The 128,613-nt window shown below is 32.9% G+C and overlaps 15 protein-coding genes and 1 long non-coding RNA gene across 26 annotated transcripts; 8 read left to right on the plus strand and 8 right to left on the minus strand.

The window, feature by feature from the left end:
- Positions 1 to 1,875: 1,875 nt before the first annotated feature.
- On the plus strand, positions 1,876 to 5,610 carry LOC108343018 (ATP-dependent zinc metalloprotease FTSH, chloroplastic). Its single transcript, XM_017581023.2, has 5 exons — positions 1,876 to 3,456; positions 4,130 to 4,376; positions 4,471 to 4,654; positions 4,855 to 5,026; positions 5,130 to 5,610. Exons 1-5 carry the CDS (start codon positions 2,152 to 2,154, stop codon positions 5,349 to 5,351), a joined length of 2,130 nt encoding a protein of 709 aa, XP_017436512.1. The 5' UTR covers positions 1,876 to 2,151; the 3' UTR covers positions 5,352 to 5,610.
- Positions 5,611 to 7,028: 1,418 nt separating this feature from the next.
- On the plus strand, positions 7,029 to 11,427 carry LOC108341306 (pentatricopeptide repeat-containing protein At2g06000). 8 transcript variants are annotated; one of them, XM_052876076.1, is made up of 4 exons: positions 7,029 to 9,268; positions 9,965 to 10,013; positions 10,380 to 10,455; positions 11,145 to 11,427. In XM_052876076.1, the coding sequence occupies exon 1, from the start codon at positions 7,583 to 7,585 to the stop codon at positions 9,143 to 9,145; it is 1,563 nt and encodes a 520-aa protein (XP_052732036.1). In that variant the 5' UTR covers positions 7,029 to 7,582; the 3' UTR covers positions 9,146 to 9,268; positions 9,965 to 10,013; positions 10,380 to 10,455; positions 11,145 to 11,427. The 8 variants fall into 8 exon arrangements, with proteins under 8 accessions (XP_052732036.1, XP_017434493.1, XP_052732033.1 ...); XM_017579004.2 differs by having other exon boundaries at positions 7,029 to 10,228; XM_052876073.1 differs by having other exon boundaries at positions 7,029 to 10,166.
- A 1,828-nt stretch (positions 11,428 to 13,255) lies between these two features.
- LOC108341304 (protein ALTERED PHOSPHATE STARVATION RESPONSE 1) lies at positions 13,256 to 16,495 on the minus strand. The gene is made up of 4 exons (XM_017579001.2): positions 15,415 to 16,495; positions 15,110 to 15,291; positions 14,763 to 14,986; positions 13,256 to 14,172 (listed from the first exon to the last, which is right to left on the minus strand). The coding sequence occupies exons 1-4, from the start codon at positions 16,256 to 16,258 to the stop codon at positions 13,422 to 13,424; spliced, it is 2,001 nt and encodes a 666-aa protein (XP_017434490.1). The 5' UTR covers positions 16,259 to 16,495; the 3' UTR covers positions 13,256 to 13,421.
- An 11,151-nt stretch (positions 16,496 to 27,646) lies between these two features.
- Positions 27,647 to 28,579, minus strand: LOC108341296 (uncharacterized). The gene has a single exon (XM_017578993.2). The coding sequence runs from the start codon at positions 28,577 to 28,579 to the stop codon at positions 27,647 to 27,649; it is 933 nt and encodes a 310-aa protein (XP_017434482.2).
- Positions 28,580 to 33,789: 5,210 nt separating this feature from the next.
- LOC108341309 (uncharacterized) lies at positions 33,790 to 36,888 on the minus strand. The gene is made up of 2 exons (XM_017579009.2): positions 36,139 to 36,888; positions 33,790 to 34,720 (listed from the first exon to the last, which is right to left on the minus strand). The coding sequence occupies exons 1-2, from the start codon at positions 36,625 to 36,627 to the stop codon at positions 33,947 to 33,949; spliced, it is 1,263 nt and encodes a 420-aa protein (XP_017434498.1). The 5' UTR covers positions 36,628 to 36,888; the 3' UTR covers positions 33,790 to 33,946.
- Positions 36,889 to 46,795: 9,907 nt separating this feature from the next.
- Positions 46,796 to 52,462, plus strand: LOC108341310 (WD repeat-containing protein DWA2). The gene is made up of 13 exons (XM_017579010.2): positions 46,796 to 46,975; positions 47,054 to 47,137; positions 47,229 to 47,361; positions 47,529 to 47,640; positions 48,428 to 48,527; positions 49,329 to 49,456; positions 49,842 to 49,911; positions 50,209 to 50,297; positions 50,600 to 50,645; positions 51,047 to 51,117; positions 51,204 to 51,277; positions 51,488 to 51,546; positions 51,949 to 52,462. The coding sequence occupies exons 1-13, from the start codon at positions 46,931 to 46,933 to the stop codon at positions 51,988 to 51,990; spliced, it is 1,053 nt and encodes a 350-aa protein (XP_017434499.1). The 5' UTR covers positions 46,796 to 46,930; the 3' UTR covers positions 51,991 to 52,462.
- Positions 52,463 to 56,262: 3,800 nt separating this feature from the next.
- LOC108341307 (uncharacterized) lies at positions 56,263 to 66,507 on the plus strand. Its single transcript, XM_017579008.2, has 11 exons — positions 56,263 to 56,953; positions 58,028 to 58,113; positions 58,245 to 58,438; positions 59,511 to 59,550; positions 63,542 to 63,623; positions 63,708 to 63,785; positions 63,889 to 64,014; positions 64,705 to 64,826; positions 65,528 to 65,567; positions 65,711 to 65,785; positions 66,190 to 66,507. Exons 1-11 carry the CDS (start codon positions 56,616 to 56,618, stop codon positions 66,356 to 66,358), a joined length of 1,350 nt encoding a protein of 449 aa, XP_017434497.1. The 5' UTR covers positions 56,263 to 56,615; the 3' UTR covers positions 66,359 to 66,507.
- On the plus strand, positions 59,557 to 63,535 carry LOC128196145 (uncharacterized). Its single transcript, XR_008248309.1, has 3 exons — positions 59,557 to 60,235; positions 60,472 to 60,543; positions 60,670 to 63,535. It is a non-coding gene; the product is annotated as an uncharacterized LOC128196145 (long non-coding RNA).
- A 372-nt stretch (positions 66,508 to 66,879) lies between the features above and the next one.
- On the minus strand, positions 66,880 to 72,796 carry LOC108341305 (O-fucosyltransferase 16). 2 transcript variants are annotated; one of them, XM_052876077.1, is made up of 10 exons: positions 72,189 to 72,796; positions 72,008 to 72,091; positions 71,843 to 71,933; positions 71,639 to 71,715; positions 71,008 to 71,096; positions 70,735 to 70,918; positions 69,729 to 69,910; positions 68,534 to 68,636; positions 67,860 to 68,191; positions 66,880 to 67,772 (listed from the first exon to the last, which is right to left on the minus strand). In XM_052876077.1, exons 1-10 carry the CDS (start codon positions 72,354 to 72,356, stop codon positions 67,331 to 67,333), a joined length of 1,752 nt encoding a protein of 583 aa, XP_052732037.1. In that variant the 5' UTR covers positions 72,357 to 72,796; the 3' UTR covers positions 66,880 to 67,330. The 2 variants fall into 2 exon arrangements, with proteins under 2 accessions (XP_052732037.1, XP_017434491.1); XM_017579002.2 differs by having other exon boundaries at positions 72,041 to 72,091; positions 72,189 to 72,794.
- A 5,073-nt stretch (positions 72,797 to 77,869) lies between these two features.
- On the minus strand, positions 77,870 to 82,447 carry LOC108341297 (uncharacterized). Its single transcript, XM_052876548.1, has 2 exons — positions 79,635 to 82,447; positions 77,870 to 78,515 (listed from the first exon to the last, which is right to left on the minus strand). Exons 1-2 carry the CDS (start codon positions 82,445 to 82,447, stop codon positions 77,870 to 77,872), a joined length of 3,459 nt encoding a protein of 1,152 aa, XP_052732508.1.
- A 3,800-nt stretch (positions 82,448 to 86,247) lies between these two features.
- LOC108341311 (uncharacterized) lies at positions 86,248 to 90,990 on the plus strand. 2 transcript variants are annotated; one of them, XM_017579011.2, is made up of 7 exons: positions 86,256 to 86,622; positions 86,966 to 87,055; positions 87,180 to 87,260; positions 87,780 to 87,914; positions 88,780 to 88,998; positions 89,358 to 89,450; positions 90,463 to 90,990. In XM_017579011.2, the coding sequence occupies exons 1-7, from the start codon at positions 86,368 to 86,370 to the stop codon at positions 90,622 to 90,624; spliced, it is 1,035 nt and encodes a 344-aa protein (XP_017434500.1). In that variant the 5' UTR covers positions 86,256 to 86,367; the 3' UTR covers positions 90,625 to 90,990. The 2 variants fall into 2 exon arrangements, with proteins under 2 accessions (XP_052732039.1, XP_017434500.1); XM_052876079.1 differs by lacking the exons at positions 88,780 to 88,998; positions 89,358 to 89,450; positions 90,463 to 90,990 and adding an exon at positions 88,111 to 88,739 and having other exon boundaries at positions 86,248 to 86,622.
- A 1,830-nt stretch (positions 90,991 to 92,820) lies between these two features.
- Positions 92,821 to 99,746, minus strand: LOC108341302 (uncharacterized). The gene is made up of 21 exons (XM_017578998.2): positions 99,542 to 99,746; positions 99,388 to 99,464; positions 99,227 to 99,304; positions 99,010 to 99,141; positions 98,398 to 98,448; positions 98,172 to 98,312; positions 97,932 to 98,054; positions 97,747 to 97,824; positions 97,272 to 97,361; positions 97,081 to 97,203; positions 96,381 to 96,464; positions 96,166 to 96,264; positions 95,847 to 96,035; positions 95,642 to 95,717; positions 95,247 to 95,350; positions 94,904 to 95,163; positions 94,684 to 94,770; positions 94,367 to 94,597; positions 94,029 to 94,107; positions 93,844 to 93,907; positions 92,821 to 93,249 (listed from the first exon to the last, which is right to left on the minus strand). The coding sequence occupies exons 1-21, from the start codon at positions 99,630 to 99,632 to the stop codon at positions 93,134 to 93,136; spliced, it is 2,373 nt and encodes a 790-aa protein (XP_017434487.1). The 5' UTR covers positions 99,633 to 99,746; the 3' UTR covers positions 92,821 to 93,133.
- Positions 99,747 to 100,769: 1,023 nt separating this feature from the next.
- LOC108341303 (pentatricopeptide repeat-containing protein At5g42310, chloroplastic) lies at positions 100,770 to 104,533 on the plus strand. 2 transcript variants are annotated; one of them, XR_001833301.2, is made up of 5 exons: positions 100,770 to 102,573; positions 103,070 to 103,222; positions 103,337 to 103,408; positions 103,800 to 103,984; positions 104,267 to 104,533. XR_001833301.2 is itself a non-coding variant. In XM_017578999.2 (4 exons), the coding sequence occupies exons 1-4, from the start codon at positions 100,846 to 100,848 to the stop codon at positions 103,908 to 103,910; spliced, it is 2,064 nt and encodes a 687-aa protein (XP_017434488.1). In that variant the 5' UTR covers positions 100,770 to 100,845; the 3' UTR covers positions 103,911 to 104,533. The 2 variants fall into 2 exon arrangements, 1 of the variants encoding a protein (XP_017434488.1); XM_017578999.2 differs by having other exon boundaries at positions 103,800 to 104,533.
- Positions 104,534 to 105,321: 788 nt separating this feature from the next.
- On the minus strand, positions 105,322 to 110,587 carry LOC108340968 (uncharacterized). The gene is made up of 11 exons (XM_017578556.2): positions 110,281 to 110,587; positions 109,535 to 109,592; positions 109,333 to 109,443; positions 108,953 to 109,090; positions 108,281 to 108,350; positions 108,146 to 108,201; positions 107,773 to 107,898; positions 106,534 to 106,673; positions 106,079 to 106,151; positions 105,910 to 105,984; positions 105,322 to 105,795 (listed from the first exon to the last, which is right to left on the minus strand). Exons 1-11 carry the CDS (start codon positions 110,433 to 110,435, stop codon positions 105,487 to 105,489), a joined length of 1,311 nt encoding a protein of 436 aa, XP_017434045.1. The 5' UTR covers positions 110,436 to 110,587; the 3' UTR covers positions 105,322 to 105,486.
- A 2,246-nt stretch (positions 110,588 to 112,833) lies between these two features.
- Positions 112,834 to 113,840, plus strand: LOC108342354 (uncharacterized). The gene is made up of 2 exons (XM_017580114.2): positions 112,834 to 113,109; positions 113,194 to 113,840. Exons 1-2 carry the CDS (start codon positions 112,998 to 113,000, stop codon positions 113,697 to 113,699), a joined length of 618 nt encoding a protein of 205 aa, XP_017435603.1. The 5' UTR covers positions 112,834 to 112,997; the 3' UTR covers positions 113,700 to 113,840.
- A 380-nt stretch (positions 113,841 to 114,220) lies between these two features.
- Positions 114,221 to 121,525, minus strand: LOC108343121 (1,4-alpha-glucan-branching enzyme 1, chloroplastic/amyloplastic). Its single transcript, XM_017581195.2, has 14 exons — positions 121,193 to 121,525; positions 120,714 to 120,830; positions 120,056 to 120,266; positions 119,752 to 119,821; positions 119,404 to 119,673; positions 117,763 to 118,669; positions 117,459 to 117,575; positions 117,262 to 117,324; positions 116,970 to 117,077; positions 116,145 to 116,246; positions 115,812 to 115,879; positions 115,587 to 115,668; positions 114,983 to 115,099; positions 114,221 to 114,692 (listed from the first exon to the last, which is right to left on the minus strand). Exons 1-14 carry the CDS (start codon positions 121,256 to 121,258, stop codon positions 114,390 to 114,392), a joined length of 2,601 nt encoding a protein of 866 aa, XP_017436684.1. The 5' UTR covers positions 121,259 to 121,525; the 3' UTR covers positions 114,221 to 114,389.
- Positions 121,526 to 128,613: the final 7,088 nt, after the last annotated feature.

Consider the following 128,613-nt stretch of genomic DNA (forward strand, 5'->3'; position numbering starts at 1 on the left):
TAAATTATAAGGACAATGTCTTTAATCACAATGGTAAAGTATACATAAATTGTTATTTTTATTTATAGGTCCTCGACTAATAGAATGATAAACAATTGAGAATATACTAGATAATTTTCTTTTGTAAAGATGTAGATCTAGTAAGTCACGTTGAATTTATAGAATATTATTAAGAATTTGAGATTGATTTTTCTTAAATAAATTTGACAATACTTTAAAGAAAAAACGTCACTATCATATATTATCAATACATTCTCACGTTCACAAAATTCATAAAAATAAAAAAACTGATGGCATTACTATTTTTATAATAACCTCGTATATTCCCTTCATATACCAACTTAACTACATTTTATCAATATTAAGTTCGACATGAGAAAATGTTTGAGAAAAGTCAAATATTAGTATAAACTGATTATGATCATGTGTATACAATATAATTGATTTTTTTTACTATACCGTGAAGTCATTTCTATAGTCGCAAAAATATCGCAAACATGTAAGATTGATCTTTTGTAGAACAAAATACTAATTAGTAAGAGTAATATTCATACGTATGGTAAAAAAGAGTTAAATATACTATACTTTTGAATAATAATATTTTCTTAAAAAGTGAGGAATGATCTTGACTTAATGAAAACATGTAGTAAGATAAAGTTGAATACAAGATAACTAGAAAATTGTTTATTCTTGGGCAAAAACTAAGTCGATTTTGATTATTTAAAAGTAGTACAGAAGGTTTTAAAAAGAATCTGTAAGTACAAAAATTAAAAACAATTACTGATCTTAGATTTTTAAATATAAAATTTCAAATAAAAAATTCAATGTGTATATTTTTATATAACATAATTGTATTTGGAGTTTTATCCATCACTTTTTAACTTTAATAAATATTTCGAATGGTAAAAGAAAAAAAAAAGTATTTAATTGTATTTAACTTTAATTTTTAAGTGATAAAAGATTATTAAATATGATAAGAATAATATAATTACGTATAGTTTTTTTTTTAAAAAAAAAAGGAATTCCAGACTGGGATAGTGACCAATTACAAATTAGGTTTTTTAAGACCTCCAAACAAATAAATATCGGAAAACTCATTTTAAAACGAATGATATATACCAAATTTTTACTAGGTACAAAAAAACACGGCTACAAATTAACACGAACCAAAATGTAACGGACTTGTGAAGAAGAAGCAAGAGGGGGAGTGCATAAATAAGAGGGGAGTGTAAATAGCTTCTCTCTAAACTCTATTGGAATAGACTAGGCCCAGACACAAAAATGAGCTAAGATGGGCCGTTTCTTCCAAACCTCCATGATTTCTTCCAAATACTTTGTAAACTTTAAAATTTCAATTTTATCCTTTTTTTTTTCTATTTGTAATTCTGAAATACTTGAAAATATTTTAGAATGTATAATTGGGAACGTAAAATTTGTGTTTTCAATTGTACAATTCAAAATAAAAAATTAAAAAAATGTTAGATTTTTCAATCTAAAATATAAAATAAAAAATACATTTTGAATTTTATAATTTAAAATAAAAAATAAAGGTAAAAATGAGAAAGAAGTGGGTGCATGTAGAGGAAGAAGGGAACGTCGGTGGAAATGGAGGAAGAAGTTTCGTTGGAGATGGAAGATGAGAGTACCAATGGAAGTGGAGGAAGAAGAAGGTCGGAACCCTGGTGGAGGTGGAGAAGAAAAGAATGAGAAGAAGATAAGGACAAAATCGTCTTTCTACGTATGGAGGTAGAAGGAGAAAGTATGGAGGTGCATAAAGAAGCGTCCGCTGATATGAACTTAAGAAGGCCACGTTTGATTTTTTATTTTTTTTTGGTTTTATTATGACAGGGCTGTCGATAAATAAATGGATATAGTTAAGGACACGTATCGGAGATAGAAAGACCACCAAAATCTATGGCATAGAAGGAAGCAGGTGGCCGAAGCCAAATCCAAGTCCTAACATCCACCTGAAATCTCGGTTTCCCACTTCATTCCTCCAACATATATGCGCAACGATCTCTTTAATTTCAGTGTGCAGTGTGCTGCAGTGTTTTACCTCCTTTCGTGGCATAGATAGCCCCACACCGGTGAATCCAAAATCTAGAGCTACTTAGAAGATAGAATAAGAGCACCGAATCATTCCCAGTTACGATGGCCTTCGCCACCACCGCGTTGCTCTCTTCTAACTTCCTCGGAAGGAAGGTTGTGGTATCACCGCCAACCCCCAAAACAAGAAAACCATCCACTCCGTTACCGTTTGTTTTCAAGAGAACCATTTTTAACGCTCACAAACCCAATTCGGAAAAACTGAATTCCGCATCTTCACAAGCTGCTCTAGCGGCTCTTCTATTTTCCTCCGCCACTCTCGCCGCCACCCCACACGCCGTAGCCGCTGATAACGTCACCCCTCCACCCGTGATCGAAGCGCAACAGAGCCAATTAAACCCCTCCAACGCAACCTCCTCACCTTTCTCTACGAACCTTCTCACAGCACCCAAACCCCAAGCCTCTTCGGACCTCCCCGAAGGCACCAATTGGCGCTACAGCGAGTTCTTGAACGCCGTTAAGAAGGGTAAAGTCGAGCGAGTCAGGTTCAGCAAAGACGGTTCCGCCCTCCAACTAACCGCCGTTGACGGCCGTCGAGCCTCCGTTATCGTCCCCAATGACCCCGACCTCATCGACATCCTCGCCATGAACGGCGTCGACATTTCCGTCGCCGAAGCCGAATCGCCTAACGGCTTGTTCAACATCATTGGCAATTTGCTCTTCCCCTTTCTAGCATTCGCCGGGTTATTCTTCCTCTTCCGCAGAGCCCAAGGCGGCCCCGGGGGCCCCGGTGGGCTTGGAGGGCCAATGGACTTCGGGCGGAATAAGTCCAAGTTCCAAGAAGTCCCCGAAACCGGGGTTACCTTCGGTGACGTGGCGGGCGCAGACCAAGCTAAGCTTGAGCTGCAAGAGGTTGTTGATTTTTTGAAGAACCCTGATAAGTACACTGCGCTGGGTGCGAAGATTCCGAAGGGGTGTCTTCTGGTGGGGCCACCGGGAACCGGGAAGACGCTTCTAGCTAGGGCTGTGGCGGGGGAAGCGGGAGTGCCGTTTTTCTCGTGCGCGGCTTCGGAATTCGTGGAGCTGTTTGTGGGGGTTGGTGCGTCGAGGGTGAGGGATTTGTTTGAGAAGGCGAAGAATAAGGCGCCGTGCATTGTTTTCATTGATGAGATTGACGCCGTGGGGAGGCAGAGAGGGGCGGGGCTTGGAGGTGGCAACGATGAGAGGGAACAGACCATTAACCAGCTTCTGACGGAGATGGATGGGTTTTCTGGTAATTCTGGAGTTATTGTTTTGGCTGCAACTAACAGACCTGATGTTCTTGATTCTGCATTGTTAAGGCCTGGCCGGTTCGATAGGCAAGTTACTGTAGATAGACCTGATGTTGCTGGCAGAGTTAAGATCCTTCAGGTGAGTCGGTCTCATCCACGAACCCTTTCTCGAATATTGTTATTTAATTAGATCAGTTCCTTGCTGTTTTTTACGCTCTCATTTAATTACAAGATGACAATGGCAATGCATTCTTTGACACACTTTTTAATATAATAGTAGAAAATGTGATTAATATAACCAACTATTATTAGAGAATGTGTTCAGCAGAGTGAGTTAGAAAATGTGTTGATATTTGTCTAATTGGGATTAGAGAGTTTCACTTTGATAACTTAGCGAACTTATTTTTAGTTGAGAGGAGTGGCAGCACCACATTGTCTTTACACACTGCTTTCAAGAGTTTCTATCCTTGTTTAAAATTTATAGGACAATTCAAAATTATGAGTAGAGGATCATTGACTAATGAATGAGACTCATACATTTCTGATTTCCATAAAGTTTTTGCTAATTATGGTATTAGAGAGTGCGGTGCCAACATTTCCAAATAAGCATTATTAATGTAAAATTGTAAATTTGATTGGAGGTGAAAAACCAAGAGCACCTCAGCATCTAAATTTTCTCTACTTTTAATTCGATTGGTGAATTTGGGAGTTTTTGGTAGGTCAACCTTTGTGTGCAATGCGTGTAGGTCGAATTTGTTAAGTACATTTCTGTATCTGAACTTCTGGATTGATCAACTCTTGTTCTCTGTTAGGTTCATTCAAGAGGAAAGGCGCTTGCAAAGGATGTTGACTTTGAAAAAATTGCAAGGAGAACACCGGGGTTCACTGGGGCTGATCTGCAGAATTTGATGAATGAAGCAGCTATTCTTGCAGCCAGGCGTGACCTCAAGGAAATCAGTAAAGATGAGATATCTGATGCACTTGAAAGGATCATAGCCGGACCTGAAAAGAAAAACGCCGTGGTCTCAGATGAGAAGAAGAAATTAGTAGCATATCACGGTGTGTATTTTTTGTATGTTAAAAATACTATAGTTTGGGAGGTGTTGGCTCGTTTTTTGGTGTTCAACCTTATCTTTTCCATGTTTATTTTCAGAGGCTGGCCATGCTTTGGTTGGTGCTTTAATGCCTGAATATGACCCCGTAGCCAAGATATCAATTATTCCTCGTGGCCAAGCTGGTGGCCTCACATTCTTTGCTCCCAGTGAAGAGAGGCTCGAGTCTGGATTGTACAGCAGAAGCTACTTGGAAAATCAGATGGCTGTTGCTCTGGGTGGAAGGTTAGTGCAACTTTCAGTTAATAGAAACATGCACTGTTACCTGTTGTCAATTGGCTTAATAGCCTACTTAGTGATCTGCATATAAACTGCTCTTTTTATTGGCTCCTATTATATATTTTTAATGGACTCTTGTGGATGTGAGATTCAGAGTTTTCATTTTTGAGTATTGTCTGACAAATTTCATATCTCTGGCCAAACAGGGTCGCTGAAGAGGTTATTTTTGGCCGGGAAAATGTCACCACCGGAGCATCAAACGACTTCATGCAAGTTTCTCGAGTGGCAAGGCAGATGGTTGAGAGATTTGGGTTCAGCAAAAAGATTGGACAGGTTGCTATTGGTGGTCCTGGAGGAAATCCATTCTTGGGTCAACAGGTAGGCCTTAAAGAAATAGTTTGATGCCTTAGACACAGTTACCGTGTTCTTGATTCTTGAACAACAGCATATGCCTCACCTTTTCAAATGACTTTTAATGCAGATGTCAACGCAAAAGGATTACTCCATGGCAACTGCCGATGTAGTGGATGCGGAAGTAAGGGAACTGGTAGAGAGAGCATATTCTAGGGCAACAAATATCGTCACAACTCACATTGACATCCTTCACAAGCTTGCTCAACTTCTCATAGAAAAAGAAACTGTTGATGGTGAAGAGTTCATGAGTCTATTCATTGACGGAAAGGCCGAATTATATGTTGCATAATCATACACGTAAGTCATAGGATCAATGTTTGTACTTTAAGATACGCTCAGACATGTACACTGTAAGAATGAATTAAATATTTTATCAAATTCAAGGAGAAAAAAAAATAACACAACGGCTGACGCCGAAAAAGAAATACTGTTCAGTTCCTGTTTTAGGCCTTCTAATGAAGTCCATTTCAAACTTCAAAGCATACAATGGATTTTCTGCTTGGATAATAGAATGCTATGGCAAGTCACCACGATTTCTTTTGGCTTCCTGTGTTGGGTCCCTCTTGCAAAGAACTAAATACGTATATGAAGACGTGTTCAATGTAACATTTGAAACTTACACATAAAGAACTCGTGTGTTTACAAGTTAGTACCTCTTTACTCCCTTTGCCATCTTTCTCATTGGTCGTCCCAGACAGGAGGTCTTTCACACGATTAAACTCTCCTAGAGTGCACCCAACACTTACGAAGAAAAACATGTGCACTTGTCATTCTCATTATGCTTTTCATCAATGTGCTTGCGGATGATTGTGCTTTTATGCTTTTTATCAATGTAAATATTTACTTCCCGCAATCAAAACTATAGAGTGGAAGAGTGTGTGTGTGTGTTTAGATAATTTTACACCAAATAGGATGGATTAATTAATTGTTTATCACCAAGTTTAAAGGATTTATATTCGAGTTGATTTAGTAAAACCTATTTTAACTCAAAATTCTGCTTGTGTTTGAACTATCTTTTTTAGATCGCACTTGATTTGATTTAAGCTTGTTTGAACTACTTCATTCAATTAACAATTGTGAAAATTATGCTTATTTAATATTTATGTTATGTAAAAAGGAATTTAAGAGAAATAAAGTTACATGAATTTAATATATATTGAGCTGATTTAAGCATAAGAAAAGTTTAATTATGCATGTTTCGATTTTAACTTATTTATTTAACGACATCAAATTTAATTTAAGATCACTTCCTTCGCTCAAATCAAGTTCAACTTATCAATTATAAAATTAAGTTTTGAACTAAATTCGTGTTGTTTTTTTCATTGTTAGACCTCGATATAATGTTTAGAAACTTATGTACAAGTAAAAAGTATATTTAAATAATAAGATTTGTATTTACAAAAGCTAATAAGATGATAATAAAAAAAAAATCATATGAAAATCACCATGAACAAAATAAAATCAACAATACAGTAGAACTTTAAACTAGCCCCCTCCCAAATAAAACAAAAAACATTTTATGTTTTTCTCACAATGATTTGAATTTGAGAAAATAAAAACAGTGATATACAACTTAATGAGTTGAACAATTTTACCGAATGATGCAACAAAATTTATCAATTTAGTAGAGATAGAAATTGCTAAAAATATTAATCTTATTTAGTTTGAGACAAAATTTCAATTTGAATCAAATGCCCCCAATTTAGTGTGAAATATGGGGGAATATTTATTTCACATTTTTAAATTTCCTAAATATTTAAATAAATTTTATAGCCAAAAAATATTAAAAACCTAATAAAGTAAAATAATTGTTTTCTTCATTTATTTATTTTTACATAATTTAACATTTTTATTCTTTTTCATTCATTTAAAAGAGTTTAAATTTCAAAATAATATATTACTTTTATTTTAAGCTTCCCATTTTTTCCCACTTTTACTTAATTTCTCTTGATAAAAAGAAGTAAATTTCACACGCGCAATGTGGCATCTCAGGTGAGGCGAAAGATGCTAAAACCCTAAGCAGAGTAAGCGGAAAGAACCGTGGGAACCCTTTTGCCTTCACCAAACGCAGTCTTTGTCTTCTTCCTTCACCAAAAATCGTTATCTTCCCCGCCACCGCTATTCCCATTCTTCACAGATATCAGAACTCAATGGAGCCACCTGCAAAAAAGTGGCTCCTACCTAGGTCACGCATGCGCCAGAGAACCACTAAAATCCACTACACAGGTTCAAGCAGGTAGCCATAGCGGAATCCAAGACACAGCACAATCTTCGTTTCCCACCTTGTTCATCCAGAAGCCCTTACAATCAATAAATCACGTTTATAATCGAACTGCGTCTTTATCTCAGCAGCATTTATTCTGCCATATTTCAGAATCTCCGTCACTCGCATTGATTGCGAACTTAGAAGTGTGGCGTCGTGGATAGAGAGATCCAAGGCCCAGGCTGGCCCAACGAAGAAAAAGCCCGAATCGCGTGCACGTTTGGCGAATTAGAACCGATGTTATCTACTTGGAACCCATGGGTTCGATCAGAATGGCCGAAGCCTGGTTCGTCAAGATCGCGTGCACCATTTTCGTTCGCTCTTCCTCGGTGGACCCTTTCCTGGGCTATTTCAGTAAGCACCTGACCCCTTCGCTCGTTTACGAGGTCGTGAATAAGCTGCACATTCCCAATTTGGGTTTCAAGTTCGTTGAATTCAGTAGACACGAGTTGCACATGAGTCACTCTTATTTGACGTATAATCTGCTCTTGAGGTCACTTTGTGGATCGAATCTTCACAGTGCCGCGAAATTGGTGTATGATTGGATGAGGTGTGACGGGCAGATTCCTGATAATTGGTTGCTAGGGTTTTTGGTTTCTTCGTACGCCGTTGTTGGTAGGTTAGATATTTCGAAGGAACTGCTTGCGGATGTTCAATGTAATTGTAATGTTGGAGTCAATGCTGCTGTGTACAATGACTTGTTCAACGTTATGATTAGGCAGAATAAGGTACTTGATGCGGTTTTTCTGTTTAGGGAGCTTATCAGGTTGCGGTATAAACCGGTAACCTACACAATCAATATTTTAATGCGAGGGTTGTGCAGGGCCGGGGAAATTAGCGAGGCTTTTAAGCTTCTTGAGGATATAAGGAGTTTTGGTTGTTTGCCAGATTTAATTACCTATAATACTCTTATTCATGGTTTGTGTCGGATTAGTGAGGTGGATAGAGCTAGAAGTTTGCTAAAGGAAATTTGTTTGAATGGGGAGTTTGACCCTGACGTTGTTAGTTACACGACGATAATAGGGGGTTATTGCAAGTTGGGTATGATGGGGGAGGGGACTTTGCTTTTTGATGAAATGATTAGATCTGGAGCTGTGCCTAATACGTTTACCTTTAACGCTCTTATTGATGGATTTGGGAAGTTGGGTGACATGGCCTCTGCACAAGCCTTGTGTGGGAAAATGCTTCTTAATGGCTGTCCACCTGATGTTGCTACTTTCACTTCTCTAATCAATGGGTATTTTCGAGTTGGGAAGGTGCACCAAGCAATGGACATGTGGCATAAAATGAACGACAAAAATATTTGTGCGAGTTTATATACATACTCTGTTCTTGTCAGTGGCCTTTGCAATAATAACAGACTACACGAAGCTCGGGACATTTTGGGACTGTTGAATGGTAAGGACATTGTTCCACAGCCATTTATCTATAATCCTGTTATTGATGGATATTGTAAATCCGGCAATGTTGACGAGGCTAATAAAGTTGTAGCAGAAATGGAAATGAATAGATGCAAGCCGGATAAGTTAACATATACCATTCTTATTATTGGGCATTGTATGAAAGGGAGAATGCTTGAAGCAATTAGTATCTTTGATAAGATGTTGGCTGTTGGTTGTGCCCCGGATGAAATCGCTGTAAATAATTTAAGATCCTGTCTTTTGAAGGTTGGAATGGCCCGTGAAGCTGCCCGTGTTAAGGAGGTTATTGGTCAGAACCTGCCCTGCAGTACTATATCGTTGAAGAAATCTTATAACAAAAGCACACATGCAGATGTTCCTGTTGCTGTTATTGAAGTGCTATTGCAAACCAGTGGTTAGACAGGTCTTGGACCATATACCTTGAGTGCTGGGTGCACGTGTCTCCAGTGTGGATCAAAGTAATGCTATCATCAGAGGCAGAATGCCTCTTTTTTGTTCTGGGGATTGTATTTACATCGCATGGTAATTCTCTCCAAGTTTCAGCTGATTATTTTTGGACCCGGAGTTAGGTATACTCTAGTTAACTTTGAGTTGATTTTTCATTTTTCATGGTCTCAGCCAGTCTCAAGCTCAAGTAAAGCAGGTGGAGGTTTTTGTTAGGCCTTTGACAGCCGACATACAACTTTTCAAAATCCCAAACACGGATTTTTCATTGTCCTCTGGATTTTGAATTTTGTTCTTACATGAAATAGATTTTATCAAGTCTCTTCTTTTGTAAACTGTAGTGCTAGTTAATTTATTTTCTTGTTCATATGGAAGTGCATTTACTTGATAGTATATTGAATTATACTTGAAAGAAATTGAATAAAATGAAATGTCAAGCCCTTTTTTCTTGTAAACTTTACAGTAAATATCCTATACTGTACAAAGATAGGAGATGTATTATCGAGGATTTGATGAGACAAAACCTTTGATAAGAGAAGTATTAAGGAAATTCTTGTCTTCTTAGGCTCAGAAATTGGTAACATGCAGGATAGAAAGTGGTTGTATAACAAAATTTTTGAACATTGTTGTCATCCATGATTGTGTGTAAAGATTTTGACCGAAATGCTAGGAATTCTGTAATACTACAGTTCATTTGCAAAAAACCTCTTGTGGTTCGAAACTCGATAACAATTCCTTGTTCCTAAGTAAATTCTGTGTATTGACTCCATACAGGCGGTTTTCTGCGCATGGAATAGTGATTAAAATCACTCTGCAAGATCTGGTAAGCTTTGCCACTTGAGTTACTGAGTTTTGAGCCATATGGGAAGTTGGTTATCCGTTTGCATAGGACAAAGTATTTCATCATGGGGTTTCTCCGCAAGACGCTTTTATTGAGATATCTCAATTGGTACAAAGGGTGCTTGATGGGTTCTAGGTGATTTGAACTTGCCACTTTTGGCTCATTATTTTTGGACCGAATTAATGCATAGAAAATAGGTAAAAATTGAGCATGAAAACTTCAAAACATTAAAGTTGTATCTGAATTTCTTTTGTTTTTGGATCAATGTGAATTTTATTTTTAATATTTTGTGCTATTTTATCTCTTAGAAATTAAATGAATATGAATAAATTCTGAATTTTGGTGCAGGCTTATGTTCTAGGATACCTACCAAACCAATGAGAAATGGTTTGCTCACAAATGTAGACTTCTATTTGATGAAGAGGTAACTTATCTTTCGTTTATACACGAATCCATCAATTGCATGTTGGCTGTGGTGCATTAACTATAAGTCGGTGCTGTTAATATTAGATAGATGATTAGAGTTAATGAATATGATGTGATGTGAGAAGCATGGGTAACCGATTAATGTGTATCTTTCACCATAGCTATCTCTAGATTATCAATACATCAATACCTATTCTTCAATATTTCTCAAGTAAACTGAATTAGATTGTCTTATGTAAAGGAGAGGACGTATAGCAAGATAAAAGTGATGAGATGTATTATAGTACCTTATTCTTTAAGACCAATATTGCTGTGTTATTCGAGTTAACCAATATTGCTGTGTTATTCGAGTTAGGAATTTAAAAAATCGCGCTAAATATATTATTTTTAAATTCACTTTCGTTTCTCCCAGCGTTGATTTTATTCCACTGTTCTTTTTTTCGCTCTATTTCTCTGTAAACTATTTGGGTGGTTTTTTTTAGTGTTGTATATATTTCTTCATGAACATGTCGATTAACGTTGAAGAAGTACAATAATAAGGTGTACGAGTTAGAATCGTTAAGAAAATAAAGAGATTTTCTAAATCAATGATACCGAAAGGGCAAAAATGAGTCATTGGGTCCCAAAGAACGGCTATGCCTTATAGCCCCTTCAGAGAAAACGGCACTGAAATCGTTACTTGTGCAGAGAGAGAGGCAAGGGGTTGGAATTTTTGTGCAAGGTTCAACTATAGGCTATAGCCCCATCACTTGGATGGGAGACGAAGACAACCCCGCCAGCTACTTGCATGAGGCATTTACAAAATCTTGTGCAGAGGTAGAGAAGGAACTAACATACAAGAATGACCTTAACTACAGGTGTGTCTGTGATGTATTAGTGGATAGCACATCAAAGATATTAACCATTCTATATGTATTAGTGGATATTGATTTTGATGGGGAAAATATATTTTTTTAGTCTTTTTATTGTATATTTATTTTGTTTTGTTTTATTAGCAAAAATAATATATATTATTAGATAGACTCTAGTAGTGTCCTAATCGTAAATACAGGTCCAACATGAAGGTTTTAGAGCCTCTCCATTTCGACGTGTTTAATGATAAACATAGGTTTTTTCCTGGTTCTGACGTTGGAGATGAATGCAGTGGGAGTTGTACCATACCTGAGACATCGGTTTTGGTAGAAAGCAACTGTTGCATTCCAGTGTGTATGGATCTAAAGCGCAGGGTCCAGGTGCCAAAAAATAAAATCACACAAGGATCAGTGGAATCAAATCTACTGGGGTAAACAAATGCTAAAAAGTAAAAAATGACAATAAGTGTTATGTATCAGTGAAAGCTATAGAAAAAGGACAACTAAAGGAAGATTCTTGAAATGGAGATACGTACTTGTCTTTGGGTTACCAAGCATCAATGCAAACTAGAGGCCCAAAATGCATTGTAACCCGCACCTGTCAAATCTAACAAACCACACGAACTTCCCCACCGTAAGAACATAATCTATTTGACATTTTCTCCAAAACGAAATATAAATAAAATGCAACAATACGTTGTTTAAACCCCTTGTAATACAGGCCTTCCACCTTGAACGCGTGTGAATGCAAGCTTCAATGTTACTCATCCACTTAACAGGTGAAATACCAGAGTTAGGGAATAGATATGTATTGAATTTGACTTCCTACACCGAGTTACAAAATCAATTGAGTTTTATTTGTTACTTTCAATTTAGTTTTTAGAAGATTCAATTTGGTTGTTGACTCTCAACATAACATGAGGGTCAATTACAAGAGACAAAAGTTCCCATAGTGGGTAAGGTGTGACCAATAAAGAAGGAAATTGGGAGAAAAAATAGATTGGTGTGGGAAAGAAAAGAAATATATAGGATTAAAGGGAGGTAGTTTGTTTGAAGAAAATAGGAAAATTTGAAAAATTCGAGATTAATTAATATAAATAAATTATTATTATTATTTGTTTCTATTGATAATGTTTATATTAAACAATAAACATTTTTGTTTTTCCTTTACTTTTTTTTTTCTTTATCAATGAAATATGGTTAGCTTCGAACACTTTTCATTTACTCAGAGGTGTTCATATCAGTGGCGTGTTAAAAACAGATGTGAGTACGGGTTAAGGTAGCCATATGAAGCAAAATAAAGAGTACAGAGAGAGTTTGAAGAAGGAAGTACATAGCTCTACTTAGAGTAAGAGTTACCGGTTCCGTACTGAAGTTGAAACAAGTTGATAGAGGGTTGGGACCCAAGAAAAACTCAGCAGCCGCAGAAACAGGACGACAAATAAAAGGGGCCATCGTTCACGTTCCGGAAAAAACAAAACCACCAAAGCGACGACTCGATCAGGCACTGGAACAAACAAAGGAACGGTTTCCAAGAGTTTAAAGTTTCAACACTCTCACAACGTAATTCAGATCCTAAAGTTTCAACAAAGGAACACTTTCTAAATTTTCTCTGCATAGTGCTAACTAAGAAAATTGATATTTTGACATCATAGTTTTTAGACCTATCTTTCATTATTCTTCACTCTTTTTTTATATAAATATAGGAATTGACCTTTTTTTCATGATCATTTTACCTCTAGATTAGATTATCAAATGGTTGTTTTGGTATGAAAGCAATCTTTTTTCCAGTGCTAAATTCATTCTAGAAACTAAATTACATACCCCTAGTTACATCTAAAAGTGATGAATAATTTCTGCGAAAAATATAAAGGTTCTGTCTCAGAAGCACGGAGACCGAAAATTAGAAGAGACCCTGAACTAGAGCAATTTAGGTTTTTACCTTCTAAAACTGGTTTTGCCATAGGAATTTCATTATTAACAATTAACAGATCAAGTAAACAAATGTTTTCCTCCAACAAAATTTGAGATACTGTGTACAAAAAGACTAGGTTCGAAAATTGAGATCACATCATCAATCCTACAAAATCCATCGAATCAAAAAAGTCTGAAGCTAGTTACTTTTGTTGGATTCTTCCAAAACATTGTCCTCTTGCTTAATTTGTTGGCAAAGTTCTTCATACAAGCGAGCAGTGGTGTCAGTGAACCTCTCCATGGCACCAAAGATCTGCTTCAAACCTGATTGTAGGTTAGTGGTATCAACAATATCAGCATGATGCACAGCATCCCCTCGTAACAGTGCTTCAAAATCTTCTCTATCAACCGGAACCATTTGTTTCTCTCTAGCACGCACCACTTTGTGCATCTTTTGCTCCTCCCTGTCCAACATTTTCACTTTTTTCTCTAATTCTTTGTCCAATGTTAGTTTTTGTTGGAGCTCCAAAATATGCTTTTCCAAGAGCTCATTCAATCTGAGCATAAACCCATTTACGGCTTCAATCACATTCTTCTCTGAGAGATTATCTACTGCCCTCGACCATTTGTTGCAGATGACAAACACAGGCGGTGCCCCAATCTTACTGGGTGAAAAGGGAGTTGAGTCATCGGGTACTTCTTCAGGTTCATATAATAGACATCTTACGAGCCAACCATTCAACGCTTTCACATGAGACTTCTGTGCTTGAATCCAATCTAAGAAGCTCAAGTTCCATTTCTGTATCTCAGATTTGAGCTTCATTGTTGCATCAATATGATCACTGCCATGCTTTCTGCTTAAAGAAGAGGCATCTAAAGTTTTGGCTTCAACAATTTGTTGATATTGACACTTGTAACATTCTTGCATGTCTCTCCACATTCCTAGAAACCTTTTCCATACATGAACAGTCATTAGCAAGGGAGAAGAAAGAAAAGGAATATCAGTCTTTTAGATGACTACAAGGACTACAATATAGACGCGTTAATGTCCAATACAGCTTTCAAAACACATTATATAGATAAATAAACTTAAAAACAAAGATGTCACTCAAGAGGTTCCCCTGAATTAATTTGCCAGAAAAGTACATGCCCAGATACGCTTACGTTTTCTTAATTTATTTATTATCTAATATCTCGTAGTCTCAGTTTGATACAGAACAAGGTGTGTCATTGTTTCCTAATGCAACGTTACTAGGATGTCATTGTTTTCTCGCTCGTGCTAATCATGCCTGCGATGGTTGTTGGCATAGTATAAGATTATAAAAAACTGTTACCTACAGGCTAAAAAACAACATAACGGCCATCAAGAGTGAAAAATACTAATTCTTAGCTATTAACTTCTCAAAAACTGGGTTATAAAAAAGCAAATATTATTGCTTTAGATCATGATGGCTATATGACGCATCTGCCAAGTGCCAAATAAAGAGGTTAAAACAATTCAGCATAGATTTAGTTACAAGAAACTTCTGTTACGACTTACGTGAGAATAAATCGATTGATCTGCGGCCACAACTTCTCGTCCCTCAACTTACTAATTGTAATTGATATCTTGTCAACTACTTGGATAGAAATTTTCATTTTTGTAGCTAAAATCCCAATGAAAGTTTGAACAGAATCAATTTTCTGTGCATCGGCATCCTTTTGTTTCATTCGTCTCAACTGCTTACACTTCTTCTGATGAAGCATGCGCAATTTCTCCTCGGCCTGAGAAATTAAACACAATGATTATTGGATTAGAAAATAAATTAATTGAACTCTTTTGAGAAACTTATCACCATTTTTATAACTAAGCAAAGTGAAAAGAAAAAATAAAAAAAGAGCTTATACTTTGACTTCATGATACAGCTTCCTCTCCCACATACATAGTTTCTTCAGAGTAGAAGAGAGATTTCCGTAACTACAAACTTCTTCACTCTCAGATCCCATTCTCCGTACAAGCAATGGAGATTCCATGCATTTAGCTCCAAGAGGACTTGAAGGAGTAAACACATGCATCATCTTGCATGAAACTGATCCCAAAAACCTCTCACTTGTTCGTTAGTTTAAGTTAAATCAACAACAGATACAACAAAATTAAAAAAAAACAATAAACGTGGAAAAAAAAACAAAAACGCATGCACCATCATGCTTACCCGGATTGAGGTCAAATTTTCGATGATAACGAAGTTTCCCAGCGTCCAACAATTCCAAAATCGGGTTCCCTGACTCCGACGCTCTCTCAAACAGAATCTGAATCTCTTTCACCGCCTCGGAAAAACCTTTCCCTGATTTCACTTTCACAGAGTCACTACACTGCTCTGAAACTAAAACCACTTCCTCTTTCTCCAAAACCACCTTCTTTTCCTTCAAATCACCATTCTTCTTATTCTTCCTCGCTTCTCCATTTTCTGCCTTCAATTTATTCACGTCACGGTTCACAACCTTCCCTTTTTCCTTCTCAGCGGCGTCAGCGTCACCGCCGCTGGGAATGTACGGTACGTGGTACTTCTCGTACGGCTCAAAGAAGTTAAGGAAGTCCCATGCCGAGCCGCTAGGCGGCGGCGGCGACGGCGGCTTCGAGCCGAAGTATCCGCCGGAACGAGGAGGAGAAAATGGAGAGTAATCATAACGAGCGTGCGTGAACGATTGGAACTCTTCTTTCTCAGCTTCTTCGGTTTCCGATTCAGAATGCAAAAGGACGTGAACATGCGTATCATCTGAGTCTGAACTAAGGGAAGAAGGGGAACGAGGCGGCGGTTCAGATTTCGCGACAGAAGCCTTTGTTTCCTTATTTGGGACATTCGTTTCGTCGGAATCGTCGAAACCGTCGAAGAAACAGAGGAGAGCGGGTCCAAGTGTTCTGAGTGCCTCCATGTGCGCCACGTGAGCATCGGCGAGTGCGTAGCTTTGGCGGAGCGCTTCGTCCAAGAACTTGTAACGGTCACGGCACAGCGCCACTGCCGGTAGCCGGTCAAGCCTCGAGGTGTTGCAGCCCATTGCTCCGAGCAGTCACCGGCGGCGAAGCCTCTTAAGGCGAGAAAAAATTCAGTAAAATTATTTAATCTTTTGGAAAGCGTGGTGTTGTTGGAAAAGAAAGTGATATTTTGCAGTTCTTAATTTCTGTGACGCTTGGAACTGTGAAACGATTTGGTTATAGTGATTGGAAAAAGATTGGTACACGTTTTGTGCTAATTGGTGAATTTGATTATTGTGTTATGCAATTGGGTTTATTATGGTAAGACTGGACCGCTTAGTGCAACTGTTATAATAAAGTGGCGGGTAGCGCATGTAACGTCTCTTTGTTCTCATTTGAGTTTTTTTTTTTTCACTCTTTCATTACCAACAACATCGTAATTTTGTCCTAAAACTAAATAAATAAACAATAAATTTGCTGTTAAAATTGGTAAAATGTTTGGAAAGGACATTAATAATTTATTACTACTAATATTATAACTTAATGTTAAAATAATTCGCTGTTTAATGTCACATTAATATTTAAAGTTATGTTTTAATGATCATAATTTTATAAAACTTGAAAATCATATATTTTTGTTTTTAATTTAATGATAAAATAATCTATGATTTATTGTAATTAATCTTTAAAATTTTATTTCTTAAAAATTAATAGTAAAACGTAATTCTACAATTTGTTTTATTTTTTCCATGAAACATTAACAACTTTTCATATATTTAAATATTAAATTACTCCATTAAAAAAAAAAAAGGTGACGCGAACTACAGTCATCGCCGTTAGATGTATTCAAATTTTGTGGAATATTTGCTAGAAAAAGGAAAAAAGTCTTTTTAAGTAAAACACAGTAAGGTGAAACTTGTCGTACATGTTGTTTTTCTTCTTTTTCTTTTATTCTTTTTCACGACTCATCTTCGTGTCTTTTGTTAATCAAATTCAAACAAATTATATAAAAAATAAAATTACCATGTTGGTGAAAAGTACGAATTGTTAAATAAGTTTAATTACTAGTACTTTTCTTGGACCAGATATTCCAAAAAAATATTACTGTAATGGTAAGAAGATGGATGTCTGAATAGGAATATTTTTTTAACAGCCATCGTACTTTTAAAAAGTTAGCACTGCAGCCTTTTCCTTTTAAGAGTTTAATTGGATTGCATTCATAGTATAGAGTTTTTACGGTAATAAATTTTAATTGGAATGCATTTCTAGAATTCAGTTTTTATGTTAAGAATTTATTATAAATTAAAGGAGGCTTGATTGATTCGGATTAAGATTTCATATTAGATAAATTCATCAAATTTGATAATGTTTGATTTTATTATACATTAATTTAGATTTTTCCCTTATAAGATTTCATCTTAATTAAATTCAGAAAATTTGATAATCTTTTATTTGAGTATATTCACTTAGAATCGAACTAAATTAATTCTTTATTGTCAATATTTTATTATTTTTACCATTTTATTGGATGCTTTTTAATAGTTATTACTATTTTCTTTATTTATTTTTAGTCAACGAAGATTAATTTCTAAAGAATACGTTGTTAATACTTTCTAAAATATTCGTTTGTACTGAACAACAAAGATTAGTATACGTTAAAATGTGTTTTTTTTTTTAGACAAGAAAATGTGATTTTTTTTTTCTTAACGATTTGTATACGTTAAATAGGAATCCAATTGATTCCAACTGAACAACAACATGCTATTTTATATATCGTTTGTACTGATACTGAAAAAATTATCAATAAATAAAAGCTAATAGAGATACCGATTTAGATTTTATTTATTTTTTAAATACGATACAAACTTCTCCAAAACAAACCTCTAAATTCAAGGGGACCAAAATAAATTCTTTGCTTAGTTTTCTTATTTTCAATGTATTGTAATGTATGTACCTTTATATATACAATCTTAAAGAATATATAAATTTTGAGAATGACAATTACGAATATAATTAATCCTTATGTTTATTGAAAATTTAAGTGTGAATTTATATTTTATGTTCGGAATAAAAAAAGTAGAGTATTTTATAAAGAATAAAACTTATAAATTTATTGTTACTTTAATATTTTAAGATAAAAGTATAATTAAATTTGTTATGTAGATCTTACTTATGTTTTATTATCGTCGAATATCTCCTTTAAAGAGTGTAGTAAAGTCATTTTTTATCTAACCAAGTTAAACAATTAAAATATGAATGAAGAATTCCAAATGTAAGGAATTATTATATTGAAAGTCTTTCGATAGAGATTTTAAACAAAAGTATTCCCTTGTGATAGAACAATAGTAAAAGAATATTATGTATGGTTAAGGTATTGGTGAATTGAGAAGGAGTGCACTACCCATTAAAAAACACGATTGAAAATTAAAGTGAGAGTTAAATTTCATGTCGAAAAAAAATGAAAAGAATTGAGTAATAATAAAAATATTCATAAATCACTTTCTTAATATTTTAAGTTAAGAACATCAATTCTTATTAGACGGACAATTAATATTTTTAGAAAAACATTTGAAGAAGGTTGTTCTCAGTGCAAATTGGACAAGTTTTCAATAAGTTATGAGATGTTATAAATTGAACATATTAAAAGATAAAACACATTTATCGATTTTTTGACTTGATTGGATCCTTATTAGGTCAATCCTAATTAAAAGTTCATTTTGAAACTTATAAATAGGTAAAGAAGGTAGGTAATTAAATTTATTGTGAATTTAAAACTTGTTATTATAATTGATCGAAACGTATAACTGACTTGATTGTTGGTTGTTGGATGGAGTGTGTTTAATATGTATTCATGCGCTCTCGATTTGAAGTTAAGTATGGAAGATAACTTTGTAACCAAAAACCTAAAATGACATTAAAATAGTGAGAGAAAAAACGGTGAAGAAGTATTATTTATGATTATCAACCTCACAACCAAAACTATTCATAAATCATTTTCTCAAGATTTAGAGTTAGAATGTTTATATAAATTAAACTCACGTGACATATATTATATATCCTTAATATAAATTCTTTCTAGAAAAATCCATTGTAACCAATAGAAAAGTTAGTTTTATCTAAGTGAAAGTTAAGATTCCAATAGAAAATTTTCCATATTTGACATGAAACACAACATTGGTGGCGTGGAGGAAAAGAAAAGCATTGAAGTAGTATGACTTAGAGAAGGTAACTTTTTAAGTTTCCTTCGTGATTAACGAATAAAAGGTGTAAAATATAATTGTGTTGTGATTATAAAATTATAATGGCATCTGATGTGGAATGATGGACAGTAGGAAACCGTGGTAGTAGCATAGCACTCCGTTAATTTTCACCAATTTTCAACTTCGCCATGAATACCAATCATTGCTAGCTTTTTTTATCGATCATAAGGAGGATGGATGAAAGAATCAAAACGATATGATTTGAGTTCATTAAGTTGAAAGGGAAGTCCAAGGGTTGGTATAGAGGCAAAATGATTAAGGAGAGGAGATAATGGAAATGGAAAGAAAAGTATTATAGTTAGAGAAAATTTTGCAATGCACGCCTTTGGCATTGATGGGAAATTAAATTTGTCTTTACACGAAAAGGAAGTGTTGGGTGGAATTCCAACTCGCCTTTCAGTGTGGTAGCCATGTGTGTTTGCTTTTTAAATCATCTTTTCTTACACTGCCTTTCTTCTTTTATTCTGCGCTCTTCCTATGCCGTGCCACATCCTATTTCTACGTACCGTGCTACTAGCCATTATAATAAATTAATTAATTAAATATGATTTTAAGTCTATGTCTAAAATTTTGATATATCTTAATCTTCAAATTTTATTTTAAAAATAGATGAATATAATTATTTTAATCATCAAATATAGTTTATGTTAGTATTTAAATTATTTGCACTGTTTCACGTATTAATTAAAAACCGTGTTTGACATATTAAAAAATATTAATTTAAATGAGTTAAAAAATTCATATCTATTAACTTTTAAAATTTTAAAATTAAAAATTAAATTATATCAACTTTTTTTATAGAAACAAATTCTAATATTATTCAAATTTTAAATTCTAAAAACATATTTAACCTAATAAATAAACAACAAATAAACACGAACACCCATTATGAAAAGTCAAATAATAGATTAAAAATAAATCAATCCGAATTTATTCTTTTTTAATGAGTTAAAAATATCGTAATCTAATTCATAGATTAATAAGTTAACTTATTTAGTAATAATTTATTTTTTGATTTATTTCATATATTTATTTCATAAACTTAGAGTTTATTGACTATATTTATTTAGTTATAATAATAAAATAAAAAATGTTTATCTATTTCTTTCAATACTATCATATAATATTAAATCTCAACTCGAAAAAAAAAACATTAATAATATTCAAATATTATTAAATAATATTTTAATATTTAAAAGTATCTAATTGTTAACTAATATAATTAAAAATATTAAATAATTATAATACAAAATAAGTAAGAAATCATTATCTATAAAATTAGATATTAATTTATTTTTAATTCACATTAATACTAAAATATTATTAAATAATGTTTTAATTTTTAAAAGTATCTAACTATTAACTGATATAATTAAAAATAGTAAATAATTATAATATAAAATAAATAAAAATTATTATCTATAAATTATATATTAATGTATTTTTAATTCACATTAATTTATTTTCAATTCATTCGAATATGTTTAATTATGAAATAAATGAATTGGGTTTAATTGAACTTATATTTAAAAAAAAATCAACCCAATTTCGTAATAAACTAAGTTAGGTCATAGATTAAAATATAGTTTGACATGTTTAGAAAAGGTCCAATACCAATCACAGACACCCAGTCCGACAGAAACATAGGAAAAGTCTGCTACTAAATACGTAACATGTGTATGATAATTGGGAAATAGTAATTTGTTTATAGGGACATGTTGCTTTTTTGGTGGGTCGTTGTCAGTAGATAAAGTCGTTGGAGATTTATCTTTTCATCTGCTATGGTCCTGCTGGGGATGAATAGATTTTACAGACAACCATAACTTTAGGCCATGTTGTCGTAATCATGGTTTACTTTCAAATAAAATCTACTTCTCAATCTCTTCATACTTTTCTTTAGTAAAACAATTCTCTTCCTGCTTAGAGGAGACTATTATGTTGAAGGATCCCACATATATTCCTTTTGTTATATTTAACGGTTTTTTCTTTCTCTTTTAGGCTTTGTTCTTTTATAGAGATTTGGGGGAGATGATTTGAATGAATTTGAGTAGATTTAAGGGTAATTTTGTTGTTGTTTTTTTGAATGGATAATTGAGACTAAATTTGGAAGTAAAGTTTGTAAGAGTTAGTGTAGGATTTGATTGATGTGACAGATTTAAAAAATTAGTGTAATTGATAAAAATTAAAGATTACCAAAATGTCCCTAGTTATTAAAGTAATATAAAATGTTATTTATTAATGTTATATTTAATTGTAAAAATGTTTATAAAGAGACAAAAATTATAAATAATTTTTTAAATTAATTTTTAAAATGTAAAAATTATAAATTAGTAAAATAAAGTTTAGTATATATTTTACTAATATTATAAATTAGTAAAATTATACCTCCTCTTCTCTCCCAACCCCTATTCTAATATTATCAATAATACGTAGTCATCATCATTCTCTTTCTCTTTTCTCTCACATACAAACATTTTCACCTCTGCATTTTCATGATACTTTTTTTTATTTCTCTCTCTGGTGCATATATACATATATATGTATATATGTACACATATGTATACATATACACATATATATATACATATACACACACACATATATATATATATATATACATATACACATATATACATATATATATATATATATATATATATATATATATATATATATAGTTTCCCTTTGGTCTGCATATTTCTATTTTCCTCTTTTCTACACTTCTTGCTTGATGATGAATGGGAGGAATATGTTTCCCTTCACTCATCACAGTGCCAAGAGCTTGAACATCAAGCTCTCATCTACAAGTACATAGCTTCGGGAATTTCCATTCCACCTGATCTTCTCTTTACAATAAAAAGGAGTTACTTTGATTCCCCCTCTGTCCTCGAGGCTTTTGCCTAACCAGCCACAGCACTGTGAGCTTTTGCTTTTTTTATCTTTCTATAGAAGAACTGATGGTAAGAAATGGAGATGCTCCAAAGAGGCATACCCAGATTCAAAATGCACACAGGGAACAATCATTCAAGAAAGCCTGTGGAAGTTTTGAAAACAACACCATCAACAAAGACAAATGCTTCAACTCAACAACCAGTTTCATCAATCACCAAAATCAATACTCTTTATCCTCTTGCATCATCTGAATCACACCAACACCACCCTCCATACTATGCCTTCTTTCAAGCGGACCAACTTCTCTGTGATACTACCACCGAGGACGAACAGGCCTGCGATCCCCAACCTCATGCCGCCGAGTCCACCGGCCTCAAACTTCTTGGTCTCTTCCTCCAATGCACCGAGTGCATCGCCATGGATAAACTCGACTTCGCCAACGACCTCCTCTCGGAGATCGCCAAATGCACCTTCACGTACGTCCACAACACCACGCTGCATCGTCGTCCTTCTTCAGATGCGTAGACCACCAACCTTGAAACCTCCACCATCGTGAATATGGCACCATAACCATCAAGCTTGCAAGCTAATTCCTCCATGCGAACCGAATTCACCCATTCAAACCGAGCTCCAACGTCGACAACCATGGAATCGAACACATAGGAGGGTTGGGTAACCAAATACGAGCCTATGGGAACCAAATACAGCTTGGCGTTGTTTTTCTTCATGGTGCTGGAACCGAATACGAGTCCTCATGGAACCGGATACGGGTCCTCATGGAACCGGATACGGGTCCTCATGGAACCGGATACGGGTCCTCTTTATCACAAAAGTCATAACTGTGTTCTTATTGTAAACATGCAGTGCAATTACAACCCGATTATATTAAGTATCAAAATTCATCTGGGAATTATTTTGAGTTATAAGGGCATTTAAGAAAATTTGCATTTCATCCCTCCAAATCTCACCACATCCGCAAGTGAGTGAACAATACAGGCATCCCGCATTTCGCCGCAAATCTGTCCGCGTAATTCACTTCAATCGAATGCGTAAGTTTTCCAAATCAATCGTCGTCAATCACTGTGAACAGTCATTTCTCCTCAAACGAACAAGTGTTAAGGTCTAATAATGCGCTTCAAAGATAGATATTTGTTATTTTCTTTTTTAGTTATTCGTCTTTTACTGCATAGAATATGCTTCCTCTATTTTCCTTCTTTATTCTATGTATTTGTTTGGAACGCTTCAAATCACAGACAGTAGAATAACATAAAAAGGGAATTAAAAACACATTCTCCCATCATTTGCTAATGTCTAACAAAGGAGAGACTTTTTTTAATAAGATTAAAATAACAAATTAGGCTTCTTTTACACACTTATATTTCTAAGTAGGAACACGTAAATATTATGTTGTATACATGTTTTTTTTTCTTTTTCATTTTTTACATTGTCAAAAGGTAAAGATAATGTGAAACAAAAACAAACTTGATTTTCGGATGTGAATAGATTCATTAATTTTAAAGATTTATTTAATATATATAACAAAAAATTTAATTAAATTAATAGTGATCGACCAATAAACATGAGTAAATGAGATATTTTACTACACACTTCATTAGAAAAATTAACAAAGTCAATGTTATTGACAATAATCTATAGGAAAAGTGTCAAGATAATTCTTTGATAAATATCACAACTTCCAATTTAGTCAGTGTCATTGTCTCCTTATGTTACGACGTTATTTTTCTGAGACTCTCGATCTAGTACAATGATCGGTTTCATCAATACTTTTAGACCGGACAACATCATTTACTCTAATCTTAAAGTATTTGTTCTTAAATCATTTAAAAGAAGCGGTATATAAAATATACAACCACTTTTCCTTTCCAGAGACGAAGGAAACTCACTCTCTCTGAGTTTGGATGAGTGTTAAAAAAGAAGTAATGGTACCATTACACACTTTTACATTCACTTGACACAGAGTACAAGGGTAAAATAGTCATAAAAGTGTACACTTTTGTATTTTTGTAAAAAAGAAGAGAGTAAAAAGTAAGAACAGATAATATCAAATGAATGTAAAAAATCTAGGTATGTTAAAGAATCATTTTTCTTAAAAAAATGACAGAAATGGAAGTACAATATATAATTAAAATAAAATTATCATGAATAGAATATTGTTTAATTTTTATAGTAGTTAGAAACTAAAATTATAAGTACACCAAAAAAAAAATTTGCAAACAAATTTAAAGTAAAAAAATGTATAATATCGTTTTAGCACCTTGTTTGTGTCAATTTATGTTATATTACTTATTTCAACATATAATCATCGAATACTTAGCAAGTTAACTTTCAACGTCTAAATTGTTTTTTAACTTCTGGTTTATTGTGTTAAATATAACGTTGTTAGTTTTGTTTTTGTAAATACGTTTTATTTCGTATTTACTGATTCTCAGACACTAATTTTTTAAGATTTTAGTTTGTTACTCTTGTATTTGTTTATTTTTATCCTTAAATTATTTATTAAGCTTTTCTTTTAATACATTTTAAAAATAATTTCAGATTTAATTATATATATTTTGTTTGTTTTCTTTCTACCCACAAGGTGGATTATTAATTTTAATGGTTATAATATTTACTATATTTATTGTATTTTGGTATTAAGCTTCAAATTATTTATAAATGGTACTATGTTATGTTATATTATATTTTTATCCTTTAACTTATTAACATAATAAAAAGACGGTGTTTACTTAAAATTGGAATAATTTTACACTATTCTAAATGTTATGAAAAGTATTTTAAGGTAGAATCTAAATGAGTAATATATCACATGGTATACAAAAAATACAACAATTAATGTTGAAAAAGATATAATTCAAATGGTTGATTTGTAAAAATATAATTAAAAATAAATACTATAAACATACTTCATAATAAAAATAAAATCATTATATTTGTAAATTATTTTTGTACTATTTACATTTGTAAATTGTTTCAACAAATAATTTTATCAAACAATTATAGTTAATAAGTTAACTCAATAATTTTCTACTTTTCAATTTTTGACTTTCAACTACCCATTAATTCCTAAGTTTTAACTAACTTTTCCGCTTTGACCTAATGCAATATATTTCCAGCCAAATACATTATTAATCGTAGGAAAAGTTTCAATTCAAAAGCCATCCACCATATCATCTTTATTCCTATAATTATTCATAAATGTCCAGAATTATTTTGAACAGTGTCCTACTACCACTGTCTCAATAATCATCAAAACCTATAAATGCATTTATTGTATATTATTGAATCATTAATAAATTTGGATTCTCTACCGGATTTATATGCATTGTTTTTCTACTATATTTTCAAATACACCAATAATCATTGATGTTTTAAATATATTAAAAAGATTTAAAAGTATTAATATCAGTATATTTTTAATGTTAAGTATATGTTCAACGAAGAATTTGAACAATATTTTTATCTTCGAAACATCTTTAAAAGATAAAATTATAATAAAATTTTATGCTTCAAAAAATGGACAATAAACATGTAGTGATTGGTTCTACTTGAGATTGAATCATATAGTATTAGTATTATTAGGATAAATAAAAATATTGTTTTTAAAATTTAATAAATTGAATCACCTAATTATAAAAGAATAAGGATTTAATTAAAAAATATATTATAGAGGACCACTTCAAACTTTCATTAAAACGTGGGGATCAGTTACTAATTTAACCATTAAAATACGATTAAAATAATCATAATTGACTTTTGACCATTCCTCTTGAAAGCAAAATATAATTGACATAGAGATATTTAAATTCTAACACTGCACAGTTGGAACTAACTAACACAATAAGATTAAGAGGGACCACACTGGGTTTAGATTAGATAATTGGGCCTGCTATAGGAAGGCCCATTCCACACTGTCGTGAGAGAAAATGGGCTGTCTCTGCCGGTGGACCACGAGGAAGCACCACCAATGATTGCAAACAAACCTTCGTTTTCTTCAGCAACACTGCCAATAATTAAGGAATGATTGAAACTATAAAAGAAATAATAATGACGATGATTAAGAAGAAGAAGGAGCCACTAGTTGCATGACTTCAGTTTTGCATAGCAAATCATGTGGTCCAATTAATTTTCAAACGCTGCTAGTAGCCTCAACGTGCTACCTTTTTATCATCTCTATTATTATTTCTTTAACATCTATCAATTTTTTACACACTTTACATTTAGTATTTATTTTTTTAATTTGTTTTATAAATATGAAAATTAACTTTTCTTAACTATCAAAACACATCTAAAAAGTGGAAGTGGTGTAAAGAAATAATTTCCTTTATTATTTATAGATAAAAAATATTATTTGACACACTTAAATTTTTTATATTAATTTAACACAGTCTTTTTTTTTCTTAAAAAAAATATAAAAATTTATATTTTTATGATATTTTATCTTTGTATTCTATTTCAAATAAATATAAAAGTATGTATAGTTACTCTTTATAAATTTAAGCAATTAATTGGCGTTGTCATAATTTTCTATGTCCTTTTCCAATCAAGAACCATCAACATCCCATGTGCATAACTAATGCCTCATCACTCATCACCCATCTCCTCTTTTATTTTCTTATGTTATTAAAAAGGAATCTTATTCCTATATTCCTTTCCTAAATAATGTACATGCAAAGTTCAAAAATATAATTTAACTTGTATTATTTTTAAACGTGAAGAAGGTATCACGTAGGGATTGGAGGCCAGGGTGTTAAACATGTGACTAATTACTTTTAGTAGAGAAATGCTACAAATATTCTATTATCAAAACAAAAATAATTGCCTATTTTGTTTAATTAAAGTATGCGCTCCTCCAATAACATTTTGACAATATTTATTCCATAAACAAACTTCCCAATTTTTGTAAACATTATGGTATAAACCACAATATCAATCACATTAAACTTCTAATTACGTCTTCAAAAGTTCATTGTTGTATAAAATGTAGATTCACCTCACTTCCCTCACAAATTTTGAAGAAAAAATGGCTTTTTTTTTAGGTAAAATTGAGATAGCTCAGAAAACTAACTTACACACTACACAATCGTGACGAACGTAACCAAGGTTATCGAAGGAGACAGCCTAGGGGATACAACAAAAATTAATCTGTTTGGATTAAATCCAATATGTTCCAATCATACACGTGTGTTTACAAAGAATAAGAGCGTGAAAATTTTCTAATTTCGTAAGGAGAGTACATTAAAAAGAATGAAGTTTGTTATATCTTGTTCAAAAATTAAAAAGAAAAAGAAAAAGTGGGATCTACTGTGTAAGAGTAAGAAGGTTGAGCAGAGCGACACGAGAGTTTATCAAAGCCCTCAACACTTTCTCGGTATCGTTTTCAATGGCGGAAATACATTCATCCAAATCCCGCATTTTCTTCAAAACCAATCTCACTTCTTCATCGCCTTTCTTCTTCAGATTCCGAAGACTTTCCATTTCCACCACATCCCGTTCTCGAAGCTCTTCACGATCTTTCTTCACCCTCCCACCCTTTCTCGACAGCTTCACCATTTGCGCCCACGACAACCTTCGAGGCGCGAACGACGCTGCCATCCCGTTGAACAGCGCAACGGAAACGGACACCGTCACGGACATAACATCCGCGATGACGTGTCTCAGTTCGGCGTCCACGAGGGACGTTGGAGCCTGCTGCGTGCAATGTTGTTGGTGTTGGGCAAGACTGACACGTCGGAGAACAGACACGATCTTTTCAATTTCTCTGGAGATTTTATTCTTGGCTTTTACGTAGGCGACCACCTTGGAGTCGTCGCGTTTTCTTATGGCCATCTGGGCGGAGGAGTGCTCTTCCTTGAGAGTCATGACGGATGTTTGGAAGATTCCGAAGGCGTCGACGAAGCGGAGGAAATCTTCTAGAAGGTTGTGGAACCAGAGAGGATGGTTTCGGAGGGATTCTAGAGTCTGGGGGAGGTTGAGTATGTGTTGAAGGGTCTCGTGGGTGTCCTTGAGAAGGGTCAAGCCCCGAGAAAGGGTCGTGCAACTTTGTTGTTGGGCTTTGGAAGTGGAGGCCCACGATCTGAGGCCGTTGATCTCGTCCCTGATCTCGGAGATCAGAGGGTGGGATCTGCAGGGAAGACTGATGGACCTGATGTGGTGGGATATGTGGGGTTTTTGTGATGGACGGTTCGGATTTTTGTTTGGGAAGGAGAGGGAGCGCCGGAAAACGCCTACCATTTTTATTTCTATTTCAATCTTATTCTCAGCGAATAGAGAGAAGCTTCGTGTATTTTGGGGTGCTTCGTGTGATTTCGTTTGAGTATTTATATAACGATGTATAATAATAGTTTATTCTGTTAATTTTTTATTCTTTCTCAAAGTTGCTTTTTTATATTCTTCGTCTCTGTAAATACACGTGCACGTCTCCAAATAAATATTTTAGCTTTTTTGTTTCTTCAATTTCTTCTTTGGTGTAGAAGATAGTAAGGGAAATCAATCTCAAAAGAAAGAAAAAGCAAAATTACTGTGTTGAAGTTGAAGATGTTATGTTATTATTTTGGAAGAAAGAAATGTTTGCAAGAAGTAGCTGTCAGTGATACAAGTTGGCGCTGGATCACGAAAAGAAGCGCGTGCGTCGGCGTGGTTTCTTCTGTAATGTCTGATTCGTGCATGAAATGGAATCTTTAATGATTCTCTAATTTTTGCATTAATTGAAAGCGTGTTAGTTGTAATTACACACATCTTCTCATCTTCCAACTCCAACCCTAGAAGATTATGCACCCCTTGCTTAATTATACGCGGCGTTTATCATTTCTAAGAAGATAATGTGGAAACCAAGAATCCTCCAAAAATATCGCTCAAATCTTTTCTAAAGTCAAACGGCTATACCCAGCTTTTTTTTGCACATGAAAATAATCTCTCCTTTTTTTAGAAAATAAAATGGTTTTCAGATCAAAATAAATGTGAAGACATTAAATTTTAACAAATGGGAAGAAAATATTTACATAATTTTATTGTGAATTCTCTCTCGTATATTTTCTTTTCAGAAAATAAAATAAAAGGTTATTTTAATTTATTATATATAGAAAACAACTACTATATAACAATGGTATTTTGTACTTGATAGTTAAAACATAAGGTTGAATCATTTACCCTAATTTGGCAGGGGAAAATCATCACTGAATAAATTATTTGTAATATATATATATATATATATTTATATATATATAGTTGCATCCTAATTTCTCCATTTTAACTATTTTTTTAATATAAATAATAAACGATGTTGAAGAAAGTAGTTAAAGTGGAGACATTTGAGTGCAATCAGGTGTAGAAGGAAGATGGAGAGGATTTCGGTGCAGCCAGGCGTAGAACGAAGAAGAAGGTCAACTGATTGATTCTTTTTTTTTTCAATATAAATTCATAAGAGTAAGGGGAATTTAAAATTTATTGGGGTGCAGGAAGAAAGTGAACAGATGCACGACATCAAAGCCCAAAAAAAAGAAATTATGGGCCTGGGAAATAAAAGGAAGAATAAAAGATATGACCCAAAAAAATCTGTAAAAGAAAACAAGATAAGAACAACACCTTTATAAAATGTTGAAAAACAGCGTTCTTTAGATGGGTGAAAGAAGGAAATTTTTAGTATCTCTTATAATTTTAATAGACACAAATAACTTTTTATTAAATTAATAAATAACAAATAACTTTACGATTTTAACTGTCTACATTTTATTATTTGAATTTGTTAAATAATTTCCGAGACTTTTGTTGCGTCTATTTTTTTTATATAAACTTCATTCAAATTTTCTGCAATTATAAAATATTGTTACAATTAAATTTTAACTTATTATACAAGAAACTATATTATAAAATAATCGAGAACAGAGATAACAATAGTGGAAGAATGGATATGGATGGGCTGAAGGTATTGAAAGAGAAGATGGGATACGTGGCATGGACAGGTGCTGCCACGTAGATATAATAAAAAGACACTTGTCAAACACAGAAGGCGAAATGAAGATCTAAAAATCTGTGATTCTAAATATAAAGAGAAGAGATGAAGAGAAGACTCAGTGAAAGCGTGATCAATGGAGAGAGAGAAGGAAGAGAAAAAATTGGGGGAGGGACCCCAAATCTCAAAAATGGATCCTGTGACGCACGGTGCCTATGGTGGCGGAATGTACGGTACCGAGAAAGGCCAACCGGAGAAACCTACAAAGCCACCGGCTAGTGACAGTCAGAGTGCTGATGGCCCCGTTGATAAGGACGCTATCAAGCCCAATCTCAATCCTCCCCCTTCATCTGGGGACAGAGATTTAGATATCACCGGCCAATCTTATATCCAGTAACCATATGTATATATATATATAAATATATATATATATATATATATATATATATATATATATATGTGGAAATATGTAATAATAAGGGTGTTGGTTCATTAAATCTCTTATAATGTTTATGTTCGTCTCTAAAATATGTAGATTTTAAAGGTATGTCGACAGTATTGCCGAGTAATTAAATTTAGAGTTAATCTTGAGCTATTTTTTTAAAAAAATATAATTTTAGTTTAGACCATAATTGAAAATTAATAAGTATTTATTTCCACTAACAAAATATACTATTAATTTTAGTTTAGATATTAGTCGTTTAATTGATTTGTTCCTATAGCTGTAACTTAAAAAAAAAAAAACTTGAATTGAATTATTTTTAATTAATTCAGTTCTTAAATTTATCTTTCTTAAAACCCAGATCAAATAATATATTGTTTCAAAAGTTGTATGATTATAAAGTTAAAAGTAAGTTAAATTAATGCAAACCAACAGAGTAAAAGTAATAAAATCAGATTTGATTTAACTCTAATTTATCACTATCTATTCCTAAATAAGAAATAACAAAAAATGGAAGAGAGTCAGTACTTACTACCTTGTTTTAAACTTAAAGATGGCAGAGTGGTAATTTGCAGAGTGAGGATGTGAAATGAATGAAGGTAAAGGCGGTTAGAGAAAGAGAGGGAGATGGGAACGAGGGGCCAAAAGGAAGAAAAGGCAAAGCCACCTTCGTTTCATTGTTTAAAAAGCAAACGAATGGCCCCATCGTTTTGTGCCAAACTTTCCAAAGTGCCAAAGTGAAGTGAAGAAAGAAAAGAGATGACGAGAAAGTCTGAAAGCGATATAGTTTGCAAATGGACATGAATAGAAGCGTCAAGAACAAAAAGATGAATTTAAGATATTATATTAGTACACGATGTCTTTCACTTCTTTATTACATTGTTAACACTTCACTTTCTATGCTTTCTGGTTCATATTTGTTTCGGTAAATATTTTGTGAACCGCTCTCTTTCTTTCAGTTTGAACCGCTCCGTTGTTTTCTTTTTTCTTTGGCTCTGTCATTTTGTAAGTGTTTCATAATATCTTAAGCATAAATATCGTAAAAGTATCTTGATCGTATATATTTTATCCAATAAATATCTTTAATCATACTATACAATATTATTTATAAAATTCTCTAATAAATATCTTTAATCATACTATACAATATTATTTATAAAATTCTCACTGCATAATCTTTTATATTTGTTACATTAAAACCGATATAATATGTAACTGTAAAAAATATTTTATGTACCGGGAAAATTAAGAAGTGGTGCATGCACGCAATGGTGTAAGAAGTGGACCCGTAGTGCCTTAATTTGTGTGCATGTGTCTGTAAGTATGTTCGACAAAGAAAAAACTATTGAAAGGTGGTGGAATAGAGGGTGACAAAGCACAACTGCTTTTAGTTGCACTGTGTACGTGCATGACACAAAGCTAATTCAAACGGGTCATGATTTTGATGCTAACAAACGTTCACTGTTTTGTCTTTTATGTTCTTTTGATCATTCTTTAATTATTGAATTTTATTTTTTTAATGACATTTTATTTTTCATTTCAAACTAACCTTGGCTTATATCAACTAACCTTTTTTTCACATCCGCTCGTAAACTTTTAAATTGATTTTTAGCTTAAAGAAGCTAGAATTCCAGGAAAGCTAACCCAGCACGAAAAATAGTTGTATGGAGTGAATAATCAATATTTTGGGTCATAAACGGGAAAAATAAGCTTAAGTTTATCTAAGGTAAGCTTAACTTCATCCACCGATTCCACACCCTTCACGCATTTGAATGACGAAGAGTTTCCGACAAAAGATCGTTCATTTTTTGTTATCTCTTATTTAGGACTACATGATCGATAAGTTAGGATTAAATCAAATCTAATTTTATTACATTTACTGTGCTGGTTTCCATTAATTTAACTTCTTTTTTTTATAATTGTACAACTTTTGAAACAATTTGATCTGGGTTTTAAGAAAGATAAATTTAAGAACTGAATTAGTTAAAAGTAATTCAATTCAATTTTTTTTTAATTACAGCCGTATGAACAAATCAATTAAACGACTGATATCTAAACTAAAATTGTTAGTATTTTGTTAGTGGAAATAAATTCTGATTAATTCTTGTATAGTATGATATCTAAGCCGAACGGTTAGTATCCAAGACCGATCGATCTATCTACTATAAGAGCGCTCGTCAATAATAGTGCTCGTCAACAAGGTCAAACATGGACAGCGCTTGCCAACAAGGTCAAATTAGGACAGCGCTCGTCAACCAGGTTAAATGATGTTGGGACACAATGTTTGTCAACCAGGTCAAAAAGGTTAAATGATGTTGGACTACATCGCTAGCCAACCAGGTTAAAAGATGCTAGGCCACAATTGTGCCAACATTTAAGTTATTGAGTTAATAATTCAGAGGATAAAATAATCAAAGATATCTGATTAAAGATATTCATAAAGTTGTTTATGAACAACCGACCGGATTTTAAGGTAAGTCTGTTTATATTTTATTAGGCTTATAATAACCTATAAATACAAGACAAATGCTAAAAGTCAGTATATTAGTGATAACAATTTACTAAATATTCAATTGTGAGCAAAAACTCATCAAACCAATTCAATAGTAATAACAATTTACTAAATATTCAAGTATCAGAAAGATTAGTGTCTCGGTCTTACAAAATATCTACCAAAATAATTCTTAATTATGGTCTAAACTAAGATCATATTTTTAAATATAACTCAAGATTAACTCTCAATTTAGTCACTAGAGTTTCGAAATACTTTTATAATCTACATATTTTAGAGACGAAGATAAACAATATAAGAGATTTAATGAATATGGATCTTAGTAATAAATTTTTTACACTTAACCAATAAAAAAATACTTTTAATATAAATTTTAAAATAATGATTAAAAATTAAAAAGTTATTACAAAATATCAATTATATTATGGAGACGTTATTATTTTTATCCATAATAAAAGATATTTGTAATAGTTATTTACAATTAATTTATAAATGCGCTATATTTATTTTATTTTAAATATAAAAAATGCTGTATTTTTATCTCATGGGATTTTCTAATATTGTTTCGATGATGGAGAAAAACTTAAATTTTAGAAAACTGATTTATAAACATAAAACAATTTTTTATATGTCCTGTATTTTCAATTTAAGATATTTTTCCTATTTCTACCCTGGGACAAAGAAAAGGTGAAAAGTTCAGTGTGGAGTCAAACCAAATGTACAAATCTCATCCTCCGGAGGCGCACTCCAATGCGTACTGCGTTTTCTCAGCTTCTGAAAATCCTCAACGCATTCTCCCATTTTCATAAACTGGATTCGCTTCTTAGCACGCGCAAGTTTCTTCCCGGCGACCCCATCGAAAATCTTCTCCCAACCACTTTCCCATCCTTCGCGAGCGTCGCATAGCTCAAGCACGCCGTTCTCCCACTCCGTCCAACTCCACCCCTTCTCCACCGACTCCATCACGGTCTCCACGCACAGACCCTGGCACACCGCCGTGCACGGCCTGCACTTTGCGCCGCTGAGCGGCCCGGGGCTCGACAACGCCGCCACCGGCACGCCGAACTGTCCCGGGGGGAAATCGTAGCGGCGGTCAGAAACGACGCAGAAGGGGAGTCGTTTGGCGACGTGGGTCACATTCTGTGTGGTGAGTTGGGCCTTGAAGGCTGCCTCCGAGTTGAGGTTGTTGAAGCCCGCGGAATCGAGTTGCGGAATTAACGAGAGACGCGACAGTGCGACCGTGGAGGTAGTGAGGTCGCCGATTCCTAAACGGTCGTTAAGTCCGCCGTACGAGGAGCCCGGTGGGACCAGGTACTTCCCGGGAACAAAGTTTTGTGGGCCCAACGGTGCGTTCCAGTACCCGTCTACACGTGTTCGAACTACCCAGTCGTACGTGAAGTTGTTCTTCTGTTGGTGTGATCTTATCATTGTTAAGCAGCCCTCCACGAGGTTAAAGTACTGAAGAAGCCCCTGCAAAACGTAAACTAATTAAATTCACTCATAATTAGCGTTTGGTTTCTACGTTAGCGTCACACTTCAACTCTAAGCAACTTTGGTTGGTTTAGCTTTTCTAAAAGTTCATGGATCATTTAGACGTGTAGGGCCAGAGAGGAACTTCCCCTCTCATTACCCTTTTCATCAAACTGAAAAATACTTCCCACCAACTCTCCAAAGTTTCCACCTTTTCATCCAAATCCCAAGTAAGTAATTCAATATTAATGTCAACAAATTTTAATCTACAACATACTTAGCAAAAATTAAACAATTTAGGAATAAACAAAGATGGTTGGTCGCGAGCAAGAATTGCAGCCAAGTAGAAAGTGGTTGACTGGTAGCTAGTGCATAAAAAGGGAAGGCTGAGGCTTTCTTTATTTGATTCTATTTCTATTTCAAAATGAATATTGCATGTGACATAAGGAACATTTTTTTTTAATCTTTTTTGTGTATACTTTATCTTAAGAAATTTAGAAATTTAAATGCTGTTGTTTTATCGTCCTAGTTTTGTGTTATAGAACATTTTCCAAAAGAAAAACCTTCCTATGAAACTGAGGTGGATGCTATTCTAAATGTTATATATTAACTTAATCTAATAATAAGTAAATATAACTTGATATACATATAATTATTTTACATTTAGAACGGACACATTTTATATGACTAATAACAATACAATTATAATATACTATAATAGTGTGCATATGAAAAAACTTAAAACTAAGAACACCTAAAATTAACATTTTGACACAAATATAAAAATATATAACAAAAATATCGTAACAACCCTTTTTAAGTATACATAAATCCACAAACCTAACGTGATTACGTGCCTGCAATAATAACCTATCCCTACTAAAAACGGTTAAAATATTGTGCCCCACCCATAAATGACAGTTTTTCCATTCACCAAACTTCATCTGGATTTCATGGAATTGTTTTGGAAGATGAAATGTAAAAGTCAAGATTTTATATGAATTTTACTTTTCTTTTCTTTTACGATAGCATCCAAAATGGTATTGGGTAGGAGGAGGAGAAAAGGAAAAGAATTCGATACTGATATGACAACGTCTGCAAAGGTGCAACAAGGGTGACCGAGCAACTCGCTCAAATTCTTCCACCAAACAATATTCGTAAAATCCTCATTTTTAAAAAATAGGTGATAAAATTAATTTACTGTAAATATTTCGTTTATTAATTTCTGATAACTGTTCTTAAGACGATCCATCCATATTTTGATTATTTGTTATTTCAAAAGAAAACTAAAAACTGAAACAAGCAAAATATATGGAATATATGTTTAACAATTGATTCGAAGTGGTATTTTCAGGAATCCAGAAAAAAGGAAAAAAGATGCAATAAAGCAAGAAAGAAAAAACAGACGCAAAAATTACCTGGATGCCGTTGGGCGAGTTGTGCGCGGTGAGGACTCGAACATAAGACTCGTTCTCCGGCAACGGCTGAGGGTGGAAGATTCGAACGCCGGCAACATTTGGCGCAGACTTCAATAGCGAGAACTTGAACGTGTCCGAATCCAACGGACTGTGAAGAAAAAGATCCGAATTGGGATACTCTTTGAGGATATTTTCAATTATGGAGGGTCCGGTGAGTTCGAACCTCCTAGCGCCACCAACCAAACACACCGCAATTTTCGACCGCAACAACTCCTCCTTATTCAAAACATGGTCGCTCTCGCCGGAACAAGGGAGCCGGAGAAAAAACTCAACGGGATAGAAAGCGTTAAAACCGTTTGAAGTGGTGGAATAATGGAGAGAGAAGAAGATAATGAATAAAACGAAAGGGATGATCAACCCGGTTAAACGCCAATTAATCTCACAGACCCATTTAGTAACGGCAACAAACTTTCTGGGGCTCTTTAACATCTCTTTTTCGTCCCTCGAATTCCCTGCTTTTTGTTCTTCTGATGCCTCTGTTTTCAGCAGCTTCACCGTCTCAGAAGAGGGTGGTTGATCACGCGACGTGCAACGCAACAAACGCAGAGAGCAATAGGATTCATATGAAGCGATGCGTTATGAAATGGAAGGAGCATGGTTTGGTGAGAAATGGTGTTGGGTTGCATAAGAAGGTGGCGGGTTTTAGTATGATTAGAAAGAAGTGTTGAATTAGCATGAAGAATGAGAATTTTGAAAATTGCACACAAATTTTCCATTAACACACTACACCTAATTGTAACGCCGTGTTTGAGTCAAAATAATGAATTCGATTATTCTTCCATTTCCTGAATTAACTAACATTTTCTTTCTGTTGTATATTTTTTCAAGAAAGATGGTTGAGTCGGGTCAAAATGGTGAAATTGTAGATGTAAATCAGGTAAGATTTTGGAAGATATTATTGCCAAACTCAACTATATCATATCCCTATCTTCCTAAATAAGGTTTCATTGTTTGTAGAAATCTATAGACCCCGTTAAAACTTGGATACGGACGGTTAAATTTGTCAACTTAATATCCAATAAAATAATTAATTATGCATTTTATCTTTTAAGTAACATTATTTTACTTTTTTAGTTAGTTTTCATTGTAAAATAGCCATGAAGGGAGAATTAATTAATTAAATGTGAAGAGCAGATAACATAATTTGGTGCAAGGGGACTAATTAAGAATCAGGACCATCTTAATTTGAAGATTCAAAAAAATATTTGTTAATAATATTTATTTGTTCTTGCTGATATATAGTGCACCCAGATGTTGTATCCATCTGGATATGCGAGTCTTGTTTATGACTAATTATTATTTTATTGGATTTTTTTATTGATTATTATTTTAATTTAATGATTTTATTTTTCTTTATTGCTTGAATTATGATTTAATATATCACCTTTCCGAATTCTTTTCAGATTATGTATTTATTTGAATTTAATTGTAATAAAAGTTTTCTATGTACATACAAGATAAATATATTTTAAATCATTTATTGAGGTATGTATTTTATTTGTTATTTCAAATGTCTTCAATTTTATTTGATAATATTTACATCTCATCCTTCTCAATTAACATCGAACCACAAGACTTAAGACTTGTTAAAGGTAAATTAAACTCTTATTTTTTTTACTACATACTTTTTTATATACTCTTAAGACTTTTTTATAATTAATTTACCTCATATATTCGATTTCTACCTATTACTAAAATAATTAAATTCATTCATTTTCTTTTCAAATTGATGCGAGGAAAATATTAGATTAGGAGGATATATACAATTGTGTTTGATATTTTTAACCGTTACAATATCAGGAATTGTGGAGACTGCGTTTGATTAAAAATCCATATTTACTTTATATATAAATTTTAAACCAAAATCTCTACCGTTCATTTGGATAGATTTCGATTGTCCTGGGTGGGTATCTATCTGTGTATATTTTCTTACCTCTGGATTTATAACGTTAATTTTAAATTCTTTCAATAGTCAACTGTTTTATAAGTTTTTTTTCTTTTAATCACATTAAATATTTATCTTTTTCTTATACTAAATACTACACCAAGTATTTTCTATTTATAAAATGCTATTTTTACTTTAATTTTTTACACAATATAAGGTGAGTAAGTTTGGATATGTGATTCGAAAAATAATCTTTTATACTCACTTGATATCTATTTTTAATGATAAAATATTATATTAAAGTAATAATAAATATAAATAAAATGTTATAATAAAATAATAATTTATATAATTAGTACTTAATTAAATATCGTAAACTTGTCTATTTAACTTTGTTGAATTAGGAGTTGAGTTAGGCATGACCATCGTGACTGCGTTTAGATACTATAAGTAAAAATATTAAGATTGTACTTGAAGTTGAAAAAGTTAAGAATGACAACAAAAACTAGTTCACAACTTTAAGATACTAACTAAAAGGTCTTAAACTAGTTTAGTAAATCATAAATATTTCATAATATCTATCCATCAAAGTAATTGAGCATGCCAGATAATAAGCATACACATATTCATGTGTTATTTTTTATTTGTTTTATTTTATTTTCTGGTTAAAAATACACTTTTATGTGTTTAAATTTTATTCAAAATTTACTTTTTAACTTTTGAATTCTTTTATTTTTAAATGAACAATTTTAATTGAAAATTTAAATTTGGAATTGATAAAAAATTTATATTACAAATTAAATACTATAATTAAGTTAAATTCAAGCCAATTCGATGCAGCTGTAAACAAAGAAAATTAACTTTTAGATCTAAATATTATCGATATGAATATATAACAATGGCGTTTGGAATTTCTGATACATTGATTAATATTCAGTGGTCATTTAAATAAAATATTTGCCTCATAGTTAGATTACTTCGTAATCTATCTTGAATTCTGACTTAGTCATATTGGTGAGATAGTAATTACTATGATTACATGTAATTTAGTATTTAAATTTTGATATAAAATTAAAATTTATTAAATATATTAAAAAAATTATACAATTTGATTCTTAAGTTTTAAAAACAAATAAATTTAGTCATTAAAATTGTATAGTATAATTTTTTTAGTGTTAAATGATATTTAAACTAATATTTGAAATGTTTACATCGACAAATTTTAATTTAAATAAAATTTTGAAACATTATTTAACCCTTAAAAAAAGTTGAAACAGTTAAATTAAAATAATTAATTATATAAATTTATTTTTAAAAATTTAAAAATAAAAAATATATTAAAATTAAAAAAAACTAATTTAATTTTTTTTATCTAAATTTTAAAACTAAGTACCTATTTAAATGATTATTATTTTGAGCGGATGAAATTCATTCTCAACAATAAAACGATAACTTAACAACCGAAAATGTTTTGTTAACACTCGAGTGTTCATAATGAGCAATTATGCATGCAATGGTTAGTTAGCCATGCCTACTTCCCTGTTACAACATGAAGTGGCCATGTTCCTCGCCAAATCACCACCAAACCAGTGTACCTCATTTTGCTTTATCATCACACACAAACCAACCTGTTACGTATAATAACATTTTTTTATAACATTTTAACATCATTTACGTGTTATTATATGATTAGTTCAAAATTACTCCATAATTAATAAACATCAATATAGACTAATTACAGAATGACACGTAAATGATGTTAAAATATTATCAAAAAAATGTTGTGAAAGTATCATTATCCAAAAAAGAGTAACGTTTTAGTGATGTTAGAAGGTTACACATTTACGATATAATGGATTATTTTACTTTTATATATATATATATATATATATACTCATGAGTGGATCAATTTTAGAGTGATCGATCACTTTTTGACTAATCAATCAAATTGAGTAATAGGATCATTGATTAAAAAATGAAAGTTAGATTAACACTTAATTAATAATAATTACAAAGTATTTTATTAATGTTGTTTATAGTATAATTTAATTATGATTAGACCAATAAAAAAAAGTAAAAATCTATAACAATTATTATAATAAAAGTTTAAAATATATTTGTTCATATATAATCACATTTAATATCTTTTTAATCAGTCACGTACTAATTTTAACGTAAAAATACTTTTTTAAAAATATCATCCAAACCATTTTAGATATATAAAAAAACCCAAAAGATCGAATGAACAAAATGTAAGAATCATCTAAAATCAGAAATTTACACTACTCATCTAGCACATATAGAAATAGACTCTATTTTACAAAATCTAACTATCCCAAATCAATAACTGTGCATATGGATTTATCCTAAATAATTTCACTTTTACATTTTCGTGTGTTTGTTTTTTCAAATGAGAAATTTGTAATCGCATAAATACAAAATATTAAAAATAAAAAACTCAAAAACAATAAATTATAAAAAACAAAACAAAATTATTCATTTAACTTTCCTCTCTCTCATATGTCTGACTGGAAAATATGTTTTTCTTTTAACTTTTATATTAAAATATAATTTCATAATTATTAAATAAATCAACCTAATGGATTAAAAGCAAATCGAATATAATAAATCAAATAATAATAATAATAATAATATAGTAAAATAAATAATAATATTATTAAAAAAATAAATAATAATAAAAAGTAAATTTAAACAATAACAATGAAAATCACAAAAAAATTATATTTTATTAATTAAAATATTTTTTAATTTACTAAATTTATCACATTATTTATTAATTTTTATAAAATTTAATATTAAATTTCTCAATCCAAACAACTTTATTTTCAAATTCTTGTTCTCCTCAAATCCACTCATTTATACTTTTTCAAATTCACTCTTCAGCTCAAATACAAGCTAAATTTTCCCATTTTGGCTTCTTGAAATTCATGCTTTAATCAATACAAATTTGTCGAATTGATTTTAAAGTTTTACTTCTATTATTTTGGAACAGATTACAAAAAGTATATAATTTAATTTTTTAATAATCATATTAAATATTAAATATTATGATTTTATTCATTTATTATTCAACGTATTAATCGGTTTTTCACTGATTTTTTTTATTATTGTATTTTGATTGAAGGATGTAAAAAAAGGGTAAAACTTTAATAAAATAAAAAAATAGAATTAAAAATTGAAAACTACAAGAAAACCAAATCATACAAAATTGGTTCGGGCTAAAGTTTTTTTTTTTCTTTCAAACTGAATATATTTTGTATATATTTATATGGATGTTTATTTTAACAAAAGAATTGAACCAACTCACACCATTAACACTTTTAAAAATAATAAGTGTGTTTACTAAACTCGTGTACATTTGTTCCCGTTGTCATTTTAATAAAATCAATTCATGTTGTAAGGTGATTTAATAAACTGCTGAGAATTCAAATAATGAATATATAAATACCATTTAATTTGAAGAATAAAAAATAAACATTTGGAATAATTGAATGATAAAATATGTTTTTTTATTAGATGACTAAAAGAAATAGTATCCATAATTAAAATACTACAAGTTATTAAATCTTTCAACAAACTCTTAAAAAATTATGTGGCTTATTTGAATGAACGAGATACATGTTTGTTAAATTACTATTTTTTCATATAATTTCACTGATTTTATCTAGTCTCAAGACTTAAAATTAATATTTTATAAAATTGAAAAAAACAAAAATTATACTTTTAAAATTTGAGGACAAGATATTACTATCTTCAATTTAAAACATTAAAAACATATTTAATCATTAATTTCATGATTTCGTAATCTGACGTTGCTTGTTGATAGAAAAAAAATTATGTATCGTTATTTTTTATCTGATCATAGTTTTAGATCCAAGTGATTTTTTAAAATGGATATTGACAAATAAAAATAATTTTTAATAGACAAATTTTAAAAATATATTTAATGTAAAATTTTAATTTTGAATAAAGGAAAAAATAAATAAATAAAATATCATGTACTACTTCTACTCATAAATTTTGTTACAAAAAGTCAAAGTGAGGCACTATAAGAGAAAGGTGACAATAAACAAACACTCAAAATCTTATTCAACCCTCTATTCCACACCTATAAAATAATATTTTTACTTTAAAATATATAATAATTTAAATTAAATCACTTAGAAGAATAAAAAAAAATTTAATATATGTTAAATAGGGGTAAAAAACTCAAAATGTGTTCATCAAACCTTTTCGATAAGGAACTAGAAACCTATAACAGAATCATAAATCAATTGTCACATGTAGTGATTCCAATATAAAATTAGAACAAACATGTTCAAATGAATAAATTGAGCAATAAGAGTAAAGCTTAAGGTAAAACAACCTACATGGTTGTTTGTTTGTTTCCCAACCAAACAGTCTAGAATTTAACACCTACCAAGTAACAACTCTATTTATTTTTTATTAATAACTTTTTTTTTCTTTCAATAAATTTTGCTGCTTTTTAAATTTGACTTGTTTGATATAAAAAAAAGAAAAATCAACGTTGTCATTCAATTTTTTGTAGTAAACATGTTAATTTAATATTAAATTAATAATATTAACATATAATCATCGAAGTAAAATATTTTCATCATGTCTATGTGTATTATTTTTAAATTATCGCATTGCTATTATTAATTCCATCATATCTTAATAATTATGTCTAAATTTGTATATTTATTAAATGCTTAGCACAGGGTCTCAGTATATGTTACCTAACTTGTAATTAGGAATAGAATATAAGTACGATGAAATTAATTTTATAAAATAACTTTCATTTGCCTAATATATGACTTTTAAAAAGTTTGACTCGAAAGATTATTTAAAAAACTTTTTTATGATAGGGTCATTTAAAAACAAGAAAAAAAATTGTATTTTAATATACTGTAAAGTTGTTATATTTGAATTCTCTGAAATGGTTGAATTCAAAGTAATTTTGATGGTTAATGATAACAAAATTAATGATTAATTTAAATCGTTTATTTTGAAGGAGACATGCCACGTATTTAAACCTTCTATTAGAACAACTTATAAAGTCTTGAAAACATTTCTTTAGATTTATATTTTAATATTAACTTATATTAATATGTCTGGTGGTGTTATGTTATTCAAATAAGTTATCTTTCAAACCTAAAAAACTTACAGAATAGTCAAAGTTTGACCTTTCTAACAAAATGGTCCTTTGAAAATTTAGCCTAACTTTGCTAACAAATGTATAAGATGTGATTTTAACTACATCAGCCTAACAATGTAAGTTCGATCGTCCTTTTTTCAGCGACTGATTTTACATATTTTTACTCCTAATAAAAAAACATTCATGTGTAACATTTAATTTCGTAAATAAAAAAAAACGACGAGCACCTCTATCTTATACTCACTGAATATTCTAATTATTATTTTTATTTTATTGTGAGTTTCTATTACAAGTCGTGTATCTCATTATATGTTTTCTTTTTTTCTCCTCAATATTTTATATTATCTCTTTTATATTTTAGAAAATTTAAGTAACACGTGATAAATAATTGTTTACATAACAAAACTTCTCTAATTTCAAACAAACCGAAATCCAAAGTTATATGTGCAATTCTTTCTGTAAGTATATTATAAAGTATAATTAAACATTCATTTTCTTTTGTAGGCATGCCATACATTATAATTAATCAATTTTCATTATGTGTGTTTTAATAGTTCATGGTAAAGAAGAGTACTGTAAACACATTCGGACTTACTAGTTTTACACATGTAAATAATGTTTTTGAACAGTGTTCAAGCCCTTAGCCATCTTAATCTTTCCTATTATAAATGATTAATAACATTTGTTTGATAAAGGCAATGAAAAACATTATTTAAAATAAAATTAATGTTTACAAAAATATTATTATATGATTGTAATTTTAAAATTTTTAAATAATTATTTTTCCATTAAACTTTTTAAAATCTGTATTTGTTAAATACAGAATTAGTTTTTCGTAAAATAGTAAATGATAGTTAAATGTAAGGGTGAGTGTATTTACTTCCCTCCTTTGAAACTAAATGAGAGAGATATGGATTTGAAAAACAAATCCGAAAATAAAATATGAACAAATACAACTTAATGGTACTCATTTATCATCTTTAAAAGGGAGAGTTCTATCTTTTCTATTTTTTTTAAGTAATTTTTTTTTCTCGCTAAACTACTTTCTGAATATGTTAAACTTTCAATATATTTTATAATGTTAGAGAAATAAACGTGTTTTCAGAACATAACTTCGTTATTTAAAGTTAGTGGAAATATAGCATATGTGTTTTTTTTTAGATAATTAATTTAATTAAAAGAGTAAATGAATTTAAATAAATAATGATTTTGAAAATAAAATAATTAAATTTAAATCAGTGATAATTTAAAAGATAAAAAAGATATAATTATTTTAATTTAAAATAACATTTGCTTAAAGAATAAATTTAAAAGGGAGAGTTCTATCTTTTCTATTTTTTTTAAGTAACTTTTTTCTCTCGCGAAACTACTTTCTGAATATGTTAAACTTTTAATATATTTTATAATGTTAGAGAAGTAAACGTGTTTTCAGGAAATAATTTCATTTTTTAAAATTAGTGGAAATATAGCATATGTGTTTTTTTATAGATAATTAATTTAATGATTTTAAATAAATAATGGTTTTAAAAATAAAATAATTAAATTTAAATTAGTGATAATTTAAAAGATAAAAATAAAAAGATAATCATTTTAATTTTAAATAACATTTGCTTAAATAATACTTTTTTTCAATATATATATATATATATATATGTATATATATATATATATATTAAAAATAATATATATATAAATAATTCATGATTGATATTATAGTTTCTGAGAAATATATGTTAGTAAAATATGGGCTGTTCCTCCTAAACATTTACAAAAGTACAAAAATATTTTTTTTTGTATACTAAGATTAACTTAAAGGTAAATTAGTTTCTGATTTTTTTTTATAATTTTTTCTACGAACTAATTTCATAGTAGATAAATATTTTTTGTTAACTTTATTTTCTACGGAACACTAATTCAAATTTATCCTTGTTAATATTTTAAGGCAGCTTCTTCTTGTATTTCATGAATTTTTTTCTTTTAAATTCATAAGTTTTTATATTTAAAATTTTACAATCTAAAATATAAATTTATATTTTTGAAAAATTAAAATATATATTTTTATTTTATATTTTAAAACATATAATTTAAATTATAATATTTTTTATTATAAAATAGACAATCTAAAATATATTTTTATTTTGAATTATATAATATAAAATATTTATATTCTAGATTTTAATTTCTTAGTAAAATAAAAATTATGAGTAGTGGCCCAAAAGTCTATCATAGCTGTCATATAATTATAAGGAAGAAATGAGAGAGTTACTCCCTATATAACCACGAACTCCTCCTTGCATTTTCCTTTATTCTTTTTTGTCCTTCAGTAATATTTAATAACTGAGGTTAATTTTCATCCATCCACTACATTAATGAAATATCAATGGTCTCTCATATATGAATGCACTACAAAAATCATCTTTTGTTTTCTTTTTCCTCTCTAACTGTCTCATTATGCTATAAGTGTGGTAGTGTTATGAGTGTGTCTCTGTAAGTGTGGTATGCTTGGTGGGAGGTTGCAAAGGTCAATGGTGGTGCAAGAAACTAATCCAGTGATGACAGAGCTCGGTCTTGATGGTGGTGGTATCAGCAGCATAGGAAGTTAGTTTTAGATGCGAAAAAAATATGGTAACCATTCAACGGATGTGAAAATCCGTCAACGGATATCAACATCCATTGTTGAAGGGAGAACGGATGTTGATATCCGTTTTATATAAAAACTATAATGTATAAACTATAAAAACTATAATTATATAAAAATGGACGTTGATATTCATTTTATATAAAAACTATAATTTATAAATTATAAAAACTATAATTATATAAAAATGGATGTTAATTATATAAAAACTATAATTTAAAAATTATCAATTATAACTATTTAAAAAAATTAATTTAAAAACAATTTGAAAGCAATAAATTGAATTAATTGAAAAACTATAAATTATAAAAACTATAATTTATAAACTATAATTTAAAAATTATCAATTATAACTATTTACATAAGTATAATTAAAAATAATTAATTTAAAAACAATTTGAAAACAATAATTTGAATTAATTAAAAAAATATAATTTAAAAATATAAATTATACGTAAGTATAATTAAATTGAATTAATTTATAAACTAAATTTACAAACAATAAATTAATAAATTAAACAAAGCTCCAAACTCGACAATATCACGAATCGAATAAAATCACGAATCAAGCACCGCAAGAAGCAAACTTTAATCACAAAAAATGTGGAAGGAAGAAGAAACGAAGAGAAAGAGAGATGGGTTTTGTGTCTGTTATAGGGAGATTTAAGGTTTAAAAAAGATAAATAAAGTTAAATGGTAAAAGTTAAATTAACGTAAAATATTTTTTGAAATAAAAAATAATAATAAAGAGGTGTAGGAGACATTTAGACAGTGGAGGTAGCAACTCTCAAGAAATGGGCATGGCGTAAAAGCCCATCATAGCCGTCATATGTACAAAGGCCTAAGTAGCGGCCCAAAATACGGTTTCAGAAAAAAAAAAGTAGAAGAAAAGCAGCAAGAAGCAACTGCCTGTTATGGTGTTACCATTCTCCGGGTTTAACTCTGGTCTCCCTGGACAGTGTTCGCGCAACTCCACGTTGAGGTGTGGCACAGTGGAGTAGTAGGAAGATTCTGAGTCCGAAAAACCGCAATGCAAGCTGCATCTTCAGGCATTGGTTACGGTCTCAAATATCAGGTTCAACCCACAAAACCCTCACAAGTTATCCCTATCGATCTAATTGTTCCATTTCTCATACTCTGTTTATAATGATAGGCTAGATGCATATCGGATGTGAAAGCAGACACAGATCACACTAGTTTCCTTGCAGGAACTCTCAGCCTCAAAGAAGAAAACGAGGTACATCTTCACATCTTCTTGTTTCTGGCGCTTCAATTTCCCTCGTTAGCGTTTGATTCGTGTGAACAATTATAGAATGGTTCATTCGTAGGTACATCTGATTCGGCTCTCGTCCAGTGGAACCGAACTCTTCTGCGAGGGATTGTTTTCTCACCCCAACGAGATCTGGGACCTCGTCTCTTGTCCGTTTGATCAACGGATCTTTTCGACCGTCTACTCTAACGGTAATCAACCTCGTCTTTTAACTTTCTATTTCTGTATGTTTGTCCTATTTGGGATTTTATTTTGCGCGTTGTAAATGTTTTGCTACCTCTACAGTAGCTTTTTGCTTCTTGTGCATCAATTTAATATTCTTGGTTTCGAAAATTTATGATTGCCTGTGTTCTTATAGGTGAAACGTACGGGGCAGCGATATGGCAGATACCTGAGTTATATGGCGAATTAAATTCCCCTCAGCTTGAGAGAATTACTTCCCTTGACACTGATTCTGGGAAGATTAAATGGTGAGTTTGCCTGTTAACTCTAGACTCTGGAATGATGTTTCAGCCTAATCTTTCGCAATTTGATAGTTTGGGTTCTATCATGTGCTTTGTGCGGTGAAACTGTTTGTGTGGGAAAGTGGTTAGATGCCGATATTAAGTAAGGCGGGGTTTCTTTAGTTTACAGTACTGGCTTTACTTTAAGCTATATACTACAAAATTTGCTAATATTATTTAGGCTTAATTGTAATTTGGTTCCTCTTTGTTTTTCGAAGCAATCAATTTCTCCATTTGCTTAATTATAGAAATCAGATCCTAGTATTATCATGTTGTTTAATTAATAATAGAAGTTAGTGACTGATAATTTACATGTGACAACACATTTTATTCTGTTGACTTATTAATGATCTCACTGTTAAGTTTGACTTAATTAAATCCCCAATACAAATAAAATATACAATGATACATTTAAGTGTAATGAAATGATATATTTAAATAGGTTAATACTGCCAGTGGGTTCATTAAGTTGCTTTACTCTGTAAAACGTCATGTAATGTATGTAAATTGTTGGCCATGTCACCAACTTCTCTATAAGTAATTCGGCCCTAGATTGACAAGGAACCTGAACTTTCAATTAGGAAATTTGGGGAATTTGATTACTGCAAAAAATTGGAGCCTCGATATTGGGATAAAAATTGTAGTCAAGCCTATTTGTAACCTTTAATAACCTTTCTGTTTACTATATGTTTATTGAAACCTTTGAATTTGATACATTGATTTGTATTCCTTACTAAATATTCACACCAAACAGTATTCTTTGGTGGCCATCTGGACGGCATGATAAACTAATCAGCATCAATGAGGAAAATATGTACCTGTGGAATTTAGATGTTTCAAAGAAAACTGCACAGGTATGAAGTTCATGTTATTCTATATTTTTTGTGACACAAGCACATTTAAAAAGAAAAATCATTTATACATACAGGTAACACATATTGGTGGAAAATAACATGCTTTCACTGTTCAAGGTACCATAATTTGTTTTATTGAACAGATAAATGAGCTCTAAACGGTTGGAGGAAGAATTCACGATGATTGGGGCAAATTAAACAATTGCTCGTGTAAAAATTAAGTGGATAGTTTCTCTTGTAGCTCTCTTTTTTCTGGGCATCTGAACTTTGAAAGTAATTTGAAAAATGTTTAACTATTTATATTCCTTCATTTGTTATGCATCAACGATTAATCAGTTCATTTCTGTTACGGAATCTTATAATGTTATTTGAACGAGAGGCATTATAGAAAATGATTGGTTGAAGATGAGTGAGGATATAGGTCAATGGACTTCCTGAAACCAATCTGTGAAGCCTAAATTTGTTAGAAAGTGTTTCAAAAGTGGATCATATTGCCCATAATGGATTTAATTTTGTTCCCTTATGACAGTTGATTAATTGAAATGGAAAAACTGACATTTAAATTTACTTCAATTCTCATTACAAGTCAAACACCCAAAAGATTTCTAGGAAATTGGTGTTAAATTGATATTGTATGTCTGTGGTTCATAAATTTAGCACTGAAGATCTAGTTCAGAGTTAAATAACCATAGTCATGCGTGATTATGATCACTACTATTTGTAAAAATGCCTAGATTTCTTTTTTGGTGATTTTGAACTAGTTCCTCCACGGCCTTCCAATACATTCAAACATAACATCAGGTACAATCACAAGATTCAGCTGGTATGCTGCACAAATTATCTGGAGGGGCATGGGATCCTCATGATGTGAGTTCTGTTGCTGCAACTTGTGAATCATATCTCCAATTTTGGGATGTCAGAACAATGAAGTATGTAATGTTCATATAACATAATTCAGTTTATATGGTTTAATTTTTAGCTATGACATGATAATATTCCATCCCATTGAGTCGAAATGTGATTTTGTAGTTGAATTTTTTTAGTGGTTTAGTTTTGTTTGAACCTGGAATTATGCAGTAATATGATTTTCGGTATCCAGAAAATCATGTAATATTGTTTAGTTTTGGAAGTTAATATATATTTGCACCTGACTTTTCCTTTTGGTTAAGTAAAATGCTTGTTTCATTTGAAGTTCATTATTTGGGGTGCTAGGAGAGGAATATACTTTACCCTGAAACCGATTTGCTTTTTGTCTGAATCGGTACCCCTCCTAGGAGTTTCATGTATACTGATGTGATTAATTTTTAATCACAGGAAGACTATTTCAGTGGAATGTTCTCATGTATGCAGTGTTGATTACCATCCTCAGAAGCAGCACATACTTGTAAGAGTTGAACTTTGTGTTCCTCACTATAATGATAAATGTTTATACCTTCACTCATTATAATATGTTCATTCACATGTCAGTGTTTGTTGTTGACATTCTATTACAAATACAAATAAACTCATCCCGGATAATTATTTTTACGTTTTGTTTTCCAAGTATACTTTGACTTGCATACATGCTTTTTTTCACGCCTATTACACGTTGAGTTTACAAAAGCAACTGCCTTATGAAATAGTGTAGGAATGCACCACCTTTTGATCTTGTTAGCAAAATTGAATTCTATGTTTTGGACAGGTTACTGCAGAACATGAGTCTGGGATACATATTTGGGATCTAAGAAAACCCAAAGTTCCCATCCAAGAGCTTCCAGGACATACTCATTGGTACTTGTCATGTATAGTCGCATAGCTGGTTTATATTTTAGCTATATTCCCAGTCCAAGAACCCTACAAGGTTCCAATTTTTTGTCATCCCCGTGGTGAAATTATGAAAAAAAAGAGAGAAAAAAAGCAGAAAGGGAAACAACTGCTTTACTTTCAGTGGTTGCCATGTATTGTTACAATCGTTCTTTTAAAACAGAAAAAACAACTTTTTTTCATTGAAAACTTGCATCTAAAATTAAAATATATTATTTGATATTATTTTTTCAAACATCTGATTGGCCCTGTGTTACTTGTGTTGCCAGGACGTGGACTGTCAAGTGTAATCCAGAGTATGATGGAATGATCTTGGTTCTCTCTCTCTCTCTCTCTCTCTCTCACTAACTCACACACACACACACACACACACACACACACACACAGGAATGCTGTTCCTCTGAAGTGAGTTTGTTTCTAAAGTGAGTTTGTTTCTAAAGTGAAGGATGTATCAATCCTTGATTTATTTTAAAGTGGATGGTGAGCTTAACCAACTAAAATTTGAGGGTGGATACTCGTTTAATTTCTTACTTTAGAAGTGAACTTGGATTTGAGAAGCTTTTTCCCACACTCACATGTTGAAACACATACAAAAATGCATTTTTTATTGACTTTTAAATCTCTTGCTGGTGTCATTCATTGGTGAAAGGTGGTCTGCATACTAAATTATCATGAGGGGACATTTAGTTATTTGTCATGGATTGTGGTTGTTACAGAGTAGTGGTACGGATTCAACTGTCAACTTGTGGCTTGCCTCAACGAATCATGACGAGCTAACAACTGAAAGGTCATTGTTATCTTGTGATATTACTATATTGCATTTTATTTTATGGCTACTTGGTTTTTCATTCATCTGTGCTTATGTTTTAGCAGACTAGTAGACTCATCTGCTCGATGGGTTGATCCATTGCTTAATTCATACAGTGATTATGAAGATAGCATTTATGGTAAGAGATTCAAGATTTTTAGTCCATGATCTTTGTAGTTGTCTGGAATTACGTCATGTCAAATTTGATCCACATTCGATCAACATATATAATTGTAGTTTCTGTTTCTTTTGTGAATTTTGACATTTAGCTTTTACATACACACAAAATACCATTCCAAACACATGCAGACAGACTTTCCTTTACAATTTTTTTTTATTCATGTTACAGGGCTCACATGGAGTTCCCGTGAACCATGGATCTTTGCATCATTATCCTATGATGGCAGGGTAAGACTACAAGTAAATCTATAGGCTATTTTCAAAAGATGATAGATTCTCTAAATGAAAAAAAAAAATGCAGAAAACATAAAATTCTACTTTGGGTGTTGAATTTCATTGTTTCTTATTTCTTACTGTTACATACTTGATTGGTAATGAATTTTTCTGCTAGTAGGGCCACTAATAGGATGCATATGGTCCATCATACTACTTAGTTAAAAACTAATATTTATAAACAACGGTGTAATATCATGTTTTGTTATTTGATCTATGATTAGGTCTTGGGTTGGGTATAATGACAGAGACAAAATAAACAAGTGACTTTCTTAGAGCATTAACAACAATTTGATTGACTAGTATACATTTATCAAAAAGTTGTCCCATTAATTTGATATTTCGTTTCCAAAACAGGTTGTTGTAGAATCAGTTAAGCCTTTCATACCCAAAAGATGAAGTTCAGCACCAGTTACCATGATGCCATCATTTGTTATCTTGTGTATGTTAGTGATGCCCCGTTTCTCGGGTCTTTAGATAAACAGTTGAATCAAATGTCTTTAAATATAAGCAGATGACTAAAATGCCCGATGATCATGCTCTCGGTGACGAGGCTGAAGAGGTTAACGTTACATGCGCATTTCATCTTTCTGGCAAGAAAGCATTGATAGATTCTAATCAACATTTCTTTTTGTTTAATTTTTTTATATTTGGACATTGAAATGTTTTAGGCTGGACTGTGTTTCTAGCTAATTCTTTTATTACACATCCATGTCATGTAATTCGTGGAGTCCTTGTGTAATCTATGGAATTATAAGTTTGTACAAGTTCGAACAATTCTTTCTTTGAGGAAAGGTAATAACCCCTTCCCTTGTTTTATAAACGGCCTGTACTTGAGAAACAGAGAAGTGCTAGATGAAAGAAGTTTCAATTTTGCTGTCCCATCCCAGTTAATTATCATGAAATGTTACTATTAATTTTTTTTATACTGCCAATCAATAATAAATAAATTTTATTATGATTTTAAAGTTAGATGTTGTAGAAACTAATAAAATTATTTATAAGTAATAGTGATTGAATGATAATATTATAAACATTTTTATTTATTGTTGTACTTACATCTAAGGCTATTCTGTTCTATTTATAATTAGCTGACCAATAATGGTTAGGCTGAAACACTGATTTATGAAAGACGTGATGTTGTAGGTGTATTTTAATCAATCTCAGTGTAATTAAATCAACACAGAGCTGCCGAATAGTTATTGACACCTATTTATGTGTGAAGTAGGTGTATTTTAATCAATCTCAGTGTAATTAGTATGATCAATACAGAGCTGCTGAATAGTTATTGACACCTATTTATGTGTGAAACTCAACCGTGGAAATAGTCTAGTGGGAAATCATTTGTTTTCTATGTGGTGGTGAATCTAAGATTTCAGCATGTGGATTTTACTCTTCTTAGTCTTGGCAAAGGCATTGTATGAGCTAAAGGAAATCTAGCAACTGAGTTTGATAAATTATTGGATTTCTGTTTGCTGAAAACATTTATTTCAACAGAGTATTGAATCATATCCATTAATTAACGTCATTTCAGGGACATCCTAATCATATAAGGGGTGACTAAATTGCGGTCCTTGAGAAACAAGAATATAACAGGAAGGTTGAGTTGCATTGCCTTGCATTGTTATCCACTTGAGGCGACACTCTTTTTGTTCTCATTCTGAATGTAATAAACCATAAATAACATTGTTTGGTCTCCTCGTCAAAGTGCAATCCGAATGATTTCACTTCTTAAATGATTTATGTGTGCCACGTTAAGAGGTTACTGACCAAGAGTTTTATGTCATGTGTTTGGTACCACGTCAGCGTATACTTGAATTGAGTCAGCTTCTTATCCACCATTTCTGTCAAAACATATAGTTTGATGTGTCTTGTGGAGATGGAAAGACACGTGCCAAGACAATGTTTAACTAAAGGGTGGAAGTGAAGGGGCAAGTAATTTTCAGTGACTAGACTCAAGACTTGGGGCTGAGGTGTGGATAAGGTGAGAAGACTTTTGCTTTCCAACGAGGATCAATACTTCATTTACTTTTCTGCCGTGTGGTGTGTCCCTATTTCCACGTTATCCATTCTGCCCATCATCCTATTTGTGGATTCTCGAGTGTTTGCAAATCTCTCATAGGATGACACACCACTCAATACTTTAATAACACTTATTTAGTAATAGTTTTAATATTATTTTTATGACCACTATTATTAATTTTATATTTTTTTTAACGAAAAATCCATGGATCATAAAAGAGACCTCCAATATTAGTCAATGACAAATTTGATAACATATCACTAATATGAATATTCATCAATTGTTTAAAGCATCAAAGCCAATATTTAATCATTAAAATTGTTCAGACATTTGTGTAATATAATTGGTGTGTTGGTGGATTTCTTCACTCCCACTTTAAAAAAAAGTTTCCAAATATTTGGTTTAGAAAGAAAACTAGAAGAAAGGAATGAGACATTAAAATAAAATAAAAATTTACTAAAAAAAACAGAGAGTCCATTGTTTAATATGAGTAAAATATAAAATAACATAAATACTTGTATATTTAATTAAGTTTTCAATTGTTTACAATCTTTAATATTTTTAATTAGTTTTTTTAGAATTTTTATTTTTTAATTGAGTATTTATCATTTAATTTCTTGATTAATTAAGTGATGATGATATTGTTTAAAATCCACAAATACATTCTTTCAATACTTTAAGTTAAAAGTGACATTTATTAAATTAATTAACATCTCATTCATGTTAGATTTGTCATTAAAGAAATTTCTTGATCTAAATTGCATAAAAGTTATAACAAAAGAAGCATCAATGGTGAATGTAAAACAAAATAACTTGTACAGTTTTTCTAAGTCCTTACATATACAATATGTATTTTTGTTTGCTTTGTTAATATAAACTTTACCATTTTTTTTTCAATTTTCCGTCTTGCATAACTTGGAGATAACTTATTATAACTATTACATGGAGATATATCATTAATGTAGGTATTGAGAAGAATAGAACGAATTTTTCTACTTCAATCTTCCATAGCCGTTCAAAATAATATTTTTATATTATAAAATAAATATTAAATAACAAATTAATACTTTATTGATAATTTGAAAAAATGTTTTATCATCATACAACCACTCGATAACTTATTTTTCAAGATAATATAATAATTAAAAAATTACCTTTTTCTAATTATGAAAAAAAGAGAGTGTCAAATTTATTGAATAATCAATGTATGTGAGGTTTCAAATAAGAGTACCCTCAAGACAAATTCAACATTTAATAAAATACAATAAATGTTTTATAATAACTATTCTTAATCATGTCAAATAATTGTTTTCATTTATTTTACTTAATTTTAATTGTTTTATAATTGTCTTAATTCTCTTTTTTAGTTTTAGAATTTAACATAAAATTGATATTAGTTTATGAAACTTTTCAAATTTTAAAAATGAATAAATATAATATTTTTTAACTTAAATTCATTAAACTTTTTGTCATATGAAATATATTTTTCAATTCAACGCGTTAAAATGTGTAGATAATTCAAATGTTAATATAAAATGTGTTTAGTAAGTGAAAAAAATTTAACATAATTAAGTTAAAAATTCATTTTTAAAGCTTTTGACAAAAATATATTAAAATTTTGGACATAAATGTATTACAATTTTACGTTAAAGTTCTATACTAATATATTCAATCCTTTATAATTTCTTTTATCTTATAATTGAAGTTCAAAAAAAACTCGAATGACAAATTCTAAAACATAATTTATTTTTAAATATCTTCATGTTAGATATAATTAAGTTTTTATAACTTAGTTATGCAGGCACTAAAATATTTAACCATAGACATCACATGAAAAATTTATCAAAAATTTAAATTAAAAAAGAAAAAGAAAACAATACATGAAAGATTGTATCAAATTCATAATAAAAAATAAGATTTATTATGAAAAATATTTTGAATAAATACATGTAAACCACTATATCGTTCATTGTAAAAAAAATCAAGATGAATATTTTATTAACATAATGAATTTGTTCATAAAAAATATGATTTTTTTTTTAATTTGATATATTATTAGTTAACAACACTATAAACATGAACACTTTTTAATTTAAAACAATTAACCGTAATAACAAATGAAACAAATTGATAAATAATATTAAATATGTAAAACTTTTATCCAACAAACATAATCTACTAAAACTTAGTACTTATTAAAAAAATTTATTTTGAAAGATTTAATATTAACTTTTTTTTATGAATTATTCTTACAACATTTAATAGTTTAAAGAGACTCATCAATAGTTTTAATATTAAAATTTTCTTTTTTAAAAATTATATCAATTCATTTAAAAAGCTACTTTAATTTTCTTCACCGGACCGATTTCCTTATACAATGAAAATGTAAACCATGCAAAGTATGTACAATGAGCTACATTCTATCTTTAACTAAAATCACAGGTGTCCTAATTGAAATTCATCCACAAGTTAGATAATTAAAAAAAGAGCGCTCTAAGGCAGCTGATTTTGTGCTCCTCATCCAACAAAGATACAGACGGCTGTTGTAGGAGTGACACGTGGCAAGACCAAAGTGGAATAAGGGTTAAGGGTCACAAATGTTGGTGGGACCCACGTGCTCACGTGTATATGTATATTGGAGTAAATCTTGGGATTCGTAGTATGATCAAAGTCCAGCCCGGATCTGATCTCTTTCTCTCTCTCTTTCTCCTCTCTTCCCTTCTTCACCATTCCCCTCCTCTTCTCACCTCTCTTCACGTCTGTTCAAATTCCACCTTCTCACTCTCAGATCAAATGCTTCAAAACAACGATTTCTCTCACTCACTCCCAACTTCTTTTTCATCCTTGCTTAACAAATACCCCGCCGATTCCAATTTCGTTCGCATTGCTATTCTCTGAACACTCCGCCGCACAATCCAAACGGTGAAAAGCGACAGCGCGGTCACGCTTCGCCGCACTATCCTTCGCTGCCTAATTCGTCAATGTGTGTTTGCATTCGTCAATGGCGGCGAGTTCAAGAGGTTTATCCACTACGCAGTTCGATTTCAAGCTGAGACTAGCGCCGCTCAATGTCGTTCCGCTTCACAAGAGTCACGTGCTGGAGCTAGCTCCGAGCAAGCGTAGAAAGCTCTGCTTCGACTTCGCTGATCGAGTTCGACTCGGAAGTGGCGCAATTCGGCGCTGCTGTTCTGACTCGGTAACTCCGATTCGCAGAACGAGTGGACCTGGCAACGGCGGAGACAAGAACGAGGAACGGAGGTTCGATACCAAGAAAAACCCTCACATTCACCGAGTGAGGGTTCAGGCCTCTCCTGCCGCAATGCCTTTCGCCTCTCCACCGTACGTTAATAATTAAAACTGTTGTTGCGTGAAAATTCGTTTCTATATTTAGGTCTTAATAACCTTGCGTCTTTTATTGATGAAAAATTAAAAATAAAGGGATAACAGTGTTGAGTTGCCGTTTTTGCATGATATTGGATCTGCATTTTGTAGATGTTACTTTCATTATCTATTCGAATGGACTGACAAGTTTATCATCGCGATTTGTAATATTTATGCATTTGTGGTAGCTGATAATGTGCTTGTATCGTCTTGGCTCAATTAGTAAGTTGAGGTGATTCCCTGGTGAGTGGAATGTGTGTTATAACATCATTGCTTGTGAACTAATTAATTACGAAAACTTCTATCTTGTTCTTGGCATTCTCTTTCATATTTTCTAACATTATGGGGCCAACAGACGACATGTTGATTCCCTGGTGAGTGGAATGTGTGTTATAACATCATTGCTTGTGAACTAATTAATTACGAAAACTTCTATCCTGTTCTTGGCATTCTCTTTCATATTTTCTAACATTATGGGGCCAACAGACGACATGTTGATACGCGTGAGTACCATGTTATGGTTTTTGTGAGATGAGAGGAAGAGAGTGGTTTTATGCACATTAGGTTAGTATGTAAAAATTATGATGCGTCGACCTTATTGGAGACTTGAATGATTTAGCAGGTTAAGTACACAAAGTGCGAGCTGGGGTAGACAATATTTGTAATATTGAGTTGAGTACATACATTATGAAGGTTGATTTCATTATATATACTTAAAGGGTCAATTCTTTTTGAATTGTTAAACGTTTTTGGGAAGGAATTTATCTAGATTTTAATAATGTCACGGTGCTGAAAATGTTCTGACCTACATTTAAAAGCAAGAAAGGATGAAGCATGTTTTCAATTTTTCCTCCCTGTCTTTGCTTTCCAGTTGTCAAATGGTTTTATTGAAAATAAATGAAGCTTTTCTTGAGCAAGAGATTTATACCCTTGAATGTTAATTGGCTATGGTTTATACATTATATGCAACATATGGTTGTAATTGAAGATTTTTCTTCGTGGTTATGCTGCTTTGTGCCATGATGGCAACAGATCATTTCTGAAGCAGGAAAAATTTTCTCCACGTTGCACCCCGAGAAATTCTGGTCCACAGTCACGTGATACACCCCCGAAAAGAGGTATTTTTGTGTAATTTATATCCTTACTGCTTTGCTGCAAACATTACTGAAGGCGTTCTGATGATGTTCTTCAGTGACCAATCATGGAGTGCTAAGTATTATAACTGTTTGTGTTCACTGATTCCTAACAGACACTGGTATAGCAAATGAGAAGGACTGGGGTATCAGCTTGTTAAATGAAAACGTTAATGAGTCAGGCACAAATGAAGATGGGAGTACCTGGTACAGAGAAAGTGGGGAAGAACTGGGTGAAAATGGATATAGATGTAGATGGACAAGAATGGGTGGTCAATGTCATGATGGTTCTTCAGAATGGAAAGAAACGGTATATTGTAATTTTAATATTTGAATGTCCGTATACGTTTTTAAAAATAAAATATAATATTAAACAGGGTAATAAATCTATGAAAGCATGTTACGTTAATGCAAGTTTTTGAATGAAAGCTATCTTCCAATTCTTTTGAGGAAGTCATCACATATAATCTTCTTGATACCTGCTGTTTATTGTTGTTTGCCTGAAGAAATCGTCATACCATGGTAGAGGACTGGTCCCTTGTACCAAATGAAAAGGAGAGATCTTAATTTCCAAACCCTAGATAATAAAGATATCTGTGCTGACCTTCTGGTTATGAATGTTTTATGCTAAAAACGGTAACAATGAAAGCTTGTAGCTGAATAATGCTTCATGAATTTTCTTTTAAACAGGTCTAGAGTAATTTCTCTCCACTTGGATTAAATACCGTAGTTGATATTAATGCATTAGAATACGAAGTGTCGCTCAATGTAATAAGATCTTGATATGTAAGCATTCCACATACCTAGAAAATATCTAGCATTGCATTTGAATATTTCGACAGAATTTTGCTATAACTTTGGGATTAGTTCTAGTAATTTGAAAGTCAGTTATTATTGATATAAATATTTTTAGTGCCAAGTAACTCTGTAAAAATACCCATCTTCTTGATGAGGGAATGCTGTACTATTTTTAAAATCTAACATCTGGATGTAATTCTTCTATAGCTGAACCAGGTATGACTTCAATTTGAATTTATTGGGAGTATGGTGGTTTGGGTTTTCATTCGTTTTGTTAAAATCAGTCATTAGGATTGATTTTAAGCAATTAAAAGTGGAATTGTCTTATTGGAAAAGATATAATTTATTGTTCTTTTGTATTTTCAATGTAATGAGCACTTTCTTTGTCAATAATAACTTTCTACTTTTAGTTAACATAAAAGCCCAAGGGTTGATATTAACAAAACTCTTCTTTTAATGATAGCCTGATTAGCATCTTCCCTGGTGGATTCATTTTTAATGTTAGTTTCACAGTATTCGTAGTGTTATCTGTATCACACCTCAGGTGGATTCCTTTTAATTGGTTTTATTGATCTAATTGGCAGTGGTGGGAGAAGAGTGACTGGACTGGATATAAGGAACTAGGTACGTTCTTTTCTTTATATTTGAAATAGCAGCCTTAAAATACTATAGGGCCAGTGCAGAATTACTTCTAGAAGTACATGGTTTTCCTGGTAAAAAAGAATATAGTTTGAGGGTTTCAAACTTACCTTTGGGCCTTGCCCAAACAGTTCATTTAGTTAATTAACTATTATTAACATTTGGATGGGCTATGCTTATATGCACATGTATGTAAACGTGACATTTAATTTATAAAAGGGTCCAAAATGAATCAACTGATTAAGATCGTGGATAGGAGAAGGAAGAATAAGCTAATAGCTGCCCAGTGATGTGGAATGTGGCATGCCACATGTGATCCAGTTGAGAGGGAAGTCAATTATAGGAAGTGTGTCAAAGGAAGGAAGGCAGTAATCAATTTGAACTCTTGTTCGGAGGAGACTAAGCACTCTCATAATGCTAAGTTTTTCAGTTCTATACTCATACACATTGTTTTAGGCTCTGTAATTAGCTGACATGGGTCTTATACACTTAGTAAAATACAAATTTTCCTTATCTATAATACCCTGGTACCTGTCATTTTGGTATTATAGTCTTGATTCTGAGAGCTTGGATGGTCATCATACAAGCTCTGATGGAGGCAGGAGTGATAGATGTGGATCAAGAAAAGTTGAGTGAGATCAAGAAGCTCTTGCTGTAATGATTGTCATTGGTAAGTATAGGAAGTTGGAAAGTGTTCATGGATGAGGAGTTATGGGAAAGAACCTCGTAAGTCATATTCATCATCTTGATGCAGTAAAGATACTCCCATTCCACTGTAATGGAGAGAAAGGAAAATGGAGATTCTAATATTCTTTGATGATGCGTATGGGTGTATTGTTTGGATTGAATGCTATTTCAAATTAAATTCCATCACTCAGAAGAAGCTCAATATGTTGTTGCTTGTAGGAAGTTCTGGCCTTGGATAGATATCATTGATGGGGAGAGAAGACATCTACATGGTGTTGGGAGGACTTCAAGGTAATTATAACACGGCATTTTAAAACTGGGTTCACCAATTCATTCAAAACCCATTTTGACCTCTACTAAGTATTCAATAGACTAATTATCATGGAGCCCATTAACAATTGCAATGCTCTTTTGCAGCTCTAAAGAAACTGGATTATGCCATGTTGAAAGGGCTTTTTCTCATTAGAATGAAGGGGACATGAGGCCCAGAGAACCAACTAGAAAGTTAGCCTGATAAGAGTTGCTTATAAATCAAGAGTTTGTTTGGCTGAGCTTCTCCATGAGATTGATACCATCAAACTAAATGTTTATAGGTGGTCCAATAACAGTTTGATAGTGGGTGACACGATAGGTTCAACACACCTCGCTTGGATAAACTTTGATATAATCTTAAAAAGTAGACTTTAAGTTGAACTTAACCTCACAACATTCGTTTGGTAATATAAGATTTACACACTTATATACAATTTGACTATATTTCTAGTCGATGCGAGATATTCAATAGTTAAATCCGTTTTCTCTAGCTCCTAGTTCATATTTTCTTCTACTGAGTGATTGCTTGCCTTTTTAGAAATGAGTGGACTTCTATGCCCTTGATAATTTATATCAGAGCAAAGCTCAGCGCCTGCTTATAATATTAATAATTTCTTCCATTGCTTTAGTTTCTCAACAAGTAATGCAGATTTAAGATGATTGCTTACTGCCCCCACCTGTCAAACAAGTTGAGGCTGGCTGACCTAAATTGCAACTTAGTTTCTTTTTGTTGATACAAAAGTTACTAAGAAAAACTTTACCTCAATCAGAAACAATTGTCAAAGGGTGAATCCGTGTAAGCTAAGCACCTCTTGGATTAAGTTTTCTGCCATTTCCTTGGCTATGAAAGGGAGACGGACGTGTACAAAGTGCATATATATACCTAGTTAGGTGATCTACCACTACAAAGAATGGTATATTGACAAACTTAAGTAGGCATTCTTAGGGGTTGCAATGAAACCACCTAGCTATATTAGAGATAATGTTTGGTGTTTGTATATTAGAGATAATTTTTATAATAAAGATATAGTTTGTAAGGTTTTTTGTATATATAACAAAAAGTTGTCTTGTTGTGGTGGTTGAATTTATTTTAGCTTCCTAAAGGAACAAGGCAGGAACCCATATGGGACCAAAATTTCAAAATTTGGCGATTTCACTCCCATATTTCTTTGCCTGCATGCACCTTCCAGGTTCGTTATGTGTGATCAATCCAGTTTGTGGAAAAAAAAAATCCACAAAGAAAACAGTGTTGCCATGTCAAGCATGCCAATTGGTATGAGCTCACTTTATAGACAGATTATTTCCCACTGTCAGACAAGACTTGAAACTCCTTACATAGTAGTATGGAGCCTCCTTTATCGTCATGTTCCCTAGCAGGTCAATATAAGTTGTATAAAATTGGATCCCATTATACAGTTGGGCCCTCACTACATACTGCTGTACCTCATAATGATGGATCTTCTTTTAAGATCACTTTTGCTTCAGACTTTTCAAAGTGATTCCCTTGAAGTTTCCATGATTTTGACCAAACCAGATAGTCATTCCATGCCTAGTGCCCAACCTTAGAAATCTAGCTGATTGAATTGCAATGTTTGAAATCCCAGATAGCGTACACAGTGGCAGACACTAAAAATGCTACAGTGAGATAGCGTATAGCAGGATAACTATTATTCTGAAATTTCTTATATTTTATATACGGTAGGTACATATAAATTCTAAAAGATCATACTCAAAATTGATAAAGTCGCAGACATAGGTATCTTTAACAAAACATACAAGTAAATACCAATACAAGTCTGTACGAGTTTCGTACATGGGAATTATCACTCATCATCTTCTAAATTTAAGTATTCTTTATGATTGTCACTTTACATCTATTGATCTCAATTCTGGAAATTAAAATCTCAAAAATATCATTCCAAAAACGCTTAGTTTCTCTGCTCACAGGGTTTTTCTTTTGTAATCAACACATAGTGTTGTTATATCATATAATTGAATGATTCGTTATTTTCTCTTTTCACACTTTTCTTTAACCAAATCTCATGAATGAATTAGAAAAGCTATATAAGCTGGAATTGTAAATGAAACTATGAAAGAAATTAAGAAAGTTCTTCTGAAATTATTTTAGTTGATTATTCCTCTACTTTATTTGTCATCCAATCATTCAATGCATACAATATATTTGGTTGTTTTATTAGTTTCTTTCCATTCTTCCAAAATAGAGGCTTTACAATAAATAGTTGTTTGTTTTATAAGACTTTTGATTAAGTTCTTTTATCTATTTTCAAGTTTAAAATTATTAGATTAAACATTATATATCATCTATACAATATATTTGAAGTCATTTTTCATTGTCTCTAAATTACAGTTCACAATTAAAAAATAAGCTTGTGTACTTTGGATCTCGATGTGATATCTTTGATGTGAATGATCATTTATCAACGATGGTGGGGTTGCTGAGTTGTAATTTCATATATTGCCATTCCCGTACATGAGCTGGCATTAAAACATTTCTCTGAATCGAGTATCATTATCATCCAATGGTGTAATTGATTGAAGAAATGCTGGATAACAGTTTGTTGTATCACTTGTTAGACTCTTAAATAATCTTCGAAGACTTTGGGTTTGGGTGTAACTGAACTTAAAAACCATAACTATAGGGTAAGGGTTGTCCCTCACTTGTATATATTATTTTGTCCCTACAATATGGGATTTTCAACACTCCCCTCATATCAAGATTTGGGCTTCCTGAGTGTGAATTTTGTAGGATTCAATATCTAAATGTGATTGAATATAGTTTTGAAGCCATCTTAAAATCTGGTTTTTGGGTTTAGTTCAACCCTAACAGCTAGCTCATAGAATTGTCCCTCACTTGTATACACTATTTTGGCCACACCATTCGACAATGGGGGATAACCTACAATTATAAATCCTGTGACTTGTTGGTGCATTTGATTGATTTTATACGATCTTGCAGGTGTGGAGAAATCTGGTAGGAATTCTGAGGGGGATTCTTGGTGGGAGACGTGGCAGGAAAATCTTCATCAAGACGAATGGAGGTCATTACTTTATTTCTCTGCTCGTGATGATTAGGTAAACCCTGTGAATTCTTCACACCATGTCTTGCATGTTTAAATTTGCAGTAACATAGCAAGAATAGAAAGGAGTGCACAAAAACAAGCAAAATCAGGAACTGAAAATGCTGGATGGTATGAGAAATGGTAAGGTGGTGTAGTTTACCAGGGGGAGGGTGTTTGGTTTTCTGTATGCGTTATAAATAGGTCTAATGCATTCCAATATTCTGTGTCTGTTCAATTTGGCTAGGTGGGAAAAATATGATGCTAAAGGCTGGACCGAGAAAGGAGCACACAAGTATGGTAGATTGAATGAACAATCATGGTGGGAAAAGTGGGGAGAGCATTATGATGGAAGAGGGTCTGTTCTCAAATGGTAAGGGTTCTGATTTTCCCATCTTAAAATGTCATTTACAATGTCATGTTGCTCTGTACAAGATATTTTTTAAAATAGCTTATTAATTTGTAGTGATAACTGGGTGTGGTTTGGTGAGTAGAGTTGGTTTTCATTTGTATTGAAATTTGCGTAATTGTACCGTCTAATTTTCAATAACGTACTGTAGAATGATTTGATGAATCTAAACATCAAATTACTATATTGATTTTGTGCACTAAAATTTAAAAACACTAAATGACTATGGGTATGTGATCAAATGGTGGATATCTTTATTATTTGTATTGGTTAGTTTTTAAGACATTGTAGACTTAAAATTAACATGAACTTAATTTGCATGACTTTCAGGATCTTTCAAACTTTTAGCCCAGCAAGGATTTTTCGAAATTTTATCTTATAAAATAGTATTCATGATGTAAGATTGGTTTTGATTTATGCTAATGTCAATGGATACTGTCAAGCGTTGAATTATGACAGTTTTTTCAGGAGCATAGAAATGTCTTACTTTTTAATTTGTGGTCATTGTTCTTTTTAATTTTTTTTCCTTCTTTCTAATGGTAATGTGTTGATTTCTTCGGATACGAGGGAAATATTTGAGTTTATAAAAAATTTATTCTGGGTTTTAAAATTAGTTTTCTTTGTGCTTCCTCCTCCTTGCTTACACTTCCTCAGGACAGATAAGTGGGCTGAAACCGAGCTTGGAACGAAATGGGGGGACAAGTGGGAGGAGAGGTTTTTTAAAGGCATAGGTTCAAGACACGGAGAAACATGGCACGTATCTCCAAGCAGTGAACGTATGTTACCATCACTAAAATTTTAGTGAAAAGTCTACTTTCATATTCTTACCATTCAATAACGAAACATCATAAATATTCAACAAAATTAAATGTGATAAAATATAACAAATTGTGATTTATATTATTAATTCTAAAACTTTTCTATCGATGAGCCACAAAAATTATTGAAATAGTTCAAATGAAAGTGTCTTTTCATTCCATTTCATGATTCTCTAGTGCTCCCAAAGATTTAATAGTCGAAGGTTGCATTCCATTTGAATAAAGCATGATAGTTGATTTCGTGTGTAAGATATGAAATATGTAATGCATTTTGTCCTTTAAAGTATTAAACATGAGTGTATGACTCTAAAGAGTTGAACTAATCTTTGGACAATTTTTTCTATACGCAATTATAGGAAATAAAAGGAAAAAGGAAAAAATGAAATGTGTTTTGTTGTGAGTTGAAATTAACTCATGCAAAATAAAAATTTAGAAAAGTTATATGAAAGAACTTTTACAAATTAGCTTGTGCACAAATTAATTTGAGTTTGCGGAAAAGTTCTTCTGATTTTTTTCTCTCCTACTGATGCTTAAAAAGAAGTTTGTTCAAACAAATCTTGGTTCCGCAAATGGGTCTTCTGGGTTTCTCTCATTTTCACTCCTGCTTTTACATGCTTGCTAACATGGTCTTCTGTCACCATATTCCTACTTTTTACCAGGTTGGTCTAGAACTTGGGGAGAAGAACACTTTGGAAATGGGTATGGTATCTAAAGTTTACTTACAGCTGATTAGTGGATTATTTGTTCATGAATTTAAAAATGCTTTGATTGTTAAATAGATCTGCATCCAATGCCCCAGTTTTTTATTCTATATCGACTTGTTTCGCTTTCGTTTTTAACAGGAAAGTTCATAAGTATGGAAATAGCACAACTGGTGAAAGCTGGGATATAGTTGTAGATGAAGAAACGTACTATGAGTAAGATTTTCGGCAACTAGCCATTCTATTGCTCATGTCCTCTAGTTAATCCAAAGGCCTTTGATGCATCTAGATGGGTTTAGTCCATATAGAAGTATGTGTCTAGCGATTGTTGGGTAACCCGCAAGTACATATTCTTTCCGTTTTTTCATAAAGAAAAAAATTGCTACAAAATACTCAAGCATTACAATACAGTGATAGACGTGTTAGATCGGGATGAAACATAATACTGGTTCAATCTTTGCTTTGTACATTTTAAAAATAGAATATATTTTGAATTAAAATTCCGAGTATTAGTCACAAATTGATCTCTATAATTAGATTATAAAATGCCATTAACGTTTGTGATTATGAATGATGATAGGCATATTGGTAATTTGAATTTGATAATGTCTAAATTTTAGGGCGGAACCTCACTATGGATGGGCGGATGTTGTGGGTGATTCAACCCAATTACTTTCAATTGAGCCTCGGGAGAGGCCTCCTGGTGTCTTCCCTAATATAGACTTTGGTTCGCCTCTATCACCTGAGGCTAATGATGACTCGCCTCAAGATTTGCCCCCTTCACAATGAACATGATCTGACTTACAAGCTCCATTATTTATTTTCTTCAATTTTAGGGAGATTCCATCATAACGAGTGGAACCCATTTTGTAATATATACTGTGGATCGATCATTTTATTCATTCTTTCCATTTTAATGTTATACCTTTACTTTTCTCCTTTGGTTTTCCACTATTTAAAATTGACAATTTTGTCATTATTTTGGATAACTTTCTACGGTAATCGATACTGTGCCACATAAATTATGCTAAACGCAGCTTGATATTTAATGTTTTTCGGTCAAATTTAGTCGGCAATCGCTGGTAAGATAAAACTATTGTGTCTGTCACCCTTGAGCTTCCCACCCTACACTATTGCTCTTTATACATTTCGCACCCAACGCAAGCAAATTATTGGAAATAAAATCTACCTTTCATTATGACAACATTTATGAAAAGAATTTATCCATGCTTTAAAATGGTTAACCTGTCAGGACAACACTATTGATTGCTACGTTCCCTTTAGGCGAATAAACGACAGTTGACATCCAGTTGCTTCTAAAAATTATGTTGACCTCATTATACGTTAATGGAAGACAGGAAGACAAACCAGTAAGTACAGATATACAAATTTTCCTACTTCCTAGCAAACTCGATTCAATTTTGTGTGCAGCTTCTATATGTCGAACGACTGTCCTCTAAATCTACTTCCATTGCTCGCTTCTGATCCCCTCTTCACAGATTCAAGTATAAGTCCAAAACAATACCATCAAACTGAGGTCATTATGTCCTTAGAAATGCAGAAGATGATCGTATGATTAATTTTTTTGGATTTCTTTTTACTATAGTTCGCCAGTATTGAGAAAGGAGCGCCTTTTCTGTTTCCTTTTTTGGGCTTTATCAGCAGCTGTCAAATTGAGCAGCAACTGCGCAAGGGAACGTGATGAGGACAAACAACCATAATAAGTCAACAGGTACATCAGCACTGGACAAGGCACCATCACTAATCTGATATAATTTCCTCTAAATCAGGATCCTCGAAGTTCATAGCATCATAGTCCGAAAATGTTTCATTGAATGTACCCTTATCTGCTAGATCATTCTGATCATCATCATCATCATCCATTTCTGGCCATTCAGCCTCATTGTCAACATCCGGTTCATCATTTGATGCATTTCTATTCGTTGTATTATCCTTTCCATGTTTTCGAGGTCCTGAATGTTTCTCAACTTTGGCTGTGGAATCTTCACATATGCAGGTCGATGGATTCTCATGAAATCCGCCTCTACCTGGTCTAACCTCCTTTGGCTCCCCCATGAAGCCTCTCTGGAAATTACGGACACTGGACGCAAAAACATCCCAAGTCATGTTTCTTCTATTCAAGAACAATCGGTAGAGTTTTTTAGCATTTGGACGAATGGTTGGTTTATGCCCAAAGTATCTCCTACAAGAAAGTTCCCAGAGAGCTAATTAGCAATAGATATCAGTAAACAACAGAAATTAAAATAGATGTAAATGGAGTATAACATACCTTCGTCCAGCTAAAATTTTTGCCATATTTCCATTATTATTGGTTACAAATACATCACTTTCATCACAGACAATGAAGTCAAGAGCAGCCATGCGAGAAGAAAATGAAGAAAATGATTGTAATTCTTCCTTGGTAGCAATGGTCTCTTTTGAATGGTAATTAGGAAACAATTCCTTGAGAGGCGCCAGTGTTCTTTCCCCTCCATATACTTCCCCTGATGCAACGTAAATATGAACATCAGAACCATATCCCAATGCTCTTAGCATGAGACCAACTTCTTCTGGGGTTAATGGGCATCTTCCCTGCCTCCTTGCCCTATCAGGATTGCTTCTCTGCATGTCAATATTCCTCATATTATTTACCAGTCCGTAAATCAATTTTTAAAAGTGTAAACATAGTTCAGCCAAACATTTCTCGACTAAGTCCTAATTTCATAGCATCTTGCCACTATCAGGGTGAAGAATGTTCAGACGTTTAAAGCCATTGTTGTTATTCATTCTATGAAAGGATCCTGTTAAGTTTGTGTATCCTGTGTACTGCTATGGTTTTGGATTTCCACTCAAGCATATATAAAAAAAAAAAAGCTACCTAAAAGTGAACAAGATGTGATCACATTCTCAGTATCTCCTAATAAATTATAGTCGGTATATAAAATTTTAACATGTGAGACTTACATGTAATGTCTTCCACCTCCGCCTTATTGCGCCTAGTTCTTTCTGCTCCTTCTCTCCTCCACCATAATCACATCCAGAAAATGCCAGCATATCAGGTTCAAATCTGTACAAAAAATGGCAATCAATGTAAAAAAATTTCAATTATCATCTCTTATTCTACCTAATTAACTGCATCTTAAATGTAAAAGAATAAAAGAAATTGCTGCTTGTGCAAATAGAATCAGCTAATGTTTTTAAAATTCAAGCCATCTTTGACTTGTAGAGGTACATAATCAATGGGTCACTAGTGTGTGTGGTGGTGTAAACCTCTCCAAGCTAAACAAGGTGGCGGGTGTTGTTCTCAGCTATTACACTTTTCACACAATTTAATTATTTTGAATTAATTTTCAGAAACAGCGAGTTACAAGCATATCAGTGTGGGTCTTGAGGTACACAACAAATGTAGCACAGGTCTCGAGAGAGTACTATCAGGAACGCAGGACATGGGTCTTTTATTAATATAATGGAAAAAACGGACGGTCCATTCGGACAGGTTTATACCGCTTAAAAACTAACTTTTTTTCTAGTACGATGAAATCTACACCAAGTTAGAGACATGCTCGATCTAAAAAGTAAATTGGGCTGTATACACCTTTGAATCCCAATCGGACCGACCGGTCCAAACAGGGTTTTAATACTCTGGAATCAACAAAAGCTGCAACAAGTAAGATCAATCAGATTAAGCTCAGGATGTGGACTTGACCTAAATTATGAGCATGTAAATGAGTGCTTGGGAATTTCTCAAACAAACTGGCTACTTTTTACGACAAGGAGAAAGGGAAAAAGGCAACAACTGGCTGTTAGACCAAAAGGGTCAACAAGAATGCACATGGCAATTCACTGGTTCAATTTAAATTGTACTACTTGCAAATGCTGTCAGTCAAAACTCGGTCCTCCATGAAACAGATCATTCTTGTGTAAGTGTTTCATATTTTATGGAAATAAATTGGATGGATACTTTCGTGATATCCTTATCTAGCATATACGTATATGCATGTAATGCAGCCGCGTAAGATTTATCAGCATAGGCATAAACACTAATTATATATTCTAGTGTTTTGGTGGTCATCATATTGATAAATCAAATTGATACCAAATTTTGGAGATTTAATGCGATGGATACAGATAATAAAAGACCAAAATTCAATCAAACTACCTTAGGTGCAGTGCAATATAATGTTTACTTCTCATCCTCATCCAATGGACCAATTTTTCCCCCATTCCAAGTATTGGGCTGGTAAATTTTAAAGCATGGTAGTTAACTCTACATCTCAACTTCTGATATTCTGTATCCAACCTGTTTGCAAGCCTGTAGTCAAATTTGCTAAGCTGGACAGCCTGCCACAAAATGAAGCAAACAAATAGATTTCCTGAATAAGTAAACATTCAAATAGTTATCCATTTATATGGTGGTCAGAAAAAGGTCTCAAATTTTAAGGCATTAATTACTGTTTATCAAATCTTTAAAAAAATGTAACATTTGGCAACAACTAACTAGAGCTTTCATGTCTTTCTGAAATCTAAATTTCTTGAACATCTATTGCAGTTTTGTGAACACAAAATGTCCCATTATGGAAAGCAAAATTCAAAAAATTCAAAAAATCCTGTAATTTATAAAAACTTGGATTTCAAGTCCTCTAAAAGTTGAGAACTTCAGGGTTTGAAATTTGAACAAGGTAGTCTTTCTCAGCCGTTAGATATGGTGGATAAAATATGTGGCTCTGAGCGAATGATATCTTTTTGACTGAAATTTTTTGGCAAAATTGAGGAGGTGAATGGATTGGGATATTGCAGACAGAGAAATATAAGAGTGCTTCGCTGATAGAAAAGATTTAGATAAGACATTAAAAAAAGGTAAAGGAGTAGAAATAACCTAGCTTGATTCATAAGATAAGTTAGGCATCGCACACTTGGGGGATAAAATTCATCAGACTCATGCATTCAACTCATTGGAGGACCAATGCTGAAGAGTTCATACACTCAAATAAAACCATTTAATCAAATCTAATAGACTCTGTATAAGATCTACCTAACCAAGAATAGAATTCTAGTCCTTGATCTAAATGCATTAACGAAACATCTACTTAACAGAGAGAATCCAGTGTGTTGGAACCCACAGTAGCACCAGTAATAGTTTCAGGAGATTAAAAAAAAAAACTTACATGCTTTTTCATGATTACAGGTAATATGCGAGTTATATAACATCTTTCATTACACTTCCTTGGAACCCGCATATTGTATGCAGATAATGGTTTCCTACCCTTACTGGGAAGTTGCTTTATAATCTTGACATCTTTGGAAAGATGTGATATAAACCAATCAACATCAAAGATCTCTGAGAAGTTACTGCAAAAAGTAAAGTATGTCACCATTGCACAATACTTGGATATCCAAATCAAATCACAGGGGCAATCCGTGCCTCTTTTCTAACTGACCTAGAATCTTTCCAGAAAGATCGTTGATCCAATTTTGGAACAACAAGCGTAGCATTCAAAATTCGTGCAACAACAACAGCATCTGTAATCTGCCAGTTACGGAAACAGAAGGATTGGCATTAATAGCAGAGTATAATTATAGAGTGTTCCAACAACAGATATCCTATACTGTAATGTACCATTGCGATATGCATCATCATAACCAGAAAAACAGATGCAATGGTTGCAGCAAACAATTTAGGGGAACATTTTGTCCAAAACCTAGCACATCCAGAAGGATAAGGGATATATATTTCATCCATGGAAGCAAACAATAGGATTGTCAGTATAATTGTGTATTGAGAGAGAGATACAGAGACAAGAAAAAATAGTCCTCTACTACGAAATGCCACATTACTCACTACTGCAAAAACAAGTTGATTCCGTTCGACAACATCAATCTTCGACCGAATCCAATTGAGGCAGCAGAAGCATTTTCCCCATTTTTAAGTTCATTTCACATTTTTATTAACTATAAGTGTATAGATAAAAAAATCAGACTCCGAAACCCACAATTTTTAGAAGTAGAAACAGAAGCCGAATATCAAATCCATCATTGACTATAACAATCACAAAGAGTCCAAATAATTACCCCCGTTCTTTGCTGATTCAAGCCTCCACTTGTCGCAATCAACAAATATCGATTCGGAAGTGTAATCACTTGAGCTTCTGCCACACGGAATGCATAGTTATCGGTCATTACACACATTCATATATCCAAAACCAAATCCAAGTTTCAAACGAAAAAGGTTTACATCGCATCACTCCACACTACTGAACCAACAATGATACGCACTTTGAAACTTGTTGCTGGAATTGCTACAGCCGTAGAAGTGCTCTGAATTTCGAGAAGTCCAGATATCGCGTCCCAACTTTCCTCCGTCTCTCTAAATTATTATCATTAAATTAAGACAAAATCAATCAACAACGGAATCAAGATCCAATAACATAAACGTCAAACCATCGCAGAAGCCAGCAAATGAAAAGCCCTAACCGGAACGCGGAACGCCGGATGTTCAATCGCCACATCCTCATGAAAGCTAATCTGAACAATAATTCCATACATAAAACAAAACGATTAGGAATGTGCGATCAATTACTTGAACTATCAGAAACCTCTATTCGTGAGAGAGAAAGAGTACCGTAGTGTGTTGTCGTTTCAAGTGCATACGATCGGTTTCGACGGGAGAGGGAGCTAAAAACGAGAGGAGAGCGAAGAGAAAGAGTAGTGCGGCGGCGACGGCAGAAAACACCGGGATCACTACACGAAACCGTTGATAATAGTGTTGGCGCCGCCGCTGATATGCCATTTCTCTTTACCTCTCTCTGTCTCTCTCTGAGCGTGTATGTGTGCTTATTGAAGCACCAACTCGATAAAATTATTACAGTTTCATGTTCGTCTCACACAAATAATTAATAAATAATTCTGAATCTCACACAACTACAGCATGGCATTGCCTGTGGCGTGGTGCGTTGCGAAAACAGATCTGTTTGTTCGATATGATAGCGTTGCAACAGAGTTGGTAACAATACGAGAGCCTTTCCTTCTTCTCTCGTTGCAACGCTACCAGGTAAGGTTTATGACGCTTCCCTTCTTCATCTCTATCTGTTATGCCTATCTTATTTCTTATTTTTGCCTCCCACGTGTACTGTGTCGCAGTCCTTCTATTTCATCTTTTTCTTTTCCTTTTAACAAACGCGCATCACTGCTCTCTTCTTCCTCCAAATTTTGGAGATTTGATTTGTTGTCAACTTCGCATGCTGTTCAATGGTTGGGATAAATATCAACACATGTAAAAAATGTTTCCATCAAATATTAAGGCTGGAATATTGGTCGAAGCGTTTTTTCTAAGCATTTCGTACCTCGGTAATCTTATATCCTCTCTGTAATAATATTTTCAAGAAACTATTTATATAAATGCATCGAAAATAAATACTATATATGTCATTTTTAAGGAAATTTTTTTATTTAAATGTAAATAAAAAATTCAATTGAAATAAAAAGTTATTAGATTTATTAAAATTAAGTGATTTGTTTATGTTAAAAACATTGAAGATATACTTTAAGACAATAATTACTATATTTTCATTAAATTATTTTATTACAAAATTTATTGAAATAAGTAACGTTTTAAAAATCTTTTTAGTAGGATTGTTTAATCTTTTGAAAAATAATAATAATGATTAAAAACATTTATAAAGATTAAATCAGTTGCTTTTTTACATAAAAAACAGTGACTCAAAAATGGAATGTATTAAATTTGGTGAGAAACAAATTCATTATTATTCTATTATTGAATAATTTTGTGATAAATTGTAAAAAAAGTTATGTTTCCTAACTTGGACAGAGAGGAATTTTAAAGAAAAATATATCTATTTACTTATAAATATTTTTATGGTTTTGTATTAGAAGTGTACAATATTTTTATATTGATATTTAATCTTATAGATGATGATAATTTGAGATTAAATAACTTCTTGAAATTAGTCATTTTATATATTTAGTACTGTTTGTTCCCACATAAAAAGAGGATGACAGTACTTTTTATTCCAATTCAACTAATAGGGGTAAAGAATGTTTTGTTATTTTAATATTTTAGAATAAAGAAAAAGATTGATTCAACTTTATATTCCTAACTTTGAACAAAAGGAATGTTTTGATGAGAATAGACTTACATTTTCATCAAACTTCGTTCAATTTTAATTTATTTAAGCAATTTACGTAATAAAGACATTTCTACTTTATTCGTCCACTTTTATTCTTTCAAATGAAGGGAATAGAGAGATATTAAGAAGAACACAGGTCAATAAAATAAAAGGAGAAAAATGACAATTTCATGGTTAAAAAGTAGAAAAAATTAAATACAATTGAATTTTTTTAAGAATATTTGATTTTAAATAAAATATATATTATTTTATACTCTTAATAGCATTTTTATTATTGTTGTTGTTTATTTTTATTATTAATATTATTTTTGTTTATTGATTTATGTTAAGTTGTGAGTATTATTTATTCCTTAAGAAAATATGAAGATTTTCATGGTTTCCATATTTTAAAAATCATACATTTCATGGTTCTCTCTACTCTACTATTTTTTTCCTTCCCACCATTTCATTGTTTCCAAACAATTTATAACTCTTCATTTATTTGTTTCTAAACAATTTGTAACTATGTCTAACAATTTTGAAAAAAAAATAAATTTATACATATTATATAAGTCTATTTAAAAGAAAATTACTTGATTAGGTCTAATAATTATTTATATAGATCATATTTTCATAAAACATTTGTTAACCGAATTTAATTATAAGTTCATGATACTTTAAGTCAAATATATTTATTGAAATAAATTAATTTGGAGATAAAAGAAAAAAAAAAGACAGAAGAAGGTAACCACGAATTTTTATATATAAAATAAATAAATAAATATTTTTTATAAAAATTATATATTGACCTTTACCTTCTTAACATTGGAAAAAGATTGTACAATACCAATAATTATCATTTGACAATCTATTAAAAGATTAAATGATTGTAATAAAGTGAACTGATTTGTATTTTGTAAAGAAAAAAAAAAGATGATGAATGAAAGTGTATAAATCAAAGAGTAATATCAAATAAGTGTAAAAACTTTTTTCAACATAAAAAATACTAACGTCTTTTCAACATTAAGGTGAATAAAAATTTTACTGATAATGATAAGTTGATACATTTATATTTATTTAACATACTTTTATAATTAAAAAAATGAGAAATAATGTGTTAAAGGAAAAGTGTCTTAAAGTATATTTTGATACTGACATTATTTTGTATGTAAATTATTACATTGTAAAAATGACTATTATCATGTTATTTAGTTTATTATTGATATTACCAGATATATTTAGAGGTTTAATAACTAAGGATAGAATAATGTAAACTAAATTGATTTAAATACTCTGAATAGTAAATGGATTGTTAGATACACATATAATATAACAAGACTACAATATTACATTGAACTTAAATTGATGAAGCTTTGTGGTTATGAAACCTTTAGGCATTAAAAACAAGATGTAAGTCCTTGTTTTTGAAGTTAACTTTTAACCAATTTTTTCCATTCAAGTTATACTATTATTTATTGAAGAACTAATGTGAAAATGATATGGTTATTTTTATTAATAAACTTAAATTGTAGAAAAAATTAAAATTGTTTTTATTGTGAAATTCGACATCGGAATTGTATGTGGTGAGAGATATAAAAGTAGTAACACTTTAATTATGCTAAATGACACTTGGTAGACATGAGATTAATAACACATGAATAATAATGTAGGACACGGGATTAGAAAAATTGTGAAAAGCTTTAAGTGTAACATCCCAATAAATAGTAATTACCATTAATTAGAATTAATTATAATTAACAGTAAACAGTAAACAGTCTTTACAACTAACAGAGATCAAAAGCCGAACGGCTTGAATTGTAGCGTTACAATAATCAAGTCCAAAAACAGCGAACGCTAACAACGAACGGTTTACAAAATAAACAACCGAACGTCCCCAAAAACTATACAGATAAACCAAATACTAAAACCTAACGAGCGCACTAAGGCTCGGCTTTAACCTCCACTTCCACAAGGTTGGCGTCCTCCAAATTTTCTTCTTCCAGCATTTCTTCAAGTGGCGCCTCACCATCTGCTCACATCCACAACGGATGATCATTGCATTGACAAGACGGACGTACATAGACAGTAGACAACACAAGGAATTGCAAGGGTAAGCTTAGGTAATTTAATTCATACATTTCACATACAATTTAACATCAGAAATTAACACACAAGACATACATCAATGAATCAAAATAGAATAAATTATCCAATTCTCATAAATGACGACCGTCCGGACTGTATGAATCCAAGTAACCGCAGGCGTTCGTGCACCCGGGTGATGTAGTAACTGGAACCATCCATCAGCTGCCACCCGAGGTTAACCCTATCGGCCTCAAAGTACTCAATAGGGCTAGGGTCTCCTGCCATTCCCACACATGACCTACTCCCCTCTACATGAGGACGAGCACTCACGGAATATCAGGATGATCAGCCATCAGCGATTTTACCATGGTCATACTACACAATTCATCATATTCAAATCAGAGAGACGTTCCTCCTTGGAACGCTCGTTCAAATTCCAAAATCATAATTTCATCTCATATATGGTTCGCACATTTTATAATTCCCACAACATCACATTTTCAATCTTAGTTACACTTCTCTAAAAAGACGAACGTTAATTTACTGTATGGACGAACGCTATTTGAGATCAGGACGAACGCTATTTAAAATCAATAATTATTCAATTAGTACGAACGTTTGATAGGAGACCTTGCGCGATTTAGAACGGACGCTCGTTATAAGGCCGAGCACTATTTCGGACGAACGCTTGGTAGAATACCGTGCGCCGTTTAAGACGAATGTTCGACATAAGGCCGAACGCTTATCAAAGACGAACGCTCGACAGAGGGTCGAACGCTATCAAAGACGAACGCTCGACAGAAGGTCGAACGCTATCAAAGGCGAACGCTCGACAGAAGGTCGAACGCTATCAAAGACGAACGCTCGACAGAAGGTCGAACGCTATCAAAGACGAACGCTCGACAGAAGGGCGAGCGCTACTTATCATTTACCTTTTTGAACGAGCGTTCGGTCTAAGACCGAACGCCACTTAGGACGAACGCTCAATTAGCATTTCAAATGGGGATGCTCGTTCTAAGACAGAATCCTTTCCAAATGAAAGAATTTCACTCTAAATCAATTTTAGAGAAACCGAACGGTATATGACCGTACAAGGACGAGCGTATTTTATCAAGCAGAGAACATGATATTTTCCAGATTTTTCAGTTTACAATAACTTTACAGTTTTCATACGATTCATAACTTATAATTTCTCTCCACCATAAATCTCATACATTACAAAATTCATATTATCATCCCAAACCATACCGAAACTTATTCATATTCCAAATCATACATTTCATTCTCAACATACAGTTCAAACAATATCACCCATATACATCCAGTACAACCATGCTCGTTCATGCATACTTAAATATCAATTATTTCATACATTTCAGACATCCAGTGCACTTCATGCTTTCATACACATCAAACAAGTATTAAATTAAATTACTAAAGCTTCCCTTACCTGGTCTAGCAGTGCACTTCCAATCGCTAGGGTTTCACTCGTTCTCTCACAGCTTTCTATCCAAGGAGTTACTCAACAACTTTCACTAAATCTAACATACCAAAAATCGTAAATAGATCAGACCTCTAACCCATGCATGCAACCAGAATTTGGTTCGCAGAAACAAAAGGGGAGAACGTTCAAGGACGAGAACTTACCAGTCACCAAATCCTAATGTGTTCGGTTCAAATGAAAGCTCACGACACCGTGAACGATCCTACGGTTTCTGAAACGAGAACAGAGATGTTGATGGTGAGTTATCTTAGAGAGAATATGAAGGAGTTTTAGAGAGAAGTTGGAGAAGAAGAAATCAGGGTTGCAGGGAAGAAGATGAAACACGCAGAAGGAAGAGGAAGAGTTTTCAGAAAATATTTTTCTCTTCCCGCGCAGGACGAACGTCCATTCTCTACATGCCACTTGTTTTCCACTAACGTTTTTGGAACGTTCCCTCAATGACACATGGCAGGCGCATGCAGAGTGGAAGTGAGTGAGTTTTGACGTGGCACAGTGCATTAAATGGGGTTCAGAGTGTAGGATTTGGTGCGTTAAATATCTAGGGTCTCACAATCCCCCTAACTACAAAAATTTTCGTCCTCGAAAATTCTAGGACTTACCAGGGAACAATTGAGGGTATAGCTCCTTCATGGCCTCTGCAACCTCCCATGTTGAGTCGCCAGTCTTCGCGTCCCACACCACCTTCACAAGACGAACGTCCTTTCCTTTGTAGAGTCTGGTGCGGCTGTCTTCAATGCAGACTGATTGCATCTCCAGCGTTCGGTCTGGGCGAAGTTGGACGTCTTCCAACTCCAGTACGTGTGATGGATCAGCTACATACTTCCGGAGTTGAGAAACGTGAAAGACTGGATGTAGGTTGGACAGTTGAGGTGGTAAAGCTAGTTCATACGCAACTGATCCAATCTTCTTCAGAATTTGATAAGGCCCTACGAACTTGGGTGAAAGCTTCTTTGGACGAAGGACTCTTCCCACTCCAGTGATTGGATTCAACCTGAGAAACACGTGATCTCCAGTAGCGAACTCTAAGGGTCTTCTTCTCTTATCAGCATAAGATTTCTGCCTGCTTTGAGACGTCTTCAATCGTTCTTGAATCAGTTTCACCTTCTCGGTTGTTTGCTGGATTAATTCTGGTCCTGTTAATACATTCTCTCCTTCTTGAAACCAACACAGCGGCGTTCGACATTTTCTTCCGTAGAGAGCTTCAAACGGTGTCATTCCTATGCTTGCTTGAAAACTGTTGTTATAAGTGAATTCAACGAGCGGTAGAACTTCATCCCATACTCCCATATGATCTAGGACGCACGTCCTCAACAAGTCCTCGAGCGTCTGGATGGTTCGCTCAGATTGGCCGTCCGTCTGAGGGTGATAGGCAGAACTCATTCGCAACTTGCTTCCCAATTCTCCTTGCAACGATTGCCAAAAACGAGATGTGAATCTCGTGTCTCGGTCTGAAATGATGCTGGACGGTACTCCATGTAGACGAACGATCTCTTTGATGTAGAGCTTGGCCAAGTTGGTCATAGACATCTTCAAGTTGACCGCTAGGAAGTGAGCACTCTTTGTTAGACGATCCACTACTACCCAAATAGAATCGTGATTCTTGACCGTGCGAGGCAAGTGAGTCACGAAGTCCATTGAAATGCTGTCCCACTTCCATTCGGGAATCTCCAAAGGTTGTAGTAAGCCACCCGGTCTTTAGTATTCGGCTTTGGCACGTTGACAAGTTAAACAGGAGGCCACAAAACGAGCGACATCACTCTTCATTCCTGGCCACCAGAACGAACGTCGAAGGTCTTGATACATCTTAGTCATCCCAGGGTGTATGCTAAGACGACTATGATGTCCTTCCTCCAAGATAATCCTCTTCAGCTCACCATCATTAGGAATGCACGTCCGACCCATGTAACGTAACATGTCGTCCGTTCCAGCGTTGAAATGTTTGGCCTGATCCGTACCGAGCGCGCTTAAAATCTTCACTAGCTCTTCATCCTCTCGTTGTTTCATCCAGATTCGGTCGAACACATCACTCGTTATCCTCAAGGTGCAACATTTAATATTGTTCGGTTCCAACTCGAACTGCAACCTTAGGTCTCTAAAGCTCTCCACTAGATTGAGTTCTTTCACCATCATAGCTGAAACATGAACCGACTTCCTGCTTAGTGCGTCCACTACTACGTTAGCCTTTCCCGGATGGTAAAGTAACTCAAATTCATAATCTTTCAAAAATTCTAGCCACCTCCTTTGCCTCATATTCAGCTCCTTTTGATCAAAGAGATACTTAAGACTTTTGTGATCACTAAAGACTTGAAACGTTGCTCCATACAGATGATGCCTCCAGATTTTTAGTGCAAACACGACTGCTGCCAATTCTAAGTCGTGGGTGGGGTAATTCTTCTCATGGATCTTCAACTGCCTAGAAGCGTAAGCCACCACCTTCCTCTCCTGCATCAATACGCAGCCCAAACCTTGATACGACGCATCACAATACACCTCAAAAGGTTTGGCCGTGTCTGGAATGACCAATACTGGGGCGCTCGTTAGTTTCTTCTTCAATTCCTGGAAGCTCTCCTCACAACGATCGGTCCATGCGAACGGCTGGTCTTTCCTGGTGAGATACGTCAGAGGGGCTACTATCTTAGAGAATCCCTCAATGAACCGCCTATAGTAGGCCGCAAGCCCCACGAAGCTCCTAACTTCTGTGACCGAACGTGGGCTCTCCCAATCCAGCACTGCTTTCACCTTGGCTGGATCCACCGAAATGCCACCAGCAGAAACAACGTGCCCCAAAAATTGGATTTCCTTCATCCAGAATTCACACTTCGAACGCTTGGCATACAATTCTTTTTCCCTCAACACGCTTAAGACGATCCTCAAGTGGTCGTCATGTTCGTCAAAGTTCTTGGAGTAAATGAGGATGTCATCAATGAATACTACAACAAACTTATCCAGGTACGGTCTAAAAATTCTGTTCATGTAATCCATGAAGATTGCAGGTGCGTTCGTCACTCCAAAGGGCATCACCACGTATTCATAATGACCATAACGAGACCGAAATGCTGTCTTATGAATATCTCCCTCCTTCACTCTAATCTGATGATAGCCCGAACGTAGATCAATCTTTGAAAACACGCACGCACCTTGCAACTGATCCAGTAGGTCGTCTATCCTTGGCAGTGGATACTTGTTCTTGATAGTCAGCTTATTAAGTTGCCTATAATCAATGCAGAGCCGAGAGCTGCCATCCTTCTTCTTGACCAGCAACACAGGTGCTCCCCATGGTGAAGCACTCGACCTGATGAACCTCTTGTCTAATAACTCCTCAATTTGCTTCTTAAGCTCTACCAACTCGGCTGGGGCCATTCTATAAGGTTGGACCGAGATGGGTGCGGCAGTGGTCACCAGGTCGATCGTGAACTCAACCTCGCGAACGGGAGGTAGACCAGGGACTTCATTCGGAAAGACGTCCAGAAATTCATCTACTACCGTTCGTCCTCTACTGTGCTCTTTGTTGAACGAACGCTCCACTCTCGCGTCCCTCACTTCTTCATTTTCATACGTCATGATAAGGAAACAGCTCGCTCCTTCCATGATGTCCTCCTTCAACTGACCGCGATCAACAGATAACTCCTCCTCCTCTTCACCTGGGAAGACCAACTCCTTCTTTCCACCATCAATGAGGATCCGATTGGTAGCCAACCAATCCATCCCCAAAATTACCTCTAAGTCTTGAAGGGGTAAGCAAATGAGATTAACCTTATATCTACGCCCCTCAACTTCTATCGGACATCTCACACAAACTGTAGACGTCTTAATCCCACCAGCCGCTGGGGTTGACACCACCAAGTCGAACTGTAATTCACTCTCCACTAGCCCCAGTTTCTCAACGCATGCCTTCGAGATGAAGGAATGAGTTGCCCCCGAGTCATACAATACACAACAAGGCTTTCCATATAACACGCAAGTGCTGGTGATGAGTGTACCTGAACGAGCAGCTTCAGCACTAGTAATTGCATAAACTCTCCCTGTAGCTTGCGCACGTCCACCTCTTCCTTGTTGGACTCTTCCAGCGTTCGGCGGTCTTGATACCGCACGGCCTCCCATATTACACTCCTGATCCGAGTGTCCACTCCTTCTGCATTTAGTGCAGTACTTTCCCCCATTCAGCTGAGGACAAGCCCACCTAAGGTGCGGTCCTCCACACTGGAAACATGCCACACTCCTTGGCTGTCCAGATTGGCCAACAGTGACCAAGGCTTGTGATCCGCTAGGAGATTGAGCTGGACGAACGTACGGGGACCTTCTCACGTTCGTTGCACCTCTGGATAAGACCGGCCCCCTACTCACTTGTTGTTTCTTCTGTTGTTCGGCCTCAACAACGTTCTTCTCCAGTACCTTTGCTCTCTCAACCATGGCTGGGAAGGATCTAATACACAGACTTGATATTAATACCTTCAAGTCACTTCTCAACCCGTTTTCAAACTTCCTGCATTGCCATTCTCCACTCGTAGCCATGGTATTAAAACGGACCAGGTGCTTGAATTTGTTGGTGTACTCCGAAACGGACATACCACCTTGTACCAACTGAAGAAACTCCACCTCCTTAGCAAACCGCACACTGTCCGGGAAATACTCTTCATAGAATTTAGCCCGAAAAACCTCCCAGGAAATTGGACTCTGGGCTTCGGCCAATAACATCTTCATACTCGACCACCAATGGCTAGCTTCCCCCGTTAACAAATATTCTGTAAATGCCAAACGGCTATCGTCTGGGCACCTTTTGGCATCATAAATCCATTCCATGTCTCTTAGCCATTGATCCGCTTCGTCCGGAAGGCCCTTCCCATTAAACTTGGCCGGACGATGTTGGAGAAAACTCTCTAAACTCCACTCAGCAGTAGGCGGAGCAGCGTTAGAAGAGGACGCTCCAGCCGCGCCCCTAGTTGCAGCCAATATCTCCATTAACTGCCGCTGCGTCGCCTCAGAGTTGGATCGAGAGGCTTCCAAACTTTGCATAGCTGCCTGATTTTGCTGCATCAGGGTAGCATTCTGCTCCATAAGGGTCGTATTCTGTTGTTGCAGCCTATCGATCACCGTCTCCAACAACCGAGCGCTGTTGGACGTATCCGGTTCGTTGGGTTGAGGTGGCGGAGGAAGTCTAGGTGCCATGTGATTCTCTGGACACAGAGAAAACGTACGTTAGTTATGTTCAAGAGTTAAATAATTCCATAACTCATTAAACACAATACAAGCACACAACGAAAACATAGTGTACTCATAACCCTACTTGTCCTTAAAAGAACAAAACTGCTCTGATACCACTAATGTAACATCCCAATAAATAGTAATTACCATTAATTAGAATTAATTACAATTAACAGTAAACAGTAAACAGTCTTTACAACTAACAGAGATCAAAAGCCGAACGGCTTGAATTGTAGCGTTACAATAATCAAGTCCAAAAACAGCGAACGCTAACAACGAACGGTTTACAAAATAAACAACCGAACGTCCCCAAAAACTATACAGATAAACCAAATACTAAAACCTAACGAGCGCACTAAGGCTCGGCTTTAACCTCCACTTCCACAAGGTTGGCGTCCTCCAAATTTTCTTCTTCCAACATTTCTTCAAGTGGCGCCTCACCATCTGCTCACATCCACAACGGATGATCATTGCATTGACAAGACGGACGTACATAGACAGTAGACAACACAAGGAATTGCAAGGGTAAGCTTAGGTAATTTAATTCATACATTTCACATACAATTTAACATCAGAAATTAACACACAAGACATACATCAATGAATCAAAATAGAATAAATTATCCAATTCTCATAAATGACGACCGTCCGGAATGTATGAATCCAAGTAACCGCAGGCGTTCGTGCACCCGGGTGATGTAGTAACTAGAACCATCCATCAGCTGCCACCCGAGGTTAACCCTATCGGCCTCAAAGTACTCAATAGGGCTAGGGTCTCCTGCCATTCCCACACATGACCTACTCCCCTCTACATGAGGACGAGCACTCACGGAATATCAGGATGATCAGCCATCAGCGATTTTACCATGGTCATACTACACAATTCATCATATTCAAATCAGAGAGACGTTCCTCCTTGGAACGCTCGTTCAAATTCCAAAATCATAATTTCATCTCATATATGGTTCGCACATTTTATAATTCCCACAACATCACATTTTCAATCTTAGTTAAACTTCTCTAAAAAGACGAACGTTAATTTACTGTATGGACAAACGCTATTTGAGATCAGGACGAACGCTATTTAAAATCAATAATTATTCAATTAGTACGAACGTTTGATAGGAGACCTTGCGCGATTTAGAACGGACGCTCGTTATAAGGCCGAGCACTATTTCGGACGAACGCTTGGTAGAATACCGTGCGCCGTTTAAGACGAATGTTCGACATAAGGCCGAACGCTTATCAAAGACGAACGCTCGACAGAGGGTCGAACGCTATCAAAGACGAACGCTCGACAGAGGGTCGAACGCTATCAAAGACGAACGCTCGACAGAAGGTCGAACGCTATCAAAGGCGAACGCTCGACAGAAGGTCGAACGCTATCAAAGGCGAACGCTCGACAGAAGGTCGAACGCTATCAAAGACGAACGCTCGACAGAAGGGCGAGCGCTATCAAAGACGAATGCTCGACAGAAGGGCGAGCGCTACTTATCATTTACCTTTTTGAACGAGCGTTCGGTCTAAGACCGAACGCCACTTAGGACGAACGCTCAATTAGCATTTCAAATGGGGATGCTCGTTCTAAGACAGAATCCTTTCCAAATGAAAGAATTTCACTCTAAATCAATTTTAGAGAAACCGAACGGTATATGACCGTACAAGGACGAGCGTATTTTATCAAGCAGAGAACATGATATTTTCCAGATTTTTCAGTTTACAATAACTTTACAGTTTTCATACGATTCATAACTTATAATTTCTCTCCACCATAAATCTCATACATTACAAAATTCATATTATCATCCCAAACCATACCGAAACTTATTCATATTCCAAATCATACATTTCATTCTCAACATACAGTTCAAACAATATCACCCATATACATCCAGTACAACCATGCTCGTTCATGCATACTTAAATATCAATTATTTCATACATTTCAGACATCCAGTGCACTTCATGCTTTCATACACATCAAACAAGTATTAAATTAAATTACTAAAGCTTCCCTTACCTGGTCTAGCAATGCACTTCCAATCGCTAGGGTTTCACTCGTTCTCTCACAGCTTTCTATCCAAGGAGTTACTCAACAACTTTCACTAAATCTAACATACCAAAAATCGTAAATAGATCAGACCTCTAACCCATGCATGCAACCAGAATTTGGTTCGCAGAAACAAAAGGGGAGAACGTTCAGGGACGAGAACTTACCAGTCACCAAATCCTAATGTGTTCGGTTCAAATGAAAGCTCACGACACCGTGAACGATCCTACGGTTTCTGAAACGAGAACAGAGATGTTGATGGTGAGTTATCTTAGAGAGAAGATGAAGGAGTTTTAGAGAGAAGTTGGAGAAGAAGAAATCAGGGTTGCAGGGAAGAAGATGAAACACGCAGAAGGAAGAGGAAGAGTTTTCAGAAAATATTTTTCTCTTCCCGCGCAGGACGAACGTCCAATCTCTACATGCCACTTGTTTTCCACTAACGTTTTTGGAACGTTCCCTCAGTGACACATGGCAGGCGCATGCAGAGTGGAAGTGAGTGGGTTTTGACGTGGCACAGTGCATTAAATGGGGTTCAGAGTGTGGGATTTGGTGCGTTAAATATCTAGGGTCTCACATTAAGTATTTTAATTAATTAGTCCATCCCACATAATCTACAACACTTACAAGTCAATAATATTGGTTGGACTAATCCACACTTAAAAAAATCATTATTCCTAAGTAAGTCAATTATCCTTTATTTTATTTTATCTTATTGTTTATTTACTTCATACTTAAATCCTGTATTAATTATTTTGATTGTATTTGAAATTGATTTTTAAATTATTAACAAATGTAGGAATCATGTCTTGCTTGAAAATATAGAAGCAGGTACTTCTAATCGGAAACATGAATTTTTTTAGGACATTAAAATATTTTTAACTAATTATATTTTTATTTTAAATTCACCATCTCTATCTATTCAATTACATGCACATTACAACAACAAACATTATAAATATAGAAAAAGTGGAAGACGAAAGTTCTTCCAATGTATCTAATGCTGTTGAAATGAAAAAACAAAAATAGTATTTTTAAAATATGATGATTAATTATTATAATATTTCTGTAATCTAAACAATAATTTATTTTTATATTTTCTTATTTATAGAAAATTTAACTTTGACATATTTATTAAATATTGTGTTTATTTAACTTTTTAAACTTTTTTTTAATCGATGATAAATTTATGGAGTACAACAAAAATATGAAACATTAAAGCAAAATTATTATTGTAATATTTTTCTAAGATGATGAGGATTTTATCCGTTGAATATACTAATATTAGATTTCAAAAAGAGGATCCACATATATTAATTTTTTTCATTTTACTTGCCGATCATGGCAACTTATCATTTATTGTTTATTGTACCAGCTGTAGAATTCATGTAGACGACGCCATGGTTGCACTAAAACTAGGGGAATGTAACATTTACTAGGTTTGAAGTTGCTTATTTATAAAGTGGGTTATCTTCATATAAGTTATATATATATATATATATATATATATATATATATATATATATATATATTTTGCTTTAAATGTTTAAATAAAGAATTAAGATCCTATTGTTATGATATTTCTTTATTCATATTCTCATAGATTTGACAAATTAAATAAAAAATATTTTTGAACGAAATTAATATAATTAAACATATTGAGATTAAACTGATAAAAAAATTGTCATTAGTTTTAGTATTATTGGTACGTGTCAGGTGGAAAATCACGTGTGAGCCTCATCCCTGGGAATTAGGAAGCAGAAGAATGGGACTCCACAGTTGCAATATGAAACCTTTCTCTCTGTGAAACCAGAAACAGATTATTTAACCTTTAATCATGTATTCCTTCACTGTGAAACCCTTTTTCGTACCTCAATTTATTTCTTCTTCTTCTTCTTCTTCAACTTCTACTTCCTCCTCTTCAATTTCTCTCGCCTCCTTCTCATCTCGTTCTCTCTCATCAATTAGCTTTTCCAGAAATTCAAAGCACAGAGGAAGGTTTGGTCTGAAAGTTGAAGCTTATGATTCCTCCAACAACGACGCTTCTAAACCTTCAAGTGCTGGCGATTCCAAACCCCCTAATGGCACTTTGGTACTGCTTCTCCTTCTTCTTCATTTTCTATTAATAAAAGTTAGACTTTTAATGGTATATTTTATCATTTTAACAGAAAAAAGTATTTTATTAATTGTGAATGAAAACCTCTTACAATAGGTTAGTGTGATCTTGGATCAGTGAATGAATATTTATAATCTTTAAACTCTTCCCTGAAATCTCAAGTTTCTTCAGCATTATATGCCCTGGCCCGAGTGACTATTTTGATGGATATGAAATTAAAATAGGATCTGCTGTCAAAATAATTTTTTTTCTGTGAATAAGTATCCACTTCTGTCTGGTAAGTTATCCAAGCTGTGATTTAATGTTTTGAGTTCACCAGTCAAAGAGCAGGAGAGAAATTTTACTGGAATATGTCAAGAACGTGCAGCCAGAATTTATGGAATTGTTTGTGAAAAGAGCGCCTCAACAGGTATGAGGATGTCTTGTTTATGAACAGTTTATCTGACTTTTGATTGATTGCAGCGGAAAGATGGCTGCTTTTTTTTTCCTTGCCATGTCCTCTTAGTGTGAATGAAACTTATTTTGGTGATTAGGTTGTGGATGCAATGCGCCAAACAGTGACAAATATGATTGGAACACTGCCCCCTCAATTTTTTGCTGTAACAATTACCACTGTAAGATGCAATGATTTTTTTTTCTCCTCTTGCTTAAATTTAACTATCATTTTTAGTGAGCAATTTTGCAAGCTATGATGTTTGTATTTGGATGGATAGTCAACTTGTAAGTTTCTTTGATGAAACTTTGTTTAGAGGGGATACCTTACTTTGTTTGGTTTATTTGTCCCTGAAATCTGTTTCTGCAATGACTATCCCCATTTATTTCATGTCACATATTAAAATTGGAAGTGTACTTATTTTACCTTTGCTGCCATTTTTATTTCCTTTGTTTGTTAATATTTACTATTTGTGTTGTTAGTCCCAATCTCAAAGCTTTTTATAAATTCTTGCCCAAAGAGAAATTGCCTGAATGAATTAATTGAAAATATTCTGGTCTTGGAAGAATAACATGTTTTAACCACAAAATGGTTAAATTGGCAGAGAAATGTTGAGCCATGCGGCTGGATTGAATTGCAGTTCTTCTTCTTTTTTGCGTGATCTTACGTGTTTCTGTGGAATCATTTGGCTATTTATTAGGTAGCTGAAAATCTTGCACAGCTCATGTACAGTGTCATAATGACTGGATACATGTTCAGGAATGCACAATACCGTTTGGAGTTGCAAGAAAGTTTGGAACAAGTTGCTGCCCTGCCAGATGTGCAAGATAAAAAGGTAATACTGTTTCTCTTTCTTCTCTTTTAGCATTCTGTATCTGTTTCAAAAAATAATTAAATGCTTGGACAAGTGAAAGGATGTCACATATTCAATTTGGTGGACAGAAGATTCATTTCCTATCCTTATTAGTCTTTCTTATTTAGACTCCAGTCCAGCTTACACAAATGAAAAATGGCTTCTTTAATTTAACCAGGTGTTGACTAGTAGAAGAAGAGCTTGTTATTGGGTGAAGGAGAATATAATAGTTTCTTCTTCTTGTTTCTCTCTTCCTCTGTATATTCAATATGGTTTCAAGAGCATAACATCTTGGTTCTTTGGTCATGGTGGATTCTTCTTCATCCCTCTGCCACACTCTGTTTCTGCTTCAGTGGTTCCTTCACTCTCACCAGTCACTCTTCTCATTCCATTGCAGAGAAACTCAATTAAGATAATTTTCTGCTTTGGAGAGAACGAATTCAACTTGTGATAAAAGGTCATTATCTTGCATGACCAAATCTGGATCTGTTAATCCTTCATATCTAACCTGGGAACAACATTATCAATTACTCTTCTTGTGACTTCAGTCTACTTTAACAAGTAGTATGCTCATGCAAATCATTGGTTGCGTTCTTTGTTGGGAACTTTGGGGGAAACTGATGCACATATGCAAGTTAAAGCAAATCAACTGCACACTGAATTACATAGTACAATTCCTGAAGGAAAAACCATGACTGAATTATTGGCTTGTGTGAAAACACTAGTTGCTTTGATTACTAAATAGCCATAGTGTTTCCTTTAGGTACCACATTATTATTGCACTAAGCAAATTCGAATAATAATTTAGTTTGTACTTTCTTTAATTTATGCTCTTAAAACATTGCAGGATGTGTCAGATTATGCCCCTGGCACACAAAAAAATGTTTCAGGTGAAGTTATTCGGTGGAATAATGTTTCTGGGGCTGAGAAAATAGATGCTAAAAAGTACATTGAATTACTTGAAGCGGAGATTGAGGAGCTGAATCGTCAAGTTGGAAGACAATCTAGCAATGCACAAAATGAACTATTAGAATACCTAAAATCTCTCGAGCCTCGAAATTTGAAGGTTAACTCAACTTTTCATTGGTCAATATAACTCGTTCATCCAGCTGTTTTGTGCTGTCTGCTAAGTATAAGTTTTCACATGTTGAGCTGTACTGTACCTTTTATTTAGAATTTATACTTAATCAGTATTGAACAGTCTGGTATTGCATTTTTTTTCATAACTAGGTATTGGTTTGATGTTGATATATTCATCTCAATTATAAACCCGCTTCCACTGCTGTAGATTTACTTACTGATTGTGATATTTGCTTCTGTATCTATTGACATTCCCATGCAGATTATTAAACTTAACCAAAATAAGTATCTTTGATTCTCTGCAGTCAACTTTTTGCCTTAATAACCCTTCATTTCATTTTGTAGGAGTTGACTAGCAGTGCTGGTGAGGATGTAGTGTTTGCTATGAATACGTTTATAAAGCGATTGCTGGCTGTTTCAGATCCTAGCCAAATGAAGGTTTACTTCTGCATTATTTTGATCTCCTTTGTTTTCATTTTATATTCATCATTAATGTAAATTTTGTTCTCTTGTCATCTTTCAAAATGGTCTAACATTTTCAGATTACAGTCACTGTATTTATGTCTGTTCGAAAAACTGAACTGATTTGAATTGTGTAAAGAAAAAATAATTGTTCTATTAATTTGCTTATTTAAATTGAATTGCTCTTAAATAAAACTGCTTGAACTAAACTGAATTTTAACTTAAAATATTGGAAAATAAGCTTCAAAATAGGATGTTTATTATAATAATTCAAACTATTCATATGGTTTAAGCAATTTAGATTAGTTAAATTTAGTTAAACCATGATGTAGTTAAGTTCAATTCCTTTAAATCATTATACAATTCAATTTAGTTCAGTCAAATCACTTTTTAAAGTTCAGTTTAGTTTTACAATAGTTGAGTTCGAATCATGCATTTTGCCTATCCCTATCACTCTATCCACCATTATTATCTGGGTCAATATTGAATGCTTTTGTTTTTGTGTGATTAATTTATTTTTAGGATACGTATTAAGTTTTAACATGGAAGATGGAACTTATTTTTGTTTCTGTTTGTAAAATTGAAGTCCTAGTATTACTTGAATAGAAAGTTGCTCAAAAAAGCATATTTGATAAATACTTCCGTAATCCTTGTTGTGGTGATGATATATTATCTATTACTTCAAATAATAGTTTCTTTGCCTTTTTTGAGTTATGACTTGAATGATTGAACTTGAAATGTGCTCTTTAACTGTGTGAACAACAAGTTGCATGGAGGCAAAATTTCCCTATTTTTGAATAATAATTTTGTCACGTAAATTGGTGGTGGTTTTGTTTGTATAAACTGAGGCAACCAAAAACTAGAATTTTTCAAATTGATTTAAGTTCTGTCTGAGTATTGTGACAGTGAATAACCTTCTCTATGCTTATTACTGTGAACAATGTCATTCAAGACTTTTGAATTAGTTGTTTTAATTATGATTTTTCAGACTAGCGTGACGGAGACCAGTGCAGCTGAACTTGCTAAGCTGCTTTATTGGTTGATGGTGGTTGGGTACAGCATTCGCAATATTGAAGTTCGTTTTGATATGGAAAGAGTACTTGGCACTTCTCCAAAGCTGGCTGAATTGCCACCAGGTGAAAATGTTTAAACAATCTTGAATAAACTAGGTCATTGAAGTGCTAATGTCCACAAGTTCTAAGTGGCCTATTTAGATTTTGCACTTTTTTGGTTGATTGGCTGAATGAATGGCCACGACCTAAAAGAGAAGTCTGCATTTTTCAGCGGCCTTTGAATGATTGGTCTCCTGATAGATTATTTAATATATCTGATGGACATCATTTTTTCTCTGGGTACTATGAAAACTCTTATTCGCAATCATCTGACAACGATATCAGGGTTGATTTCCCTGAAGATGTGCTATGCCTCTATTTTTATGTTACTTCTTTGACTGTCTGAACCCTGGTGATTCTTTATAAAGGCAGCAGTGATCTTGGTCCCCTTTTCAGCGTTTCTATATTCTTCGCCAGAATGCATCAACATATATTCTTTTTGTTATGTACGGTGAGCTGAGTTATTCTTCCTAGATTTATTTTAAATTGTTATATTTTCTAATTTCATATTTTAATCTTGTTATTCTTTTAATTTCTAGTTCATATATATATATATATATATATATATATATATATTGATATATTTTTAAATGTGACCTTTAGTTTTATTATATTTAAATTTTGTTAATTATGAAGAGCTGATTAATGTGAAGAACTAAAATCTAATAGTCAATTTTTATACTGTTTATGTAATGCCTACTATAGTTGAAAAAATTTCTTTGCCAATAATTTCACCGTAATTTTCATTCCGAAAGCATCATGGAATCGAAAAGATGTGTCTTTAAATATTGGCCTAGTTTCTACTACGATAGCTTAACAGTTTGGACAGGTGAAGGTTGGAGTTAGAATTTTGATGAAATTTCAGCCCATCAAACCCTACTTGAATATTTTCTGCTTTTAATTCGAGTTTTAATGGAATGTTTTTTTAAATAATTTGATATTTTGACTCAGTTATTTTGTACGAAAATTTGTACAAGAAAATTCCATCCTCCTAACTTGATTTCATGTATTGGTTTGTACTTATGTTTCTTCATCCTATATTAAACAATATTATACAATAAATATTATTGAAGAAAAAAATACAAATTATTTCATACAATAAATAAACTAAATAAAAGATGCCGTCTCCTAAACAAAAGTAAATAGATAGATATTTGGTAAACTAAGGGGCTCACTTCAACGAGGGTATTAACAAAGTCTGCTCAAGAAACAACCTAATCATTTATAGATAGTTAAAATTTCGGCTGGGTCAGGTATTTATAGCGTACTTGTATTTTTGCGTAACCATTTATGTATTTTTTTAACGTTTAAAAAATATATATTTCTTTTAATTTATCTAAAATGCAGGTGAAAATTGTTTGTGCATATGCATATATATATTATGTTTAACATTTTATATCATTTTAATATTTATATGGAGATATAAATCTATTCACATCACGAGATAATAACTTTAAAGTATATCGTAGTACATAAACCATATATAAGAATAAATCAAAAGAAATAATTACACAACACTAAGAAATGACACATGGTATGTATATTGATTGATAACTAAATCAAAAGAAAACGTATTGCCACTCAAATAATAATAAAAAAACCATTATATTTACACTAAATACAAACAAATAATCATAAAAAAATTTAATTACAAGAGGACAAAACTATCATACAAAAGAACGAATATAAATTCATATCACACAAGGATTTAAAGTTCATGCAAAAAAATTAAGAAAACATTTCAAGCAGTTATGACGAGAAATTTTAAGAGCAAGAGGATTATTAGTCGATTTTACCTTTTAAAATCCAGCAACAGATATAATATAAGTGTGTCAATAATATGTGCAGGACGCTTCGCCCACAAAATGAAACAATAAAGTACAAGACTAAAATAATTAACAAATTTAGGCAATCAGCCTTTAACCGATATTATGTGAATAACTTACATCTCAGCGTTTTTGCATGCAAATACAAAAAATTACAAACGTATTGCCACTCAAATAATAATAAAAAAACCATTATATTTACACTAAATACAAACAAATAATCATAAAAAAATTTAATTACAAGAGGACAAAATTATCATACAAAAGAACGAATATAAATTCATATCACACAAGGATTTAAAGTTCATGCAAAAAAATTAAGAAAACATTTCAAGCAGTTATGACGAGAAATTTTAAGAGCAAGAGGATTATTAGTCGATTTTACCTTTTAAAATCCAGCAACAGATATAATATAAGTGTGTCAATAATATGTGCAGGACGCTTCGCCCACAAAATGAAACAATAAAGTACAAGACTAAAATAATTAACAAATTTAGGCAATCAGCCTTTAACCGATATTATGTGAATAACTTACATCTCAGCGTTTTTGCATGCAAATACAAAAAATTACAAACGTCGCATCACTCACTCACTGGCAGTAATAGTCGCAAAACTGCATCCCCCATACGAGGAAGTCCAATCTGAACCAAAGCTTCATTCCCAATCAATATACACTTCTGAATTCCTTGAGCGGCGGAAACAAAATTCAACGCCCGTCCCATCATTCAGACAGAGGAAAATAATGGGTTGGCCACTTAGGGTATGCACGTTTGAATAAATTCATACATACAGTATCACGCTGTTCAAGAACCCCGTTGAGAAGGCATTTCATTGTTCCTGCGAAACAATTGATCCAATGTCATTAAACTATCATAACCCAAATATATTACTGATCGATAACAAGCAGACTATGAAATGAAAATACAATCACCAACCGGAAACCTATAATGTACCAGAATATATAACTCTATCTTAGTTCAGTCAAATTACCCTTAATCAATCCTCAACACCTCCCAACCCGGGGTATGTAATTACAAACTAGATGTACATGAACATGAAACCGTATTCGACATTAAAAACCTTCACATCATAACTACTAGTACTCTGAAAAAATAGATGCGATTGCCTTTACAACAGCTGTGCTGATAGATTACTCTTTCAAAGATAAGAATGCTATCAATATTTATTACCACACAGGATAAATTCACGTTGGTCGCATATCATAACCCTGTCAAGGAATAAAGAGTTTTTCCGAAGAAAATAGCAGAAAGCAATTCAAAACATAGGGTCACACTACTATGAGAATCATGGAGTTCACAGGAACATCTTTGACCAGGTAACAAATAATCTGTATTCTCCCCATCAAATAATTAACAGTCAGAGTGCTAACAGTAAGATTGATGGTAAATGTTTCTAGCATAACCAACATACCATGGGTACCAACTGGTTCTTTAATTCGCCCACGGAGGCCACGTTTGGTATAAAGCTCAACAGGCTGCAATCACCAACAATATTAAAAAACTAATTAGGGAAACAATGGAGACCAATTTTGAGGGAGTACACCTCATTACTGTCCAACTAAAATTCAAAGAATCCGGATGCTGGGTTATTTTCACCTTAAACCATTTAACATCCTCTGGATTATAAAACATGTGTCTCACAGAAGCTTTGCGTTTCGACACTCTTTGGGGGTAACTGCACCACAAAATGTTTAAAATCTCAATAAGAAAACATGAACTCAATCATCAATTTTCGAAAAGATCATAATACAACCCTGAAATTTCTTAACTAGAATAAAAAATGCAAAGATGTAAACAAAAACAATAGAATCAATACAGGCAACATGCAAGGTTTCCATAAGGTGGGCCAAGACAACATATATATATATATATATATATATATATATATATATATATATATATATATATATATATATATATATATTTATCCATACCCTGTCAAAATAACTCGTTTAAGGATTATCCTATCTGGATCAACAGTTTTCAGTGAGCCAACAGCAGCCACTACAGGTGAAGCATTCTCTCCGGATATCTTAAGGATTATTGAAGGAAGAGGAGGAAAAGAAATTGGAGCATATATTGAAGCCACTGAAAAACGCCCAGCATGGAGAAACCTCTCCATCTTGTTCTTGTCAGTATTTATGAACTCACTAGAGAAAACTGGCCTGCAAAAAAGTCGCAATTCTCAATATTTTTTCACCCTGAAGAGATCTACTATATACCAAAAAATCCTTTAAATTGAAGACCATACCTGCCAACAAATTGCCTAAAGCCAACATGAAAAATTAACTCTTCCTTGGACTTGATGGGTGCATCATATGTTTCATGTTTCTTCACACTACACAGCACAAGTCACTTCAGTTCATGAAATCTTTTGAATGTTCAAAATCAACCACAGCTAGTAATAAGGCCATTTAAGCAAACAGACATTGAAAATAATAAAATAGTAAAATGATACAGTGCAAAAATACCTGAAATGAAGGACAGATACTTTGGACTCGTGTTTCAACAGGCCACATGTTGTAACTGGCATTCTCTTTGAAAGCAAACACAACTTTGAAGCAACAGCACTGGGCACATCCTTGATTTGCAGCCTAGCATATGAGCCAACTGGAATACAGTGCTTGCAATTTTCTTGATCCAATTCTAGAGCTTTTGCAAGAACATGTTTTTGTGTTCTTTTAAAATTATCAAATTCGAAAATTTTGGAATAATCTTGAGGTAGAGATTCCTGATAATATTAGAAATGTCAGATTGTTGTTTTGGGAGGTTAGAGATAATGACTTACTATACAGGACCTCCAAAGACACATACTTTAGGATCCCATGAAGAAGTCCTAAAAGACTTGAGCCCCCTATATTTTGCAAACCGCTTCCTAGCAGGAGCATCCAATGGTGTATCCACTTCATCTGGAAACTCTGGAAAAAGACAACAAATAAATGAAAAACAATACAGTTAGAAATAGTAGAATAAATCACTAATACCACCAAATTATCCATATTGTCATCTCTAGCAAACTTCTCAATGAAATACAATTCATAGGAACAATAAAATAGAAATTACACAACCTAATTTAGATAAACTTTAGATGCAGGCATACCAAAAATTCGAGTTGTCTTCAAAAGAAGCAAATATGACAATTGGTTTTCTTTAATCAGCGAATGTGACAATTGAATGCTAATAAGAATAGAAAACGAAAAGAAATGCACCTTCATCTGCTGCATGTGCTTCTTTAAGTTCCTTGAGTTCATCTTGTATTTTCTCTCTGGTTAAGTTATCCACTTCCTGTAATACAACGGGAAAAAATCATGCATTGATGATATAGATTAAAATCTATCAATATCAATGAGGGGAGGGGGACCACAGACTTCCAATTACAACCACATTTAACTAATGTGTTGTATACAAGCTCACCATCATCACTGAATCATTGTCAGTTTCTTCCTCAGAGTCTCCAAGTCTAAGAGAAACGTCATCACCATCAAATTCTGAATATTTATTTGTCTCTTTACCAGGTAATCCATCTTCCCCTTCATCCAACACCATACCGTCATCATTTTCATCATCAAAATCTGACTCGTCAGAATCAACTATCCATGCAGCCTAAAAAATTGAACATCAAAATAAAAGCCATATATATATCATTTCTTTTTTGAAACTGAATATTTTGTAAGCACCAAAAAAATATAAAATATAAAGAGAAACAATAAATACTCAGAAGAAAATTTGAGACCTGATACTCTGAAGTGCCATGGGGTAGACTCCTCTTCTTTATCTTCCTTTTCTTTTGATCTTCATCAGCCTTTGCCATTTCAGCCTCAGTCGGCCATGTCTAGTAACAAGGAAAGATGCCGTACCCATTCATTAAAAGGTGTTAAGTAAAGACTGAAGCATACAGAAGCTCAAGAAACAAATGAATAATGAAAGAGGTAGGATTTCATTATCTACCTGCTCTCCAGCAAGAGGATCAGGTATATTCTCAACAACTAAAGCTTCATGGTTAAGAGGATCAGGCACAAGAGAGCCAATGACCTGAAATATGATAGAGAAAAAATTGAAAGGCACGAAAATAAACGTAAATACAAATAAATAAATGGTAAAAGAATGCAAGAGTTTAAAGGGTTAAAAAAATTGGAAGATGACAATATACTAGGGCTTCCTAAAAAGCCCATGTTAAAATTTCAAATATTCAATTCAAAAGGGGAGGGATGTGCTTATTTTGAGATGGACCAACACTGTATATTTGAGTACTGAATATCAAAGGTAATCCCTATCGCATATTGGTTGTGGGACTGCCATATATCCTAGGGAAATAGACAGCAACATTATCAAAATTCAACATGCGCTTTTGATTTATATCTATCTCAAATATGGGAAAACAGTAGCTTAATGTATCAGTACAAACTAAACAACCAAACCTTTTGCCACTAGGAGAGATTCATGGTGATCACACGCTATTATGTTCTATTGTGAATTATTTCTACAGACAAAGCATTGACCTCTAAATCTACTTATCATATGAAACGTGTGTGAACTCCAATTCAATCACAATTATGTTGACATTTTTGACAATTATATTCCTTTATCAATTCCATGAATGCTCTGGTTTTGTATGGAAGACGCCGGGTAAAACTGCCAAAGTACATACCTCCGTATCATTCACTTCATCTGCATCCATTAGGTCTTGATTTTTCCTTGAATTCAAAGGACAAGGATCTTTTAATAGTTCAATTTTAGACAATTGGAAATCTCCTGCACCTGAAACATGAACCTGGCAAAAAATTGTAAGACAACTAAATACTGCAACTACAATAGAAAAACTGCAAACTTGACAGTTACCAGCTGATTGACTGAGAGACTACGAGAACGAAGGTAACCAGTGAGAAGCAAGGTGCATTTTTCTGAGTTGCCCTCGTATACTGCACCAACCTGTAATTTACAGTGGGTGGCAACCATGATTAATGTCAATAAATAGGTAAATCAATAGCATCAATCAACATCTAGATCAAATTACAGTAATGGCTCTAGAAAAAAAGTGACTGTAAATTTCTCACCAACTTATTGTCTAAAAAAAACAACATTCAGGTTTGTTTAATGCCACAGGATTACAAACATGATCAAACTACACCATTACACTCGGTATGCATTTGGCCTGGGTAAATGGTTACATTTTATTGAATGACAATCTTAGGAACGTAGTGTGGGGTTTTAAGGCCATAGCCTCTCCAACTACAACAGCTATATTTAATGGTGTAATTCTCCCAAGGTTGTGATCAGAAACAAACACAGAAGTTCTATCAGCATAAATTCAAACCTTTTGAGCCAAAAGGTATGAGCGTTGAGTTCTCCAATGAGGAACTTTAAGCCTTTGTTCTTTAAAGAGCCACAAGAACTGCATTATTAAAGAATGGAAAAGTGTAAGCTTAGACCATCATACTGGGAGTACATTTGATGGAAAAGGTACTATCAGCATTGTCAGCTAACAATGAGTGAAATAACCTTATGTAGGTCATCCTTTGTATCAGCCGGATAAAATTTACAATCCTCAGGAAATTCCGAGGAAAGACTAGATGTGCATGTCTTCTTCAGTTCATTCCTTTGTTTAAGATCAGAAGGTAAATCCTGAAAGCATCAAATGGAATTTCATCATAAATATCTAAAAATCAATTTGTCAGCGAAATGATAGGAACTTGTGAATTAGTCCCCGAGTTGAAAACAATAGGATCCATTATAACATACACGGATAAACACAGCAGTGCCCGGTAAACCAAGAGATCTAAATACAGAAAGGCATTGATTTCCAAATGAGTCAACGTAGTTGGAATCAGTTTCTTCACACAAAGACTTTGCCGAGGCCACAAAAACCATTAGATCAGCAACCTACAACATAAAGTGCCCAATGCTAATCAACATTTCAGCACCTTTTAAACTTAAAATAATGTAAAGCACATACAAACTATGATACCTTAGCCATTTCCATGCATGATAGTAGATCACCATGTGGTGCTTTCAATACCTGAAATGTAAAACATTTAGTCACTGTTATAAAATCCTTTTGCTTTGGCTTTAGACAGAAAGAATCATCAAATATCTATTCAATACATGCATAAATTTAAAATCTTGTGCTTATTTTCGAATTAACCAGGTACAGGTCTATATCCAACATACTACAATGAAAAAACGTTGATCTTCGTAAAAGAAAAAATGCGAGGTTTTCTATTTCTACCGTTAATTCAATCCATTTTGTATCAATATAAGTTTTCATTAAAATTCATCACTAAGTGCTTGCAAAGACACATGCCAAAGCAGCAGCAGTGTACTCCCATATAAGAACCACTGAAGCATATGAAAATAAGGACCACCAGATTATATTCGTCTTGTATTTCAGTTTTCGAAAGATTTGACACAAACATTCAAGATAACGGATAGTGGTAATTCAGCAGCTGCAAGAATGTTATGTGCTGCACCAGTGTAAACATATCGTTACTCTGTATAAACATCTGTAAACATATTCATTAAACATATTCATTAATTCTTGTCCTGTGCTCAGGAGAAAAAAATGCAGCATCTAATATACCGTTATTCTTGTTCTATATTCAGAAGATGCAACGGTTCCTGGCAGCACCACACACGTATCTTTAGATAATAATGACAAGAGATCATCAGCGAGTGATTCTAAATCCAAAGAAGCACAGAGGGCAAAGAGAACCTGCGAGGAACAAAAGATAAACAATCAGTATCCAAGAAACAAAAGTCCGATTCTGACCAATAAAAATAAAACGTGATTCACTCACTATGACTCGAGGAGGACTTCGCGACCCACTGAGTTCTCTTTTCTCTTTCAAGACCGCAGCCCTTTTCTGATCACGTATCTGTAAATTTCCTAATGAGATACTATGGAAACGACAACGCAACGCACAAGAAACAGTGGGAACAAAGAAACAGTGACAAATACCATTTTACTTCTCTGAATTCGAGCTGCACGAGCGCCTTTGCCAACATTGCGCTCTGCTTTTGAGATTGCATGTCTGTCTGAAAAATCCAACAGAAAAAAGCAAACAATAAGAAAGAGGCAAAAGAAATCAACGGCACGGCTATGAAATACCAACCCTTGTCAGAAGTTTTATGAAGATTGCGAGAAGACTTGGATGAGAAACGGGACTTGTGAGCCTTATTGACTTGAACTCTGGACCCTCCCATTGTGGTCGAACGCACCGGTAGCTTTCACCGCTGCGTCGTCTTGTCGATCCCAGTTGCAAGCAAAACCCTATTTCCTAAGCAAATAAGCCGCGGAGGGTTTAGCAAACAAAATATATGTAAGTGACATGAAATTACTTATATAAACCGGTTCGGACCATAAGCCCATTAGAGTCATACAGTTAAAACTATTTTCCCTATTTGATTGCTGATTAATTTTTAATAATTAATAACTATGAATCTGCTAATAATAATTACAACTATGATTTTTTATAGTATTTTTAAAAATTAATGTAAATTTTTATTTTCTAATGAGTTTTAAGTATTTTCACAAAAAAGTAAGTTCTCATACTAATGTTTGGTTTGAAAACTATTCATATTTAAAGTATTTTTATTTTGTTTTTCATAAATTCAAAACATAACATGTCAGTTAAATCATATTGATTGAATAGAAAAATTATTTTAAAAATATATATTTAATTTCATTTATTAATTTAAAGTTTAATTTTATAGTAATAATTCACATTTTTTTATTTATTTTTGAGAAGTAGATTTAACTGTAACTATTAATATACAAAAAAAAATACATTATTAATCAATAAAAAACACAATATTTATTTTAAAAAGGGTAATTGTAAAAAAAATAACTTTTTATCCACTCCTAATATAAACCTTTTTTATAGTATCACCAATCAATTATAACGATTAGACACTAAAAAGTAATATTAAAAATAAAATTTAAGATAATTGTTATTAAAAGTTATAAAATTATGTTGTTGATAACATAATCATTTACATTGTTATACTGATTTTTTTGTTATTATTATTTTGTATCGGATAAAAAGAATCTTAAACTTCTTTTACACTTTGATCGTTGTGATAAATTTGGGAGTGATAAATTTGGGAGTGATTAATTTGGGAGTGATTGATTGAATCAATTTAAAAAGATTTAAAGATAAATTTTTTTATTGTTATTTATTTGAGTAAATTTGAATTTAAAAGTATTTAAAAGTAAATTTTTATTGTCATTTAGATTTGTAGACGACAGAAAATTAAGAGTGAATTTGAGAAAAAATTATTTTTATTTGAGGACCTTACCTTATCTTTGACGTGTGTTTGGTTGATAAAAAAGAGTTAAAAAAGTTCCAATTTCTGTGCAATGCAACTTTGGTGATAAAGAAGCTTCGGCCTTGAGAGCAGCAACCTTCATGACAACATGTTGGTTTTCCCACCACAACTAACCAACCCATTCCCTTCCCTCCACGTCACCCACTTATCCACCCACCGCTACCACCACCACCACCATGCCCTCCCGCCGCCGCACTCCGCCGCGAACTCCATAACATTTTCCCCCCCGAAACCAGTAATCGTAGAAGAAGGCCCCGACGACGTCCTCTCCTTCCACAACCGCCGCTACGACTTCACTCCCCTCCTCCACTTCCTCTCCAACTCGGACCCCAACTCGGACTCCGACTCGGCACCTCCTACGTCCCTGGACTCAACCGAGTTCCAACTCGCCGAGTCCTACCGCGCCGTCCCTGCACCACTCTGGCACGCGCTCCTCAAATCCCTCTGCGCTTCCCCGTCCTCCATCAACCTCGCATACGGCGTCGTTTCATGGCTGCAGAAACACAACCTCTGCTTCTCCTACGAGCTCCTCTACTCCATCCTAATCAACGCCCTTGGCCGCACCGAAAAACTCTACGAAGCTTTCTTACTCTCCCAACGCCAAACTCTCACTCCCCTCACCTACAACGCCCTCATCGGCGCGTGCGCGCGAAACGGTGACATCGACAAGGCCCTCAACCTGATGTCCAAAATGCGGCGAGACGGTTACCAACCGGACTTCGTGAATTACAGCTCCATCATTCAGTACCTTACGCGCTCCAACCGCGTGGACTCTCCCTTTCTGCAGAAGCTCTACTCGGAGATTGAGAGCGACAAAATCGAAATGGACGGTCACCTGATGAACGACATCATTTTAGGGTTCTCGAAAGCGGGTGATCCAACACGGGCCTTGCGTTTTCTGGCCATGGCTCAGAGCAACGGATTGAACCCTAAACCCTCGACGCTTGCTGCTGTTATCTTGGCGCTTGGGAATTCGGGAAGGACGCAAGAGGCTGAAGCGTTGTTTGAGGAGATTAGAGAGAACGGGTTGGAACCAAGAACTAGAGCTTACAATGCTTTGCTTAAAGGTTACGTGAAAACGGGTTCCCTTAAGGATGCAGAGTTTGTGGTCTCTGAAATGGAGAAAGCTGGGGTTATGCCTGATGAGCAAACATATAGTTTGTTGGTTGACGCTTATGCACAAGCTGGGAGGTGGGAGAGTGCCAGGATTGTGTTGAAGGAGATGGAAGCCAGCAATGTGCAGCCCAATTCGTTTGTTTATAGTAGAATTTTGGCGGGTTATCGCGACAAAGGGCAGTGGCAGAAATCTTTTCAAGTTCTGAAGGATATGAAGAGCTGTGGTGTGAAGCCTGATAGGCATTTTTACAATGTGATGATTGATACGTTTGGGAAGTATAACTGTCTTGATCATGCAATGGCAACGTTTGAGAGGATGTTGTTGGAGGGGATTCAGCCGGATACCGTTACTTGGAACACGTTGATCGATTGTCATTGTAAGTCCGGGCGCCATGATAAGGCTGAGGAATTGTTCCAGGAAATGCAACGGAGGGGATTCTCGCCTTGCATAACTACTTATAATATTATGATTAACTGTATGGGAGAGCAGCAGAGGTGGGAGCAAGTGAGTGAGTTTTTGAGCAAGATGCAGTGTCAGGGATTGCTACCCAATTCAATAACTTATACAACTCTGGTTGATGTATATGGAAAGTCAGGGAGATTTAGTGATGCGATCGAGTGCTTGGAGGTTTTGAAATCCACGGGGTTCAAGCCTACTTCAGCCATGTATAATGCTCTAATCAATGCCTATGCACAAAAGGTATGTACCTTGTTCCTCGGAGTCTGTCTCATTGCAAGTAGTTCAATGCTTGCTAATCTAATCGTTGCTGGTCTGCAGTGTATGCGCCAATATGCTGATTGTGTTAGTTTATGAACTGATTTAAGTTTAACTGTCTGCACCTTACTAGCTTTGACATGAATATTATTCTTTCATTTGGCTAAATTTTCGTTGAGTGAAGTCTAAAACTTCATTTGTCTCATACCGGCTTGCTGTTTTGTATTGTGTCAAATAACTCAATTGAAACCATGAAACCTCAAATTTCTTTTGTACCTGGTAACTTTGCATTGATAGTTTTTTGTTTCTTTTTCGAAAAAAACTGATGTTAAATTGAGGTGCCGACAGTCATCAATTGTATTTTTTCTGTTCTGAAATTCAGTGGTTATTTATTCTTCTTCCATTGAAAAGCATAATGCACTAATGTGGGAAAAGAGAGCAGGCTGAAAGGGCACGTAAATATTTGGCTAAAATTTTGCAGGGTTTGTCTGAACTAGCAGTAAACTCATTCAGGTTGATGACAACTGAGGGTCTGACACCCAGTCTTTTAGCTCTCAATTCATTAATTAATGCATTCGGTGAAGATAGAAGGGATGCTGAAGCCTTTGCTGTCCTGCAATACATGAAAGAAAACGTATGCTTTTCTGTCATTTTTTTTTCTTCCATTATGTATGACTATACCCTTTTATATGGTATTTGACTTGTGTCTTTGGTCAAGTACTGATTTATTTGTTCATATTAACGGCAGAACATTGAACCTGATGTGGTTACTTATACCACTCTTATGAAAGCTCTGATTCGTTGTGAAAAGTTCCAAAAGGTACGTAATATTAGCATTATCACATAAGTTTGTTGTCCTTGTTCTTCAAAGGCAATTATCATAGATATTTTTTTGCACATAGTACGTTCCAAGTGTGTCATTTTACTGTAGTTCCCCTCTTCTGTGTTGGTTCGCAGACCCTATACTTGATGAATTAATAAATCGATGTAAATAACATGATTTCAACATATAAATTGACTTGGCTTTTGGTTGTTTTGCCATGTTTTTGGGAGATTAAGTTGCATTACGTTCCACATTATCCCTCCCTAACATTGATGATAATGTGATGGAGAAGAATAATAGCAACTTTGGAGAGAATATCGTAGCTCGTTTATTAGTTTATTTGTGACTTAATTCTCGCTCAAACTCTGCTGTATAATTTGGGTTTCAGGTTCCAGGCGTATATGAAGAAATGGTCACATCTGGCTGCGCTCCTGATAGAAAAGCTAGAGCAATGCTGCGGTCTGCACTTAGATATATGAAGCAGACACTGAAATCATAGTTAAATTATCAAGCACATTCTTTCATAAAGACAAAACAAAATCAAATTTCCTCACCTTGGTTATAATTCTTAAGGTTAGTGCAAGCTAACTAGCAGACTTGGCTTAAATTTGCATGACGCGGCGGGACTTCAATTTTGATTTTGAAATTAATAATTTCTTAGTAACTGCCTTGTGGATTTGGTGCTAAACCGTGAAATTGGTTGGCATTGTGTATAAAATTGGTCTGAAATTGGCTCGTATTAGTGCCTGAGTGGTGGTTGTATATGTTGATACATTTGAACAATGAGTCTGTTATATTTGTTTTGCTACGTTTACTTGGAAATCTCAAATTGTGATGAATATTTTAATCTTTCAGGTTAATGTAACAATAAAATCACGAGTTCTGTTCTAGACTAGCATTAGCTCTTCACAGCAGGTGTGATTGGGCAGTATCATTGTGAATATGTACGCTCCAATAGTGCCTGAAAGAAAAATGAAGTTCGGAAATCACGGGGTGGAGGAGCGCAAAGAAATTAATGGCTTAGGTAATGCTGTACGAATGTATATCAATCGTTGGGATTTATGTATCATACGTTGATGTAAGTAACAAGTTATATGTTAAAATGCATATTTTGTTTATAAATGTGAGTTCGTGAAATTTAAGATAAGAAAATGGGAAGAGTGAGTAGGTAGGTACGCATGTCATTAGCATTGCCATGATTACTTCAGAGGATTGACAGAATGTTTGTTTTATCGATTGTTCCACGTTGAATGTATTTTGTCTACTTTCCAAGACCGAACATGGAAAGGGAAAATTAGATTGTTTTTTCAAAAGCAACTAGTAAACAGAAAAATACTGACTCGTGCAATTTCTTCATGGGAATTTGGATGAATAAATACTATATATTTAATTTACGTGGCAATCGAATTTTACTCCTAGCATGTTTGGGTATACAATGCAAATTAAGTTTCCCACATTACTGAGAATAAAACTGTTAAACAAATATTTCCAATCGTTTACGCATTTGCGGTCTATTGCAACAGTTTACCAAATACACTACCCGTGTGTTTGTAACCCCATTCACGTTGAAAGTGAATTTCACTATTTAAGTTCTTTTCACATGAACTTTATCATCAAACTTATCATTTTTTTGTATATTTTAGTAATCTATTAAATTGATAATAGAATAGTTATTTGTTTAAAAAAAAAACTTGGAAACAAAACAAGTTGAATCTTTTTTTCAACTCTCTATAACGTCTCTTAGAAATTTTAAAAACAGGTAAAATATGTAAAAGTTGTAAAATTTAGATAAGAATTAAAAAAATAAATAAAACCTTGGATGATTGTAAAATGACATTAGTTAAGTAATAAAGTGTGCCATTGAGTCATAAGATAAAAGATTCACATTCAAGTAAAACGCACCCTTTTACATTCGTGTACAACAAAACTCATTAGTCCATGAGTTGGACGCATTAAAGAATTAGATTATACAGCCTGAAAGTAAAGGCTCGCATTACATAGTATTACAGACAACAATTTAACTTACAATTTTTTTTTCTCAAAATTGGATATACAATTTAACCTATGACCTAATTTTAGAGGGGAATAGAAGAAACCAATGGTCTACTACACTTGCTTTTTGAAATTCTAGAGCAGAACATGAACAACAATAACACTGAAGATAATAAAAATAACCTAAAATATGTTCTTATTTCTTGCATTCCAAGCTCAAGCACCTCCATCTTCTTTCCATATCTATTTCTTCTCTCCATCAAATACCCGTCTAGATATTCATCTATAGATACCAACTTTTCCAGTTTCAAAATAGGCGCTTTTTCACCAATCTGGAGCGGCACCAATTTGAAAATTGTAAAGAATGTCGCAGACCAGTCACTGAGAACTCTCTGAAAATGACAATATAAAATATTAGAATCATTACTGTCCCACTTTTTCGATAAAGGAACAGAAAACACTTCGAAGGAATAGAGTGATCATTGCTTTTAGACAAAGTAACATACATTGTAGGCAGCAGGGTCGGTGGGATTGAACATTTTGAAACAGTCTTTTGATGAAGCTGTTCCATCTCCATATATCTGCCAGTCAATACAATAAGACAATAAGGACAACGCCTAATCTCAAAGGTTAAACGTCCAACAGAAAAAAAAGGAAGAAGTTCGGCAGACAAACCTCAAAGGTGAAAGCCATGGGTACCCCTACAACGTCATACATGAAATCAGTTGCTGTCCCGTGTGCAAAATACCTGGATAATCAAGTTCAAAACTTTAAGGAAGGAATGTAGTAAAGATGACATTTGACGACCTCAACACCCGCAAGTACATATTGTGTACTTTGTAGTTTCGAAATTTATAATTTAAATTTTTAAAACTGCTATGGTCAATTTTCTCCTCTGTTCATAAAATACCCCAAAATGGGCATCACCTATGAACCAGGGACAGACGATAGAAGAAAATAGCTTCTACCACAAATCAACTATCCCTACAGAATCAATTCTGGACACAGCAGTACACTTTTTTTTCCAACAAAGATACTTAACAGAAGAAAACAGATACATAAAATACAAACAATTGACCTTCCAAAAATTTCCATTAATCCTAATCAAATTCAGATAAAAATCAACTGACCCGACTAAACCGCCTCCAGACCCAATCATGCAGCGCTCTTGGCAATGATGATGGTTTACTTCTTCAAGAAACGATTTCATCCGTTTCAATGGCAACCCATCTAGTGTTGTGTTTTTATGATCGTATGGCATAAAAAGAGCCTACAGATAGAGGGAAGGGAGGAAGAAAGATCGTGAAAAATGTCATATGAAGTGATATATGAAGGGCTCCTTAACGTGTAAACCAAACTACTAATAACTAGCGGAAAGAGATGTTGTTATGTGTGTGTCCGCATTTTTTAAATATTTGTTTTATAACATAAGTTAATGATGTTTGGTTATCATTACAAACTCAATCTTTTGGTAAATAATACATAGAATCTTTTATATTTTTTCTCTATTGGGAGTTTTAGTTGTTTGGTCAGTATCATATGTTATTTTGTTATAACAAACCTTGTTTTCATGTTTTAATTGTTCATTTTTACATAACAATCCTAAAAAGGCTTTTAATTGAAGCATCTTGATGGGCTGTCTATAATCAAGTTAGGCAAAAGAGAATATCAAGACTTTCCACCACAACTTTTGGCTGTATAAAAATATCACAAATATCCATGGATCCTTGATCTTAACCTTGATTCCTGTTTATGCTTCAAAAAATGAGAACTAGGTTTTCAAGAAAATAATTTGCTAAAGAAGAGGAATGGTACAAGAGTACTGGTGCACGTGATTCCCTAGATGAAGGATCAAATTTGAAGCTTGCATGGGGAGTGAGAAAAAAAAAACTAGAACACTCCAGTGGTAAAGGTTCCTCTCTTTACAAAGGCATGGGAGAGGACAATTGTACACTGTCTTCCCTTCGCATATGCAGAGAGACTTGTATTGTGAGTGAGACAATAAAAAATAAAGCTGGAACCACTATCTAGTCAAAGGGATTTCAGTTGTCCTTATAGACATGCTTTGTGCATCTAGAAAGCCACTTTTTCATGTTAGCTCAAATTGGTTAATTCTTGAAAAACTCAAGCATTAGAAAGATACGATTGTAATGAACATGAGGTTGAAAAAAAGCATAGTGGCGTGTAAGCTATAAGGCTATAAAGAAATTGATGCAAAACACCAATAGAATAGATCGGAGCACGTATGAATTATGGTCAACAGTTCAGTTATATAATTCAGGTTCTGAATTAAAAGCACATATACGGATAAGAAATCAAAGAGAACAATAATTTTGTTCTTAGAGACAGGAAAAATGAACTAAACTTACCTCCATTCCGGAGTGCACATTTACCCATAGATGTGGTTCAAAAGATATAGCAAGTTTCCGCATAATTTGACTTTCAGGCTCGCTGAATGGAGCAACTCCAGGATTCTCCTCATATGGATCATAATCCTATGGATTTGAGAATAATAAAAATGAAAAAAATGGACGCTTCAAAAGTATTAAACATTTGACACATTTCTGGAAAAGAAAAAGATCAGTGCATAGATTGGCAGGCAGACAACCACAAAGAGCCCCTCTTAGTGCCGCAGCATGCAATATCAATACTACAACCTATCTATCTACTAATGGAGACAAGAAAAGAACCATTAACAATATTGTATATAATGAACTAAGATATTGAAGACGCAAAATGAACCTTCTCCTTTTTGCCCCAATCTACACTCCAATTTCGATTGAGATCCACTCCCCTTCCTGCACGTTACATAGCATAAACTAAGGCTTTTTCAAAGCGAGTCAATTATTATACACAAGGTTATAAAGGAGAAAATACCATTTCTTCTCTCACAGAGATCTCCACCTTCAACGACTTTGCGGCCATTCGGGTTTTCCATTGGAACCACCTGAAAATAAATAGGTGTCAGCATTATATATATACTACATCTCTCCTTTTACACGAATACATATACATTCCCATCTGAATCTCTCTCATAAACTAGCTTCAAGATATAAATAAAGATATTGTAAATTTCCTAAAGAAGCACTGTTAAAAGTTTTTCTTGCATTTGTTTCAACTTTACAAAAAAGAATATAAGATATGATTAAAATCAAAAAGTACTTTGAATAACTTTTTATAAAAATAAACTTCTTTTAAAAAACAGATTTTATAATGTAAACAAACATGTTTTTGCTGATAAAAAAAATAATTGTAAACAAACATAAATGAACTTCTACTTCTTTGATCGGCAAATAACGGGTTCTAAGTGTAAAACTTCAAAATATGAATGGAAGATACCTAAAAAATTATAATGATTATGCCTAACAGAAAGTGAAATTTTGAAATGTAACGCAGTAAGCCTGGATAGTATAAAGTGTGAAACAACCGGGATACTTCATGAAGTGTTCAGAAACTTTACTAGCATACGATAATCAAAATCGAGTTCCAGATGGAATGATGGATTTCACAATTACCGTCCGAATACTTAAGGTAGAAATTTCGACTAACCTTTATGACAAGCTTGTCAAGTACGCTGTTTAAGGAAGCTTGGTCCATGCCGGGTAGAAGTTTTTCTTCACTTAAGATTGACAAAATCCTTAAAGCAAGTTCTGTGGTAATCAGCTCCCTTCCATGCTGCCCAAAACTCTGGAAGACAAGGAATCATCTGTCAAAAACACCAGAATAACCAATTTGAGATAACTATCCACTACATGCCAAATTATAGCTTTCTCCCATATGAACGTCCAGTCATAATTAAATCATTAGTATCATAATTTCCTCCCTTTTATTTAGGCTTTCAACGACTGAAGAAGAATCTAACGTCTTGCGTACAATTGTTTACAATATTAAAGTTTTATCATTAAGACAAATGAATGTAGAAAACTTACAAGTAAAATCCGAAGCTTTGACCTCTTATCTTTCTCTTCCTTTTCTTTGCCATAAGTAACCACGGTAATCTGAGCACCATAGCCTTTGTTTGCAGCTTTAAGGGTCTCCATCTATTTAGAAACATCAAATATAATAAATTATTCATCCTAGAGAACTGAGACACACGCAATAGGCACTCTAGATACACCATAAATGACCCACAGTGAGCTTATCCGGGTGACGGCGGACCAAAGCCCTGATCTCCCCCATCAAATTGCGACTGCAGAATCCCACAAAAGGGTTCAGCAAACAAATAAACAATTTCATAAAATCAAATGAGCTGGCCAAATAGCTTCAAAAGCATTGCTTCACCAGCAAACAGCAATTCATTAGCACAACAAGAGCATAATAATTGAGAAAGTAACTACATGTTCAGATTGACGCTAGATCATCTAAAATCACCTAAAAGTATCAGTTAACATGAATCAAACCAATATTCGCATGTTAGATTCCACTTTAAGGAATCAATTTTGAGTCTAAACTTGATTGAGTTGAAGTAACTTCAGGTAACTTTTGCTTTGGATCAAAAACCTTATATTGAATTTTTCTATTAATTTGCATTGAGAGTAATACACGATTTGCAAAATCAATTTTCTTCGGAACTAGTTCTGCTCGAATATAATTTGTCAATTCCTCACCAAACACTCAATAAGACAAGTGCAATAAGGAACGCTGCCAAACAAGGAAACTTCCAAACTGGAAAGCGTCCTTCAGATTCATTCAACAAAATGCTAACCTAATTTTAACGGTGAATAAAACGTGATCTACACTACGTAAAGAAAACAAGCAACAAAAAAAAAATATCAGATGGCGAATTCCAAATTCAATTACAAAATTAAAAACAGACTCGGTTCGAACATATGGATGCTGAAAAAAGTAGATCGGATGGTGGCATCGCGATGAGTTACCTGGAACGGTAGAGATCGTAGTTGATTGGCGTGACTGAATTTTGAGTGAGATTGTGAGATTGAGCGTTAGAGGCGTTCACAGAGAGAAGAAGATCTTGTAAAAAAACGAGGTAGCAGATGCTAATTGAGAGCAGAAGAAAAACTGAAAGAGCCATGGCAAGATCCAGAACAAGAAATTAAATTTCATTTCAGTTTTTTCATGGTAATGTATTGTTTGATTTGATATATATGTTATTAATTAATAATTAACTTATCATCTTTCTCTAGTGTGTGTCGCTGCCACCAAGGGATTACATTATTTCCACACTATAAAATTATCTTCTTTCTTCACTTTTTTCCATGTTCAACGGTCTCGATCGATCATTGTTGGTAGGTCACCTCACACATTCATTTATATATTTGTATTTTATAAGAATGGTGCCATTTGAACAGCAAAATGAATAATTTATGTATTATTGTGCCAAAGGAATGGGAAAATGTGAGAAAGATGTAGTGGAGTTACCCTAATAATGAGGATATATTTTAATAATTTGTATGACATTTTAACTTTAAAGATCATTTGTAGATTAAATAAATAAAAAACAATTATAAAAAATTAATTAACTTGGCAAAGAGAGATATAAAAAAACATTAGTTTTAATATAGAGTTTGTAAAGACTATGTCGTATTCTCATTAATAGTTTTGTAAACAAAACTATTAATTAATATATTTAGAAGAAGAAAGGTTACACAAGGAAACTCGTGTGATAAGGAAAAATACAAATATATAAATGTCACATTTATATTATAGGTATAAATCTTTATTAGTAGATGAAAGCATTTTAAAAGTTTGCTTTTAAAACAAAAGTTTTTCAAAATTATTCTTAAACTAAAGCATTTTAAGAGTTCTCTTCATATTATATTTAACAAAATATTTTAAATGTATTTATTGACTTTAATTTCAAATTTATTTTGATTTGATTGTTAGTTCAAATCACGCTATCTTTTACGAGGAAAATTATGTACAACTAAGACAGACGTACTGTTGTGGAAAATTCTAGGTATTTAATGTGATTGTATACCCAAAATCCAAAACTCAAAATTAAAATAATTGCTCATTATTTCACTTTCTTGACTCTTAATTATTTCTTATATATTTTAATTTATTTTTTTCAACTTCATCTCGAAATTAATCTTTTTATTTTGTCAATGCACAAAATATTTTTTTTTACAACTAAATTTTATCGTGAATAAAAAGATCTAACTAAATAAATTGTATTATTATTAAAATTGTAAAGATCAAATATGTTTTAATACGTGAAATATATTGTTTAACACGTGATAATGAAAACCATTGTTAGAGATAGTTATTTTAAGGTTAAAATACTAATTTATCAACATTTTTTTTGTCAAAATAGTTTTAATATATATATATATATATTAATAAAATTTTAATTTTTGTTAATTTAATAAAAAAATTAATGTTGTTTAAACAATTCATCGTATATGTCAGTTAGTGATTTTTAATTTTATTTTAATTAATTTTTTTAATTTAAAAATTATTCACACATCAGTTAATATAATATCATATTTACAATAATAATAGTGACATGTGTCGGTAGTAACTTTATTTGTCAATCTTATATGTCACCTCTTATATTTAGTTTAGACTCTATTTTTATTTGATTCAATTTCAATTATTTTTAAAATAGAAAAATTTAATTCTTTATAAATTAAAACCAAATCAAGACTCTAAGTTGAGGTGATATTTTAATTTATCACATCTTATTAGTGTCAAATTTCTTTTATATATTTTCTAAAAAAATATAAACAAAATACAACTATATCAAAATCATTCATATTTTTATTAAATATTTGTAATTTAATAGTTAGAATTAGTTTTAAATTAGAACGAAAATTTTAAAAATAAAAACTAATACCATTGGTTTAAAATTTTAAAAGATTAAAAATTACTAAACTATTTTATACTTGATGTAAATTTTAGTTTAAAAATAAACTAAATTATTTAATATTTTATGTGATTTTTAGATTAAAAATCATTTAATTAGTTTAACCTAAAAATCAATATAATATTTATATAAAATTAATTTTTATTAGAAATCAATAAAAATTACTTTATTTAAAAATAATAAAATTGAATTAAATAAAAATAATAAATATATAAATCAAATTGAATATAGATTGAAAAAAATCAATAAAAAATCTACCAAAGCAAACAAACAAAAATTAACCAAAACTAAAACACATAAATTTTGTATGCACTAAAAAGAATAGTTGAAGTAAGATTTTAAAGCGAAAGATCATGGGTCAACGGCAGGCACACCACACTAAAACTCGGCAACAGCACAAATCAAACCCACCCTATCCAAACATCTTTATGTAAATGGACCAACTTGGGTACAGTGTCTTTAATGTCGCAGACCAATAAGGAAGATACACAAGCCAATAATAAAATAAATCCAAAGCATTAATTAATACTTTAATAATAATAATAATAACAGTAATAAATAGATATTACAGGGGATACGTTAAGATTCACTATTTCAAATGAAGAATGTGTGAGCCGTCTGATCCAAAATATGACCGTTGTAAACGCTCCAACATCTGTTTCAATTTAAACCCATTCTCTTGATCAATAAAATAATAGAAGGGAGACTACGAAAGGCACATCAGAAGACACTGTTTCTCAAGTACTCTGTTTCTTTCATTCAACAATCATGTATTCAGCTTCAACCATGAACAAGCCTCCATTGCCCAGATCTCCGTCGCGTCTTCGACCGCCGCAAGCTCTCCGATCATCAAACTCTTTCTCTCTTCAAACGCCACCAGGTCTTTCTTCTTATTCTTTATGCCCTGAATATTTTCTTTCTTTCTCGTCTTATTTACCTTTTTTACGCGTTTGATTTGAAGCAGGTTCTTTGACGAAATCTCAGAAGCCGGCTCTCTCTCCAAATATGCGACCGGAGTACCTCACAATTTCGTCCGAGTTACGGGCTCTGGCGAGGATGGTCAACGACGAAGTCAATGACGTGAATTTGGAGAAAGCGGCGGGTGGCAATTCTTGCGGTGTGAAATCAAGTGCTCTGTTCGAGAGGGGGAGATTCTACGAGGAGTATTCTGCTAGGAGGAACGAGAGGCTCATGAGAAAGAGAGGCGTAACTGCAATGGATGAAGTTAAGGTTAAACCAGTTCGCAATCTTGGGGTTTCAGTGGAATCTGGAAAGAAAAATAGTGTGAGAAAGATTGGAAGTTTGAGAAAATCTATTTCCGCTGCCTACTCTGCTGGAGTGAGTGAAACACCAAGGTACATGCTCAGAAGCATGACCAAGGAAAACAAAAAACCTCCTGTCGCTACGAAGTTTGAGAAATCGGTTATGCCTGGGGAGAAGAAAATGGGAACAAGAGCAAGGAGGATATAACTGAAGGTTTTATTTCTATTTGGTAGGGGAGAAGGAGAACCTGATTTAATTTGATGTTAAAGGTTAAATCTTGTTCTCTCTCGTCTGGTTATATACTTTGTTTTTTCAGTTTGAAATAAGTGTTACAGTTATTTGAGATCACCTTCTCTCTGATTCACATATAATTAATTATATGGTAGTATATACATCATCTTCTTTCTGATTCATTATTCGTTGGATGATTTTCTTTTTGGATGTATTTGATTCTTAATTTTATTTATCTAATAGTTTGCATATATTACTGTTTATCTCTTTTACTCGGGTTTCTTTACTTACTTGAAAACAAATTGAGTCTCCAATAAATCATCAATCAAATGACAGAATGTTATCAAATTCCAAGAACTGGTAGTCTTTGTCTTTTTCTTTAAATCTTGGAAGATTTTTGGGTGTTATAAAAAATCACTTTAATGTTATATGCTGTTTATGCTGTTGAAATTTTTGTTTTTATCGTTTACGGTCTTTTTGAGTTTGTAAGCCAAATCTGTGACAAAAGCTAATATTTACAATCGAAAAAGATTCTCATATCCCTGCATCTTCTAGATAATATATACATGATTTTTGAAGAGCAAAACATTGTCCATCTCATTTCCCTGGATTCCATGCTCAGGAACAAGAAAACACTAAATTTACCCCTCGTTCAAATTTCTACCTTCACTTCTCAGAAATTTTTTCAACTTCGGCAGAGACATCTGCTGGAGTTAATGTACGCTTCACCCCATCCAAATTACTGTTATCTTCACTTTTTATAGAAGCAGATTTATCAGGAATTTTTGCTACATCTGCTGCAGCAGAAGTGTCTTCTCGCCCAACTAAACTGTCATTGCTGCCTTCACTTTTTATAGAAGCAGATTTATCAAGAATTTTTGCTACATCTGCTGTAGCAGAAGTGTCTTCTCGCCCAACTAAACTGTTATTGCTGCCTTCTTCTTGGCTTTCTTCCACTCTATAATATACCTATGGAAATTTTTAAATTGAATTAGCGATTGGGTTTATAAGAAGAGCAAACAGAAAACCTTGACATGGTAGCTCAAACTTAATCTGGGCACAAACCACTTCCTGATAGAGATTCTTCCTTTCATATTCATCTTATTATTTTCAATTTCCAGCCAAACTAAATTTGTAATGGAGGAATAGTAGCATATGTATTTAACGAAAAAAGCAAAAATTCATTGTGTAAATAAACCAGACAAAGAAGGCAATAAAAAACAGAATAAAAGATTTTAATGGGGACAGTATATGCATACCACGCAAGTACGGCCTGGGGAGAGGACCTTGAATGAGTTAGGGCGATTATTAAAATTTGTTTCGGGTACTCCTGGTATGCCTTCTGGAGACGTGAAGTGATCTACATCGTGCCCCACCTATAACAGTGGAAATGTTCAAGATGAAAAATAACAAGAAACGTATATTCAACCATCAAATAATAGCAATTGAATTGAGCTCTAAAAATGACAGCCCTATGCATGTACTGACCCTCGCCCCATTCCTCTCTCCACCTCTTAGCTATTCTTCAATACCATTTTCAAGGAAAATCAGGACACATTTTATGATTTCACTTGTAGCAATTCCACCTTTTCCTCGTTAGTTATTCTCCAACCCCATTCACACCCAGCTGAAATCACTGATGTAAAGTGCCACTTGTTTAATAATTCATTAGACTCGAGCAGAATAGAGAAGGTGTGGGAGGTAAAATGAAGTTTTAATGGTTGATATTTTAATTAAACATAAAAACTTAAGGGAAGGTCCAGTGCAATTTCAATACAATTTTTGGAACGACGGCATCCCCCTTGGACTGACCATAGTTTATATATACTCATGTTTACCCCCAGAGAGATTAGGGCTCCTTACTCTTCCATGACCTCCAAATTCCCAAGCATCACTATCCAATGCAACTCTATATTTCCCAGGCAAGTCACATCCAACTTTATACCTGCATGTTCATCGTTTCAGTAGTCATTTCTGGTTAACTGTTATTACTACAGTAAAATTTATAAATCTACCATACATGAAACAAAGTACAGAACCAATTAAAATCCCTTAAACACAAATGAAAACTAAACATAGGCTGCATACCCTTCATATGTATTCTCTGGATGAAAATTGAATACAAATATCAGATCTCCTCGCTCAAAGACTATAACCTATAAAAGTAAAAATTATTAGCCACTTAATTATAAAATAGCAAATGGAGCCCCATAAAAGACAACGTTCTTTGATCATACATGTTTGAGGAATTTGTTCGCATTATGTTCACAACACAATACCTATATTATTTTCTTGAAACTTGAAAGCAGTATTATTTTGATCAATTTTGACATAAGGAAAACCAATTAATTGAATAGCAGCAAGTTGCAAAAAATATCAAATTATGATGAGTATAGTAGACCCATTTGGGGGCATATTCACCTTGTCTTCATCATCTGCACTGCTCACGATTTGTTTACTTGATGCAAGGAACGAAAATTTATCATCAAGCAAGTTCATTGCGCTGTCAAATGCATTCATGAACTGCACAAGTTTCAGAAACAAAGTCATAACAAATATATCAAATAAGTAACACGTGTAGAAGAAAAAGAGAATAAACAGAGGTCTGCAGAAAGAAAAAAGGGGGCCCCACAAGATAAAATAACGCAGTTCTCTCCTGAATCCCACCAAAATATTCTGAATGACAGTGCCCATTTTTTACTACATTATTCTGAGGAAAATGAAGATCTGAAATAACCATGCCTAAGCCCTACCATATCATTTTAACAAAGTTAACACAGATAATCCAATTCTAACGAGAAATTCTAATTTATGAATTCTGAGAATTCATACGCTACACATTTCTGTTTACTCCATTGTTTTATCATATGTACAAAAATCGTACGTGAAAACATGCCAACAAGAAAACCCTTGTACCTTACAAATTTATATTTTCTTCATTTGTTTTAACCAAATGAATTAGGGCTTTTGCAATTTTAATAATTTGAATAAATGGTTTAGACCACACAGGCATATTCAAAGGAATTGATGTTTAAAGAATATACTTGCTTCATCCTTGCAAAACAACAATTCAAGGACTCCAATGATGTTAAAATTAATAAAACTTTTGAAGAAGTCTGAGAAATGAAGCCACAAAAGAGATGTCAATGCTGTGTTGTTCAGTGAATACATATGGGTATAAATCACAGCCGCCGCCAAAAAAAAAGTACATCTTAAACTCAAATAAATCAATCAATATATAATTACCTTGTATCTCAGGTGATCTGTATCCACCAGATTCCACTGACGCCTGCACTTCTCATAACTCCATCCATTGCCTTCTCTTGGGAAATCAATCCACTCCGGATGGCCAAACTAAAAAAGGCCTCATGATTATTAACTTAAAAAAATGCTAATGCATGATATACAACTATAGCAAGAGTTGATTGCTCATATGCAATTTGCATTATGTTCTACAGAAAAAAACCAATGGTTGGATGCATCATAATAAAATACAGTGAACAGCACTTTTGGAAGAAGAGTGAAGCAGTAAACACACCTCATTGCCCATGAAATTAAGGTAGCCCTCTCCACCTAATGCCATGGTTATGAAGTGTATCATCTGAAAAGATTGAGACAACAATGACCAGAATGAAATTATATACCAAAAATAATTACGTATTGCATTAGCATCTTTGCAATCTAATTTCTACTTAAATGATGCAGTGCAGTGATCTCAATCAACAGATAAAAGACCTTCTGAAGAGCAATCCCTCGCTCAACAATAGGAGAAGGATCAGCCAAGCAAGACATCCCAGAATACATTTCCTCATCCATTAGGAGAAATGCAACAGTCTTATCGCCAACGATGGCCTGTCCAAGGCAAAAATTATATAGCATTGGTAGTAGTGGAATTAAAAACAATGAAAGATATAAATTAATGATTATTTGACCTCTCCAGTTTCCATCATTTTCCTGTTCACAAATTTAATTTTGCATAAATTCTTATTGTATTTCCATCACAAAGGTAACACTGCATACAAAATTGCAGAGCTCATACCTGGTCATGGCTTTCAGCATAGGAAACACATTTCTCAGTGTATCTCCTATTTGTCAAACTCCAAGAGATTTCCTTCATTGACCATGTGTACTCATTTTTGTTCTTCAAGTAATCAATCCATTTATCAGGGATAGCCATGGCTAGACGATAGTCAAAACCAATTCCACCGACAGAAACTTGTTGACCAATTCCTGGCATGCCAGAAACATCTTCAGCAATTACAGTTGCATCTGGAAAAATACTGTGGATCAGAGAATTAGCCAGCATCAGATAGACAACAGCATCCACATCTGTTGCTTCGCTAAAATATTCATTATAATCCCCTGTAAAAGCAATGTTGACTCCATGGTGATGATACAGCATTGATGTTACTCCATCAAATCGAAATCCATCAAATTTAAACTCCTCGAGCCACCACCTTAAATTAGATAAAAGGAAACGAAGAACTTCCCAGTTGGCATAGTTAAATAGTCTACTATCCCACAACTTGTGATAACCTTTATCTCCAGCATGGAAGTAAGAATCTTGTGAAGTTTGGCCAACATCAAAGCCATTGAGTCCATCGGTGATATTATTACTGGCATGACTGTGGATAACGTCCATCAAAACCTGCAATCCTAGGCTATGAGCCTTATCTATCAGATATTTAAGATCTTCAGGGGTTCCAGATCTACTGCTCACAGCGAAAAAATTTGTTACATGATATCCAAACGATGCATAATACGAATGTTCCATCACAGCCATCAGCTGGACTGTATTGTAGTTATTTGCTCGAATACGGGGCAAAATCTCATCTGCAAATTCCCTGTAAGAGTTTATGCGAGGTTCAGAGCTACTCATCCCCACATGAGCCTCATATATCCGTGGGGCCTTCGGCTTTGGTGGACGTGGATATTTAAACTCATATCTGCAGAACAGAAAAGAAGGTGAACAAATGAATATAATTCTTTCTGCACATAACCTACAGAGTTAAGTGTGAGGAAAATATAGATAACAAATATATATAAAAGAATGGTAGGATTATTGGATTCAGTTGAGCAATTTACAACGTTTAAATCAAATAGACATTTTCCTCATTCTGTTTCAAACTAAACCCCGAACAAACAAAAGTTTTTTTCCAATGACCAGTCAGAAAAGTGGAATGAAACATGCTAGCTTCTATGGAATATAAAAAAGGTGGAACTCCGTTGATTCCTCCATGGATTCTATCACAACTCACATTTGAAATCTGTATTTGTTATTTTATCAACCATGATTTGAAGTGACAATTTCAAATAATGACATTTGATGGGATTTTGGTAGTATCATTTCCAAAAACAAATTATATTTTATTTTACAATAAATCACATGTCACAGTACATTTATGTTTCATTTATGCCTCAGATGAGACTTTATTTATAATGCAACTAAAATAACCACGTTCATTTTTATCCAAACCTTTTAATTAATTGTAATTCAACCGAAAGCTATGAAAATTTTTGAATCTCCAACAAAACCGTAAGAAATTATTTACACAATTTTAAATTCAGTTCATCTGTGGCATACACCAAAGTCCCTTTAAATATCGATCCTTCACATGCAATGATTAGTTTTTATTAAAGAAACCAAGTCAAAAGATATTCAACAGGTGAATAATGTGACCTCTCTGAAAGTGGTGGATCCCAGTAGACACCATCATATGGTGCTGCAAATCTGTTAGGATCAACAGTGGCATATTTGATCCAAGCAGGGATGCGATCAACCCAAACTCCATCCCCATGGCGGAATCTAAACTTCACTCTCGAACTGTGTGGTATAGCTGGATTTCCATCAGCATCAGGGATCTTAATACTCCAGACACCAAACTGATTTTTTTCCATTTGGTGGTTGGAACCATCCCATCCATTAAAGTCTCCAATAATTTGTGCTTCCCTGCATTGAAAGAAATATAAAATCTGAAAAAATCACTCAATAAAACAATGACAAATAATTGACAAATATATAACTTACTGAGCAGCAGGTGCCCACTCGCGGTACACAATTCCACCTTCTTCTCTGTTAAATCCAAATTTCAAATAACCTGAGAAGAAAGGGGAAGTGAAAAAGGAAGGAAAACATTGTATCAAAGCTTTCGATAGAATCAATCTATCAAATGAGTGAGGCATTTTAAAAGAGATCAATCCAGTTGAAGCACACTTATGATACAAGACACGGATAAACATTAGTAGTTGTACTTAGCAGCTACAATATTGTGTATAGACAGATATATAGAAAAGGAAATCAAACATGAAACAATGCCAAGAATCATAACCACCTTTGGCAAATTCCTCAAGACCTCCTTCATATTCTTCAATAAGCTTTTTCTGATCTACGTATCTCTTCACTCTATATTTGAAGTGATCCTTATATGGCTTTAGGGACGGATCAATAGAAAATATGCCAATGTTTTCTAAGTATTCCTCGGCGGATGATATTGTTGATTTGTCATCAGTCATAACAGCTACACCCTTGAAACGAGAGCTCACCTAGTTGTAGGAAAACAAACCGAGACAACTTATCCACATGCAGCATATTCGCATATCAACAGACATAGAAACTTTCATTTCTAAACAAATGTCGCAAATATGCCCGACTAGAGTCTAAACGTTCAAAGTCATTGCAAGAATTCTCTTTGATCATTCACTTGTATCTGGACGTGACAAGTAGAGAAAAGGACAAGAGTTTTAGCACGCTATAAAACACGTTGAATTTGTAATCTGTTACCTTTAATTTAAAACGTCCATGTTTAAACTAACTACGGCTCCATAATTAAATTAGGAACTGCCCACCACAGTTCGAAACATACCGAACTATATTCGAAAAAAAAATTGATTCCAACAAAAACAACAAACAGTTCTTAAGTTTCTCAGGAAACATTGACCCTAATTGTTTAATTGTTGAAATAAAAAGACATGAAACATGATCAAACATACCATCTCGTGCAGTGATCTTCTCAATCCAAAACCAAAGCCATATCCAAGTGGATTCCGACAGCCAAGAGCAAGATCAACTGACTTTTGTGGTGCAAGACGCTGCCTGCTTCTTACAGTCTGCAAAAAAATAGAGTATCGAAAGCTATCATTCACATTAGATTTTGACAAACACGGGGTGGTGTTTGCGGTAATCATAATTCGATGCTCAAAAACCTCTTCCTCTTAAATTAAAAATAGAAATGAACTAAAATAAGCACTTCACTGACAACTTACTTCAGAAAATAAATTCTAGAATGAACCGTGAGAAATCTAGGGTTAAGGTTTTTCCATTAAGGATGAGAAAACAAATCAAAACAAATCACAAGAAACCAAAATGCAGGTTAGCTTGAAACCAAAACAGTGCCAAGAAAGCCACATAAAGTTCCTAGAGAATAGAAACAAGAAAGCAGCATAAGCAAAAATTTAAGATGGTGAACTACGTGAGAGGTGCAGGCAACGGTTGAAGAGACGGAAATGAACGGATTAAGGCACAAACAGTTAACCATTTCCCCGAGATCCAAACACGGTCTTCGATCAAGTTGGCCAAGTTCGACTTGAGCTTCAAGCAATGTCCGTGAACATGATGAAGCGAAGAGTATGGAAGAAGAAGGGCATTGTTTGATTGTTTAAATAGCAATAATGAAGGACCCACTTTGGCATGAATCATTACCCTTAACCGTCTTTTTCATGGCTAGATTACAAATAAGAAACTGAGGAAAGGAAAGCATATCCTTCCCCACGTGAAGAACCAAGTAAGCAACGGTGCTAGAGTTTCCATCTGTTTCTTTTTCATGCGTTCTCCTTCTTCTATCAAACCTCTAATCATTTTTGTCAAGAAAATAATAGAAGTTTTAGTTTTTTTTTTCTTCTCAAAGGGGACAGTAAAGTTAATCGTGTTTTGATTATTTCTCAAACGGCAAGTTTTAGCATAAATGTAAATAGAATAAAAATACTATAAATTTATAAAAATATGTTTTAATTTATGATATTTATCGAACAGGGTAATTGCTGCAGTAATGTATGTAGAAATTGAAATTTGATGTAGACTTGAAAACTTATAAATTGATTCTTGAGTCATTTCGTTGATTAATAAGCTGTATAGTGAAAAAATAAAGCTTGTTTCAATTTAGGTGCCTACAAAAAGAAGGCGCCAATTGGAAGAAAAATCAAAACCATTTATGGAAAACAATAAACAGACAAAGATTTAGCCTTTACCTTACCCTCCAACACACTTGCATGTTTATGTCCCCTGCCTTTTCTTTCTCTTCTTTGAATCACTGTTTTCTTTTTCAGAATAAAAAAGTTGAATATTATGTAAAAGAAAATTATAAATATTAATGGTTTCAGGTGTGAAGTGGAAAATCCCTTCACTCACTTATTCACAGACTTAAATTCGTAATAAATATTATCATTTACCTTCTTACCTCATATATATATTTATAGGTTTTGAGATAAACTTTTGATTAGCAAAGTGGTAATCACAGTTCAATATCTAATAAATAAGACTTACCAATAAACTTAATTAAAAATTATATTTAAGATTATCTAGATCATGTTATATGCAAACAAAGTCTCACATGAGATAAAACAAGAAATGAATACAGATTTATATACACATAAAATATCTTCATTGGTAAGAGACTTTTTTACTCAAAACGGACAATATCACGTTAAAGATTTCCACTACAATTTTGAGTTAAAAATAATGTTAATATGTTATGTAAATTACACTGACGTCTTATTTAGGATTATGTCTAATTGTAAAACCTAAAAAAACAAAAAAACATAATGCTTCACACAATATTCCATAACCTTTGGCAGTGCCAACCGCTCACCTCGCTTTCCTAACGCTGCTTTCCATAACCATGTTCAGCTTCGACTGCAAAATGTGAGCTCAATTCGATCTTTGGTTTTCTTTTTCAACCTTCTTTAGTTTCACAGAATCATAGTTGAAAAGGGCCTAGTTTTTCAAATAGTGAGAAATTTTCCTGCTCAATCGAAGTGTAAACACTACATCAGAATTGCAATATGCTAACTTTTTTTTCTTTTACTTGGGCATCACGAGAAGTTGAACGCCATTTGTGGCGAGCTTTCTTGTAAGATCGAGATATGTAAGACACAGCTATGTTGGACATGCTTTGAAAATTTCTTCGTCATAGATATAATTTTTGTATTGCGTAAATAAAATAAAACACGTTTTCATCATATATTTTTTCCATCTTTCTCGTATTTCACATGATAGACGAGAAAGTAAAATTTAACCGAGCACGCAGTTTAAAAAAATAAGACAAAAATAAAATTGTGAATGAATTAGGAGTGACTATTTTAGAAAATACAAAAGAAATAACTTCAAATGATGTTTGCATTCATCTAAATTGGTAGGTTAAGACGTTACTGTCAGGTTAATGCTCTACAAGTTTTATGCTTTGAAACATGCGCTGGTTTAGATATGTGAAATGTTTATTCTTTCGGTAATTTTATAGTTGTCTACATGATAATAATAATAATTTTAGTTCAACAATTTTAACAAAAGGAGTATATGCATTTGAAGTTTATTCTTTCCGTAATTATATTACTTAGTAATTTTGTTTAAGATGTGTTTTAAAAACTGGTTAAAATAGAAATTAGTTCAACGAGTGGTAAATATATACACTTTTTAGTTACTATTTTATTTATTTGATTGTGGTTTTTTTACTTTCTATTATGACATTTGTGGCATTGTAATTTTGTAAAAAAAAAAAAAGAAGACATCAGGTGCAAAGTTCCATTGAATGAAGGCGTAATAACTTAAAATTAAATATATTGAGTTAGATATTTGCTTCATGATTTAAAATCATTATTTTGATTGTTTAAAGTTGTAGTGTTTATTATCTTGTTTCAATTATCTTTTTTGGCATACATATATATATTTTGAATTTCTTATTTGTTGTTGGATTATTGTTATGCACTTCCACTATATCTACTATCTAATATATTTACCATATAACTAAGAAATAAATACAACAAAAAATAAAAATGTATTGTGACACTTATCCATTGTTTTTGGATTCTTAAATGATTTTAATTGTAAGTGATATGATATTATGTTTCCTTTACTTGGTATATTTTTATCTTGGTATATTTTTATATTTGTGCTACTCTGATTGTTGTTTTTGGATTTGTTATAGTGTTTATTGTATAATGCTGATGTCATTATTATTTTGAAATTAATTTTGATTAGTATTGAACTTTATTTGAGCAATAGTATCTCTAAAATACTAAAGTGGAAGAAGACTACTATATGCATTTATTAAGTAATTAATTTGTAAATGAATATATATAAAAATAAATTCTCTTCCATGTTCTTTATTCTTTCAAATAATTGATATACATGTCAAATGATTTATAAACAAATTACGTGCATAAGTATTTTTTCCAACTTAAACAAAAAAAAACATGATTACAGACATATTCCTTTTCAAACAATTTAAACAAAATAGTTAAGCAATTTTCAATATTAGAACGAGATTTAGCTAAATTGATTTTACATGTGAGCTGTTACAATTTCATTGACATGAATTTAATTTTTTATTAAAATAAATTACGATGAATTTAATTTTTGTTAGGATAGATTCTAACCTTAACTTTAATACTATGTTAGAAGTGAACTTTAAGCTTAACTTAATCTCACAAAATCGACTTATAGAGTGAGGTTCGCAGCTACTTATAAATTATGAATTGACATTATCTTTTATGTAGTGTGAAAAAAAGAAAAGAGAAACAATGAACTAAGAAAGTCTTGAACCAAAGTCAATGTTGGACTTTGGATCTCCATATGTTTTTGTGATAACATTACCAGACAAAGTTATTGTTGCCTTCTTCACAATGTTTCCATATTCGGCGAAGAAAATAGAACTCAAGGTGAGATAGCAATGTACATGGCTTTATCTCATCCACTGATATTGTATTCACGTTTTTTCCTTGCTCTGTAATATCCTTGTTCAGACCAAAAACGCATTTTGATACTCTAAAGATTCGTACAAACTCATGACAACGACTAATTTGGGTGTTTCGAAGCCTATCGTGTTCTTACCAAAATCACTTCATTTCCACGTTAAACGTGAACCCTAGTAACAAAATAGCTTTTAAGAAAATAGTGCCCACCACACATTTTATGTATTGGACGTTCCCAAACAATTCCCAATTTGTTAAAGCTGACTTCTGAAATTGATTTTGTGGGTGTTTCATCAGTTTTGGATGCTTTTAATTTGAATAAATAGTATATGTAATGGATGTTATAGTGTTATCTAATTATAATTATAAATTATTATTAAATTTGTTGAGATTTTTTATTGTGACTTGCGGACAGGTAAAAACATTCGAGTGATGATTTTAGAGTTGTCTTACTAGAATGGAACTTCTTCTTTTTTAAGATAAAGGAAATTCACGTGTAAAAAATACTAAAGTTAATAAAAAGTTTAATATCTTTATGAATCTATTAAATATAAATGATCATTAAATTAATATTTCTATAATAATACATCATCGAAAATAATAATGATAATACAAAATTCTTTAGATTAATTCTTTAATTTTAATGTAAAAATAAAATTTTTATTTATTTAAAACTTTGATACATTTTTATCTATATACATTTAAAAAATGAATGACTATAATTATTTTAATTTTTTTTATGTTAAAACACATTTGATGTTAGAATTTCAGTTATTTATATCGCCTGAAATGTTTTTGCTTCAATGTAAATTGAAAAATATTTTTGACTTGTGAAAAAATTTAATATAGTTTAGTTAAAAAGTATTATATTAATTGATTTTTAAAGTTTTGGAACCAAAATTAGCATACAGATAAAATCTAATTTTACATCAAAATTTAGAGACTAAAATTTAACCTTGTATTTTATTGAAAATTTTAATCATTTCATATTTGTTTAAGGTTTAGTTGAGTTTTAAATTTTTCAATAATTTTATATCTTCAATTGATTAATTATTAATTTTTTAGTTAATTAAACATTACAAAATTTACATTGTTCAATTTACATTTGTGATTAATATAAATAAATTTATATAAAATAATAAAATATTTTTTATTTTTTTATTGAAAACATATTAAATAACAATAGTAATCTTAATTGAATAATAATGAGGAAAATTATTGGAAAACATGATAATTTTATTATCTAACTTAATTTTACTTAAAAACTAGGAGGCAAAACATTGAAAGTGAAAAAATAACAATGGTATTAGGCTAATTAAATAAAATGTTAGATGGATTTAAAAGTTTGAAGAACTTTCAGAACTACATTGCATTACATGATATAAACTTTAATTGAAAATTTTGAGAAACTTAAATATAATTATACTTAAGTAGCAATAAATTAGATTTTAGAAAACCAAAACATCCACGTATACGCACTCCATTAATATGTTCACTAATTATCTGTTAGTAATTTGATTTCATTAATATTCCACTCTAATTACTTATAAAGGATTTTTATATTATTAATCTATAAAGGATAAACACATATAATACATGTGTTGATTTTTATAAAAGAAAATTGCAAGGACGGACTCGAAGGTTGGTCATAAGATGCACCCAAAACAAAATTCGTCCTTTGGGTGCGTTTAAGGACATGCAGCTATAAGTTTTTGAATAAAATTTCATCCACAAAAATTATAATATTTCATTACGTATTTTAAAGGGATAAGTAGTAACATAAATGAAAAAAATATATATATATATATATTGATGTAATAAACAAAATTTTCTAATACATTCAGTAATCAACGTTACTTATAAGTAGCAAGTGATCTAATTTTTTTTCTTAACTTTTTTATATGTTTTTTTTAAAATATTATTGCAAATCAATTCAAAAATTTAATTTTGATTATGTTATATCAACATTTTAGGCTGAAATTTTAAACATATTAAAAATATTATATAAAATAACAAAACTATTTATGTATAGGTTGGACGAAAATTATAATAAAGTATTTATTTTGAATTAATTTAAGCGATTTTGGTGGGAGACCACGTTTGGAGAACATTGGGTAGCGTGTGATATTAGGAATGGTCCACGTCACCATCTCACATATTGCTAAGGCTAAACTTAAAAGAAAAGGCCGAAACAAAGATAAGGAAGCGCCAGTTCACCACGTTCTCAAATATTTTAATAATTTTTCTCAACTTAATCCATTCTCTTATCTATCGCTTTTTATTCTCACACCATAAAATATTATGCATCCTATAGTAATCCATTAATAATACCTGTGGTTCTCAGTTCTCGCATCCCATAAAATATCGCCGAGTTATTCGCGAGATTCTCGTATACTTGGGTCCGATCCATTTTAAGCAAAAAGTGAAATTAAAATAGACGTAAAATATAATTAAAGTCAGATTTACTGTCAGCAGTTAATATAATCCATTTTTCATCGTTATCATCCTACACTTCATACTTTAATACTGTTACGAACATGATATATGCAGACAATCCATATTGAATTTTCAATAGAAAATGAAAAACAATGACACATTATGATGATTAACTAATAACTATTGAATTTTTAATATATATAAAACAACACTATGTCAAACGGATGTTTGCATTTAATCCTGTTTATGAGTTATTATCTTATGTTTTTTTTTTGTTTAAAAAACGTTTTTCTGAGATAAAACATTTAGTAAACTCAGTGCAATTGCAAAAATTCGTTTTCAATATTTTTCTTACAATTTTTTTAGAAATATGAATTAAATAATTGGTTATAAATGAAAAAAGATAATGAAGTCGATGTACATCTACAAAAATTATCTATAAATATAATGATTCCATGTTAATATGAATGTTTTATTTTATTTTTGATTAACTCTTTCATAGAAATAAATGTTCTTCTTTTATAGATAAACGTGCATATATATATATATATGTATATATACATATATATATATATATATATATTCACTCTTACACATTCAAAAAATGGAATTCGTGGAAAGAAAAGAAAGATTGTTTATTTCCAAGAACTCAGAAGTCTGAAGGAGGTAAAACAATTATTTCGTGTGTTTGAATTATCATTAACTTTATAACACCAATTTAATTTTCAAGTTGATTAAAGAAAAAAAATATTAATTCTTTAGATGAATCTCAAAATAAATTACCATATATATTTTTAAAATAATATATAACAAGAATTTTATTTTCTTCAAGCTCTTACTATTGAAGTATTTCTACTCTGCGCATAATTTTTCTTCTTTGTTGATCTGAATAATTTTGGAGGATAAGAAATTGAAGATATCAATATCATATTTAAGAATGGTAACAGGTTAGATATAAATCATATTTATGCACTATCCAATTAACAATAAAAGTATTTATCTATTATTTCTTTTCATACTTGTCCGATATATGTTAATATTCACATGTATTTTATAAAATTTTAAAATAAAATTAAAGAAATATATAAAATATAATATAATTAAATTAAATATAAATTAAAATTTATCCCAATAAAATATAAATAAATTTTAATTTTAATTAAATTTAAGTTGATAAATTTAATTTCTTTTTTTAATAGATATCTACAAATACATATCCATATCCAATCAATTTATAAATAAGTGTTAAAATATTTAGTATCTATTATCATAAATAATAAATATTTACGGAATTAATTATGAATTTTATTCATTTTATTTATGGGTATTGATAAACACTTGATATTTTTATTATCTCATTTCTATTAATACTAGAACATCTTTGAAGAGATTGGTATACGTGAGCATGTTTTTCGAATGTCAGTAAAAATTTAATATAAACTTTTTTGTAATATAATGCCTTGTGAGAAGCATAATTCATTTTTCCTCTCTC

Source organism: Vigna angularis, chromosome 4, assembly GCF_016808095.1.
Source record: "Vigna angularis cultivar LongXiaoDou No.4 chromosome 4, ASM1680809v1, whole genome shotgun sequence".
NCBI classification, from domain to species: Eukaryota; Viridiplantae; Streptophyta; class Magnoliopsida; order Fabales; family Fabaceae; genus Vigna; species Vigna angularis.

Excerpts from the sequence above, each read along its gene's own strand:
- LOC108343018 (XM_017581023.2), top strand. The coding sequence starts at position 2,152 with ATGGCCTTCGCCACCACCGCGTTGCTCTCTTCTAACTTCCTCGGAAGG. Across the intron at positions 4,655-4,854 it reads GCTGTTGCTCTGGGTGGAAG|GGTCGCTGAAGAGGTTATTT; the intron begins GTTAGTGCAACT and ends CTGGCCAAACAG. Across the intron at positions 5,027-5,129 it reads ATCCATTCTTGGGTCAACAG|ATGTCAACGCAAAAGGATTA; the intron begins GTAGGCCTTAAA and ends CTTTTAATGCAG.
- LOC108341306 (XM_017579003.2), top strand. The coding sequence starts at position 7,583 with ATGGGTTCGATCAGAATGGCCGAAGCCTGGTTCGTCAAGATCGCGTGC.
- LOC108341304 (XM_017579001.2), bottom strand. The coding sequence starts at position 16,258 with ATGGGCTGCAACACCTCGAGGCTTGACCGGCTACCGGCAGTGGCGCTG. Across the intron at positions 15,292-15,414 it reads AAAATTTGACCTCAATCCGG|TTTCATGCAAGATGATGCAT; the intron begins GTAAGCATGATG and ends TTTTGGGATCAG. Across the intron at positions 14,987-15,109 it reads AGCTGTATCATGAAGTCAAA|GCCGAGGAGAAATTGCGCAT; the intron begins GTATAAGCTCTT and ends TTAATTTCTCAG.
- LOC108341296 (XM_017578993.2), bottom strand. The coding sequence starts at position 28,579 with ATGGTAGGCGTTTTCCGGCGCTCCCTCTCCTTCCCAAACAAAAATCCG.
- LOC108341309 (XM_017579009.2), bottom strand. The coding sequence starts at position 36,627 with ATGTTAAAGAGCCCCAGAAAGTTTGTTGCCGTTACTAAATGGGTCTGT. Across the intron at positions 34,721-36,138 it reads ACTCGCCCAACGGCATCCAG|GGGCTTCTTCAGTACTTTAA; the intron begins GTAATTTTTGCG and ends TACGTTTTGCAG.
- LOC108341310 (XM_017579010.2), top strand. The coding sequence starts at position 46,931 with ATGCAAGCTGCATCTTCAGGCATTGGTTACGGTCTCAAATATCAG. Across the intron at positions 47,641-48,427 it reads GATTCTGGGAAGATTAAATG|TATTCTTTGGTGGCCATCTG; the intron begins GTGAGTTTGCCT and ends CACACCAAACAG. Across the intron at positions 49,457-49,841 it reads TGGGATGTCAGAACAATGAA|GAAGACTATTTCAGTGGAAT; the intron begins GTATGTAATGTT and ends TTTTAATCACAG.
- LOC108341307 (XM_017579008.2), top strand. The coding sequence starts at position 56,616 with ATGGCGGCGAGTTCAAGAGGTTTATCCACTACGCAGTTCGATTTCAAG. Across the intron at positions 63,786-63,888 it reads GCTGGATGGTATGAGAAATG|GTGGGAAAAATATGATGCTA; the intron begins GTAAGGTGGTGT and ends CAATTTGGCTAG. Across the intron at positions 65,786-66,189 it reads GATGAAGAAACGTACTATGA|GGCGGAACCTCACTATGGAT; the intron begins GTAAGATTTTCG and ends TCTAAATTTTAG.
- LOC108341305 (XM_052876077.1), bottom strand. The coding sequence starts at position 72,356 with ATGGCATATCAGCGGCGGCGCCAACACTATTATCAACGGTTTCGTGTA. Across the intron at positions 71,716-71,842 it reads TTCCAGCAACAAGTTTCAAA|AAGCTCAAGTGATTACACTT; the intron begins GTGCGTATCATT and ends TCCGTGTGGCAG. Across the intron at positions 68,637-69,728 it reads TATATTGCACTGCACCTAAG|ATTTGAACCTGATATGCTGG; the intron begins GTAGTTTGATTG and ends TTTTTTGTACAG.
- LOC108341297 (XM_052876548.1), bottom strand. The coding sequence starts at position 82,447 with ATGGCACCTAGACTTCCTCCGCCACCTCAACCCAACGAACCGGATACG. Across the intron at positions 78,516-79,634 it reads TTAGAATTGGCAGCAGTCGT|TTTTCAAGCAAGCATAGGAA; the intron begins GTTTGCACTAAA and ends TTATAACAACAG.
- LOC108341311 (XM_017579011.2), top strand. The coding sequence starts at position 86,368 with ATGTATTCCTTCACTGTGAAACCCTTTTTCGTACCTCAATTTATTTCT. Across the intron at positions 87,056-87,179 it reads TGAAAAGAGCGCCTCAACAG|GTTGTGGATGCAATGCGCCA; the intron begins GTATGAGGATGT and ends TTTGGTGATTAG. Across the intron at positions 88,999-89,357 it reads TCGAGCCTCGAAATTTGAAG|GAGTTGACTAGCAGTGCTGG; the intron begins GTTAACTCAACT and ends TTCATTTTGTAG.
- LOC108341302 (XM_017578998.2), bottom strand. The coding sequence starts at position 99,632 with ATGGGAGGGTCCAGAGTTCAAGTCAATAAGGCTCACAAGTCCCGTTTC. Across the intron at positions 99,142-99,226 it reads GAAGTCCTCCTCGAGTCATA|GTTCTCTTTGCCCTCTGTGC; the intron begins GTGAGTGAATCA and ends TGTTCCTCGCAG. Across the intron at positions 95,718-95,846 it reads ACAATGATTCAGTGATGATG|GAAGTGGATAACTTAACCAG; the intron begins GTGAGCTTGTAT and ends GTTGTATTACAG.
- LOC108341303 (XM_017578999.2), top strand. The coding sequence starts at position 100,846 with ATGTTGGTTTTCCCACCACAACTAACCAACCCATTCCCTTCCCTCCAC. Across the intron at positions 103,223-103,336 it reads TGCAATACATGAAAGAAAAC|AACATTGAACCTGATGTGGT; the intron begins GTATGCTTTTCT and ends TATTAACGGCAG. Across the intron at positions 103,409-103,799 it reads GTTGTGAAAAGTTCCAAAAG|GTTCCAGGCGTATATGAAGA; the intron begins GTACGTAATATT and ends TTTGGGTTTCAG.
- LOC108340968 (XM_017578556.2), bottom strand. The coding sequence starts at position 110,435 with ATGGCTCTTTCAGTTTTTCTTCTGCTCTCAATTAGCATCTGCTACCTC. Across the intron at positions 109,444-109,534 it reads GTCACCCGGATAAGCTCACT|ATGGAGACCCTTAAAGCTGC; the intron begins GTGGGTCATTTA and ends GTTTCTAAATAG. Across the intron at positions 108,351-108,952 it reads TTGACAAGCTTGTCATAAAG|GTGGTTCCAATGGAAAACCC; the intron begins GTTAGTCGAAAT and ends ATTTATTTTCAG.
- LOC108342354 (XM_017580114.2), top strand. The coding sequence starts at position 112,998 with ATGTATTCAGCTTCAACCATGAACAAGCCTCCATTGCCCAGATCTCCG. Across the intron at positions 113,110-113,193 it reads CTCTCTTCAAACGCCACCAG|GTTCTTTGACGAAATCTCAG; the intron begins GTCTTTCTTCTT and ends GATTTGAAGCAG.
- LOC108343121 (XM_017581195.2), bottom strand. The coding sequence starts at position 121,258 with ATGGTTAACTGTTTGTGCCTTAATCCGTTCATTTCCGTCTCTTCAACC. Across the intron at positions 120,831-121,192 it reads CCGTTGCCTGCACCTCTCAC|ACTGTAAGAAGCAGGCAGCG; the intron begins GTAGTTCACCAT and ends ATTTTTTTGCAG. Across the intron at positions 115,100-115,586 it reads AATTTGGAGGTCATGGAAGA|GTGGGGCACGATGTAGATCA; the intron begins GTAAGGAGCCCT and ends CCACTGTTATAG.